The following is a 142,306-nucleotide window of genomic DNA, read 5'->3' as shown; positions in this document are numbered from 1 at the left end:
ACCCGAGGGAGAAAAAGGTGATTAGGAACAGTCAGCATGGATTCACCAAGGGCAAGTCATGCCTGACCAACCTGGCTGCCTTCTGTGATGAGATGACTGGCTCTGTGGATGCGGGGAGACCAGTGGATGTGATATACCTTGATTTTAGCAAGGCTTTTGATACGGTTTCCCACAGCATTCTGGCAAGCAAACTGAGGAAGTATGGGTTGGATGAATGGACTGTAAGGTGGGTAGAAAACTGGCTGGAGCATCAGGCTCAGACAGCAGTAATCAACGGCCTGATGTCTAGTTGGCAGCTGGTATCAAGTGGAGTGCCCAGGAGGCAGTCCTGGGGATGGATTTCTTCAGTGTCTTTATCAACAACCTGGAAGATGGCATAGAGTGCACCCTCAGCAAGTTTGCAGATGACACTAAACTGTGGGGAGTAGTAGATATGCTGGAGGGTAGGGCTAGGATTCAGCGTGACCTAGACAAATTGGAGGATTGGGCCAAAAGAAACCTCATGAGGTTGAACAAGGACAAGTGTAAAGTCCTGCACCTAGGATGAAACAATCCCATGCACCAGTGCAGGATGGGGGAGGCCTGGCTGGGCAGCAGCTCTGCAGAAAAGAACCTAGAGGTTCCACTGGATAATCAGCTGAGTATGAACCAGCAGTGTGCCCTTGTTGCAAAGAAGGCTAACAGCATACTGGGCTGCATTAGTAGGAGTGTTGCCAGCAGGTCAAGGAAGTCTTAATTCCCCTCTATTCAGCACTGGTGAGGTCACATCTGGACTACTGTGTTCAGTTTTGGGCCACTCACTACTGAAAGAATGTGGACAAGGTGGAGAGAGTCCAGCAGAGGGCAACAAAAATGGTGAGGGGGCTGGGGGACAAGACTTATGAGGAGAGGATGAGGGAACTGGAACTGGCCTTGTTTCGTCTAGAGAAGAGGAAACTAGGAGGGGATTTAATAGCAGCCTTCAACTACCTGAAGGGGGGTTCAAAAAAGGATGGAGCTAGAGTGTTCACAGTAGCAGATGACAGAACAAGAAGCAATGGTCTTAAGTTGCAGCAAGGGAGGTTTAGGTTAGATATTAGGAAAAACATTCTCACTAGGAGGGTATTAAAGCACTGGAACAGGTTACCCAGAGAGGTGGTGGAATCTCCATCCTTGGAGGTTTTCAAAACCTGGCTAGACAAAGCCTTGACTGGGATGATCTAGTTGGGTATGATCCTGCTTTGAGCAGGGGGTTGGACTACATGACCTCCTGAGGTCCCTTCTAACCCTAATTTTCTATGATCACATGTACTCAGACAGCTGGGATCCCTCTACTCCTTTGTAAGGCTGCTTCTTCAAAAAAGACACAGGGGAGGTGGTTTTCCAGAGCTCCTATGCATCTTGGGGTCCCACCAAAAGTCCATGGGCTCATGCCACTCAGTCATTCAAGTGCTTTTTAAAATCCCCTTCACAATCTCTGCCCCCTGTGCTCAAAGGTAATTTCCATTGGATTTTCAAATTCCTTTTATAGCACTTTACCCAAGGGATATAAATTAAAATTCTGTACCTTCAAAAATCCTTAATTTATCCAGCCACGTGCATTAGCTCTCCTAGGCATCCTGTTGTCCTGCCTATTATCCATGTGTCCACCTTTGTCTTCACTTAAGCCCCAGCCCTGCCAACCCTTCTTTACACATTTATTTAATGTTGCTCACAACGTATATATGCTTGCAGAATCAGAGCTATTGGCTGTGACTTCTTGCCAGAAGTCTGAATTCAACCTGTTGCATCTGAACACACATCCAAGGAGATGCATCACAAAAAAGAAAGAACAAGGCTAATTTAGTGGTAGGAGCAAAGGTACAGAAGAAGCATGCTCAAAGTTTTGCTCACTTCAGAGTGCAGAGTGCTGCTTTTCAGGGTATGGGCTGTCTGCCTGGTGCTTGTGCAGTGCACAGGACAGCGAGATCCTGCTCCTTGATAGGGGCTCCTCTGTACTACCACAATGCAAACAATAAGAACAAATACTATTGATGAGATGAGGCCAACGATTCCTGTTTTGTCTTTCCTAGAGCAGACAGACCAGGCCCCTCTGAACACTGCCATGCTCTTTCCAAATCCATGCAATGGTGGTAGGTGTATAGTTTGAAGGGGAACCAGCACATGTTTATGAATTGTATAATTACTGCTGTGCAGCATATGGGGAAATGGAAGGGTGACAACATTCAGAAGTAAACCCCGGAATTTCCATAATGAGGCTGAAAGCAAAGTTAATAGGCAATATGTTTCCATTCATGTTTGCATATTAAGTGACACAATGCCCCTGCCCAGTGGAAGCTTGCTCCATCTGTGTTGCACCAATATAATGCTGGATTCTAGTTTTGTTTGAGGTCTGAATGAAAGATTTTACTGTGGAGGCAGCTGCAGTTGTGATTGTTTGCTTGTCTGTTTTCCTCCAATGGAATCTGCATAATTAGGAAAGAAAGCAGATTCTAGAGCTAGGATGGAGAATTTCAGTCTTCACTCAGCTGAGAGCATTTGAGCTTCTCATTGCTAGAGAAACTCAATGTTGTCTGCCTCCATTTTATGGTGTTCTTGCTTCCTTGGCTTGTTATACAGTGAGTGCCCTTCCCCATTAGTTAGAAGCTCAGATGGACAAGTTCCTTCACACTGCTAAGTCCAGTGGGTAGGACAAGAGCTGTCAGGTTGACCTTATCTTTCCTAACCAGGAGCTGGATGGTATGTCTCAGGACATACTATCAAGAGAAGCCACTCTGGCTGCGCAGTAATTACCTGAGCTGAGTTTCATGTGCGGCCAAACAGGCCGAGCCATTCATAGGGATGCTCCATCCCTTTTTGGACCAAAAATGCTGCTTGCAAAGAGACAAAAAGTCTGTCAAAACATGAGCAGTACAGGAGTCAGTGTATCTTGTACACTTTGCAAGTCCATGCAGTGCCTGCCTCTTCTCCCTTGGACTCATTTCAGTTCTCTGCAATCTTGCACATACTTCCCATTGGGAGCTAGAAAGAAAGGACTGGTTTGGATCCAATAAGACCTAACCCAAGCCAAGTCATGAACAGAGCCTAGCATGTTTGGAGGTTTCCAAAAGTTGGGCCTGTTTTTGGTTTCAGTTGGCAAAGGAAAAACTAAAATACTATCACCAAGGCTGCTCACCCAGGAGGTCCCACAGAAGTATAAGCAGGAAGTCCTTGGCTTCATAGGAGATCCCTGCTCAACCTTCCCCAGCCCTTCCTGACAGTCCCCATCACTGGCTTAGGGCAGCTCCCTGTTGACCTGGTCTTAATAACAAAGGATACATGAGTTTGTGAACCCACTGTATATCTCAAAAAGATATGCAAGGGGAGGATTTGCCAGGTAACACAGCAGAAAGCCCAAAAGGAAGGCTCCCAGCCCAAAACACAAAAGATTCAGTAGTCTCCTTCATGGGAGTTCCTATTTCTTTAAACTCCTGTAAGTCCTATATAGTGATGACCTGGGCAGACAGGAAAGCCTCTTCCAGGAGACTGGAATAAATAGTGAAGACAGGGGAAAAGGGAGCCTGAAGTTTCTTGAGTCTCCATCCCTTTTAAAGTCAGCTAAGCCATGAGGGAAGATTGCAGTTTTCATCTGTTTGTACCTGTGACAGGCACCAAAAGGGGGAAAAATTAAATTTAAGGTTGAATCTGTGAAGAAAATAATGAAATCGCTTGAGGTGGAATAGAATAAAGATAAATAGCAGCCTGTCTGGATAGAATAAATGTTACTGAGAGCCAGCTGATCATCTCTGGGTAGCTTTACCAGAAGCTTTCACTACATGTCCAGTGAGATGAGCCGGAGAAGTGAATGCTTCTGAGTTAGCTATGGGAAGCGGGTCTCCTTATTTCACAATAATGCCAACATCTAATACAAAGCATCTAAGGGGAGGCTCCAATAAAAAGGAAAACTCCTCTCTTGACTGGTTTGAAAGTCCTTTCACATCCCCTGACTCCCAGCCATGATTTATGCATGGCTGAGCAGATGACAGCAGTTGGAGTTTATTGCAAAAAAAAAAACCAACGACAACAAAAACCCAACCCTAAATATCCTATATGAAAATGAACAGCTTCAGAGCAGACTAATGAAACAGCTGGATCCACGGCTCTCAGCCAGGAAGGAGGCTCAACAGAAGCCCATACAGAAAAACATACACAGCAGGTTAGTGCACCCTGCACCCCTGATCTCCAGATGGGGGCTCTAAAACTATTTAGGTGCCGTCTTTTTCCTCATTTCCCATACATAAATCTGCAAGGTCTGTTCAAGATGGTCCCGGATCTGAGCCATAAATGGTGCTGTGGATGATTTAAAAGTGAGTAGACTGACCTTGAGCTGGGTGCATGGGAATCTTCTGCTCAGAGTGAGCACATCCAGACATGCATGGACGTTTGGTTCCCTGGGGACAAGTACCGCATCTTGTCCCCAGGGAATGGCCATGCCATGCATGCTTTGGCATGCGGCAAGTTGCCCCAGGTGGTGTAGGGCATGTTGGGCCAGCTCTATGCTAGCCCCAGCAGCCCTACCTGGAGTCCTGGGGGCCTCCCAGAGCTGTAGCCACAGTGATCCAGCTGGGTGAAGCCTGGCTGACAGCTGCAGCCACAGCATCAGGATATTTTTTCTGTGGTTTTTTTGACCCCTGGATATCCAGGGGTCCAAAAGAAACCGCAGGGGAAAAAAAACAGAGCAGTGCACACTCAGGCAGCATGCCCTTGCAGCAAGAAGAACTCCAGATTGTGTGGTATATGGCACTGCAAACATGTTTGCAGCACCACATACCACATGACAGTGCTCGTTTAGACGCGACTAGTGTGTCTATGGCTCAGAGAGATAATAATCTGTGTTAGGAAATATGTTGACTTGCACCATGTCAGGCCTGACTTAGCACAAGCTCTCCACTAACTCTGTCACACCTTCGAAATCATGTTAGCTACTCTGGGTTAATCGTGGGGCAATGACACTTATCCAGGATTTGAAAAATGGTATTTTGTGTCTGCACTGTATGTTCTTGTGTTAGTTTACCTGTCAGCACAGATGTATTTTCCAAATGCAGGCAAGCCCTGTGTACCCGTGCTAACACAACAACCCACCAAAGCTCACACTTATGCTTGGGACTCCACAGGAAAACTCATGTGCTGACAAGCAAGCACAGAGAAAATTGCTTCGCTGCACCAGGGCCATGGAATTCAGTGGGGAACCCATACCCCCAGTGTTATGCACCCCTCAGGATTGGGGCCCTGTGTCTGGCTCCATGTCCTTTTTGATGAGCATTACATTCCCTTGCAGAGGAACATTTCTGTGCCAGAGCTGTCTTCTGCAGATTAATGTCTCCAGTGAGTAAAATTGTTGCTGGATACCAGTGAATCTCAATATAAAAATATATAATTAAGTGGGGGAAAATCATTTGGGGCAATTAATTTCTGCTGTGCATTTTAATAGGCTATCTGTCCTGCACATGCATAAATTACTGGAGATACCTTCATCATCTGCAGATAAACTGTCTTAATTGACAATGCTCTTGAGGGGGGGAAATGATAACTCATTATATTAAATTAAAGACAATATAAACACAGGACCAGGAAACCTGGTAATAAGCTGTTTTACATGCAGCTATATCTGGGAGTCTGTTATGCCAAGGTCTGCAATGATGCCAACAGTAATACGTAATTATCTCTGCTCACCGTGAAGAGCGATGGATGGGTGGGAGACGCCAGCTGTCCTGTTACAGGTTGCAAGCCCTGGCAGGAGGCATCCTGGGCAGGGCTATTTAGAGGACACCTGTTCTCAGGACTGTTTTAAATGCTGCAGCCGTTCATTGCAGACCAGGACTCCTTTGCTGTTCTGCACTCAGTCAGGACGGTAACACTGCATCATGGCTGTGACTCCTCAAAACAGTTTTTGACCAGGAGGTTCCAGGTCTGGTTGCCGAGTTCCTCTGGGCAACCCCTGCTTAGGCAAAGCTCCCACTGAATTGTGACCTATGGGACACCAGTAACCAGCTGGTCCAGGGCTGCCAGGTGTTCCTCCCTACACCCTCAAAAATAATAACAGTAGCATTGAGGAGCAAATGCAAGGTAATTCCTGTCCTCTGCACCTGAACCAGTAGTGAGTTAGGCTCCCCTTCTTTTCCAACAACTAACTTCTTGTTGCCTAGCAACATGACTAGCATCTATATGAGGACAGACATCCTTTGTTCTCCTGTTTTAACACCAGCAAGGCTCAATCTCCAAGATCTGCAAACGCAGGCACAGATGCAAGTACCACGCATGTATGCAGCCACCCCAGCCAAACACATGCAAACCCATGGTGGACACATGTGCACGTGCAAATGTCTGGAGGCAGGCACATGCTCAGCCTATGGTCACCCTCCAGAGAAGGCTCAATAAATTAAATACACACATGCTGCACTAATAAGCAAACACTGAGAAGCATCTTCAAGAGCTCTCTTTCAGTCTGATACAAGAGTAAAACTGGCTGGGAGTGGTGGGGTAACCCAAGCAGAGAAACACATGGACTACTCCAAAGAGCCATGCACGGAGATATTCTTCAGAGTAGGAGGGCAGCCAGCCCTTGGCTGTGTCACCTACACCACTAATTACAGTAACAGCGGTCTTAAAGAACAGGCTGAGTGCTTTAGTCATAGCCACCACCCTAAGTGCACTGCTCATCCTACATCACCTGGACTCTTTCTGTGTTGTCCTTCCATACTCCTTGGATTGGGGAGAAGAGGAGGCTCCACCCCTGGAGCGAGGATCCCAGTCTTGCTCTTATTTTTATTTTTTTTAATTTCCATTTTAAGGGTCTTTCACTGAAACGCAAAAACAAAAAAACCAACAGCTGAGGCATTAGCAAAGAGTTTTCGCCTCTGCACTCTCACTTTCTTTGCTCTTCAGGCCTTCAGGTCACAAAGGCCAATGTCCCTTTGTTTCTCCATTATATCTCGTCCATTTTCCATGCATTCTTACATTTCTCTCACAACCACAACTGCTCTTCCTAGTACTTCCCTAGTTTGTTTGGCCACTCGACCAAACTGTCCACTTCATTATCTGCTCCTGCCCGCCCACAAGGGCTAGGGCCAGGAATACAAGTCAGCTGTTGGGGATATTTGACACTATCTAGGAAGGAAAATGATAATGGGAGACACTCTGCTGGGGTAAATAGCATAGTTGTATTGTCTTCATTTTTCCAGACACTTCAGTGGAGCTCTGTCTTACCACCCTCCCTCATATCTCCTTTGTTGCTGGCCTCTTTGGGGTGCTAACTGCATTTTCCGAGGTGCTATCACGGTCTGGCTGGTGGGACTGGGTGGCTCTGCTGTAGTTAAAAATAACTTGTATTAGCTGAGGAGCTCCCCGCACCATTACATATCCACACTGAGACTATAACCCAGGAAACTCATCTTACCATCAGTGTTCAAAACACCAAACAGCACAGTATGGCACACACAAAAATGCTGAGAAAAAATAGCTCCTCCTAAACTACAACAAGGTAGCTGTTGGTGGTACTCCTTTCTGTAAATCCCTCTGTGCTCTGCAGGTTACTCAAGTCTTAGCATTAACTTTCCAGAAGCCAGCCCTTTCCTCCTGAATTTCCACTAAACAGATGCTTTGGTCACATGCCAGCACAGTTCCCTTCGTCCTCCTGTGGATCATAAAGCGAGGCATAGCTTGACCTTTCTTGAAAGAGAAAGACTATCTGTGTTTGATAAATTCCAGGGAACAAAGCGCATCTCATCCAGTTTTATTACCCTTGTCATAAGGTCACAGAAACACTGTTTCATATTATTGTACTTAACCTACCGCTAACCCCAGCATTAAATTAGCAGCCATTTTTCATGACTTTACTCAAGTGTAAGCTCAATGAGAGTTTAGCAACTGCTACTGGTGATTACCCAATATACTGTAAATTATAGCCTACATCATATATATTCTATGAGCTCCCTCTGTCATGATGGAAAGAGCAATGCAGGCAGGTCTAAAGACCCTGTCAACAGTTCTTGTACTGTTTGCACAAGACTTTGCAAATAAGACTTCTCTGCTAAGTCTTGTGATCCACCTGCCTAGGCCCTTTACCAGCACAGCTCCTTTTAACAAGACGGCAAGGAGCATTGCCCAAAGGGGTTAGGGCAGGGGAAAGAAAGACAGCACTCTCTGCAAACTTGTCTAGACTTCAGTGCATCCCAATGAAAAATGGGGTTAATTCTACCTACCATGAAGAGGTGTGAAGAGGATTTAGCCAATCCTTCTAAAGCACCTTGGGTGACAGGGATTCATTATCATTATAATAACCTTCCTTGAAGTTTCTTCCTGCAACTCCATTTAAGATATAGGGTAGCACAAAATTTGAATCTGCCTCAGGGCAACCCCTACCATGTAATAGCCACATGCTGGATTTCTGCCTGCAACTGAGTAATCTAACAGCTAGGATTTGCACTTGTAAGGACAAAACTGGGTCCACATACAAAGAAAGCTTGAAGTTTGAATGAAAAACAACCCAAGTGAAAATGAGATCCAAATATTCTAAAGTAGATCTATTAAAGTAACACTTAAGTCATTCACTGAGAGGCATCTCTTTCTGCAAGAAATTCCTATCCTTGTCAAACATAATACTCACCACATCACAAGAGAAAAGCAGCACCATCCTATTCAAATCCTTGCCTTCCAATTTTTAATGCTTTCTTTTAAAATAGTAATGTGGGATACAAAGAAACAGAATGCTTTTCAGCATACCTGTGCTTTGCCATAAAAGAGCTAAGTTTTAACAACATCAAAGGAGGTGAATATTTGGTATGCAAAATTTTGTTTAACTAGTGGGGTTCAATCCTACAGGGTACTGTGAGGCAAAGAGCTTAGGAAATTTTGAAAGGGATAAAACCAGGATATGAATGCAATGTCCAGTTGCCAGCTAAAGACTTCTCCCCCATAGTATTGCACAATACCAGGTGGGGTATGCTGCATTCTCTGAAACATCTAGAGTCGATGCTTGCCCCAGTACTAATGGACCAGTTGGTCAGGTCTGGAATGTCAGCAGCTGGAATACTGAACTAGAGGGTCCACTGATCATTTCCAATCCAGCATTTATGTTACCAGCTTCTCCTAAATAGTAAAATAACTTCTCAGCCCCCAAACCAGGAGCCACAGAAATGCAGATTTTAATATTCATGTCATTGCCCTCACCCTTCAGGGAATGAGAAATGTAAGATTTGATTAGTGAAGGCAAAGGAAGGCTGAAGGCAGAAGATCCAGGTGGTTACTCATCAGAGAAATGGAAAGAGTAGAAACTGGTCTGTTCCTCAGACAGATTATTCACGGTCTAATTTGCCCTTGGGCAGGGGGAAGAAGAATGAGTCTTTGCTGAATTCATATAATTGAAGAATAAATGTACCTGTCTTTAGTACATTAATGCAGTAGGATATTAAAGAAGAACATGGTGACACACAGCTGGAGGGTCTTTTCTTCAAAGAGGTCTCTCCTCAGGTTGCAGGAGTGCTGTTACTTTTTCTCTTTGGGGATGAGTATGTCGGCTCAAGGATCCACAACTGGTGCCGAAGTAGAGGCAGCATTTCAGGGAATTCAAATGTGTTATTCTGACCCCATAAGTCATCTCCTAGCCATGCACATGAGGAACTCCTCTTCTGCAATGCTGCTTCAATTGAGTGGTCATAAGAATAAATCAAGAATGGAATTAGGCAGTACAAGGGATTTCCACAGCACTGGGCAAATGTAATTCCTGTTCACAGGCAGCATTGCCTGGCTACTGATAATCTGATGGTCTTGCTCTGAAGACATAAAATGGCAACACCAGCCCTACACTACTGGTTTCTGCTATAACCAAGGCCACGAAGACACAGGAGACTGTTTGGTTTCCAATGGCAAACCAAATCTGATGGGAGATTAGGACCCAGTTCAAAACAAAAAAAGCCTAATGTGACAATGCTGGAAGGAAAAACAAGAAAACATGGTGCTGAAAGCCCACACAATTTTCTAGCACTGAAGATCCTGCCTGTAGTCTCCTCTCAAAAAGCAATGGGTGAGCAATGAGCATGAATTTAGTGGAGGAGGGGTTGTCCTTCCCAAACACTGATGAGGTTTCCAAGGGCAGCACGAGAATGTGCAGTATCTGACAACTGAGTATCTTAGCTATCAGACTCCTACAAAGCACAGCTTTCCCTGTAAAGGCACAATGTAAGTATCTAAACTGACTATTCCGAGAAGCCAGAAGCAACAATGAAGATTCTTGACTCCCATCCGTTTCTTTGTACTAGATGAGCCATATATAGCCCTGCTGGCTTTGTCCTGCATCCGCGGATTTCACTGAAGGATTCAGTGATTCATCTCCAGGCCTTTCTGTGTACTTATTTTAAAGTTTAATTTACACCTCAAGGTCTTCAGGGTTCCTGCCTCCTTTCCCCTTATGGATCTCATGGTCATTAACCTTCATTGTTTCTCACTATTATATAACATTGCTCAAGGTGGACTTAGGGGCTATTGGGGGTTTTTTTTGCAGGAGGCATTCATTTTCTTCAAAGCAGTGTAATGTCAGCTCTGCAGACAGCAAGGTTAAAGATGCAGAACATCTGTAAAGCAGCCACACACTTTGGCAGCTGATCCCAGGTCCCTGACTCGTGAAGGGGGAACATTATGTTTCTTTTATGGAGAGGAGAGACCTATAACTCAAGGGTGCTGCAGGCATGAAAAGAAGTGCTTAGAATCTTTTTTTTTATTTTTTTGCACAAGTGAAAAAAGTGGTAATCACCCTTCAAAGGTGAGATGTTCAGAGTCTCTCACAGGCATTCAGACTTTCTGCCTTCGTTCAATTTTTATCAGCTCCCGCAAGCACCTGAAGTTTGAGGGGCCAGTGCAGTACTCTGGGGGCTGCTACTGTTGATTCTACAACCCTTAGAAGAATGTCCCCAAGTCCATCTCACAGTCCGTAGCTGGTACAGGAACTTGGGGCTTCTTCTCACGTTGTGATTTTTGCAAAGTGCTCCGTTTCAGTTCAGACAGATGGTCAGCACATCTTGGCACAAGGGGAAGGGAAGTCCGTTTCCACAGCACTAGCAGCATGGCAAGACACAGTGGGCTCACCCATCCTCTCGCTTCTATTTTGTACTGTGCAGCTCCACTGACTTCAAAGGAGAAGCCTCCCAGTTCACAACAGGTGTAAGGGGAATCTGGTTCTGCAAACAAGGCTTTATCTGCGAGTTTTGGAATGAGACATTTGGGAATGTTTATGAAATTATGACCCCTTACCAGAACACAACATGCTCACTGTCATCCCCACTCAGATTTACCTGCGATAAGGCTCAGCTCTCTAAAAAAGCGATTGAGAATAAACTACAGTGGCCTGTTCTCCTGGGACTCCAAAGTATTTACATTACTAACCAGTGGCAGAAGAGAACACGGGCACATGCACAAATATCAAGGATGCTTCAGAATTGTTTGGCAATTGAGGACAGCATGTATAAAGCCAGCGCTCATGTTCAAGGAGCAAGTTCTTGGGAGAATAGTATTGTTTTGCACTTCAGGATGATTCAATGAGTCAGAGACCTGGATCTGCTCCTCCCTCTGCTCTATGATCCAGCATGAATCCCTTCCCCTCTCTCTGCCTCCAGGAGAGCTGTGTGAGGGAAATGCTGATTCATTTTTATCTTTATGGTACATTGTCTGCCTTCCTGCCTCGTATTTGATTGTGCAGGTACAAAACCTAAACCTACACCTGACAAACAGTACAATTACTCTGTGTGCATGTCCAAATTGAAATGAACATCTTGGCTACAAACCAGTTCCTTTAAGTTTGTTGAATGGAGAAACTAAATCCATGTGTAAAGTGGAAAGAAACATCTGTACCGTTGGATTTCAATTTGGGTGCAGCAAGCTGTGGGCAGGCAGCTTAGTAGCAGTGGTGTAATTACCCACAGTACCGATAGGTGCCAATTCCATGGATGTTCCAAGGCTCAAACATCCAGCAAAAAAATTAGCACATGCACCCATGAGCCACAGACGTTTTGGTTTTGATGTTAAAAAAAAACAAACCACACTTTACTGAAAGAAGCAGGGCATTACTTCAGCCCGGCTCTGCAGTGTCTGTAAAGATGGGGCACTTCAGTGAGGCTTTTTGGTGCTTTTAGGTAAAGCTGATTCAATCAACTATTAGATAAAAGCATCAGAAAAGCCCCACTGAAGCACCGGATCTTTACAGACACTGGAGAGCCAGGCTGAAGTAATGCGGTGCCTCTTCGGGGCACATGCAGGGCTCAGCACAGGAACGCATCAAGTTTCAAGTAAAGTGTCATTTGGATTTTTTTTTACATCTGCAAGCACCCACCAGCAAAAACCAAAGTCAGCGCCTATGACAGTATCTTTGAACTGAAGTCCCTCCTGAGAAGTTATTGCAGCCTTGCCTACTCTGACCAAGAGACAGCCTCGAGCACTGCCTGAGGTTATCCTTTTTAACGCAGGAATTCAAAAGGAAAATCTGAAAGCTGCCAGGAGTTGTGGAGCCAGGTTCCTGCCCAGAACAAGGATGGGACATTTTGGAAACTGAATCTTACGTGGTCCCTGCTATGCCTGGGGTCAGCCATATCTCAGCAGTATGCACACATTGATGAGGATGTGCTAACAGCTTTGCTTCCATGAGCCAGAGCAGAATGTGCTCATGTTTTGCATAGTCTGTTAGTCCCACTAATTCTTGCACGGAATATGGCCTTGGACTCAATCATCTCCACAGGCTTAGTGGGTCATTCCTAATGACAGATCTGTTCTACACATGTCATCCTCTCCCTTCCTGGAAGCTCCATTTGCAGTTGACAATTTGATTTCAGTATTAGAAATCTTTTCACCCACATTGTTCAGAAGGTCAGTTCAACCTCAGCCTCCCTGATCAGTCCATGTCTCAGACATGTAATGCAGCAGTGTTTACGCTCAGGAGGACCTGATGTTCAAGCAGGCTCAACACATGTAGTCAATGGCCCCTGAAGAATCAAGGCCAGAGTTCCGATTCTCTGCCCTGACTGGTGGGGCAGGGGTGGGAGATTTGTGTGCTCCAGTCTCTGATATGAATAGTCTAGCTGGTTAGATGCTGTAATTAAGGCTCAGATTCTCAACTGATAAATCAGTAGCATTGCACCAGCTTGCACCAGCTGGGAACCTGGCCCTAACGTTTTGCTTGGCTTTGGAGATTTTTAAAACTTATTCTTTTAATTACAGCAACTCTTTTAAACTTGTATTTAACCATCTCTCTACTGATTGGCAACTGACACTATGCAGCACTGTGCTTGGGCATGAAAAACAGAGTCGCCAATGCAGAACCGGCCAGGCATGTTCTAAGGAGCACAGATGAAAAAAACCTATCTGTATTTGTGAGTGGGTGCAGTTTTTGAGTTCATAGCGACCCTTTCCAGGTGGACCTCATTCTGTAATACCAGTAATGTGCTGGTCGCTGCAGGATAAATAAAAAATGCTGCCCTTATGTGAAGAATGACATATAGCTAACCAAGGACCAGCAGTCAATAGGGCCGGAGGCTGTGAGGACAGAATTACAGCAATGACAATAGGCAGCTTCTCAAGGCTGTGCAGACGTGTTATTTTCTTTATTTCTTTTCCCTCTTTACCTCAGCTGTTCATGATAACAGACCAGAGCTTTAATGAACTGAAATGGATTTTTTTAATGATTTTACTTTAAAAAAATAAAATCTGGAAAGCCAATAAACAACCAAACGAATGATCACATACAAGGTTACCAGTCTTGTAGCAGCTGAGATGTCCTTTGCTCTGAGGGCCAGTCAACTGTGACTTGATCTGGCCACTGGGCTACAAATTATTCATGTCCTCTAATGACCGTTGTCAAGAAATCATAAGCCCTTCTTCTCTGTGCAAGAGCTTGTGGATAGAGATAATGATCTATTTATATTCATACATTCATTGTAGAGATTATTAATTAAAATGTTTTATTGTTTTTTTAACCATCTGTATTAATTTTAGGGTGGATTTTAGCAATATAATTGTATTATCTGCAAATAAACTAGAACGAAGGGATTAACAGGGTTTTTTCAAAGGGGGATATTAATAAATCTCTTGAAAAGTCCCTGCAATGGAGGAGGAATACATTACTATTCCCATTATGCTATATTAGCCCAATGAAACGTTTTGCCTGTACAAGATTAAATGGACAGATGCAGCAGCAGCCTTGGTGCTGGTGAGACTTGGATCAGGGGGGGCTTTTCCTTCTTGTTATTTTTATACTTTTCTTCATCACATGAATTTGTGTGGCACTGCATCATCCTGGAGTTGCTATGAAGAGTTGCTGTAGGGCCCTTGGAAAGCCATAGCTGTGATGACTTCCCACCAGGGCCATCCCTAGAGGGGGCAAATCAGGGCAACCACCCCAGGCACTGCCCTCTGGGGGGCCTGAGGCTGAATCAGTTCATTCTTTGCAGGTTAGTCTAAGATGCACAGATTAAAGTGAAACAGAAGTGAACATACATTTACCTTTGATTCAGGAAATGCAGCCACATGCCTGTAATGGCTCAGGCCAGAAGCCAGGGGGCACTACAGCATGGCTCTCTGGCTGTGTGTTCACTTCCTCTTCCTGCTGCCTCAGAGCTCTCTGGGATTTGCAGTCCAGAATTACATCAGCAGGATTCTGCAGGGTTGCTTATCACTTCCTCTTCCTGCTTCCAGGTGTCTCTGGAATTTGTAGTCTACAGTTGCAGCCAGCAGTAAGTTTGAGTGGAAGAAGGGGTGTTTAACCCCCATCTCTGACCCCAGACTCCAGCCAGGGTTTGCCTGGAGGGGGCAGTCCCCCCCTCCCTTTAACTGAGCTGCATCCCCAGCTGGACTTGCCCCCCTACCCTCTTGTCAGCCAGCCCTCACTGCTCTTGCTAGGGAGCAGAGGGGTAGGGCCAGTCCTGCTCTCTGGAACAGAGCACAGCTCAGCCCAGGACTGAAAGGTGTGCTGGGATGCAGGGAGACTTAGATTTAACTTGAAACAGGGAGGAGTCTGGGACAGAAATTTCATAAGCGGTTTGACCCAAATCAGTTACTACATTCAACTGGGTTAATATTAAACCAGTTTCAGCCATTTTAAAACTGGTTTATATGCACTGAGCTTCTTTTCTGTTACAGGTTTAAATCAGTTTCTGATGAGTTAAACGTGTGCATGTAACTTCTATCCCTAGCCCTGGGTGGTCAGTGAAGAAACAGAGGCTGCTTTCTTAATGCAGCTTTAAAGCTTCATGTGTAGCAGAAAATTGCACTGGCATGGAAGCTAACCACAAAGGTCAGAGACAGGATCCAGTTCTGCCCTCATGTAAACCCTGTGGCCCCATATGAGTGTGGGTCTGGTCACACAGGCAAATCCTGTGGCCAAATGGACAAAGAACAATCTGTCTTTTTGCATCAATACACAAAGCTTTATTCTGATACAGGGCAACACTTCCAATGATCACCAGAGCCACTGCAGATCCCTAGCAAGGTAGATAGGAGCCAAGTCATGTCCACCCTGTGTCTTCTCTTGCTGTTTGGCTTGTTCAAAGAACTACTCCCCTGCCTTCTGCAACGGCATCTGTCTAGCCCAAGCAACACCTGAGAGTGCTTTCAAATACCAGAAAAAGGCATGCAACAGCACAACCCTTAGAAAGATGTCAGCTTAGAATGCCAGCATAACCCACGGATCTTAGCTGTAGAAATGGTAAAGAGAACCTGACATCACTGTCTTTCTCAAGGTTTCCCAAATCATTTGATCATCTTGCTAACAAAACACTAAGACATTCAGAAGGCGCGTTGCCACAGGCTAGTAAGTAAAATGCATGCTAAAAGTGTCATGATCTGTAATTATATCATCTCCCATTGCAGAAGGAATGGCAGAATTGGGCCCTTGAAGCCTCAGATGCTTTCATGTTTCTGACTTTTCTTTTCTTTTTTAAATATTCGTGTTAAGCGTTTACATATAGGGGAACATCCCCACCAAGATGCAGAACTCTATTTCCAAGGCCGTTATGTTACCATCTGCAGCAGGTTACAGTAGGAGAAGCACATCCTAATAAAGGCATTTTTAATGTGCACGTCACCTTTGCATTTTTGTTTATGTATTAAGATCTTGTAAAGGAGTTACAGCATTGAGGATTGGGCAGCTTATTTTCCCACATAACAACCCTGACTTTAAGGAGAATTGGGAAGTACCAGAGCACATTATTGGAAACATTAGGTACAGAAAAGACCTATTCCAATTTATTCCCTCTGTCAAGGCAGATTTTTCCCTTACAGTATAAAGCAGGGGTGGGCAAAATGCAGCCTGCAGGCCATTCTATCTGGCCCGTGAGGCCCCTAAAAAAATTTAGAAAATTAATATTTATCTGCCTCTGGCTGCCTGTCATGCAGCCATAGATGGCTTGCCAAAGCTCAGTAAACAGCCCTCCTCCTGAAATAATTGCCTGCCCTGGTATAAAGGCATCTTTATACTATAAAGGAAAATCCTGCCTTGACAGAGGGAATAAATTGGAATAGGTCTTTCCTGTGCCTAATGTTTCCAATAATGTGCTCTGGTACTGCCGGGCAGATTCATTTGTCTTCAAAATCCCAGCAAAAAGCTGTAACAGGGAAAAGTGCCTCCAACCTTCCCTGTCCCCCACCCCTATCCAGTATCAGCAGCACCAAAAAGTACTCCTGCAAGCCTGCCCTGACAGACTATACTAATCCTAATAAATGTCCCAGGCTGTGTGGTGGTAGCTGGCAGTAGGGATGCCTCCACACCTCATTCTTATCCAGTCTGTAGCCGTCTTTAGTATCTGCAAGTTGTAAACAAAGTGTTAGCAAATGCTTTCTGACTGCCAGGATGATTTCAACTTTCATTTTTAATTAAATTGATTTCTGAAGATCTTGCACATTTGCATGCTCAAGTTTTCTGGAAGTGCATTCACTTGTACGTCGCTGAAAGACAGCTTGAGAAGAGACAGCTAAACAGAAGTGCTAGAAGCCTTATCAGTGTGAGAGGGAGCCACCTGAAGCAATGTTTTCTGAAAACAAACCAAGGGGTGGGAGATATCTGTGAAAATAAAAGCCATTAGTCATATGGCACTTGTTATAATTGCTCTGCCTGGAATCCTCATGCACTGATAATTATTACTCTCTTAATTTCATTATGTGGTATTGTGATAGGTAGATACTGTGTGTTCATCTCTCTGTGTTTCTATCTCTTATACAAAGCTCTTATTAACGTTCCCTATAATGAAATTATTCCCCATCCTACAGCTGAAACAAGCTGAGCACAGGTTGGAGCATAAGATCATAATGTTATAATTACCTTTCTGCTGCTGTTATCTTTCACACTTATTATAGTAACAAAGAGCTGTGTCACTGGAGGGCGGTGCAGGGGGGCACTGTGCAGCTTGCCAGTGAATGGCAGGAAATTCACTCTTTCCTTTCTGCGTTCCAAGTAAAATATGCTCTTGGAGCAACTGGAAGTAGACGTTCAGAGCCACACTCTGGTTCCTCACAGTAACCTCTTTGCAAGCTGTGCGCACATACTGAAAAACAGAGCTTGCCCTAGGAGGAAGAAAATTGTTATTGTATTTAATCCCCAATTTCTATGTACATGAAAAACCCGTAGGTCATCTGGCTAAGAATCTCTGTTAAAGACAGATCCCCCAAGATTACCTCACTACAATTGGAAGAGCTTATCTCTATCTCTTTCTTCATTCTTCCTCTGGGGGTGGGGATCCAGCATGCAAGATGGAGCCAGCAGGCTGGAGCTCTAGTTTCTGTTCTCTGTCAAAGGATTTGTCCCCATGAGCCTGGCTCATCAACTGAACAATTTTTAACTCGCTGTGATCAAACAAGCCAGGCCAAAAGCCCATGGGGGTGTCCCCAGGTCAGGGTAGCATCAGAAAGGAATTCAACTAAACTGAAATGAAAGGGCCTGTACTAGGGTTTGCAACAGGTTAGCACCAATGGTTTAGAAAGCAAGGGCGCTTGTACGCATGACGATTTTCCCACGTACGCATGATGAAAATCACCATTTGCATAGCTTAATGGCATCACACTATACACGTGTGCAAGGTTTGGGTGTCTCAAATTGTCCCACATCATGACAAACTGTCCCACATCATGACAAGCTAAACTACTATATAGTTTAGTTTGACATGTGGCAAATTGTCCCATTGTGGCCAAAAATCTATCGCATATACATGGCAACTCATGTGTACATGGCAACCTACCAGGTGCCACTATAATTTGCAAGTAATTTGCAGGTATCCTGTGTAACGAATGTTTTAGCACACCAGGTGTAGATGCAGAGACTAACATGGATCAATCTTCTGCTGAACTCTTTTTTTTTGGTTTATTAACTAAATAAAATATTTCAAATAAACCATTTTGTGTTATTCATGTTCAGTTTCACTGTACTGACAGCTAGGGTGTGTTGGAGGGCTGAAGATTGCAGTGTTTGAACTATGCCAGGCATACAGGAGCACAGTAGCATTCAGTAAAATGCTGTTACAAGTCCCTCCCCTTTTTACATGAGACACCCTCAGCAGGAAAACTATGTGGGCACTCAGCAGAACATTTCAATGCCTGAATCCCAAATTCAGGCTCAGGTGGCAACTGGGCGTGTCAAGTTCTACACACCCCATTTTTTGATAAAGCCCATTATCATAGCTACAACTGAGTGCCACACCCCCAAAGTAAAATCCCACTCCCATTTTAGCAAGGTCTCCCAGAACCCACTTTTTACATCAGATGCCTTCAGTGGTAAAACATTTTGGATGCTCAGCGGAACACTTTGTAGCAAAACCCCCAGTTTTTCTTTTTTTTTTTTTAATTTAAAATGCATTCCCTCCCCTTCCCCAACCATTTCTGACTTGTTCTCTCCCTTTCTATTCCCTATAGATAAATATAAGTGAGCTAAGATATAGGATAAACTTTACATTTTATTTTAGGTAGTAAGTTCTATTTTTCTCTCCCCTCTTTGCAGATAAGTGCCCTGCTATTTTGATATAGATATCCAGTTTTATAAGTGATAATTATTATGTTTGTATTGATTTTTTACTGCTTTTATATTGTGTGATTACTGTTTTAGGCCTATATATGTAAGTTAGCATAAGTCATGTCAAGCCTCCATCTTATCCCCATGCCGGGTTATGTAACCTATGACTCATACTACCCCTCCGATGCAACTTGGTTCCTGAATGAATGGGGATGAATGCGGGTGTTTGAGAGACAATGGCGGTAGGTCTAAAAATAGCTCCCTCTGAATGAGTGAACCATCAAAACCAATACCTGGACCAATAACCCAGCCCTTGGAACCACCCTCAGCATTCAAGAAACAAAAGATAAGGCAACCCACCATTGTGCCAGGCTGTACATGCTCAGTAAGAACACCTGGAACCCTCTGGAACAGGACTGACATTGCCTGGACAGGCCCTCCCCATAGGAGATCATAATTTAGTCTGTCACATAAAAGGGGGCAGTGAAGACTGACTCCTTAGGACACTCTCTCCATCTAGACCAGCACCATGCCACACCACCTATTCACTCAGAGGGCTTGCTGGCAACCCCCTCTGGACAACACCTGCTGGACAAAGACCCCTTTCCAGCCTGGATAGGTAGCTATCACCCTCCACCCCTCTTCAGCCAAGGACTTGGACTCTGCTTCTCTTCCCTAGCTGGACTCCAACCCTTCCACTGAGTCTCTTTCTCCTGCTGCCATTGTGAGTACTTACGTATGTGTGAACCAGTAACTTCATGGGGCTGAGGTTTCTGCCTCAGTTTCTTTCCTGGCTGTCTCCTCCTTGCCACCACTTATCTGCCCCCCACCCAATATCTCAGCTGTCTGCCTCAGTTTCCAGCCCCAAGCTCCCAGGTTTCTGTCTCTCTCTCTCTCTCTTTCTTGGCTGTCTCCTCCTTGCCACCAGGCTTTTTTTTTTCTTTTTCCCTTGCACCAGTGAGCTCAAGTAACCCTGGGGCCACTTGATCTTAAGTAAACCCAAGCCTCAGTTCCTCAGCCAGCTTCTCTCTAGTCCACTGGTTCTAATCCCAGTTCTGGCAACTTTCACTCCCTACACTTTAACTCTCTCTCTCTCTCACCTGAACCTTTCCCCAAGTATCCCAGGTACCCCAAGCACACACATACATATTGTACCATCCAAGTCAGGAACTTAGCTGTGTGTATGTGTAGGTGAGCTGTATGTGTGTAAACTGGTGAGTGCGTGTGTATATACATATGTCATTGTGTGCATGATATACGAATTAGTGATCTGTGTATATGTACTGAGTGTGCGGGTATGGACAATTGTTTTTTGTCTAACTTTTGGGGTGTATAGTGTATGTGCTTGAATTGGTGATAGGCATGTGCCTAGGCTGGTTTGGATGTGTAGGTACCTGAGTGTGTGTGTGTATGCACCTAACTGATTTGTGTGTTTGTATATGTGCAATTGTGTCACACCCTCCTGTCTAACAGTACAATATTGAGATCCTGAGAGTTGGCCTGACCCCACAGGGCAACAACTTCAATGCACAAACCCCAAATTCAGGCTTGGGTGGCAACTGAGGGTGTTAGGTCCCACGTACCCCATTTTTGATAGGTCCCATTTTCACAGCCACAGCTAAGTGCCAGACCACAAAAGTAAAATCCCACTCCCAGTTTTGTAAGGTCTCCCAGAACCCCCTTTTTACATGCGATGCCCTCCGCAGTAAAAACGTGTGGGCACTCAGCAAAACACTTTCACCCCTAAACTCTGAATTCAGGCTCGGGTGGGTATTGAGTGTGTCAGGTTCCACACACCCTATTCTTAATCAGTCCCATTATCACAGCCACAGCTAGGTGCCAGAACACAAAAACAAAATCCCCCACCCCAGCTCGACCCAGCCTGGCACAAAAATGGCCCAGGTAAACCCCTCAGTCTGGCACCAAAAATTGCAACAGTTGTAGAGCATGTCTGCTCTTCAAACTTTGCACAGGAACTACAGGGTTGGGGGGTTGAACTTTCCTTGGGAAGGTCACCTCAAAACCCAGAAACTGAGCACACAGCACACAGGGGGAGGGAGGTACCCCTTATTGATCTGAGATGTCTGAGGTTCATGGCAGAAGTGGGTGGCCCGCAGCACATAGGTCTTGGTCCACTTGGACCTTTGCCAAAGTTAAAAGTCTGATGTGTGTGCTAAGGGACTCTGAGGTCATGTGCCAGTTGATCATCATCCCACGAGCCAACTGGCACATCTTCCTTGATGTTGCTCAGAGAACATCAGAACAGAGTTACAACACAACTGCACTACAGTGCCTGCTCAAGGCTAAGATGCTGCAGGCAAAATTCTGCAGGGATGTTGCCCAAGCACAGTGCCTGGGCACCCCAGTACATCACGTGCTTCACTACCGGTACCTCCAGCCACTAATGAAGGTACTGGATTGGCATGAACAGTGAGTGACAGAGGCCACCAGGGTGTCCTCGCCTGCAGGTACTTCACCAACCACAGTTGCCACTCACAGGCAACCCAGTCACTCAATTGCAGAGGAAAGTGGAAGGGTCCCGGGCATGTCACCAGTTGGTTCTTCAGAGCAGGAGACACCAAGGATCTCCACCTCCACACACAGTATGTTAAGCCCTGGGGAATGGTCAGTCACCTGTCACCTAAAGTGACAACTGCAATTAGACTTGCTTGTCTGTTGAAGCAGGGAGAATTTTTTTCAAAAAAGGTCAGAATTTTTTTCAGCTGCGGTTAAGCAGGATCACATTTCTTTACAGCCAATCAGTGCCTGCTAACCCCCTTGACCAGGCACACATTCTCAGGCATTTTGATCCAAACTAGTCTTCTCTACTTGCAGGATTTGATGAGTGCGTCAGTCGTGTAGTGGCTAGCATCCATAATTCAGTCTTATTGCCACATTTATTTATATTTTGTGTGTTTTTATTTCCAGGTCTGATTGCAACGACACCATCAAGGATGGGGAGGCAGCCCAGCCAGGCAGAAGCAGATGCTAGAACTGACAGGCTAGTGAATGCCGTAAGGCAGGGGTTCTGAAACTGTGGGTCGCAACCCCCTGCAGGGTCATGAGCAACTTAAAAAGGGGCAGTAAACTTCCCAGGGGGTATGCACAGTGATGCAGGGAAGCGGTGAGTGGCGGCACAGAGTGGTGGATGGCAGTGGCAGATGCCGCGTGTGAGTTCCCCATCCCCCGCTGTCACCATCCAGCACTTGGTATCACAAAGTGATATGGTATCACAAAGTTTGAGAACCCCTGCCCTAAGGGAACATGAACTGTGGCTAAGAGAGCTGGTCAGACTGATCTGTCAATCTGCAGGAAGCATCATGGGGGTCTATTGCGAAAGCCACCACACTGAGTCAAGGATGCATAAACAGACCCAGCAGGATCAACAAGTACTGATGGGTGTACTGCTCACCATTTTGGCACTGGTGGTCATCATACCCAGTCCTGTAGCAACCCCTGCACCTTCTTGTGCCAGCCAGCAGCAATGTTGGGAATGTATCCACCCAATGCCAACAGACAGTTCTCTATCGAGCTCAGAATAACCACTGAATTGCTATTCCTTAGATTTGTTAAAGTGATTGTTTTGTAATAACAGCATATTAATAGCATAGTATAGATATTGTGTAGTTATAGCATAGCTTAGGCATAGTATAGCCTAGTTATAATACATTTATAGAATAGTGCTTCATAGTTATTTATAGCCCTTTTTGTGTCATATTTCTGTTGTTTGTAAATAAAATTTTCTATTTGCTTTGCCGGATTTTTTACTTAGTGTTCTCTTTGTTTAAGTGGACTTGGGGGCGGGGGGGACTACTCTTTCTGTGGTCATAGTATTAAATGCCCAGGCCTTGAAAGCCCACAGCTCACCTTGCTCCCCAGTTGGGTGGGCTCCCTGGGGAATCATGTAAAGCTGCATGTGTTTATATTTAATGTTATGGGTGCAGTTCATCAGACCCCATTACAAAGGTCACCCTGGCCATCCATGGTTTGGAACCTGCTACTGGAGGAGGGTCCAGTGCCTGGTGCATGCCCAGGTATCTTCAGCAGGGGATGTTGGCAGGTGCCCCTGAGGCTGCACTCCCCCAAGGCCTTGCTTCCTTACCCCCATGTCCAGATGTTGGCCCTGAACAGGGAAGAGACAGAGGTCTTTTGTGTGGGTTTGCAACATTGTAGAGATAAGATGCTCTGCACTGGAGGCCCAGTGGTGCCCAGCCTCAGATTGGAGGTTGGCAGAGCAAGGAGGGTGCCCAGGGAACATGGTAAGCTTTATGGTCTGGTAGGGATGTCCCTAGGTGGACACCAGCCGGCTAAACCACCCACCCTCCTAGATCCTGTGTGGCCGTCACCACACTTTGTGCTGGCTGCTGCCAGCCTGGCTACCTGCCCCTCCCCCTGGCCACTTGCAACTGAACCCATTGCCCCTCCCCTCCCCCCATCTCCCTCCAAGCCTGCCAATCTCAAGCAGCTGCACTGCCACACAGCCCACGTCATCTGGGCTTGGGGTGCACAGGGCTCCAGGACAACTGGGGCAAAGGGCTGGCCACACCTCCCCACAGGGGCCCTCTCTGGGGAGGTGTCAAGGGGATGGCCCTCACTTCACTGCTGTCCCCTGAGCGTGTCCCTGCAGCATGTCCCCCAGTCAGTTCAAGATGATCTGTTTATGCAGACAGAGGGCATACCAAGCCACTATGCCCTGCTCCTGCTCATCGTACTGGTGCCCCAGGCACATCTGCATTCCTGGTTTAGGACCCAGAGCTATGACAGACCTGGGGTCAAGCCTGGGCTACCACGTAATCTCTGTCAATGGCTGGATGGATATCCATTGCAGTGCTACACATTCCTTCCCTCTGCCACCGAGGATGACATCACTGCAGGAATCAACACCTTCTTGGGTGTTTGACAGGCCATTGCTCACACAGCCTTAGGAGCATGGGCAGCTCAATAAAAAAATCTTGTACTGTTTCCCTCCCGCCTCTCTCCATGCACTGGGGGTGCAACCTGAGGGCAGGGGGTGTGCAAGCAGGCCATGCCACTGCAATCATTCCCCTGTCATGAGAAAGACATGGAAAAAAATTATTTTAAATTTAATATTAGACCTTATTTAAATGTCAGTAAAATGAACCAGAAAAGAAGAAACTCTCTAATAGCTAAAACCCCATGGCTCTTAATTGTCCCTGCTCTTCACCCTTGCACTTTCTGGCTCAACCTTGCTTAGGTTTTCCTATGGAAGGATGAGGAATTTACTCACTGCTAAAGACCTGTTACCCTGCATTATGCTTACCCCACCCTCCTTGCACCAAGTGTCTCATATTTTTCCATGGTTTTGCTATAGAAGCATGACCAAGTACAGGTAAAGATTCCATCACCAGTCATCTTCCCTTCCCCCCACCACCTTGCAACCTCTGTCTCTAACTCGCATAGGTTTTCCTATGAAACCATGAGCAATTCACTTACAGCAGACAACCCAATACACATCATTGGGTCTTCTTCCCCCTCTGAGCCACCTCTGTATCATCCTCCCCTTCACCCCTAAAACATACTGGGGTTCTCCTTCTGCAGTTAGAGGAAGGGTGCCCCTCATTCATAGGCACAAAGCCTGTCAATGAGTTTGTCTCAGTGGGGCCATTGCTGCCCAGTCGTTTCAGGAGCTCCTATCTAAATTTTCCCTCCTGACACCAGCTCCACTCAGCATTCAGACAGAATTTATCGGCCATGTCAAGGAATATTATTGTGCTGGCCAGGATCTCCTAGTGAGCTGCTGCCTCGCTCTCTTCAATCTTTATAAATGCCTCACACATTTCATCACCCAAATGGTCAGCAGCCTGTACGTGAGATTGCGAGGCCATCACCAAAGCCTCCATCATGCCTTCCCTTGACTGTTTCTGCCTGCAGCAGTGCTCAAGTATTCACTGAGCTCCGGTGTGTGCTGGTGTCTGAACTTCAGGCACACGTGGCAGAATTCCAGCAGATGAGGTAGCTGGTAACAGGAAAAAAACCCAGCAGCTTTAAGAGGCAGCCCAGTATGTCCCACGCCTCCCCTCCACCCCCCCATAAACCTACAGAACAATGATCACAAGGTATGGGCACATGTGAGCAGGTCTGACTGGTGGGAACACATCATACTCTCATCTTGGGATGATCAGCAGTGGCTGGAGATGTTCAGAATGAGTAGGAAAACATTCTTCAACATAATTGCTCAACTGTCACCAAACATCAAGCAACAGGAAACTGTCATGCGTCAGCCCATCACACCAGAAAAGAGGGTGACCATGGCTATCATGGAACTGGCCACCCCAACCAGCCTCTGTTTCATCGGGAACTGCAGAGCCGGGGTGGCAGTACATGAGATATGCCAGCTATTGCAGAACATCATGGCGAACAACTTCATCTGCCTCAATAACCCCAGGGAAGTTGTTGAGGGCTTCAAGGGCATGGGGTTCCCTAACTGCATGGGTACATTGGACAGCACACACATCCCGGTCCTTTCTCCATCCCAGAAGAGCCGGTCATTTGTCAACAGAAAGGGATTTCACTCGGTGATCCTCCAAGCTGTAGTTGATCACCGGGGGTGATTTACTAACATTTATACAGGATGGGCAGGCAGAGCTCACAATGCATGTGTCTTTTGAAACTCATCACAGCCTGGCATGATGAAGAAAGGACAATATGTGCCCAGACTCCCCAGTGCAGTGACCCTGGATGTTTCCATGCCTCTGCTTATCACAGTGGACATGGATTACCCCCTCCTGCTCTGGATCATGAAGCCATATGGCAAACAAGTGACTGATCAGCAAAAGCACACTTTCAACTATCACCTGAGCAAATGCCATATGAGTATTGAATGTGCCTTTGGCTGCCTGAAAGCATGGTGGAAGTCATTGAACTACAGGATTGAGGTTGAGCCAAAAAGAATCACCACTTTCATAGTGGCAGCCTGTGTGCTTCACAATATTTGCGAGACCAGGGGTGAGATTTTCAGAGACTCTTGGGCTGAGGAATTGCAGGAACTGAGGGAGGCAGCAGCCAAAAGCAGATGTGGGTAGGCAGGGCATGGTTCCCCCTTACAGCAGCAAGCAAACAGTGTCCAGGGAGCTACTGTGAAGAATTGCCTGGCTGCACATATTCTGCCTGCTTCCATGGAGAGTGTGCTCTGTAGGCCATGGTAAAACATTCTGAAATTATCAGTTAGGGCTGAATAATTCCATAAATTATATAAAAATTTTAGTTCCAGCAACTCTGTTTGAACAGTACATTGCCTCTAGTGGGATGCAGGGGGCCGGGGGAGGGGGGGGGCAGTGATAGTGGGTAGGGGAGGTGGGTGAGCCAGAGATGGCTCATTTCTTTGCTTTGGGGTGGGGGGGGGGGTGGAACAGGCCTGTCCCCTCTAGGTATGTGGGCAGGCAGGGCTCCCTGCATGTGGGTGGGCAGCTTTCCACAGTTTTTTAAAATATCAACCACCAGGACTGTGGCAGGGCAGGGGGTGGGGGGTGAGACAACTGCCACTCAAGCAGGGGGAAGGGGTGGGCAGGAGGCCCTTGGGGGCCGCTGCCCATGGTGGTGGAGGCAGTGTGGCCAGGAGACACTGCCTGGGTGGGGGAACGGGACATGGCCAGGTGCCTGGAGCAATGCTGGAGCCCCAGCCCTTCCCCTTCCCTCCAGTCCGTGCCAGGCACAAACTTGCTACTGGCTGGTCATGATGGACGCAGCTGGGAGGCCCCCTCCACCAGACCTGGGGGGAGCAGGGGGCTGTGGGTCTGGAGTGAGGGGCACCAGCATAGGGGAGGGGGGGGAGGAGGAACCGTGCATAGGGAGTAAGGGACACCAGCAGGGCCAGGGACCTGGGGGTAAGGACTGAGGGTCAGCAGCAGAGATGGGGGGCTATGGCTCAGAAGTGAGGGGCTGCAGCAGGGATTACATAGCACTCTCCCACCCCCAGATAACCCCGAACCCTTCCACCACCACCAAACTTTCTGAACACTCGGTCCAACACGCAGTCCAGGGCTTCTGTGTGACCGTGCACTGCACACAGGGGCTACAATGGCTCAAACCCCCAAAAGCACACACAATTTTTTAATACTGAGGGTGTTTCATGTAAAAAGGGGGTGCTGCCTGGGAGACCTAGCAAAACTGGGAGTGCGATCTCAGGTTCTGGTGCCTAGCTGTGGCTGTGATAATAGGACTTATTAAGGAATAGGGTGCATGGAATCTATCACCCATAGTAGGCACTGGAGCCTCAATTCGGGGCTCGGAGGTCAAAACGTTCTGCTGAGCGCCCACATAGTTTTACCACTGAGGGTGTTGCATGTAAAAAGGGGGTGCTGGGAGATGTGGAAAAACTGAGAGTGAGATTTTGCTGTTGGGTTCCGGTGCTTAGCTGTGGCTGTGATAAAGGAACCTATTGTTCAGTATAGGGCAGGGACATGACACCCACAGTAGCCACCCAAGCCTGAATTCAGGGTTCAGGGATTTAAGCGTTTTGCTGAGTGTCCACATAGTTTTTCCACTGAGGGCATCTCATGTAAAAGGGGGTGCTGGCTAAGAGACCTGGAAAAACTGTGAGTGGGATTTTGCTGTTGGTTCTGGCAACTAGCTGTGGCTATAATAATGGGACCTGACATGACACCCCCAATAGCCACCACTGAGGTTCAGTGGTTAAAGTGTTATACTGAGCACCCAGTTTTTTACTGCTGCCATCCTGAGCGCAGCCTCGGGCTCCTGTGTGGCAATCTACCACACACGGAGTCTGCGTCGGCTCAGACCCCCAAAAATAAACACCCTCAAACTAGCTGCTGTTCTGAGCACAGCCTGGGGCTGCTGTGTAGCTGTCCCCCACAGACAAGGACTGCATCAGCTCGGCTCCCCACTACCACAGAGTCCCCCCACCACAACTTACTTCCGTTGGCTGACTGGCCAAATGTCAGTGCTGTGTTAAAGGGAAAAAACAGAATACAAGTGGATTTTCACACTAAATAAACATTACTTGAATAAAAAGAATAAATATAGATTTCATAGATTCATAGACATTAGGGCTGGAAGGGACCTCATCTGATCATCGGGTCCAGCCCGCTGCCCAAGGGGCAGGAAGTTAGCTGGAGTCAGATCATCCCAGCAAGATAAACATCCACACGTTTCTTGAAGGTATCCAGAGTAGGTGCTTGCACCATTTCTGGGGGGAGTCTATTCCAGACTCTGGAAACTTGGACAGTAAAGAAGTTTTTCCTTATGTCCAGCCTAAAACAGTCTTCTAGCAGTTTATGACTATTAGACCTAGTCTTCCCATGAAGTGCCCTGGTGAACAGATGTTCTCCCCATTCCTGATGCACAGCCCTATTATACTTATAGGCTGCCACCAAGTCACCCCTGAGCCTTCGCTTCTCCGGGCTGAAGAGTCACATGCCTCTCAGCCTCTCTTCATAAGGCCTGTTCTCTTGCCCTCTAATCATGCACGTGGCTCTCCTCTGGAGTCTCTCAAGCTTCTCCACATCCTTTCTAAAGTGTGGCACTCAGAACTGGATGCAGTACGCCAGCTGTGGCCTCACCAAGGCCAAGGAAAGTGGAAGGATGACTTCTTGAGTCTTGATTGAGATGCATTAGTAGATGCAAGCCAGAGTTTTATTTATTTTGTCGGCTGCAGCATCACATTGTTGACTCATGTTCGTCTTGTGGTCAATCATGACCCACAAGTTATTTTCAGTCATGGTGCTAGTGAGTGTAGGACTGCCAAGCCTATAAGTATGATGGGGGGGGTTCCCTGATGTGGAACACCTTGCATTTCTCCGTGTTGAACGTCATCAGGTTTTGATCCGCCCACCTTGTAAGCCTGTCCAGGTCAGACTGAATTGCCAGCCTATCCTCTAGCATGACCACACTTCCCCATAATTTGGTGTTGTCTATGAACTTAGCCAGTCCACTTCTGACACCCGAATCCAGATCATTTATGAATATATTAAAAAGTACTGTTCCGAGTAGTGAGTCCTGGGGGGCACCACTGGTCACCATGCACCATGTTGACTCAGTTCCATTGACTATCATTCTCTGGGTCCAACCACGAAGCCAGTCCCCAACCATGGGACCGTAAGGTTGTTGAGGCCACAGTTCCCCAATTTAACCATGAGGACATCATGGGAGACCAACTCAAAGGCTTTTTTGAAATCTAGATCTATCACATCAACCTCTTCTCCTTTGTCTAGGTGATGCGTCACCTGGTCATTGAAGGAAATGAGGTTGGTCAGGCAAGACCTACCCGCATTGAAGCCATGTTGGTTATCTCTCAGAATGTTGCCTTCCATTAGCCTGTTGTTGATGGTTTCTTTGATGATTTTTTCCAAGAACTTTCCAGAAATTGAGGTCAAATTGATTGGCCTGTAGTTCCCTGGATCTTCCTTCCTTCCTTTCTTGAAGATAGGCACCACATTGGCCCTCTTCCAATCTTCAAGAACCTCTTCCAAGTGCCACAAGTTCTCAAACGTCCTCGCCACTGGTTGTGGTACGATGTCAGCCAACTCTTTTAGCACTCTTGGGTGCATTCCAACCGGGCCAGCTGAGTTGTGAATGTCCAGCCTCTCAAGCTGTTCCCTCACAAGATCTTCATCAACTATAGGTGTATGATCGCCCTTCCCCTGGTAGTCCTGGATTCTTTCAGGCAAGGTGATCCCTTTGGGCTGGTGGAAAACAAATGCAAAGTAATCGTAGAAGAGATAAGCTTTATCCTGGATGTTGGTTGTCAGCTGCCTATTTGGTTCAGCAAGAGTCTGATGTTGCCCTTGTTTTTTTTCCAACTTCCCATGGACTTTTTATTGTCCTTGATTCCCATAACTAGTTTGAGTTTGGTTTCAACCCTGGCTTTCCTTGTACCCTCCCTACAGGTGCAGGCCACTGCTGCATAATCCTCCTTAGTGGTAGTTCCCGACTTCCATCCCTTATAAGCTTCTCTTTTCAGATTCAGGAGGTTCACAAGTTCCCTACTGAGCCAAGGGGGTCTCCCAGCCCTTTTGCTACCTTTCCTATGGGCTAGAATGAACTTCCCTTGTGCTTTTAGGATCACGTTCTTAAGGAGCAACCACTCACTCATCGTGGACCTAATTAACACCATAATTGTGTATCATCAAGGTGTGGCAGAAGAGAGAGGCAAGTGGTTAGCCCAGGAACAGGTGGGCTGGCCAACTTCTGACCCTCCCTGGGAAGGCCCCTTGTTACAGCAATGGATAGAGAAAGTGATCAACTCGTGATCACAGTCACCATATATATAAACTAATAATAAAAAACATAAAAATATAATAAGTAACAAAATATAAGGAAAGAAAAAATTGTGTAAAAATGTGTGTAAAAATTATGAAATTAATTAAGTTCTGAACTTACACTAAATTAAGATATGTAAATTAATGAAACAGCACAACTGTTGCTGGTCTGCACATATCAGCATTCTGTGAGTTACAGGTGCCCCCTGCTGTAATTTAGTACTAAGAGGTCAGTGGGGTGGATTATGTGGTGCCCCATATAGTATTTAACTTTGAATAGCGCATGGAGCAATTTTTTAGATTTTTGAGCGGTCGCATATACACAGTGATGGAAAAAATTAAAGCCCACTGTGTCAATTTAGGAGGCATAGAATGATACACTGTGGAATAAACCCCTGTCATGTGTTCAAGTGCCCCAAGTGAAGTTGAACCAGTGCAACTCTCATGCAGACAGTGCCTCCGTGCCTTTAAAAATGGGCTAATTTGGGAGAAATGTCCCAGTTTTTGGAAGCAGCTGGCCTATTTCCCCTGTCAGGAAGGATGCAATGCCATGCCCAGAGATTTCTTTTGAGAGGAAGGATGGGGAAATACTTCAACATGAAACTGAAGCAAAACATCAAAAACCCTTCCCTGCTCATGCAGTGATTGCTTCCCTTCAGGGCACTTCACAAGGGCCTGCACCTCTTGCAAAGAGTCACACATCTTCTGCCACTGCAGCTGAGCTTCAATAATTGTTCAGGGCGAGATGGAACCTTTGGCCCTTAGACGGGTAAGCCGTGGTATACATTACTGTTGTGCAGGGTCAGCAGAAGCCACATCATGACAAAGTCTCTAAAGTTTTGTGGAACTGCTGATGCTTGTTGTGGTTCTCCTGAGCCACATGCAAAACCTACCTGGGGCAACTCTGCACATAATAAGGACACATTCTCTGTGCTGGAGCTATCACACAGATAAGCACTGTAAGGGCCTTGTCAGACCTTGTGCTAGAAACCAAACAAATGTTAATGGGCTTAGTGCTGTTCGGCTTAGCAGAGCAGTCACATATTAAGGCAAAAAAACCTTCTCTGATTGCCCCTCGCCTGCACTGACTTGCCACTAGAGCAAAGGTCAGCAACATTTTGGGGCAGAGTGCCAAAAAAACCCACAACCTTGACTTGTAAGATATTGGCATGCCAGGTGGATGACAGGGAACCCACAAGGGGCCCAATCCTTGTGCCAGCCCCAACCCCTTCCCTGCCATCCACCCCAAGGCATGCCTGCACCCACCACTGGCAAAAAGCCTGGCCAGGGCTCCACAGACCTCAGGGCACCTGCTTGCAGCCTCTCTACCACCTGCTGCAAGCAGCCCCAGACTCTGCAGCCAGTGGCAGAGGCCTGCCCAGAGCTCAGGCTGGCTGTGGCATGCCAAGCAAAATGGCTTCATGTGCCATCTCTGATACATGTGCCAGGGGTTGCCGATGCCTACATTAGAGGCTTAGTGAGCAGAGGCAGGACAAGGAGCTAAGGGAAGGACAGGCTTTGTGCTCCCTCAGGGCAGAGCAAGTGCTTCAGCCCCAGTTCCTGGAAGCCATGGTGCTTTCGCTGTGACCAGCTCTACTTCCCACCAGGACAGAGCCAGGCAGGTATGAGCACGGAAGGGAACCACATCCCTGCTGCCGCCCAGACCTGGCTCCATTTTCTGCTGGGAGCAGAGTCAGCTGGGTCTGAGCAAGAGTGGAGCCAGGTATGAGCAACAGGGATCTGATTTCCAGCCCTCCCCACTCAGACCCAACTGACCACTCCTGGAGGGGAGCAGAGCTGGGTCCAAGTGTGAGAGAAATTGTCCGATCAGGCTCCCAATCTGGTAAGGGAACACCTGCAGACTCTCTTAACCCGAACAGGGCTCATATCCCAGCTGAGACTCCAATAAGCGGGAGACGAGGGTGTGGTCTTTTTAGTTTATTTGGCCGAAGGTCCCCTGTCCTCATAAGGGCAGAGAGACGCCGACTGCAACTCAACACATATATTTATAAACTTTGGTTACATAAGCTTCCCCATAATGCATGTGCAAAACTCAGTGGAAAATTACTAAAATGTCTTGACTTTGCTCAACCCACATGGTTGGGCCCAATCACCTTGCTTGTCTGCCTAGATTGACAGACTAGTGGCAATCTTAGTGCAAATTGGTTGATGCGGTGATCTAGATAGAAATTCCCAAAGAAGAGAGTCGAAACACCTATGAAATGAGATGCACCTTGCCAAAAGCTATTCCAATCCCGTTTTTGTCGTTTTGGCCAAACAATTGGTAGTTCTGAGTGGGTAATGATCGCCCCGGGCTCAAGGAAGTCTCCTCCAAAAGTACAGCGCCCTGCCCAGAGCTGTGGTAGGCTGGTATAGGCTTTGGTACCGCAAATGATAAAATGTCCCGTTAGGGCATACTTGCGAGTATGAGGATCTCTGGGGCAAAGTATTGAGCCATCTCTGTAAATGGTATAGTTAACATACGAACAACTTGGTTTTGCAAAGGAGCTGTATATGCAAAACATGATACAGCCATGACTCCAAGCCCAAGTTTTATTAGGGGTGGAGCATCCGATAGAGCCTTCCATAAATTGCCATACATAAGGACACTGCAAGGAACTGCAGGGGGCAGAGACATTCCAGGGAATGTATCCTTTCATTTCAGCTCCTTTGGCCCCTACTGCAGTATTATTAGGCCATATTAAGTGTGTAGCATTAATGGTTAGTTTACAGCCTGGCTGCCATCCTAAAAATCTCCTTCTTATTCCACGAGGATTTTCCCAACACACCTGGGCAGATAACATGGTGTCTGAAAGTACTATCTCTTTAAAATAAGGATTGTCCTGCCAGGTACTTATTCCAGCTCTATCCGTATCAGCCCACTCTGGATTAGAGAAATTCCCTTCCCAAGGGATTAAAGGATAGGGTGGAAAGTTAGTGGAAGGAGGCTGTTTGCCACATATCCAGCAATTAGACAAATTTTAGGGCCTGAGCTATGGCTATAGTGGCAATCAGGTAAGTATTATCTTTCCACTGGTCTTCCTGTTCTGTATCGCTTTCCCATAAATAAGCATTGTGTTCTATGCACCAAGAGCAATAATCCTGTCAGGATAACCCACTGAAATGCCATTATTAACTTATAACCTTCCCTACATCCACAGTGAAATACAAGCTCAAAGTATAACAAGAAAGATAATACAAAGCAAGCTTAACACACATATCATTCCTATTAAGGAGTCTGAACAGTGCATGATTCTCTGATTCTCTCTAGCCACAAAGGCGGAACAGCAGCTGACTGGTCATTACTTGCCGATACCAGGTTTGAGGTGACTGCAACGAATCCAGCCCTCTTTCTCGGCGATTTTCACAGCAGTGTGTATAGTAAGAAGAACTTGGTACGACCTGCCCAGACTGGAGCCAAGGCAGTTTTTCGCCGATGTTATTTTACCCAAACCCAGCTTCCTGATTGATAGGGGTGAAGGTTACAGTCCAGGGGTACCAGCTGAACCAAAGCACCTGACCTGTGTAAACACTAGAGAGACTCCAATAAGGATAAAACATAACTAGTTAAAGCTTCATCTCCGCCGAGTAAGCTAACATGCGGATTTTCCCATCTTTTATATATATATATATATATATATATATATATATATATAACAGGAGCGTGACCAAACAACAACTCATAGGGGGACAGGTTGAGAGGCCATTTGGGTTTTGTTCTTACAGCGAACAGCACCATTGGTAAAGCATCTGGCCATTTCAATTTGGTTTAGGAGCAGATCTTTCCTAAAAGGGATTTTATACTCTGATTCATACGCTTTACCTGACCCGAGGACTGAGGGCGATAGGGTGTGTGGAAGTGTGCTATTATTCCAAGAACTCTGTAAACTTTCTTTAAAACAGCTTCCGTAAAGTGAGTTCCTTGGTCAGAGTTTATTCCTCCTGGAATGCCAAAACATGGGATGATTTCTTTTAATAAGTGTTTAGCTACTGCTACTGAATTCTGCTTTTCGAGTGGGGAAAGCTTCTGGCCATCCTGTTAGTTGATCTACCACTACTAGGCAGTGCTTGAAATTTCCAGCTTTGAGCAAATCCATGTAGTTTTTCAAAGGGTAAATAGGCCCATGGTCAGGCCCCTTGTTCCTCTGTATTTGTTGAAGGCTCTGCACTCTGAACATTGCAAAGTTATTCGAGCAGCTCCTAGATGTATACCTGGAGCAAACCAGGTGGAGAGGACCTGTTCTGGTATTTCTCCTTTTCCCGAATGACTGCATCTGTGGTCATCCTGAGCCAGAGTTCAGAGCAAGGTGCAAGGAGCAATTGGTCTACCTTCTGGCACACGCCACACTTCATCCTTTCCTTGCACAGCTTCCCACTTTTGGACCCATATAGATACTTCATCCGCTGGGACTTTGTCATAAATCACGGACAAGGGTGAAAGAACAACTTGAGATGCAAGGAGCCTTTTTTATTTTTTTTTTTTTTGGTCTGTAGTGCAGCAGCTTTAGCAGCAGCATCTACAAGATGGCTTCCTTTAGCAATTTCAGTATCTTCTCTGGTATGTCCTATTCCAGCTGGTAACACGATAGCTTTTAGCAGTTCTTGGACTTCGGTGGCATTGCTGATTATAGGACCAAAGGACGTGATAAAACCTCTTTGTCGCCATAACTGGCCTAGCGCATGACAGATACCAAAGGCATATTTAGAGTCAGTATAAATAGTGACCCGGGAGGCTGTGGCCAATTTGCATGCTCGTGGGAGTGCCACTAATTCAACGGCCTAGGTGCTGGTCCCTGCTGGCAGAGGTTGTGCTTCCCATACCCAATGATGGGTAACAACTGCATACCCTGCGTGCCGAATTCCTTCTCGAACGAATGAAGAGCCATCGGTGAAAAGCACATAATCAGGATTACTTAAGGGGATGTCTAATAAGTCAGAGCGAGGTTTTTCTTGGGCCTCTACCAACTGACAGCAATCGTGATGAGGGTCCCCATCCTCAGGATTTGGAAGTAAAGTGGCCGGATTCAGGACTGTACATCGCTGAAGTTGCACATTTTCTGCTGCTAACAGCAGTACCTCATATCTGTTTAGACGCTGGTTAGAAAAGTGTTGAGTGTTGTGCTGTAGTAGGAGAGCTTCCACTGCATGAGATACTTGAACAACAAGAGAGTGTCCTAACACTAAATCTTGAGCCTTTTGAACTAGCACGGCGGCAGCAGCGACTGCTCTAAGACAGAGAATTGCTGCCCTTGCTACAGGATCTAACTGAGCAGAATAGTATGCTATGGGATGATTAGAAACTCCCCACTGCTGAGTTAAGACACCTGAAGCAATGCCTTGATTCTCATGAGTAAATAGGGTGAAGGGTTTCTGGTAGTCTGTAGTTTACAGAGTAGATTTCTTCCAAGGAGGTGCACTGGAGTTCCCTCAGCTAATAGGAAAGCATGATTAGTGGTCAAGGGTCCTATCTGCACTTGTGTTTCGGTACTACGGGGCACTTGCATAGATTTCCCAGTTAGTCCCATAATCTTTTCAGATCCTGAGACTGCAATTCCCGCCCTTTTTGGAGATTTACCCAGTGAGGACAGATCTGCTCCCGTATCTATAAGACATTTATAAATTTTCCCTGCTACTCGAAGTGGTACACAAGGGGATGAAGGGGCACAGGTATACTCAAAAGAGGAAGATTCCCCTAGATACATCATGTGGAAGAGCCCCCCCCCTTATTTCATTGGGAGTCATCTATATCCTGTTGCAAACCCTGGATCCAGGGATCTGTGGGATCGGTGCTGGCAGCCCGGTTGTTTCCCTGGGTTCCCCCCTTTCTTCCTCCATAAGGGGGAGGTCCCTTAAGGCGGTTTGGGCATTCTCGTCTCCAATGCCCCAATTGTTTACAATAATTGCACATATCATTGGGGGCAGGTTGATTCATATCTACCCATGTGGGGTTGTGTGTGTGTGAATGTGAATATGTCAAGGTACTTGCCTGTGTGCCACAGACACTTGGGTTCTCTACAGGTGTGCTAGATTGTGTGTGTGAGAGCACATATGCATGTGTGTCAGACACCTGGGTTCTGTGTGTGTGTGTGTGTGTGTGTGTGTGAGCAAGCACGTGTCACAGGCACCTGGGCTCTGGGTGCGTGTGTGAGACTGCACATGCGTGTGTGCAAGGGTGCACATTTGTGTGCAAGTGTGTCACAGACACCTGTTGGGGCACATGTGTATGTCTCAGTGTGTTTTGGGGTTCTGTGCAGGCGCATGTGTGTGGGACGGTGTGGTTGCATGTGCGAGCGTATGTGTGTACAGTACCTTTTTGTCGCTTTTCATTACATGTACATGGTCAAATCATCACATGTACAAGTGCCCCTGGATTTCCTCTTCTTGATGGCGCTTGCCGCTGCCCTTTTCTCTCCTCCCTACTCCTCTGATGCCTGTCCCACCTGACTTTGCTCCCAGAGTGGCACCTCCTCTAGCAGCTGGTTCATTCGGTCCCTAAGGAAAGCTTAAATTTCTGTTTCCTACACTTCTCTCTAAACTTCCTGGGGAAACACTGATTTGCACTAACCAAGAGAGAGCAAAAATGGGGAAGAGACCAGTTCCCAATGGACTTGAGCCTGGGAAACAAAATGATATGGCCTGGCAGGTTTGTTCTTTTCTTTCTAAATTGTGTTTCCAAAGGCTGCAAAGCTGTGCGTTGCGCCGAAGGCACCTCCAGCACAGCAAGGCTCCTGCACAAGCAAAGCGAGCTGCACCTGCTCCACCCTCAGCCATTTCCCTGCCTCCTGGATATATTGCTATAATATTAGGCCTCCAAATGGTGGCAGTCAAGCTATCAATATGCATGAAAGCAGGTGTCCACAGCACACAAACCACTATCACCACTGTGAGCAGTTCCAACAGACAGAACAAGGACAAGACAGGGTCATGGAGACAAATTTATCTCACTCTTTGAGATAGTCCCTCAAGGGGAAAGCTGAACAGTGGGTGGAAGGCCTGCACCATACTCACTGCCCATGTTGACCCTCCAGCAGCATAGGCAAGGGGTTGCAGTCCACAAAGCCAACTCCTTGCAGCTTTCATTAGTACCATGCTTGCACACCTGTGTGCATGTGCATAAATCCATGCATACTTGCACTTGGCACACACTGAATATGCGCATTTCAAGCCCTAGTTTAACACCATCAAAAACTCCAGGACACAGCTGCTGTTGCACACTCATGGTTTCCAAATCCTTGTCCCAAATTCTAGTTTGAGGCTCCAGAATGGTACAGCTGGCCCTATCTCCAGTTCCACAAGATGAAGAAGCAGAGAGGAGCTAGAGAAGCTGCTGAAGTGCAATCAGCTCCCAGCTCTCTCCTTCCAGGAAGGCCCCCACACCAGCCTGTGCTCCAATCAATAATATATTGCTAGAGGAGCTGCTGTGGCATTGATGTGCTTCCAAAAGAAAGAGAAACTTCCATTTAGCCTTTCTGATCATTTAGCCTTTCTGATGATCCATAAAAGGCTGCTAGAGGCAGAAACAGCTGCTGGTATAAAAAAATTACAGTTCCTAAAGAAGGCGTATTACAGTCGTATGGGATGCATGCAACTATGTAAGTGCCACACTGTTAATAAGGTAATAAAGTACAATTTCTACTGCAGTCTGTTGCTTCCCATGTTTATTTATTCAAGCACCCTGTGTCAGTTTAGCTGCATAACTTTAAGGCACTTTTCTCAATGTGCTCACTGGCTCCTGTGATCTGCTACTAGGCTTGCATGTCCCTTAAGGAACATCCTGCCTCAACAAGAGCTGCTTGAAGTGGGTTCAGTCCCCTTCCCTCTGAATCAATGCTGAACCAATGCTCTGTTGCTGGAGACATCCCCTTAAGAAACAAGGTATGAACCTGGAGTTTCCGACACTTTGGTGCAAGAAGAGCCCCACAGCATTCTATGGAAGAGAGGTGGGGCTGAATTGTGACCACATTCATCCTTGTGTACATCCCCGAGGGTGCTCCACATGGGTGGAGTTACTCTGCATTTCTACCAGAGAAAGTAACATAAGAATTGAGCCAGTAAGTTTGCACAGCCTCCTGGCAGGCAGAGGGCCCCTTCCCACAGTAATGGTCCCATCCTGCTCTGATAGGATTTCACTAGCAGATTTGCAAAGAAAGGAAGCCAGAGAGAATCAAGGCCTAAACATTTTACTCCCTACCCTAACATGTAGGTACTATCACTGTACGGCCATGACATGGGTTTGTACTTCCTCCCCAGGATGGAGGGTCTGCATTTCAGAGGCATGTACAGTTTTACATGATCAATTAATTAAGTAGCATTGAGAAGGGAACTGAGGGATCCTTAGCAGATGTTATCATCTTCCCATCCACAAAAAGGAGGCATGTTTGTTATCTGAGAGGTATTAACACACCAGCTCAGAAGCCTAAGCATAATGCTGAGTATATAAATGCCTCCTAGAAAGTGGGGCAAGCTGGGAACAGGCAATCTACACTGCTTGCACTCCCCTTGAGGTTCCCCTAAGAAGATGAGCTTAATTTATAAACATAAAAACCTTTGTAAGATGCACAAAGCCCACATTGGGATGCTCAGCACCGCATCTACACATACATCCCCTTGTCTGAGCAAATGTAGGAGCTGGTAAGTGACCTTGTTAAAGTGCTTGTGATGTCCTGTTTTGTTTTAGTGTAGCGAGATCTGGGCCACAGTAGTTGCAAACCAGGAACCTAGCTCTAATGACCAGGGGCCTTTGTATACACCACACCACAGGTAAGGATCAGGCCCAATGTTTGTGTACATGCCACGGGGGTTTACTTCAGTTTAAATTGAAGAGGGGTGTTTAAAAACCCACCACTTCAATTTAGGGAGAATTAAACCGAAGTAATCCCCTGTGGTGTGTACAAGCAGCCCAGATGCTATCTTTCTGCTCAAACCAGCTTTGAGAAACATACAACTCTTCTTCCTGAGCTTCAGGGTAAGTGGAAAATACATGTGAAAAACCTCTCAGACCAACTAATTGCAAGTACAGCTTCACCTCGAGATTGTTAGCACTGTTGCATTCAAGGTGGAAAAAGTAATTTTCTACTGCAAATTGTAACTGCTTTCTTAACGGTATATTTGCAATGCTGGGAAACAGGGTGACATGTTGTAACACATCACCAAACAGCACTAGGCAGGGAAAGGAGCAGACATCAAGACAGTGAGAATAATACAAGAGCCAAAATCAGCTTTAGAGCAAGGACAGTACCTGTCCTGGTTAGCAGAGGCTGTCCAGATTCTGGAAAGGATCATCTTACATTTCTCCCCAGTCACACTTACTGTGGGACTTCAACAAACATGCAGCTGAGACTTTTAAAGGAGCATCCACATTCTCCTGAAATGCATTTCCACTACCTGCAGTTCCTGTGAACACTCAGGTTCCAGGTGCCTATGTGTGCTAGCCTTTTTCAGCGTAGTTTTACACAGTTTAAAGTGGGTTCAGCACCATGTACATGCTCCCTGAGGATGCTGCTGAGGATGTGCTGTTCATTCCACAGCCATAGGGAACTCAGCAGCTCTGCCCCCAGGCATCGCCACCAGTTCTGCAGCCCCTGGGCATGATGATGATACTTGAACATGGGCATTAACACTCCTAATAAAAGATTAAGAAAAGGCCCATTAAAAGCCTACCGTCAATTACTGTACCATAGGTCTTCCCACGTTCAGGAGGCACAATATCCAGAGGTATATCTACCAAGCCTCTCTCTTGACTCTGATGGAGGGGGTTCAACGAGGAGGTATCAGCAAGGCAAATGGCTACGTTTCAGGACACACTCTGGCATGGGGTCCTTCATCCTATGAGGTGGTCAGGCACCCTCGAGCAGGAGGGGAATTAAAGTATTAGGGCTTGGGACTCATTTGCAAAGGGATATATTTATAGCACTGTGGCACTGGAGAAGGCTTAGAAATAAGTGTAACTGAGGATGGGGCCCCCAGGAGCAGACAGGATACAGGAGCACTGAGAGGAAGAAGCTGGGACAGAAGTATCTGTCATAGGCAAGAGAAGTTTTGGGCAGGTGTGGGCTGCATTTAGCCATAGCCCCCCCACACACACACACACCTGGGAGCATGGGAGAGTGAAGGTGGATTAACACACTCCCTGAGGCCAGCACAGGCACAGCACATAGTCCATCCATGAGCAGACAGACACAGCAGCTAAGGGGCCAAGGCTAGTGTGGTGTATGAGTGATGGGAAACATTAGCGGGAGGGAACCTGGATTGAAGACAACAAAGGCCAGAAAAAGGCCAGTGTCCTGGGCATGTCAGGCATTTATGGTGGATTCCTATATGATGATTTAGCAATGAATTTTTAAAAAGGGGGGTTGCCATGGCAACTGCCACACTGTGCAGTCCTCCATGCAACTGTAATGGGAAACGCTTTCTGCTCTGTGTGCGTATCTGTAATGCAAACGGTTATGCTCCTCCGCCTGCTTTTGGGGCTGAATCTCATTTCCCAGGCAACTGGCAGGCATCTCCTTCAGGTTCCTCTGCTCACCAGCTCCTAGTCATCACTTACTTATGTAACCTGTTTATGCTTAGGGGCTCCATCAATCTCCCGGTCTACCTTGTGCTCCAGCAGCCATCACACTGGAGAGGACAGAGCAGAGGAGCTATGGAGATGGCAGGCAGAGCATCAGACATCAGGGGATCAACAACAAACCAAACACCGAGGTTCCTGATTGTCCGAGGAGATCCGGGTGACTCTGGGGTGACTGTGTCAGCAGCTAGGCTACACTACGGCTCGCTCAGTCACTCCCAAGAGGAAAACTGCACCACTACCAAGAATGGTGGCAAAGCACCTAGTCATCATAGAATCACAGAAGTAGGGTTGGAGATCTTCAAGTCTGACCCCCTGCCTGGGCAGGAAGAAAACTGGGCTCAAATGACCCCAGCCAGGTAGGCATCAAGCCGCTTCTTAAAAACCCCCAGGGTAGGAGCCAGCATCACTTCCCTTGGAAGTCGGTTCCAGATCCTAGCTGCCCTGACTGTGAAGTAGTTCTTATGGATGTCTAATCTAAACCTACTCTCCAACAACCTGTGGCTGTTATTCCTTGTTATCCCGGGAGGCACTGGGGGAAACAAAGTCTCCCCCAAACCCTTCTGGTCCCCCCTAGTGAGTTTGTAGATGGTCACCAGGTCCCCCCTCAGCCTTCTCTTGTGAAGGCTGAACAGGTTCAGGTCCCGTAGCCTCTCATTGTAGGGTCCGCCCTGCTGTCCCCGGATCATGCGGGTGGCCCTCCTCTGGACCCTCTCAATGCTGTCCGCATCCCTCTTGAAGTGGGGTGCCCAGAACTGGACACAGTACTCCAGCTGCGGCCTGACCAGTGTCGCATAGAGGGGGAGGATCACCTCCTTGGCCCTGCTTGAGGTGCACCTGTGGATGCACGATAGGGTCCAGTTAGCCCTGCCAGCCGTGACCTTGCATTGTCGGCCCATGTTCATCTTGGACTCAGTAATGACTCCAAGATCCCTTTCTGCCTCTGTGCTCTCAAGAAGGGAGTTTCCCATTTTATAAGTGTGCTGCTAGTTACTACTGCCCAAGTGTAGCACCCTGCACTTGTCAGTATTGAAACGCATCCTGTTTTTATTAGCCCACCCCTGCAACCTATCCAGGTCTTTCTGCAGTCTCTCCCTCCCTGCTAACGTGCCCACCTCTCCCCATATTTTGGTATCATCAGCAAATTTGAACAGGTTGCTTTTCACCCCGTTGTCCAAATCACTGATAAAGAAATTGAACAGTGCAGGCCCAAGGACCGAGCCCTGGGGGACTCCGCCACCCACTTCCCACCAGGTCGAATATGACCTGTCCACCACCACCCTCTGAGTACGACCCTTCAGCCTAGTGAAGGAAAGGCCTTTATTAGAGTTTGGAGGGGAGGAACACTGGGATTAAGCTGACTGAATTTCAATGGATGTTGGTGCCTAATTCCCATAGGCTTGGTGTCCCATTCAGCCCTCATCCTCTCTGCCAAGACTACCATTGCACTAGCTAGGGGTTCCCTTGGGAAATGCTCTATAACTCTGGTGACAAGTGGAGGAAATGCTTTCCCTACTCACAAATCCCCATGAAACCCATACTATTTCCTTTGCCAGAAAAAAAATAGCAATTCTCACCCCCACCTGCAATCCACTGGCTATCCCACCCCCTGGTAGACTCTGGATGGCCCGCCTGTCTGGCAGCGCAATCTACTGAGTGCTCAGCAACGCTACTTCTAACATATGGTCTCCCAGCCAAGGCCAGCTTTGCCTCATAAAGTTTGATTATGTTATGTTACATTTAAGGTGAAATGGCAGCTCCTTTTTTTCCAGTGGCTACAAATCCCTGTAGTTCCCTTAGTGCAAAACATTTACCTGTCATTGTCCAAGCCCCCTTCCCCCCTCCCCCAAAAGAAAAAAGAATAGTGGGTTGGATCTTATTATTCTGAATAAACTGGGATTTCTTCCTGTCACAGATGAGATTACCCTTATCTACGGATGACCAGCCACTTATTTGAAGGACAATAAGTGTATAATCAGTAGTGCACTGATATAACAATTAATTTTCCCCTCCTAATTACCTCACATGCCAACTTAATAGCTTGGTTGCTAACTAAGACTAGATCTTCCGTAGTAATAAAAAAAGAACCAGTCCCTGGGTGGGTGGGGTTTTTGGCATTTCATCTGATTTCCATAATGAATAATTTATATAAAATCTTTATTGGAGCCCGGAGTTACACAATAAATGTTCCATGAGAACATGCTCAAATATTTCAATGATAATATCTCTCCAGTGAATTTCACTGGCAGCTTGAGCCAGACTGGAGCTGCTACATTGCTTATTTACGTAAAATATCATAATCTCACTTTTATTTGCTTTTCCGAGGGGTTGTTAGGGTGATAGATTTGGAACACACATGCCTGGCTAGTGGAACACAGCTGCGGCTGTTGGTCCAGGGTGGGAAATGAGCTTCAGGATTCCTATGTGCAGCCAAAAGAGGAAATAGTTTTTGGCAATCAGGGGCCATTGCAGCAGAGAGCAGCATCTGGGTAAATACCACTGGCGTGAAAGGTGAGCATGGGTGTGGCTTTTACAGGACCATTCATGTGTCTGCTGCTTTTGCTCCTATTGGTAGCTGTGGTAAACCAAAGCTACCTTTGTTAAATTTGAGGTTGCACCTGTTCCACTCAGTTCTCCACTTGGTCTCTTTTGTACTCTCCTGCCACACCTTTGATGTTAAGAAGAAAAATAATGGAAGAGAAAGTAAATATTGGGAGGTATGATTTTCTGTCCCACTCTGAACTAGATAGTGGCTTCCAACCTCTTCACAGGGCTCCTCCACCCCTATGCCCTGTCCATACCATGCCATAGATGGTTATTTGTGAATCACTTAAGTATTGTTTCCCAGTGCATCCATACACACCCAAAAGGGGTTTCCTGTTACTGGTCACGGAGATGCCAATCACAGATCTGGCTTGGGTAAAATCACCATTCCCCAGGATCCTGCCCCATGCCTGGGAGGTCAGTGCTTAGCCTTCAAACCCAACAATCTGATCTGTGCACAGGGTTTTTACCATGGCTCCTTTCCGTAGCCTCTAACAGCTAGGAGTCTTGGTTTATTACTCCACTACTATCAAAGTCTATTCTGATTCAAGACAGAGGGGAGTTTGACAATTCAAAGAGTCCCTTAGCTCAATTCCTATCTGCTCAACATCAGTAGAAACTGCCCATACAGGATTGCCTCGCTAGAGCTTACATGGCTCCCACCTCCCTGTAGGTAATTAACCAGCAGCTGTCACACTCACCAGGACACCACATTCCTACAATGTGCAGCGCTTCTGCACTGGATCTCCACTCAAGTTAAGTTTCTTTTTTTTTTTTTTTCTGTTCTTTCTCCAGCTAAGTCCTACTAATTTTCACCCACCTGGGAGCTGGATGAGTCGCCACACCTCTTTGCGGCTTTCACAAGCCTGAGCTCCTGTGCGCGTCTGCTCTCCAAGGCAACTGACTCTGTGGGTCCCCATGGTTTTAACTTCCAGTTCACTGACTGGCACCAATAAGGACAGGTTCCATCCCTGTGCTGGCTCCTGCCACGGACCTCTGGCATTAATTAAACAACCATGGGCTGACCTTTTGTGCTATGTTCCTTTAATGTTTCGACCCATCACAAGTAATTGCCCACTTTGCAACACCAGTCCTGCCAGCTCTTTTTATCGCAACAAGGCTTAACAGGAGCCCTGTTACTGTGTCACAAGAATGTGTGGGCAGTGGCATTAGCCTCTAAGGGCCTTTCTGCCATGTGAGAGAGGTAGAAATGGGCTGTTACTTACTGAGTTACCTTTATCAAATGTCCCTTGGTGACAAGTGATGCACAGCCTTGTAAAAGTGCACATGAGGATTTAGATGAACCCTTTCCACTGCAAGCCTGGTCCTCCATGTACTCAAACCTTGTTCAGATCCACTTTAACACTCCCCATTCAGGAGAAAGCTAAGATGAGTAAACAGAGCTGGTGCTGAACATCAGCGTAACCAAGCACTTCATCCTAAAGATGGGGAAGTAAATTGCCAAATTGATGGGCTCTCCCTGAGCAGTGCTATTCAAAGGAAGCAGCAAAGCTCAGATTCCAAGAAAGATAAATCTGTATGACATGTTAGTGTCATGGACATATTCACCTTGGGCACCTACAAAAACTAAATTAGCAGCTCCACAATGTGCTCCTGGTATAATACCCTTGGAAGGATGGGTGCTGCTAGGAGCTTTCTTGTGGCCTTGCTGTACCACACCAGAGGGCAGGGCAAAATCTCTGCCTGTCATTTCAAGCATAAATTCATCTCAGCTATTGTAATTGGTGTCACTGGGGCCCTCCTTCATTGCTAAGTGCTGTGATGATACAGCAAAGACCATATTCTTTGTTGGGTTAGGTTCCAAACCCTGCTGCAAAGATGAAGATTTGCAAACTAGCCAGGGATGCACAAAGTAACAGCAAACAGCTATATGGGATGGGATGCCTGTGGGGGCCCCAACTGTTTCCTGCAGGTTGCATTATAAAGGGCATTGCTTCTCTTATCAACTGCATCGCGCCATGTGACAAGGCTCAGTGCTGGAGCAACAAAGTCACCTCTCCTGGACACTGCCTGGGCCCTCACTTTGTTGCCCACTCTGGCTTCTCAGGGTCCCACGCTATTCTCTTTCCTGCCACACTTTAATGTTACAAAATTGACAGGGAGCCTGCCCCCTAGACAGCAAAGGCAGTTTTGGGATGGTAGGCCCTTGTCTGGGGTTCAGCCCCCCAGCCCAGCCCTGTCCCACTTTACTCTAGCCGAGCACCTCGGCCTGGGATCCACTATTTCAGGACCATAAGCTCCCAGGCCCCACCTCTGGATCTCATGGGCTCTCGGTCCTCACCCTTGCGAGCTCTGGGCTTGCACTCCAGTCTTTGTCTTCTATCTCAACCCTCCATTGGATAGTAACAGTCTTTTTGCTGGGTGTGGGATACTGCAACACTCTCTGGGTCACAGCCCTGGGAAGGGCTCTACACTGAGGGCCCCGTGCCTCCCATGGCCCATTCAACTATACCCATTCCTCCATAGATTTCATAGACATTCGGGCTGGAAGGGACCCCGAAGGATCATCGAGTCCAGTCCCCTGCCCCAGGGGCAGGCAGTCAGCAGGGACCATAGGATCCCAGCAAGATAAACATCCATATGTGACTTGAAGGCGTTCAAAGTAGGTGCTTAAACCACCTCTGGCGGCAGTCTATTTTAAACCTTGGGGGCTCGGACAGTAAAGTTCTTCCTTATGTCCAACCTGAAATGGTCTTGCAGTAGTTTATAACCGTTCAACCTCATCATCCCTTGGGGTGCTTTGGTAAACAAATGTTCCCCCAGATACTGGTGATCACCCCGATAAACTTATAGGTGGCCACCAGATCACCCCTAAGCCTGTGCTTTTCCAGGCTAAAGAGCCCCATAGCTCGCAGCCTGTCATCATAAGGTCTGTTTTCCTGACCTCTGATCATGCGCCTGGCTCTCCACATCCTTTTTGAATTGTGAAGCCCGAAACTGGACGCAGTACTCCAGCTGAGGCCTCACCAAGGCCGAGTACAATGGGAGAATGACATCCCAGGATTTGCTTGAGAAGCATCTATGGATGCAAGCCAGCGTTTTGCTTGCTTTACTAGCCACAGCATCACATTGAAGGCTCATGTTCATCTTGTGGTCAATCATGACCCCCAGTCCCTTTTATCTGTAGTGCTAGCCAGCATAGCACTGCCGAGCCTATAAGGATGCTGCAGCTTTTTCCTCCCAAAATGGAGAACTTTGCATTTTTCGGTGTTAAACACCATCAGGTTCTCGTTCGCCCATTTCATGAGCCTGTCAAGATCTGCCTGGATCACCCTCCTGTCCTCACATGTAGATGCTTTACCCCAGAGTCTGGTATTGTCAGTGAATTTGGCCAGCCTGTTTCTGACACCAGTGTCTACATCATTGATGAAGATGTTAAAAAGTATAGGCCCTAGGACAGAGCCTTGAGGGACCCCACTGGTCACAGGGCACCATGATGATTGACTTCTGTCAACCACCACCTTCTGGGTCCTACCATGGAGCCAATTCCCCAGCCAGCAGATCGTGGTGTAGTCGAGGCCACAGTCTGCCAGTTTTGCCAAGAGGTGATCGTGGAATATGAAGGTAAACTGAATATAAAGGTAAACTGAAAACCACAAGCATCCGCTTCAAAAAAAGGGGCTTCCTTCCCAGGGTTAATTTTGCCTTGCAGAAGTCATAGTTTCATAGTTGGTAGGGTCGGAAGGGACCTGAGCAGATCACCAAGTCTGACCCCCTGCCATGGCAGGAAAAAGTACTGGGGTCAAACGACCCCAGTGAGATGTTTGTCTAACCTCCTCTTAAAGACCCCCAGAGTAGGAGCCAGCACCACTTCTCTTGGAAGTTAGTTCCAGATCCTAGCCACCCTGACAGTGAAGTAGCGCCTCCTGATGTCTAGTCTGAATCTACCCTCTGCCAGCTTGTGACCGTTATTTCTAGTCACTCCTGATAGTGCTCGGGGGAACAGGGACTCCCCCAATACCTGCTGGTCCCCTCTGACCAGTTTGTAACAGGCCACTAGATCCCCCCTCAGCCTTCTCTTGTGGTGGCTGAACAGGTTCAGGTCCCTTAACCTCTCCTCGTAGGGCCTGCCCTGCTGCCCCCTGATCATGCAGGTGGCCCTCCTCTGAACCCTCTCAGTGCTGTCCACATCTCTCCTGACGTGCGGCACCCAGAACTGGACACAGTACTCCAACTGCGGCCTGACCAGTGCCGCATAGAGGGGGAGGATCACCTCCTTGGACCTGCTTGAGATGCATCTGTGGATGCATGACAAGGTGCAGTTGGCCTTCCTGACCGCATCCCCACACTGTTGGCCCATGTTCATTTTGGCATCAGTAATGATTCCAAGATCCTTTTCTGTCTCTGCACTGACAAGAAGGGAGTTTCCCAGCCTGTAGGTCTGCTGCTGGTTCTTCCCCCCAGGTGCAGCACCTTGCACTTGTCAGTGTTGAAACCCATCCTGTTCTTATCTGCCCACCCCTGTAACCTGTCTAGGTCCAGTTGCAGCCTATTCCTCCCTTCTAGCATGCTCAAATCCCCCCACATCTTAGTGTCATCAGCAAATTTGAATAGGGTGCTTTTTGCCCCCTCATCCAAGTCACTGATGAAGATGTTGAACAGTGCAGGTCCAAGGACCGAGCCCTGGGGGACCCCACTGCCCACATCCCTCCAGGTCGAAAATGACCCATCCACCACCACTCTCTGGGTGCGGCCCTCCAGCCAGTTAACGACCCATTTGACCGTGTATGTGTCGATGCCACAGTCCCCTAGTTTTTTAATGAGAATGGGGTGAGAGACAGTGTCAAAGGCCTTCCTGAAGTCCAGAAAGACTACGTCCACTGCTACCCTTGTGTCCAAGGATTTTGTGACCTGGTCATAGAAGACCACCAGGTTGGTCTGACAGGACCTGCCTCTAATGAGCCCGTGTTGGTTGCCCCTAAGCATAACCTCCCCTGCTGGCCCCTCGCGGACATGCGCCAGGATAATTCTCTCAAAAAGCTTACCCAGGATCAAGGCAAGACTAACTGGCCTATAGTTCCCTGGGTCCTCCTTCCTCCCTTTCTTGAAAATGGGAACCACATTGGCCCTTTTCCAGTCCTCTAGCACCACACCAGAGCACCACGAGTGCTCGTAAAGCCATGCCAGGGGTCCTGCAATGACCTCTGCTAATTCCCTCAGCACTCTGGGGTGGAGATCGTCAGGACCTGCTGACTTAAATACATCCAGACCCTCCAGAAGTTCCCTGACTAGTTCCTCACTGACCCTGGGCCTGGGTGCGCCTCCCCCGGGGCCTGAGGGGGTCCCGGCAGATGGGCTGATCTGGTTCCTGCTCAGGAAAATGGAGGCAAAGAAATCATTAAATAGGTTAGCCTTGTCGTCTGGTGCAACAACCAGATTTCCTAGCGTGTCTTGCAGAGGCCCCACATTACCCAGTACCTTCTTTTTCCCCCCTATGTATTTAAAAAAGGACTTCTTGTTGTCCTTGATCCAGGTAGCAAGTCCCAGTTCCATCTCCACCTTGGCCTTCCTGACCACCCCCCTGCAGCCCTGAGCAACCGAAGTCTAGTCCTCCCTAGTGATGGCCCCTCCCTGCCATTTGGTACATGCCTCCCTTTTAGCTAGGAGACATTCCCGTATGGTTTTGGTGAGCCATGGGGGCTTTTGGCCCTTTTGCCCCCTTTGATCCTTGTTGGGATTACCTCCCTTTGGGCATGGAGGATCATCTCCTTAAGGAATTACCACTCTTCTTGGACACCCGACTCCCCTCCCCTCCGGCACCTCAGTACTTCCCCAACTGTTCTTCTTACCTCATTGAAATCCAACCTCCTGAAGTCCAGGGCTGCTGCCTTGCTGCAGGCTTTTGCCACCTTGCACTGGATGGTGAATTCCAGCAGACAATGATCGCTGTCGCCCAGGTGGTCGAGCACCCACAGCCCCCTCACGAGGTCATCACCTGTGGCCAGCACCAGATCCAACAAGGCATCCCCCTGGTGGGGCTGTGCACCTCCTGAGTTAGATGGAGGTCCTGTATCTCGGCTAGGAACCTACGTGAGCGGTCAGACCTGGCTGACTGCTCTTCCCAGCAGTCCTTTCACAAAAAAGCCCAAGGCACTTATCTGATCCTGTTTAAGATGCAGGGTTTCTTCCACACCACCAGCAGCTGAGTTCTTCCCCTGAGCCACCCGACCTAGCTCTTTCCTGGAGCTCTGCCTCCTGCAGCCCCTACACCAAACTACCCTCACTGGATAAGTCTCTTCCTGGGACACCTGACCCTCCACTTCCACCCCCAGGCCTGTCAGTCACTGCTCACACCTGGGATTGGTGGCCATTTTATGCCAGGGCTCTTTGCCCACATTAGCCTGTCCCAGGTGAGGGGGAAGGCCAGTTACCCCTGGGCTCCCTTTCACCTTTAGTAATGGGGTAGGAGCCCTGTTACACCTCACCAATGAGCTCCTGCTGCAAGCAGATGCAGCACTCTATGAAGTAAAAACTGCAGCAGGCAGCTGATTATTTGACAACCTGCTGCAAACTAAGTGGGCCGTGAGCCACTCAGATATGAAAAATCCAGATTGTACTCTACTACGCATCAGTTTCTAGATAAGGCCTGCTTGTTGTGCTTGAGGGACAGAAAGTTCCAGGGAAATGCAAAATCGTAGAGGGCCTGTTTCTCCTCTCTTCCATGTTACGCTGGCTCAGGTGGCCTATGCTACGGGAGATGTGACATCCCAAGAATCTCATGTCAACACCCCAGAGGATGTCTACAATGTATCTTTTATCTAAAACACAGGGTGGGATCAATCCCATCTCAGAAAGGCAACACTTACCATGGGCACCTTCCTACAGCTTCCTTCTAAGCCATCTACTTTCAAGAAGCTTTTTATTTTTTTTATTTTTTTTTTGCCTTGCATGGCAAAAGAGCTCTCCTTCCAAGACCATATATCTCTTAATCTGATTTGAATTTAAATGCAAAAGGCATGATGCAAATACAGGGGGAAGGTAATTAATCTCAAGAGGCTAGAATCAGGATTTAAGCAATGAGATCATATTAGACGGCTGCATTTTACCTAATTAAGAACAGAAGAAATCCTTTAAGAGTCTGGTACTTTTTCAAAAATGTATCCTGCCCAAGGAAGAGAGCACTGCCAAAAAACTGCCAGCCAGTAACCTAGGAAAATGAGTGTATCTACTGAGCCACGGAGTAGATTGGCAGCAGTAACATGCCCCTAGATGGACACCTGCCAATGCTCTGCTGTTCTCTAGAGATGAGCCCATGGGTCCCCAGTGTTGAGAGCAGAATTCGGTATGTTTATCCCCTAGCTTCCCCTCTCAGAAAGGAGTAATTGGATGGGGTTGGTTGGGTCATGCACATACTTGACTACAGGGAATCTGGCTGAGCCCAGCCCCTGGCTCCTGCATGTCACCAAACAGACTTGGGCTGCTGCTTGGTGTGCCAAGCAGAACTGGAGCCAGCAGGAGAACAAGAGGACAGAACCACTAATCTACAAAGAAAATCAGTGGTCCTCCTTTGCTCCGGATGGAGTCTGTCTGGTCTTCACTGCAGTTGGGAGGGGCAGTCAGATGAACTTCCCAAAAGTATTTGTCAATACTGCTCTCCAGTCACCTGGAGAAGAGACTGCATGCTTAAACATTCCCCCTGGATCTTGGTGAGTTGAGGTCAGGGTGGAGGGGAGGTGACAGCCCTTTTAGAGCCAGGATGTCACTTAACCTACCTGCCTGCTCTGAAAAACACTTGAAATAGCATTGCAGGGGTCTCACTATATGATTGTTTTATAAGTAAAACCACAGCTTTTCCCTCACTTCCATCCTTGCACACACAACCCAGGATCTGAGAATCAAGCTGAGGTCTTCCTCCTCACCCTCTGCAACCAGGAGTGAAGACTTCATGGGTTGAATGAGGCACACCATAACCCCTGCACAACCCCTTTGCCACCTCTAGACTTGGACAGTTGAAAGTGAATGGAGTGTAGCAACCAGCTCATGGGAGGACTCACAGGGAGGAGCAGAATCCAGGGCTTGCTCACTCTTAGCTGTGTCAGTTCAGCAAAGCAAAGGTGATTAAAAGCTCACAAATACTGGAGGATGGGGGCCACAGGAGAACCTCAGGTACACACAGAGCAGTACAACCTGCAGGAGACAATTGAGGCAGCCAGGCTATGAAGTAATACCATTTTTACACAGTCACTTTCCAGCACAGAATCACCCTGGCTAGGGACAGAAATTACACATAAACCAGTATAAGTGATTGGGAAACCAGTTCAAATCTGTAACGCAGCAGAAATTCAGCGTACATAAACCACTTTCAACATAGCCAAAACCAGTTCAAGAAAAACCTGGATGGTTGTAGTATCAGACTTAAATGATTTAGGTTAAATTGGTTTATTGAACTTCTGTCCCACATTCCCTCCAAATTCAAGTTAACTCACCATCCCCAGCATCCCAGGATGTATTGCACCTCCCTTGCAAACCCACTCTTGCAGGGTAGGCAGGCTAGCCTTGACCCAAGTTGTCTGCTCCAGCTGAGCAGGGAAGTGCGCTCTAGTGCCCCCAGCTTCTGGCTTGGGCCACTACAGGAATGTGTCTGCATTTCCAGAATCAAAAGTGAATGTCTGTTCACTTGCTTATCAGTTTAATCTATGCAGCTTAGACTAACCTGCGAAGATTGAATCGATTCAGCCTCAGGCTTTTTTGACTGTCTATAACTTAGCTCCTACAAAAACAAAATCCTTCCTTCTAAAGCTGCGTGCCCATCTGCAGGCTCCCACAAGCTTCTTACGCAGAACAGTGAGGGCAGGGAAAGGGACATATTTGGGGGCAAGGACAGGGAGTTCATCTGACACAACAGACGACACAGCAGCCTCGTTTCCTGCTCTCAGTGTCTTGGCAGGGGTGCAGAGCTGAGGCACACTGCTACCTAGGCATATTCAGCCTGCAGCTGAAAGGATTTTTGCGAGAAGGGGAGTTTGTGATTTTAGAAGAGCCATAAATTCATGCCCTCCTGTAATGCAGTAACACTTTTCGGCGCTATTACTGTAGCAAAGAAAATGGAGTTATCTCTTCAAGTCACTCGGGACTGGCAAAGATGCTGGCACAAACAGGATAATGAACATTACAGACAGCTTATATGTTTCACACTGACGGTTGCCTTAAATATTTAAGGAGCAACATCCCTTTCACAGAGAGAGAGAGAATATCTATCTTAAATTGATGAGACATTTTCTTCTGTGCTTGGGGAAAAGGGAGCTCTACATAAGAAACTTACCTTAGCATTAATAGGATCTGTAAACAGATTGAGTATGATCCCACACACTAACAGGACATCAGAGTCCCTGGTGTCTCCCCTAAAAACCTTAGTGTTTGAATTTCTGCCCAGAAATCACAACCCCCTGATCTGGACTAGATACCCTGTGCTGGGCACTATTGGCTGTCAGTACCTGCCAGTCAGGGTATCTGATTACTAAGCATTAAAACTGTTCCAAACTCTTCTTTTCTTAATCTTAAGAGCACACTGTAGACATGCACAAGACATGGAGAGTGCAGAATTTCATTTCAGTAATACTGTTTGGTGTTTCTACTGTCTCTTTGATCAGCATCTCTCAAAGTACTTTGTGGGCCTCAGAATTTTTCTAATCTACATAGAGGCACATTCAAGCCCTGCATGATGTATAGTCATGCTGCTGCTGCTGTTTGTTATTTGTACTAAAGGTACAGGGAACCTAGACATGGAAGCCCCAGATATAGCCCACAGACGGTGCTGCTCAGGCACAGAGCAGCTCTGGTAAGCCATGGCCTAGAGGATGAGACAGCCTGAAGTTGGGAGGGATAACAACAGCACAGAGAGATGGACAGCCTTGTCCAGGGTCACACAGCAAGTCAGTGGCAGAGTGAGAAATGGGAATTGAGTCTCCTTAGTCCCAGGTCACTGCCCTGTCTGGCCACACTGCCTCCCTGCCAGAACTAAGGTATAGGGCCAGGAACAGAAACCTGGAGCCCTAATCCACAGTGCCAACTCCAGTCACCAAACCCCACTCCTGTGTCCCACATGGACCTAGGTACAACACCCAAGAGTACCCATAGTTAGCCACCCGCCCTGCACACTGTCTCAGGGTGCCGGGAAGAACACTGGAGTCTTCACTCTCCAGTCCAATCTCCACCCACTGCACAACACAGTCCACAAAGAGGAGAGTCCTTTATACCTCCTCCTCCATACAAAGGCCAGTCATGAAAGCTCTGGACTAGTGACAGAGACAAGTCACTTAATCTCCTGTGACTCAGTTTCCCCATTTGTACAATGAAGATAATGCTGTTAACCACCTTTGTAATGCGCCCTGCAGGTCTCCTGATGAAGATAATTATAATAATTACTATTATTACAATCAAGTTCACAGTTTAATTGCAGCAGACTTAATTAAGACTACAGATTCCAAATATCTTCCCAGGGGTCCCTCAAATAATTAAAGTACATCTTAGTGGCTTATTTTAACTACAGATCCCACTGGGAGGCAGAGGACCAAATAAACAAAGACTAGAAACAAAGTCCTGTGAGGGCCCCGTTCACTGCCTCAGGCTTGTTATCTCTGTCCTGAAGATAATGAGCCTAGCAGGAATCTTTGGGACTGACTTTAAAAAATGCCCCACTAGAGACAAGCAACCTGCATCCCTCTAAAGGAGCCCTGGATATCTTTAAAGCAGCAATCACCATTTTAGCAGAATTTAATAAAGTCTCACATGAAATATTTATGGGAGTGTGTGACTACACTGCTTTGCATTCCACCTGATATGCAACAGACATAAGTTTCAGGGGTTTTTTTCCTTCCCTGATCATGAACTGAAGGAACAAAGCTGAAGGAGAGCGACCTAAAGTATCAGGCGAAGAGGGAGGCACAGCGGACAGTAAAGAGCCTTGCCATGCCATGGAACTACTGCAGGCCAGCAGCTAGCTAGCTGGAGGCAGCACAGTGAGGACCACTCAGACAGCAAGGAACAACACAACATGCTCCACAAGGAATGACATCACATTGCACAGATAGGGATGTGGGATGGCAAAGAACTAGGTCCTTACCTGTCATAAATCACGTACCACCACTGACTTGGCCATTCCTTGAGATAACTGTGCCCCTGAAAATGTGACAGTTGTTGGAAACATAGAAATGCAGAGCCTATTAGAAACATGTCCGTAGAATCGTGCATTGCACTCAAAACTATATGGGCAGTTCTACATAGAACCAATAGCTAATAAAATGAAGGCAGCCCCAGCAAATATGTAAAGCCTATGGAAATGTGTAGTGGAAATGGACCAACAACTCATTAGCTATGTCTCTGAACTCCTTGGATAGCAAATTACCAGTTTATTCTCTTATTAACCAGAGCTGCAAAATCATAGACTCAATACACATAATTCATTTTGTATTGTACCCACTTGTACCTTTATATTTTTAGCTCAGTGGAGATACCATTATTTGGCCTATTCATATTGTTCATGCACAGCTTTATACAAATAACAGCCCTGGCTTGCTTTCACCCTCATATTTAGGTTTACTTAGCATGCATTTCAAAAAAATCTTCCCTATGCAGCCTGGCAAAAATAATTTTCCATCCTCCACCCACACAGAGTATTAGAGATGCTATGTCAGGTATCAGATCAGCCTCCTTCCAGTCCTGTGGGTCATAGGGGAATTGTCTGTGCATCACAGTCCTGGTCCTTGGTACCTATGTGCACACTGTCCTTGGGGAAATGTTTGCCCAAGCAGTCTGCAGATCCCTGTAGATGCCATGAGCTGCAGTCTTTTTTTTCTACTTGAAATCACACAAGTGGAGAAATAGGTTATTCTTTCATTTGGTTTCTCCTGTCACCTCACAGAACATCATCATATGTCTAAATGCCACAGCACACAGGGTCCTTCCCTCCATCCCTGATGGGGCTAACTCCTGAGTTTAGCTAAGGAGGGCTGAGACAGCTTGGTGAGAGAAATCCAAGGTGCTTGCTAAAATGTCTGAGTGGCATTATTCCTTTGCTGTGTGTATTGGTCTGTCCCTGAGGTTCCAAGCTCTTTACAAACCCATGATCCATATTAAGCCTGGCTAAGGCCCAATTGCCCCTTCTGTGAATGCAAGTCACATCTGTCATACCTGCAAATGAATTGTGCGCACAACCAGGGGGCTCACACCTCCGCCTACCGAATTTATGTCCTCAATTAAATATGGGGAGACCAGGAAACATAAACAAGGGTGCAAGTTGTACAGATTTAAACAGCACTTTAAAAAGGAGGAAGGTACCCTATCATGATACCTTCCACTAATCTCTATACCTGTGTAAAGAACCTGCTGGAATTATGCCAGAAAGGCACCTGGCTAGCAAGGCTGACGGCTGATGACTGTGAGGTGCTGCAACAGTCCTGCCTTTTTCCTCTCTAATTTGGATCCTGTGCTTTAACCAGCACTCCAACACAGAAGCAGGCTCTTGACATCTTTTATAGCCATGAAAAGAATGGCATAAAGAGCAGTAGATTAGTATTTCCAAAGAGCAGAAATATGCCCATTTTCAACAGGATCTAGGATTGTATTATGCAAACCTCCAGTCCCTTTGTGCACAGGTTCTGGTGAAAACACAGCTGCCTTGGAACTGTAATACCTGCTATTGAGATTGCTACATCTCAGCCATCCCGACAGATGAAGATGGGAAGTGACAGTCTGTGTTTACATCCTCAAAGCAAAGCCACTGAGGGCTCTCCAAACACATGCTTACAGCACACTCCTTGCAGTGACAGTCTGAGACTCAGTGCAAGTGACCTGACATGATATTCTCAAGCCCAGAGATGTCACTCAAAGCAAAAAATATAAAGTGGAAAAGCTGTCTTCATGCCCAAGCACCTGCGTTCAGTTTTATGAAGACATAATAAGCAGAGGGCAGGCAGGAGGCAACATGCAGGTTTACAGCCACTGTGGTGATTGTGTTTCTAGAGCACTTTGCAAGCCAGAGGATTCCCTAAAACTTTTGTGTTAAATTCTATTTATGGGTGTGCACAGAAGAAGAACTAAGGGGCTTATCACCTGCAAGGAAGCAACTGATTGCAGCGATTAGATGCTGCTACAAAATAATTATTTTGCTTACAACTGAAGTGCAGCTACTGCTGGAGTGGAGCAGGGCAGCAATTTAATGACTGCACTGCATCTCTACACAGCAATAACATCCCATCCAGCTGAAGCTGCAGAAGGTAATTACCTGAGTCTGAATCTGTCCAGGACACTGGGGTTCTCTTTCCTACCCTTGCAAAAAAATTCTTTTAATGAATCAGGGCTGTAATCACCCCCGGTGGTTGGGGAGAGGTCACAAAGGCATATTTGCATATTGAATGTAGAGGAGCATAATGCCCTGGCTCCCAGTCCTGTAAGTGTAACTGCAAAGCTGATCACTCAAGTACTACCACAGCTACTGCTTTTCAGACCCAGCCAGAATGAATATGTGAATTCCCTAGAGTCTGGAACAAGGGGCAGTTGCCTTAGCAAAGTCCTTTCCAGTGGAAGACTGGCCCTGTTGCTCTAACAGCTGTGAAGTAGACCTGGGAGGAAAGCAGTTATATTCCTCTCTTCCCATTTTGCTGAGACAAACCCTGCTCTGAAGACCCCACCAATGTAACAATCACTACATCTACATCTGGGATAGGGAGATACACAGCTCTTTGCAGAAAACCCCTTGCAAGAGGAGGAACAGAGAGAAATAAAACTCCTTGCTGGATGCAGCCTGGTTAGTTGATGAAAGGGACTACATTATATGGCTGCATGTGACAACGGGAAACCAGATTCGATGACTGAGGAGCCTTGCTTTGCTCTTTTCCTTTGGAGTGCATTTATCTTTAATTAGCTTGTTAAATCTTGGGGAAGCAGTTAACCAAAGCCATGCTCCTGCAGTGCTGTAACTGCACTCCTGTAAAATGTCCAGGAAAGATCCACCTGTCAGGGAAAATCTTTTCTGTTTTTTTGTTACTTGCAGTGACCAGACACCACCTGGCTCAGCTACTTCTCCGTCTCAGATCGGTGACCAGCAGTGGGTTTTACCTCTTATGCATCTGTTTTGGCTGGCTCAAGTCCTCAGGGATATGACTCATCTTCTTAGCAATTGGTGTTCTTGAGAGCCAGGAATTAAACTATTGAGGTTTTCCAAACTTTTTTTATTGAATTTTCACAGGATAAGCCATAGAAGAACAACAACAATTAATCCATGGTGCCAGGGAAGGAGCAAGGCCACATGGTAATTATTTCAAAGGCAGTACAGGTATTTATAAAGGCACTGCTGCAAACACTTGCTAGCAAGCACTTTGCTCTCAGAGAAGCCCCGTTAACACCCAACAATAAACCAGATTTGAAGCCTTGTTTGTAGCCAGTTAGGCACTGAATGTGCAAAGACATGTACCTGTTTAACTTGAGTTCAGTGGAACTTGTCCACAGGCATAAGGTTAACAAGCTTGTAAGTCTTTACAAAATCGTGGCTTACATCATTCAGATTCTTTTCATACAGACACTGTCAGGAACAATTAAAATCAGTCCTCCTCAAAACCCCACCACCCCAAAGCAGTAGGCTAAGCTTCCCCAAGACATCCCTAACTGCTAGAGCCTGGATGTTGGTCTGTTCCCCTTAACCAGCTGTCCCCCTTTTGGGGGAGCATGTGTCCCTTAAAACCTCCTGGGCCTGTTGATCACCCTTCATCCCACAGGGACAGATTCACTTCTGGCACAGCCCATCCAGCAAGCTCAGCAGAGGGCCATACTAGAGTATCAAAGCTAGCAGCATTTGCATCAAGCGGTTCAAATTTGAGCTGGGGCTTTTTGCTTCAGCACACGTGCTCGGACATGCACTTTGGTGTGGAGCAAATTGTGCCACTTGGGGCAAAATAACCCTGCCTGGCTCCTCCTGGATCTGCAGCCAGGGAGAGCGAGAGCCCGGGCCCAGCAGTATAAAAATCTGCCCTGTCCTGGCCTCAGAAAGCCACCCTGGCAAGTAGCTCAGGGCTACTAGCTCTCAGGAGCTTTTGGGGACCAGCCAATTGGTACCTGGGGACACTACCCCTTGTGCCAGCTGGACTGCTGAAGCAGCCCTGAGAGTTCCCTGCACCCTCTACCCACTGCAGCAGTCTGGCAGTGGGAGCTGCTGCCTGGCTGTGACCTGCTGCGCACCTGCCAGACCCAGATGGGGACTGCACAGCCAGTAGAGGCATCTGCCTCTCTGGGCCAGCTGCCAGTGGACTGTGGTTGCAGGGTTGGCCTCTATGCAGCACTACTGCCATGTGTGCCCCCTGCCCAGCCATCTGCACAGCTATCGCCCGGAAGATGTTCCGGGCGTGGTGGCTTGCTTTGAACTGTCAAAGCATGTCCTCCTGGCCCCATTTGGCCAGGAGGTCAGCCACAGCCAGATGGGTCTAAGGTGCCAGCTCTGAGCAGGCAGGGTCCTGCCACTGGCCTCCCTAGCAGGAATCCTGGTGTTCCCTATTGGAAAACTGAAAAATCCCTAATAAAAAAAATACCCCCAAATCCATATTCCTCCACAAGTAAAACAAAAGACCACTATAAAGAGGGAGAGTGAGACAGAGACAGCCATCAGTTGGACAATGTTTTATTGATATATCTTACAGTGTTAAAGCAAGTCTCTTATAATAATAAAGTGAACTCTAAATACATTTCATGAATTCATGAATACATATTTTGCTGCCCTCCCACAGGACGATGGCCCCCACATAAGGGGTTTGTCCCCTACACAAAGGGTTCGGCCCCCCAACAGAGGGTTCAGCCCCCACACAAAGGGTTCGGCCCCGCAACAGGGGATTCGGCCCCCCAACAGGGGATTCATCCCCCACACAAAGGGTTCAGCCCCCCAACAGGGGATTTGTCCCCCACACATGGGTTTCGGCCCCCCAACAGAGAGTTCAGCCCCCACACAAAGGCTACGGCCCCCCAACAGGGGGTTCATCCCCCATACAAGGGGCGCGGCCCCCCAACGGGGGCCAAATGGCCCCCGCAGGGGCTACCACCCCCCCTGCAAGGCCCACATACCCCACCCCCCACCTGGCCCCATCCCCCACCAGCTGCTGCAGCCCCCGCAATGGCTGCCCCACCCAGCCCCACCCCCCGCTCCCCCAGACCCCCAAATGGCTGCTCCACCCAGCCTCACCCCCCAACTTGCACCCCCAGGCTCCCAAGGCTACCCCCACAACCCCAGGCACCATCATTAAAAAAAAACAAACCAGAAAAAGAACAGGAAAAAAAATGGAAAGAAAAAGCCTCTGCTTACCTTAGAAGCAGGGGTGGGGGGCTCCGGGGCCTCCTGCCAGAACCCCCCGGGCAGCACAGGGCAGCGAGAGGGGCAGCAGGGCCCGGGCTGGGGCTGTCACCCTGCCCTGCTCTGTGCAGGCGGGGCCCCAGGCAGCCAGACTGCAGCTGCAGCTGCCACTAAGTGCCAGGGGGTTTTTTTGGGTTTTTTTTTAAATATGGGGTGGGGGGCAGGGATCAGGGGGCTTGGAGGGATGAGGCCAGCCAGGGCAGGTGTCAGGGGCCCCGGGGGCCTGGCGGGGAGAGGGGCCGTGGCAGCAGGGGTTGGGGGCTTTGGGGAGGGAGCTGGTGGGGGGAGGGGCAGGGGGCTGGGGGAGTGGGCGGGGCCATCGGGTGTCCCCCCCCTCCCATGGTCCCCTCCCTCCTCCTCCAGCCCCCCCCAACCCCTTACTCACCAGCACCAGAGCCCTGGTGCTGAAACATGCAGCCTGGCTCGCCAGGTGTTTCAGCACCAGGGCAAGGGGCCAACCATAAAGACACTCTGGCAGCCAGAGTGTCTCCATAGAGGACCCAGCCTCCGGTTGCCTCTGACTGCCTCAGGTCCCGGACTGTGCCCTGCTCTGCTTTTTTAAACTTCAATTTTTTTAGACCCCTGGATATCATTTTTTTGTTCCCACACGTGTCTGTTGCCCCGCCTCAAAGGGGTTGAAGCGGGGCAAGAGGCACATGTGTGCTCATCTGGACGCGCCCTTAGAGTTTTGCTGGGAAACACATAAAAAGATTCACGACCACCAGCCCCTCACAGAGGCACTCCCCCTCACGCTCCTGCTATGGATGCACCTTGGTACTTTCATTCGACAAACCTCACTATCGACAGCTTGGAATATAGTATTAATAAATTTTTTAAGGCAACTCTAAATTCAGCACTAGTTCGTAGACCTTTCCCCACTTTTGCTCCCAGCTGAAGTTGTTGCATCTTGCTGAGGTTGGAAGGGATGAGCTAGGACTTGTCTTTCTCACTTTCTATTACTGGTACAGAGAGGTTGTGTTTGGGTTACAGTCCACTGCAGATGAAGACTTGGTTTCTATTAATGGAAGCACTTCATGTTGGTATTAGGTTTCAAACAAGGGTTGGGTTGCTTGCTTTGGGATATTTTGTTTACTTGTTTCAATGGTTTCAATGCAATGGCAAATGCTGTGGGTTTATACTCAGCTTGTCCCAGAGCAATAGAAAGACCTCTTGAGAAGTCCTTTTATACTAATGCAGAATCTAGTTAGGCAACCTTCTACTTTCCGCTCCTGTTAAATTTCCATATTGCTTACTGCTAATGTCACTCAATAACAACTGTGATCAACACAAACTAAGGGCCTCCTCCTGGAACATTCTGGCATGTCTACACATGCACTTTAATGTGTATTAACCTATTTTAATGAGCATTAAAGTATCGCTGAACAAAACCGTTCTCTTTACTTAATGCACATTAAGACAGGCTAATGCACATTTTCCTAATACCTCACACTGGAGGTACTAGATTTAATGTGCATTAACTAAAGTGTGTTAATGTACATGTAGACACGCCCTTTGTGTGGGCTGGTCACCCAATCTAGTCTGGTGAAAGTATTTCAAAGCAGCCAGCCTGATGGAGTAGTGCTGTAGTGGGGTTGCCCATTCTTGCAGTTGAGCTGCAAGTCTCATGGTACTTTAATACTCTTCTGAAGGCTGCAGTCCCCATAGTCCTGAGTTAGTTGGGACTGCTTTCAGAAAATTTCTATTCCTTGTGGCTGTAAAGGGAAAATCTGGAAGAAGTATCCCCAAGGCTTCAAAATCAACAGGCAAATTAAAAAAACACCCTAATGCATTATTCTAAAGCCCTGTGATTCTTGAGTCAGTCTCTTTTTTTGGGGGGTGCAGGGGAGGACATTTTCATGATCTGGTGACATTTGGGGCTAGTTGGTGGTGCTGATGGAGGTAATGAAATTTATGGGCTGCAGGACTAATTCCTTTGTCAGTAGTATGTTCTGAAGGAATTAGCTGAGGAGTAGCTACAGGTAGAATAAGGCCTTTCATTATTCAGTGTTGGATCTTAGCTAAACAGTGCCCTCATTGTGCCAGAATTTTGATGTCCTTTTCTGCTCAGGAAATGGTTTGTCTGTTGTTCTGATTTTTTTTTTTAATCTAAGCAGCTGGAGCTCAGTTTTTGCCTCAGATCCCACGCTGAAACATGCCTTGTCACTGACTGTTCACCTGGTCTTAGCAGTGATTCAACTCAGAGAGCTAATGTGCTGTGCACCCTGTGGGGTAGCCCTCCAGACTGCCGAATTTGAAGTCTCTTTGCACTTTTAAGTACACTATTTTAATTGAATAAGCAAAGCACAGACATCCTAGTGCCTAAGCACAGAAGGAACCATCTGGGATTTCCCCTTCTTTTCTTATCTGCTCCCTTCACAAAGACCCCACATCGCAGGGTCCCTTCTCATGACAGAAGGCTGATGCAGAACCCATCCAACCCACTCTGGGCATCAGTCACAGGAGGTCTCTTGAGAGCTGTTTCATTCCCAGAGTCACCTTCCCAGGGGAAAAGGCTATTTGCTCAGTACTCTGTCTCGCAGACAGCAAGCCCCAGGAACTTTCAGTAAATGCCATGTATTATCCATGTATTGCACCAAGCATACCAAGTGGTACTCACCTAAGCTTCCTCTGGGTTCCCCTGTAAGTTAGCCGCACCTCTTGCCTCCTGCTCAGGAGGAGTTACCTCTTGCTCAGGAGATGGGGAAGCCCAGCAGGGTGGCACTGAAAGAATCCATGCAGGCTGTTAGTAAAAAAAAAAAATCAGCCTCCTCCAAATGCATACTTCCCAACCTCAGCCTGCCACTACACTGCTGCTACAGGACATCCCATCCTGTTTCCATAGGATTTCTAATTATCCAGTGCTCAGAGATAATATGAGAGTGACAGTTCATACCAGCAGAGGATCTGATTCAATAACTTCCCATGATTTACAACCATGGTAGACTGGGCTCATATGATTTCTGGGTTGTTATCTGCAATCAAATGTGGTCCAATGGCCTCAGAAAGGATCTTATAGTGCCTACCCATGGTAACAGGAAGAACGTTGTTCATTACCAGCCCAAAAATGATCCATGGAGGACCTTGAGATGGGCTTCCAGGAATCTCCCTACAGAGACCACTGAGCTGGCTTTAAAGAGCCCACAACATATTTAGCAACAACATAATATTGATGGAAATTTAATAAACTTCAGCATGAAATATTTATCCCATTACACTGGCTTAAGTAATTTAAGCTGCTGAAATGAACATAGTGTTTTTATTTTTAATGAGGAGTCTGTAAAACAGACTCCTCTGTCATTGTCAGGTGTGTGTGGCACAGAGCGACAGTTTACACAAAGCAATTTTAATCTCCCCAAAGAAATAATGCTAAATAATGTAGAACACTTACTAAAATGTTTCCTATTTCTGGCAGAAAATCTAGACACGGTTAAGTGAGTGCAATGCACGTGAGAATGCTGGATGGGGGTCTCCATCCCTCTCTTGCTCTTTTGTCTGGCATATGCCGCACAAGTAGCTCTGACATAACCTGCGCTAAGTAGCTTTAACCTGGAGCCATGTTTATTGCACCAAGGACAGAAGCTACACATAAACCAGTTCAAGTGATCAGAAACTGGTTTAGACCTGTAACAGAACAGAAGTTCAGTGCACATAAACTGGTTTCAGAATGGCTGAAACTGGTTTAAAATAAACCTGGTTGAATGTAGCATCAGACTTAACTGACTTGGGTCAAACCAGTTTATGAAACTTCTGCTCCAGACCCCTTCCTGGTTCAAGTTAAATCACAGTCCCCTGGCATCCCAGCATGCTTTCTGGCCCTTGGCTAAGCTGTCTACTCCAGCAGAGAAGGGGTGGGGGCAGGAGAGGGCATGGACTGCCCCAACCCCTGGCAAACCCCAGCTGGGTTCTGGGCCAGGGAGGGGGGTTAAACTTCCCTTCCCCTGAGTACAGAGCTGCCCTGCCCTGCTAAAAACTTACTGATGGCTGTGACTATGGACTACAAATCCTAGAGGCACCTGGAAGCAGGAATAAGAAGTGATGAGCAACCCTGCAGAGTCCTGCTGCTGTGATTCTGGACTGCAAATCCCAGAGACCTCAAGGGCAGCAGGAAGAGGAAACGAACACACAGCCCATGCTAGCTACATGTCAGAGAGCCGAGTTTTAGCACTCCCCAGCTTCTGGCCTGAGCTACTCCAGGTATGTGGCTGCATTTCCTGAATCAAAAGTGAATGACTGCCCAGTTGTTTCTCAATTTAATCTTTGCAGCTTAGACTAACCTGCAAAGACTAAATTGATTCAGCCTCAGGCTTTCTGATTGTCTGTACTTAGCCCTGATGTTGGAATATATATTCCTAGACCAAAGGCCTGTAGAGATGCCATCTAATTCATGAGACATTCCCTAGTAATTTTTCCAGCTTGTGTTAAAAGCCTCTAGGGATAAGAGATCCAGCACTCACTTTGGAAGAGATGCCTGAAGACACATAGGTGCAACATATGCTTGCAAATTGTGGAGGGAGGACTTCAGTACAGTCACTGGCACTGGCACCCCTCTCCAGCCTTTGGTTTGCTATAGGGATTGAACACAAAGCCTGTCATGAAACAGCAGCAACAAGTGACTTCAAGTCATCCAACTTTGGTTCACATCTGCCACATCCAGTTGCCCTCTCAGCAAGAAACTTTGCAATGGGCTACATAGCTATCTCCTGGATCCCAAATCACACGAGGTTTGTTTCTATCCTATATCTCTGATTTTCAAAGGTGCCTAAGAACTAAAACAGGGACTGCAACACCAGCTATTGATCCAGAATCAAATTTGAATCAAATTTCACCAAAACCATCAGGGAAGACATGGGGCCACATCCTGCCTTCCAACTGAGACCCTCCCACTCCACCAAAAACCTCACCCACCCTAAAGAAAGCCTCTGTCCCACAGAGCCCAGATGGTCAAATTACAGAGATACCAGCGAACATGGAGAATGACCAGAGAGAGCCAGCCCAATGAGCTAGTGGCAGAAGTGGAGTCACAATGCAAATAAGCCCAGACTCCTGGGCCAGAGGACATGGAGGATGCTGCAAAGTGGGTGCACTCAGCCTTGGGAGGAGAAGTGTTTCCTCTCATATGTTAGCAAGGACAGGTCACTCCAGTTATCTGGTCCCAAAAGATGAAGGAGTGTGATGGGCAGAGAGGAATCAGCAAGCAGGAAAGAAGTTGGGAAAAGGGAAAACATTCTGGGGAAGAAATCCTCTTGAAAAATCTCATGGACAAATGGGCATGAATGATACTCTTTAGCCAGTGCTGGCACCTGCTGATTTTTGGGGCTCTAAGGATAATGCCTGAAATCTCTCAAAACAAAAAGGTACCCTGCAGCACATTTTGTCAGGCCTCAGGCCAATATTGCCAGAATCCTAATGAGCTAGCAGAGCATTGATGGAATTTTTAAAAAAGCAATATTGGAAGCAAGTGATAATGAGGAACAAAGGGAGATCCCAGTTTGTTAGCTTTATCACAGAACAATGGAACAATGAAAATTCCCAGCAGAAAGCTGGCTGGTACAGACAGCCTGGCAACTAAGGGTAACACTAACAAGCGGGTGGCTGCAGGAGCACCTGCTTTGAATCAGATTGGGCTGAGACTTAGGGTGCAGAAAGACCAGTAAAAGAACCTGTTGAACCAGCCCAGCACAGCAGGCTCTTCTGACAGGGAGGTAAGCCAGGGTGGTGGGGATGTCATTAGCTTTTAGTACAACAATTCCATGGGTAGCCAGCTGGGATAGTCTAACACTAACCTGGTTTCTGTAGAAGCAAAGACCAATGGGTGGGTAAGGCCTTAGACCCAGGCACTAATGATGTTTGGTTCTATTCTGCTCTTTATTCCCCTGGAGGCTCTGGAGAAATAAAGGATGTGAAGTGGCTATTCCCCTGAGAAATAAAAAGACTTTCTTGCCAGTATTGAGCCACTGCACTGGAGGTATGGGTTTGTGTATGGGTGAGTGTGTATGCTGAAAAGGAGGGGTTGCAGATGGGTGGAGAATGGATGTGCTCTAGGAAGAAGCCACCTGTGCCTTGTGAAACCAGCCGATATGTGCAGAGGCATCATGCCAGGAGCAACTCATCTTTTTTTTTTTCCAAATCAAAGCTTAGTAAACAAAAAAATACCCAATCACCCTGCATCTTGGACTCTAACATAAAGTTCATCACGGGGGCACAGAATGGAATTGGTGAGGTTTTATTCACCAAGGCACCCCCGGGAGTAACAAGAAATAATGGCCGCAAGCTAGCAGAGAGCAGATTTAGACTGGACATTAGGAACAACTTCTTCACAGTTAGAGTGGCCAACGGGCTCCCAAGGGAGGTGGTGCTCTCCCCTACCCTGGGGGTCTTCAAGAGGAGGTTGGATATGCATCTAGCTGGGGTCATCTAGACCCAGCACTCTTTCCTGCCTATGCAAGGGGTCGGACTCGATGATCTATTGAGATCCCTTCCGACCCTAACATCTATGAATCTATGAATCTCCTGAATTCAGTCTTGCAGGGCACCTGAAGTAGATCTATGAGCGTTGGGACTGTGCTTCTGAATCTCAGCAATAGTGGTAACTCCTGACCAAATTGTCTCCCCAAAAAAAGAGACAGCAGGTGTGGCTAGAAGGAAGCAAGGGGGGTACTAATTGCTGGGTTGGCTGGGAACAGAAGATTATCATGGCTACAATGTGCAACAGCTGCAGCTATGTGAATCCTCAAGGCCCCCCAGCAAGAGAATCGTGCACATACTCAGCAGCCTGGCCACCCACAAGACAGCTAAACAGCTTGACACAGGAGGCAAGTTCCTTTCGCGATAATAAGCTCTGCATTGGGAAGCAGCTGCTCCTTGCCCACTAATACATGTTTAGTGCTACACTCTTTCTCCCTGTGTATCTGAAGGGCTCTGTGGGTGAGTCAGCAAGTGAAGACAGAAAATAACTTTTCCCCAGCTGTGCCAGGCTATTCCTTCTGCTTTTCAGTCCCCTCACTGCCCCCCTCCCATTCATTCATCTCCATTTCGGAGAACTGTAGCCTAGAACCCAGGAAACCTTGGAGCAGTGTGCTTGAGCCGCTTTTGCTGCCTGTTTCTTTTCTGTAGATTTAATTTCCTGTCTAATACTGACCCCAAGTGTTTGGGATCTGGGATATTTAAAGAGAACAGAGAGCTTTCAACTTAGCCCTCAGGTAGGGGCCTGTGCCTATTCCTTTTTCATGTCCTTGTGTTGACAAGGTACGTAGCAGAATTTGCAGACTTGGAATCCGTCAGGGCCATGCCATGAGCACTTCCACTATGCCCTTGGACTTGCAATCTCTGGGCTGTCAACTATGCACCTTAGCACGTGAACCACCCTAGCCCCCTCAATTGCCTGCTTAACCCTCCAAGGTGACAGGCTCCCTAGAAAGACCATCAGTAGAGTCACTTAGAGTGCCAGTGAGAGCACTGTACCCATAAACTGTTAACAAACAACAGCTGCTGTTAACTGCAGATTCCCCCACTTTCCACTCTATGCAGGTTTGCTGAAATTTCCATTGCACAGGCAATCCTTTCCCACCCACCCCTTTTGGTTTCAGTGTAAATCCATCCAGGTCATTCCAGCTCCCTGCTTATCTGTTCTAACTCTGTAAAAAAAGGAGAAAGAGGAAGAGACGCAAGAGGGGGAGTAACAAGAGAAATTCACATATAGGTACTCCAACAATGGGGGCCATAGGTATAGTTAGATGTATAGAAGCATTTGGGTAACTCCTTGACCTGATGCAATTTAAACCATAAACCCTTGGAACAAAGGTTTGGGGAAAAATGCAAGCTGGGTGTTTGTCTGACTTCCTTTGCCTGAGCAGAAGCACCTACTGTATTCATTTGGAACAGAAGTTCTGTGCATCTCTGATTTCCAGTGCTTTCTAATAGCGCTGCTCATCCTCACAGCCCTGCTCTGTGTGATCAAATAGATTCCTGAAGCAATGATAATGATTTGCAGAGGCTCTCTGGGACACTTTCTGCTAAGAGAGATTTACTTACATTTCATGAAATGATTTAAAATAAGCATTGTATGAAGTAATTAAACCAGTTTAGAGGGTATAAAACTGGGGCTGGCTCATTTAGAAGCCCCAACTGTGTTTAGTTAATGTTCAGAAAGTAATACACTATATACATGTCAGACTTGCTTATAAAACCAAGTCCTTATGCTGAGTACTGGAATGTCTGCTAAATAGTTACTGATGCCAAGCACATGGACACAAGCAGAAGCCTGGTATCTTTACATGTCTTGACACATGCTCTGGGGTGGGGGACACTTTAATTAAAGTGGCTCTCAGGAGCTCCTCTGATTTAAAGTAGCCTCAGTGTCTTGTGTGTTCAGTGTCCCACACTTCAAAATGGCAATGGAGATACTTTGGGTAGGGACAGACACTCAAAAAGTCTGAGCCTGAATTGATTCTATATTTGCAGGTTAGTCTGACCTGCCTAGGTTGAACCAGTTTGCAACTGTTTAGGCATTCCCTCCAGACTGAGGAAATGCCAACACATGTCTGCAGTGGCTCAAGCAAGAAGCTGGGGGGTGTTAGAGCAGCCCTCCCTTCCCCTGCACAATGCTGAGCTGAAGGGGCCCTGGCCAGGCCCTGCCAGGATGCTCTGATTAGGGAGGGATGTAAACCCCAACCCTGCCTGCTCAGTCTCAGGCTTTTCCCCATTTGCTGCTGAAGGGGTGGGAGTGTTACCAGCCCCAGGCTAGCACTCTGAGGCAAACAGGGGGTGTGTAGTGCATACATCTGTTGATGATACTGAGCCTTTCAATCTCCCTCTCCCTGCTTTTTCATACTGTCTGCAAACTTGACGGGGAGGGAGCCAGCAAGGGGCTGATAACACAGCATTATCAGCCCATCAACAAAAAAACCTCTCTCATTAGGTCAAGCTCTTCTTAAACAACTTTTGCCAAAGAAGAAACAGACGGACATTACCAGCTGAACTGTTGATTAGCTCCAAAAAGCCCTAAGTGGACACTGGTCTGTCTGCCTGTCCCAGTTAAATTGAAAACACACTCATACCTACCTCTCAGCATTAGCTAGCATACCACATGCCTGGGGTCTCTGGGGCTGGGGTCCATGCTATGGGAGATTGGAGGGGAGGGATCCCTGCTTGAGCAGCAAGTGGCAGGGGGGAGCCAGGCAGACCCTGCTGTGCCTGCAGTCTCCACTGGGACCAGCCCTGTTCTCTGGAGTATACTGCACAGCCCAGGGCTGCAAAACATCTGGGATGCTGGAGGACTTCAGTTTAACTTAAACCAGGAAGGGGTCTGGGACAGATATTGCATAAACTGGTTTGATCCAAATCAGTTAAGTCTGATACTACATTCAATCAGATTTATCTTAAACCAGTTTCAGCCATTTTGAAACTGGTTTATGTGCACTGAACATATGTTCTCTTACAGGTTTAAACCAGTTTCTGATCATTTAAACCAGTTTCTTTGTAATGTCTGTCCCTAGCCTTTAACTAAAGCTCGTTTGACACACTTTAGTTAAAGCACCACCATTTTGGAGCGTGGGGATGCTAAATACACGTGATGCTGAGGCTGCTGAAGCATGCTAATTAGCATGCTCCTACAGATTCAATTAATCAAGTCTGCTCCAACATGTGCTATTTAGCATGTGTCAGAGCAGGCATCAGGCATGTCTATAGGTGCCCTTTCTTTGGCTCAGATACATTTAGAGACCTAGAGCAGATAGCTTTATAATCAGGTAAATAACATACCTGTTGGACCATGGGATTGTAGCTTGACTGTCCTCGTCCAAAATATCCTTTTATGTTTTTGAAACAGGTAAATTGCATAATACATCTTCTCTTAGCTTCTCTGTGTTGCAAAACTTGCTCTGTGCATTTACAATGCAACTGCAAAGAATGCAGGACTCTATAAGGGAAAAACTCAAGCTGAGGCACACGCAAATCTTACTTATGGAGGAAATTTTAAATGCTGTCAGATTCTTCCCTTTTTCATCAGTAACATCTCCTGCCATTTTTGTTTCGGAGGACGTCTCTATTTCTAGTGTGAATCACTTCCAATAATCAAAATGAAGGCACACAAGATTTGTATAGCATCATCTTGGAAGCAATGCAAGTTCCATAAAAGAGATATGCTTTAAGGTGGCACTGTCTGCTGCAGGGTCAGATTGCAGATACATGACAGATTCAGTCAGAAGGCCCAAGTGTCCACCAGTTTGGGAAGGGCTGGCCTAGATGCAAACCTCACTCGTTACACCTCTGGTAGGGTAGGATCCATATTATATGAATCCAGATGAAATTTTACCAGGACACAGCATATCTGGAAAAGGAACCCAATTTGTGGACTGGTATTCACAGTCGCTCCCTAACATTTATGGCAAGCATCATCCTGGTTGTCCCTAGAGACTGAAAGTAAGTTACTATAGCTGGATCTAAAGAACAATTTACAGATCCAAAACATGTAGCAGATTCAGCTTTTCTGAATGAGGCAGAAAAGAGAGTGTGAGCATGCCGGCCATTACACAGTAGATCCCCAATCCATACCTACTCTTTCTTCATCTCTCTCAGATTTTGTAAATAAAAAGGAATCCTGACTTTGGCTCAAGATAATTTCTTTCCCACCTTTATAAGGATTGCTAATTGCTTCTCCTGGATTATTACTTGGCTTGGAAAAAAAATCTGCTCATCCAACACTTGACAGCCATTACACTTACAGGCAAAATTCACTTCTCTGGCTGCTGTCCCTAGCATATCACCAGTGTTTAGCCATATGAACCCCAAGGGTTATAAACACAAAGATGCTGGTGACTGTGACAGGCAGAAAGAAATATGCTGCCAGGGATTAATTTGCAAGTTCTATTTCACAGCCTGCACCTGGTTTCCTGTACAGGGAGGCTGCCCACACCTGCTAGCCACCCTCTTTTAAGGTGCAAGAGCTCTCAAAACTTTTCATCTCTCTTTCTTTCCTCCTGACTGCCAGCCAAAGGTTCTAATAAAAAGACACTTTTTAATTGCAACAAAAATAAAAGTCCTCTTTTATGTGCAGTCATCAATTTAAAAACATAAGCAAGCTTTGTCAGGGGCTGTTCTGTTCCCTCTACGTGGCACTTCACCACTTAGCAGGCACAATGCAATTGCTCCAAAGGAGACAGTACCTAGAGGATATATGGAGCGGTCTTGGGGGGATCTCCATTGCAGCCTGCTTGCTGTGACGCATCTTCTGTGCTGCCCAATGTGTCCTCTGCATGGTGCTGGGGGCACCTTGGGAAAACTTGCCCATCTGCAGCTGCCAGAATCTCTCTTGGATGCCTCATGAAGGACAGGCAATATGATGACTGTACTGAAATGGCTTTGCAAGGGGGCCCAGATCCCCTTGTGCTGCACACACATGGCACTGTGGGAACACAATTTGTTTCTGATCAGTTTTGTCAAAATGGAATATTCTCAAAATTTCCAATCTGTGAGAAATTTCACAATGACATTTCCCACAAGCTAAATGTCCTGGTTTTTGGCCAGCCCTAGCCCTGCTACATTTACAAGGCAGGATATATGCTTTCACTATATAATACAAACAGTCATCTGTATTCCTTGGCTGCAAATGGCAGTATTGTAAGGGAGCAAAGGACACTACGATGTTGTTGGAGAAGAATATGAATTACCTCTCAGCTTCAGAACAAAGCACAGAAGGACTCTTGAAAAGGGCAAGAATCTGCAGAACAGCATTGCAGGCAGGTCTCTGGACCTTTATAGTTTACCTGGGAGGCATCACACTTCTGAGAAAAAAAGTCTCATTTGAATGTTATCATTGGCAAAGCACTAAACTGCTTCTAGGACTTAAGCTGTTTACTCATTTAAGGCCAAGAAGCACAGACAAGAGTTGTTACCTGAAAGCTAAGAATCCTGGAAGAAGAAAGATGTGAATTAGGAACAAAGCACTGATGAGTGAGTGAACACTTCTGATACCAGCAAGGGTACGGGAAGGTCTCTATGAAGAACGCAGCTCTTGTACCATTAACTCTGACAGACTGTTAAGTCTTCATAATGTCCTCAAAACAATGAATCAACAGAAGACAGATGTGTGTTTTAGCAGGATGCTCAGAAGTGTCTGCCAATTCCCTAACCTAGAGCATGCTGAAACCAAGAGGGAGAACTTCAACTGATAGAAATTAACTTTGGATAGGGTCCCAACTGTCTCCTGTTCCAAAAAAAAAGGCATTACATACTTAGATCCAGGTGTCTTATTGCTTTGCTTCACATGAGTCATCTATTATCATTGCAGCCCTTGAAATTAAAGAGGGATTTGAGTTGCTTGCGCAGTTTGTTCCCGGAGGGTTCCGAAAATGAACTGAGAAGCAAATGTGAATAATAAGCCCCAACCACATAGATGATAACTCTGGCCAGCTACAGTTACAGCAGGGAAATGCCCTGGGAATGAACACGTTCGAAGGTTTATAACTGATGCAGACAGAAGGCAACATTTATTTTTCCCCAAACATCAGCCCATTGGCAGACTCCACAGTCTTATAACAAGCTGATTTTCAGGAGGCTGCTAGCAGTGTGCGGGCACTGCAGGGTCGGCCCCGGCGAGCACCCTGCGCAGAGCTGGCACCCACCGACATCCACGTACAAGACGTGCCGGGCGCTGACTGTGCAGACGTGGCCTTGTTCTCCTCAGCATCAACCCCCATTGAATCCGTTCTGGTCTTCTGAAGTCACATCCAAAACGTCACTTGGGGGCTTATCTGATCATAAACGGTTAGGGACGGAAGGAGCTTCCTTTGGCCTCCAGTTTGGACAGGACAGCCTGCATCACGGGGCGTTGGGGGTACCTGCGAGGGTCAAGGGGGCAGTAAATGAAGGGGCCCCAGAAGGGTGACAGCAACGGAGTTGCAAAAAGCGGATTAACTCCAGAAACGTCAAATGCCGCAAATAACTCCCCCCCTGCCTCTCTCCCTCCCGCCTGCCCGCGGGCGCTGCTTTCTAGGATCTCGTGATTTGGAAGCAGCCCCTCCCCCCGCAGCCGGGGCGGCCGCCCTCCTGCCCGTCACAAAAATGGCGCCGGCTACACTGCCTCCGCGGTGGTGCCGATGTTGCCCCACAACCACCCCCCAACTCCTCTCCCCTCCTTATTTGGGCGCGCGCAGGGCGGCCCGCACGGGGGAGGGGCGGGGGTTTTGCTCCCTTGCCTGCGCGTTGGGTTCCGCTCGCCCGTAACAAAGATGGCGGCGGCAGCGCCGCGCGGGGGCTTCCCCGGATCCTGCCGACGCTCGGCGGCCGCATGAGGACGCGGCAGGAGCGGGCCGGGAGAGCCGCCCCGCCGCCTGTGCACGAGGGGCCGCCGCGACAGGCCCGCGTGTGGCGAGCCCGCCTGGTAAGGGGCGCCGGGGCTGCGGAGCGGGCGTGGACCGGCCCCGGCGGGTGACTTCCCGCGTGTCGGGTCGGTCGCTGAGGGGCGAGCCGAGGCCTGGGGCTGGGAGACACCGCGCCCTTCCCACCCCGGTTGGGCCGGGCCTTCCCCGCGGGCGGCTCGGCTCGGCTCGGCTCGGCTTAGCCCAGCCCAGGTCGGGGGTTTCTAGCTCCACCAGGCCCCCGCCACGGGTCTCGAGTGAATATGATGGAGGCCGGGGCGGGTGTAGAGGCCGCGCGGCCTGTGGCCAGGCCCGTGTTTTTGGCAGTGACACACCTGGCAGCACTGGCTGAAGCAGGTTGATCTGTGAAATCCGCGAAGACGGATGTTCCCGGGGACACGGGGTGATCTGTGCTTCACTTTCCTTGTGCGGAGGCTGCCAAATGAATAGCTGTTTTGGGAGCCACTGGTTATTTGAAAACGAAATCTCCCTTCACCTGGTAGAATTGAAGCAAGCTGAAGCCCACCCAGCTGTTACTTAATGTTGTCTAGCGCAGTTTGTAAACATCAGATCCTCCTCTTTTTGTAATAGGCTTCCTCGCACAAAGCAACTTGCCGACAGCCCTCAAAGAGGCTAAAACGTGAAAAGAGTAGTTTAGTAAAATCAGATTTACAGGAACTCGTGTCGGGAAGTGAAGGTGTTCCCTCGGCAAGGGAACGGGTGGAAACATCTGATGAAGACGTGGAAGGCTCCGTCCGTGATCATCTGAGGCTAGAAAGCAAAGGCAATAATGGCCCAACGATTAATAAAGACATACAGGGGAATGGAAACCATGTTTCCATAAAACCCTCGGCACTGAAAGCAAGCAGCTGCCCACCCAAGACAGAAAGTGATGGCACTCTTGTGCAGAACCAGGACCTCGGCGTGGACGAGGAGAGTAGCTGCGAGAGCGCAGAGTCGGCTGAATCCGAGCTAGAACCTGCAGATCTCCGAAAGAAACCGTTACAACTGGATAATAACACTTTTTTAGATGAAGACAGTAACCAGCCAATGCCAGTGGACCGATTTTTTGGAAATATTGAGTTCATACAGGTAAGAAGACACTATTGTCACTCTTTCCTTCTGGTCTCTCGATTATTTTCCAGCTTTCGGTTGGAATACAGAACGTTAAAATTTTAAGCAAATATAACCAATATTGGTAACCAATTAAAGAAGTATCCATGCCTTTAGGGTACAGCTGGCTGAAAAATTCTGAGGGATCAGACTTGTTGAAACTTGTGGCTTTATCTAAAGCAAAATCATTTGCAAGAATGCACGTATTTCAATGACATTTTCCACTGGGAGTAGGGAAGTCACAATATTTGTTTAGAATATTTTGGCTTGTTTCTGTAATATATTTTTTTTATTTTGATGCTTGTGCAAGTAGAATCCATATACCATATTACATGGTGGGCAAATTATGAGAATTGGAAGGTTTTTACTTAATGAAAGCTGTGTTACATTGATGCCCAGCCATATTTTCAGGTATATTCCCTTGAAACAGTCTGGTTTCTGACAAGTTCTACTGTTGGACCCAAGCAGGAGACAGAACAATGAGTTTTCTTTCTAGCTCCACTACCATCACCCTGTAACTTCAGGAAAGAAAACTTGAGAGTTTTTTTGTTTTTTTAATGGTGATTAATTCTTGACCATCATGCTGAGACTCTGTGGCAAGCCCCTTCTAAACAGCAGCTAGCCCTGAATGCCTCTGGTTTGTTTTTTTTTTCCTTCCCAAGAGACACCAAATGCTGGGGCAAGTGTGTCTTCTTGTTAGCCTGAGTAGTTGGCCTGAGTAGTGTGAGCCAGATAAACCTCAAAACTGCTGCTCTAAGGGTTATATAGAGTCACCTGTAAGAAGTGCAGGGGTGTGTATAACTGACTTGGCATACTCCAGTTATGGAACCTTTGAAAAGTAATGGGAATAATTAGGTTGTATGGGAGGGGTGCTCTACTTGCAGCAAATTATTTTTGTTAATTAATTATCCTTCCTTAAAGGACCTGCCAGCAGCTGCACTCCCATGCACCGCAATGAGCAGAAGAGAGTTTAGAAAGCTACACTTCATTGCAAAGGAAGATGATGACGATGATGATGTACTTTAAGCAGAGAATGTATAAAATATATATATTTTATGAGACAGAATATTTACTGAAATATTACGGTAAGCATTGCCCTCTGCTGTACTTCTCCAACATGACTTCTTTCTACAGGTTCCTTTCCCCGGAGAGAAATTCTAGCAGGGTTTGCTTCTAAGCGAATATTAGACATTTTGTAAAATTCATAGTTGAATGTGGAAAGAGGAATGTATATTTTAATGGATGTGGAAATAATGAGTGATTGTTGCAAGATTTACAAGCCATATCGATTCTTTTTACCAACTGCATAAAATTAAAGCACTTGTTTTATTAAACAGCTCATTTCCTTTATTTGTTTCTTTGCTGGGAACAAAATTCTATTAAGCAAATTTGGGTTTTCATGAAATAGAAATGATCATGGTTGACTCATTGTAAGGTTTCTTTTAAACAAAACAAAACAGATGTCTAAGAACAAAATGTGTGCACTTATGTAAATTCTGTGGTTCTCTACTAGTCTCTAGTAAATCCCAGAAGAGATTATCAGGTTGCCCTTATGTCTAGGGTTAAATAGTTAATTCATTGCTAAAACTTACTAGCTTGACTTCAACATTGAAACGGTAGTTCTTTCGGTAAAATAATTCTGTGCACGTGCCAGTTTAGGTTCCTTTTTATGGTTTGTTTGTTTTCTTAGGGTTTTTTGTTTTCTTTTCCTCTGGGTTATAAAATAGCATGTTATCAATAGCTTTGAAGGCTTTTATTGTCTAGAAATTCAGCAAACATCTAAAATATGAGCAGCAAGATGGACCTGCTTTCCTTCATATCACCAGTGATTCTGCTGGTTGTATATTGCCCTCATTTGTACTCAGTGCTACCCTGTCATCTTCAGTTAGTTTGCAGATTTTACTGATCATGTAGTCATAGAAAGTTAGGGTTGGAAGGGACCTTATCTAGTCCAAACTCCTCAAAGCAGGACCATCCCCAACTATATCATCCCAGACAATACTGATAGGTTAGCAATTCTGTTCCTAATACTTAAGAAGCGGGGAGGAGATCCTTTATCTCCAAGCTCTCCGGTAAATCATTGGTAAGTGAATGACCATGTTCTTTAATCAAGAGCAGGCCTGCAAAATACACTCTTGTGTTTTGAGTGGTTCTGGAAAATAATTAGCACCTTCAGATGACTTCAGGAAAACTGCTAATTCCTCTAACATTCATGATAACACTTCCTTGAAACTGGTAATTATACAATAAACTTGCAGGGCTTTATTTATTTATGTATATATTTATTTATTTATTTAACTGTCAGTAATTGCTTTCTCTATTTCCAGGGAAGTAAAATAATGATAATAATTAGCAGATAGAAATTAATATTTAAGCTATAGCTACAGCCTATTGAGCATTCGCATGAAAATTGTAAGCCAAACAAATAGTATATGCCTGGCACGTTATTTACAATTACACTTCAGCTAATCTATTGTTGTTATCAGCCATATTTCTTGCTGCTTTTTCTTCTGAAATCTACAAACATATTAAACTGTTTATGGGTGTTCATGATTTTTAACTAGGTAAAGCAAGGGTGAACAACTTGTAGCATGGATGCCACAAGTGGCACAGGCAGCCTTTGTACATGGCACGTGGCAAATTGGGGAGGGGGCAGGGAGTAGAAAGTAGAGTAGCAAATCTGGCAGGGAAGGGATCAAAATGGCAGTTGAGAATGACAATGGGATTTCATTTGTGGCATGACTGCCAAGAAGGTTGGACCCCACTGAGCTAAACCATACAGTTATCTGTTATTTTGCCAGTTTATCTAGTGCATGTCTACCCAAATAGCATGGATTTATTTTCAGTAGCCTAGCAAAGGGTGGTAACTCAATATTCAGGGAGCAAATGACATGTTGAATTTGACTACAGGGTGATAATAAGACGTTTGTTATAACTCGGGGTGCACCAATAGAGATTTTTGTGGCTGATGCTGGTGGCCAGTTTTTAAGTAGATGTATCAGCCAATACCAATCCAATTTCGGATACACAGCCCAGCAGCATGGAGAGCTGCGTGCAGCTGGTAAGTCTGTTGTGGTGGAAGGGGAGGGGGGGAGGGAAGGATCATGGGAGGGCATATAAAGGCCCCTGTGGTGAGAGAGGGAGTGGGGCTGGTGTTGTCCAGCTGGGGCAAGCGCCAGACAGAGCTGCAGCTTGTCTTGCAGGGGGCACAGGGCAGCTTCCACTGCTGTGTGTATCCCAAGGTGGGGGGGATGGTAGGCATGTGCCCCCAGATCTACACGGGGTGGGCTGCCGCTGGGGCTGGGGCCAGGGCAGTGCTGGGTTCTTCCTGGAGGAGGGCTGGGCCAGGCTGCTCTCAGGGCAGGTGGTGGCAATGCTCGGGGGGGGGGGGGGGGGGCTGCAGCCTCCACAAAATTTGCTGGAGCCTCCCTAACCCCCCTCCCAGTGCCACCACCCACTGTGAACACAGCCTGGCACAGCTCCCGATGGGAAGAGCCTGGCGCAGCCCCAGCCCACAGCAGCAGCCTGCCCTGCCCTGGACAGATCTGCATTCTTATGCCCCCCCAGGATGTGCACAGCAGCAGGAGCTGACCCCTCCCCTTGATGAGCTGCGGCTGTGTCCCACACCTGCCCCAGCCCTACTCCCTCTCTCACCGCAGGGCCTTGATCTGCTTCACCCCCATGCCCCCTCCCTTCCCACCACAACAGACTTACCAGCTGGACACAGCTTTCCATACTGCTACTGCCAGGCTGCGCTCCTTGCTTCCTACGTGCTGCACTGTGGCTACGCACATGCACAGGCTATTGGCAACAGGCCAATTTCTGAGTCAGTTTTCTTTATCTGTGCCAGTCCAATATCAGACTGTAGTTATAACACCTTCAGAAATTATCAACCAGAATTAAGTGTACAGATTTCATAGTTAGAGGTAACCATATGTTAAGCTTTCAAACTTTTATTTTAATCATGTTTGTTGATTTTTATATAGAAGAAACACTTGTCTAGTTTTCAATAGGGAGATGTATTTCATGGCCCTGTCACTCATGAGCTCTTTGTTCCTCTTTGTCTGGCATTAATGACAGAAATTCATGTTTACTGCTTGCTCTTTGGAAGGAACTGGGATATGAATAAATGGACAGACTATAGAGGCATAAGAAGGTGAGAACTTGCTGCAGAGCAGCTTATGGTTCTAGCTCACTTGATTTCTTGCAAGCAGTTTGTATACACCCACACCCAGCTTCATAGGTACTATGCATACACTGTGAGAGATGTCAATAGTTCTTTATTACTTAAAAAAATACAAAGATGCACTGAAGGTACTCATCTAGCTAGTACCTGAGGATCTGCCTGACCTCAGACAAGTCCTTTATAAAGTGGCTCATTGATATCTTGTTCCAAAATCTAGGAGGTAGGAACAGCATTGCTGAATGAACTAAGTCTCAGAGATAACCAACATAAACCTGCTTTTTCTTTAATATCCTTCCTAGGCAGGACTGTTCCCCCCACAGAAATAAAAGGCAAGCAAGCTTCAAGATGAGGGAGAGGGGGGGAAATACAGCGCTATTGGTGGAACAGCAGCTCTGCCATGGCCTTGCTAGGCTCTACAGAATGTATGTGCACAAACGAAAGTCAGTAAAAATAGTTTGGAAGTAGTTAGAGCAGAGGCTGGAACAAAGGATGGTTACTGGCTTTGCCACTGATTCAGCTTTTGTAAATCTGAGGTGAAGGGTTGCTTACCATCTGGAGAACATAAGGTCCAAACTAACTTCTTTGCAGGGCTCCATTTTGCTTAAGACTTAAAGCAGGATTTGTTTTGGCTAGCTAGTAGTTATTAGTTGCAGAAACAACTTGGTTTTTCTGCAGCTTGATTTGTGGACCTGAACTTACAATAGTAAAGAGGTTGAGGCTCACTTGATGAATGAGATCCTAAACCTTTTGCCTCTTGCTTATTTAGATCAATCCTGAGTGTAATAGTCTTGAACCATCTGGCAGCTTGTGGTCAGTATAAAGGGAGATTTTAAAAAATGCCTAGATTTTTGAGGACAGCTTCTCTGTCTCGCTAACGGGATCGGTGAATCTAAATTTGTTAGTCCCTTCTGAAAATCGCAAGTTAGTTTACCAGTATTGAGGTCAGTAAAACTTTCCCCTTATTCACCACTTACCAAACAGTTCAGGATTAGGAATCAGCAAGAAGGATCGATTTTTCTTTTCAGAAGACCCCCTTTTTTGTACGAAATAGAAGCAACAGTAGAAGTAAAGAAAATCCAGTACTACTGGGTTTTGGAGTTTTAGCTGCCTTCGTGTGGTACTTGTGGCTAAACAGAGAGCCTCCAAAGCCACAACACTTGGTATCAGGTACCTTTTTTCACTTGCATATGAATATACTAAAAATTATAGGTGTTGCTTTGCACAGATGAATGGCAGCTAGCACCAATGGTATGAAAAATGGGATGATTTCTGTTCTTGTTAAGTTTGACTGCAGTGGGATTTCACCAAGCAGAAGAGATCTGACTACTTCATACAGTGCATTAGGAAAGCAGACATCCTTCGTGTAGCTTTTAAAACAATAGCAGAGACATTCCAAGGATGTCACTTCAAGACCTTGCATGTGCGCTTCCTTTTCCTGTAAATTTTAGTTTTGTCACAGCCAAGATTATGATTGGTTTTCTTATGGCAAGCAATATGTACAAACTTGAGATTATCCACAGTAAAGAGCAACTGGTAGAAGTATTCCCAGTTCACTTCTCTTCCATCTCGCTTGTGGACAGCTTCTGCCAGAGTTGGAATAACAGTACGTTTCTTCTCTATTCTGCAATAGACAGTGGGTGGGAGAAGAGTATTTCATTAAACAGCAGCTTTTCTTTTAGAAAGGCCTCCAGTATCCTCTGAGGAGGAGTAAGTTGACCCTTTTGTGAAATATATGTCTGTGATGTTATTAGGTTTTCAGTGGGCAAATGTACGCATGCTTTAATGTGCATTAGCCTATTTTAATGCGCATTAAAACATCACAAAATGCTCTTGCACCTTTTTTCTAGTACCTCACAATAGAGGTACTAGATTTAAGGCATATTACTTAAAGCGCATTAACGAATGTGTCGATGCATCCTGCATGTACAGATTTTTTGGGTTAGTCGGGGTCAGGGATATTTGGTTGGTTTGATGTTCTTAAAGAAATGAAGGCCCCACTGGCCTCCTGAATTGAGTTTCCAAATATTTAACATCAAAAAATGTTTCTAAGGGATTTGGGATATGGCAGATATGGAAGAAGAAGCAGTAGTGTTAGAGCAGGGGTTGTCAACCAGGGGTATGCATACCCCTAGCGGGTACTTGAGAAGGCACTAGGGGATATGTATGCGTGGGCAGGGACAAATTGCTGCCACGTGCCATGCCACACAGGCTCCATCTGCCCAGCTGGACATGGGGGAAGCTTGCATGTGGCAGCTGCTGCTGCTTCGCAGACAGCCGCACGCCACCCTGTTTGGCCATGGGGGGAACACTGATCCAAAAAGGTTGAAAAACTTTGTGTTAGAGGGTTGGGGGGATGTGTGTCATGTATAGGGAGCATGTGGAGATAAGAGAAGACATGGATAAGTAGACTACAGAGCAATGTCTTCATCTTCAGCATCTTACTGGTACTCCTCATTCTAGTAGTTGCACTCTTCCATATCTGCGCTTTGCAAATACAGCAGGTAGGCCAGCCATCATAGGTCACTTTAATTAAAAACAAAAAACAAAAAAAAACCAGCCTGCTGGCTCCTTCTCAAGATGCCTAGCATGGATGGTATATAATATGCACACTCAGTCTAGCTTTGTATACGTACACATGATCAAGATTCCACGTACTGAAGAGGATTCTGCTCTCCCTGTTACTGTAGGGGTTGATTGAATGTTTACACAGGCAGGCATCCATATCAAACGGCCCCTGTAAATATGACGGTGAGAGGACAGCCAGTTTACCACTTTGAAAAAAAGATGAGAGCCGGGTCCTAGTCTGCCATGGACAGCGGTTTTCTTTGCAACTGAAGGAATGGACCAAGTAAGTTATGATAACCCTATGCTCTCCTCCACTTGGTTAGTCTTTCCATTCACAGGCAAGTAATACAGGGTAACTAACTTATGCCTGTATGCTAACTGACATCCAAGTAGCCGGGTTCTTCCACAACTGCCATCATTGCAAAGCATGCCCATGTTTGCTGAGGCAGCCAATGCCAGCTAAGAAATAATAGGGGAAAATGCTTGCTCATGTGAGAGATCAATGGGGTGCAACTGTTAGTGTGGTGGATGTTTGAAACCCCTACATTAGCCAAAGACTAAAAATCTTGTCTTGAAGTTCCTGCTGTTGCTATTGCTCTGTAGCAATATGTGGGCCATTGGTTCAGGACAGCAGATGGTAAATCCAATTTTTATCTCAAGTGTCAGAAAACAACTCTTTTAAAGTTGACATTTTATATGCATAGCTGTTGGCACTATGCCCTACTGCAAACCTAACTGAAATGTCAACCTAAATTAGACATTTTGTTGACATGAAATATGAAGTCCTAGAAAGTCCTGCTCTCTGCAACAAGCTTGCTCTCTTCTCTGCCAGAAGCATGGTCTTTTTAAAGTTGACCAAACTGTGCCCTGTCCCTGCCCCCACCCCTGGTATGCTGATATGCAGTGAGCATACTTTCAATCTGACCCAGTGCTTTCCATCAGCCCAAATGGGGTTTTTTTGTTAACCAAAAGAGCTGCACTCTAATGTTCTGACTGGGTCCAGCAACACAACACTTCATAAAAGAACCAGTCAACTTTAAAATGATGGTGCAAGGAAATGAATTACTTAGTTTGCCCCCAGCCCTAGTTATTGATACTGAGAGCTTGTCACAATTTGCTACTATGAAACGTGGATGCTTCAAGTCCTTCACTAAAGCCAGTTTCAAATACACCTGTAAAACAGAAGAACTTGTGGCTAAATATGGCTGGCAGTATAAGCTACTGTGGATAAGTCACTTTTTTAATTTCAGCTTCATACTTGGCTGCTACCTACAGGCTTTTTCTCCACAATCCCCAATAACACTTACTTTCTTAAGTGTGTTTATAAACTCCAATAACCTACATGCTTGTTCAGGTGTCTGTTTTTAACTTACCTGACAAGAGAACCAGCCCTCCGAGGTGCAAATGCGGGCTGCTGCCTCTTCTCTTCTGTCAAAGTAACATCCATTATATTTCACAGATCTCAGTTTGTCCAACATAAGGTCACTGATGCTTTTATATATGGCTTGCGCTGTTGGATGAACAGCTGAAATATAACTGCTAACCTTTTTGGGGAGAAAAAAAAAACAGTAATTCCTCAGATGATACTTATTGCCCTCTGAGCTTGCTTACTAAATCCAGTATACTTTTGTGTAGTATTTGGATAAGGTGGTTCCCACAACTGCCCATGGAAAAAGTTATTGGCTAGCTAGGTCTAATATAAAGTACTCTTTTTCAGCTAGTTTGAAAATAAACTGCACATTTTACCTCTTTCATGTAACTTCGTATGCGGCTTTCACAACCGTACCTCATGTAACTCGATTTATTCCTAAACCGAGGCTCTATACCTACAAGGAATAAAAGAATACATCACAGCTTGTTGACAAAAATGTTCAGTTGCCTCTGTTTTCTTAGGAAACCAGATGACTTGTGTGTGAATTTTTTCTGTCCTGTTTCAATGTGCCTGCTCTGGGCCAGGACTGCCAGACTAGTTAACCTATATAATCACTCAGTATATACAAAGGGGGAAGAACATCAACCTAGAACATTTAATATTTACAAGTAAAGTGTGGGTTGAAAAGGAATGGGAGCCTGGTAAGAGGAAATAACTCAGCACTGCAGCGAATTCCTTGATGGATTTAGTGCTTAGCAGGAAGACAGGTGGGGAGCAGAGAGGGATCTTTGTTGGGTCATTTTAAAATAAGACTTAACATAGTACTGGAGGTCATTCACCAGTTATATATCAGAAAATGTGAAACATAGTTATGTGAATAAATGTACACTAACCTATAATGGCTGGACCACTGTACCCTTCTGGGGAGTAAAATTTACCAGACTACACCAAGGATAAGAGTAATTCCCTTAGGAGAGTAACAAAGAAGTGCAAATGTAAAAAGATTAAAATTGGTTGTGGGGGTGGAGATGTCAAGGGCCCATGTTTGACTGCAATCCAAAATAAAATTCATTGTGTGAAATTCTTAGTGGAGGTGTATTGATTTACCATCAAACCACTTTTCGTCTTCCTCTCTGTCTTCTGCCACAATATTTTCACTTAAGTTATGAATGAGATCCAGTAGCAGCTTCTGTGTCATGGGAGCCTGTTTATCAGATAGCAGCTTCTGGGCAGCCTCAACAATGTCATCTTTTCGTTTGTAAAATGCATTTAGGAAGTGGCTAACATCACTGACATCTGGATTTTTGAATGAAGAAAAAAGGTTCTGTTACTCTTAGATGAATGCACCTTGTCCAAAGTATTTTTGTGGTGGGTTTTGTATTCTACCCTCAAACAAGTAATCGGGAACTGTATAAACAGGTCATTAGTAAGAGGCTGTTTTTCCAACATTTGTTTCTGATTTAACACAACATTTTGGGATTTACTGCTAAAACTCCAGATTTTTTCCTCTCAAGAAGGCAAGGAAACCTCCCTTTATGGACAAATTCTACCTTCCCCCTAGCCACGTTCAACAGCACTTTGCCCTGTGAGCCACGCCTTACTCTGCAAGTAGTCACTGAAATCAGGTGAGCAAAGAAAGGAATCAGAAATCTGGCTCACCAGGCATTAGAGCAGGGTCTTAGCAGGCAGTCAGGTGCCCAGATGGAAAAGGAGGGGGGAAGAAATCCTCCCACTGTTCTCTTCCGACAGCATTTCCTTAAACAATAACACCTCGCTAATAACGACATGAGCAAGTGCAGTTTCTTTGTTTTTAATACAAGGAAGCAGAAAACTAAGCATAATACACCCAACTGTACTTTTAAGTTGATACGTGCCCAGCTTACGTTCAGTGCTGTACTCCTCTACATGTCGAGCAGTATTCGGTGATGCAGTTTCAGCTCTGCCATCCCTTTTTGGGAACTAATGAAGCTTTTGTGCATCATTTTGTTGCAACAGGGATGTAGACTGAGTAAAACGTGATGTGCTGAATCTTAATCATAAGCTAACCACCAAAAGCTTTCGCTTCCTCTTTGGAATTAAACCGAAGTGTTCCTACTTACACCCTTGCCAGGTCTCCCCTGGGGCTAGTAATACAAGGTCTGTATTATCTGGCATGTGGCGGAAGTAGCTTTCGGTCACTTCTGTCGCGTCCTCGTACAGACAGGCCCGACAGCCCCGCGCAGGAAGCTGTTTAATGAAAGCAAACAAACCCGGGTGTTTTCCGTTTCTTGAAGGTCAGCAAACAACAGGCAAGAGGAAATCTGCAAAGCTCAAGTTGCTAAAGAAAGGGAGACAAGTCACGGACCACGCCAGCTCCTCCCCGCCGCTTGCTTTCCCCGATTACAAGAAACAGACATTTTTCTGTTGCAAAGCCCCGGGGCGGCGCGCAGACCTGCAGCAGCTTGGCCCCCTTGCGCAGCAGCTCCCGCAGGCTCGCCGCCGCCACCCCGTACTTGCGCGCGCCGCGCAGCCCGCGCACCTTGGCGAGCCGGACCTGCGGGGTCATGGCGCGGCCGGGCCCCAGTGCGCATGCGCGCAGGCAGCGCGTCCGCGCCCGGGATGTGCTGAGGGGGAGCGGCGCATGCGCCCCGGGACTGGTACGCATGCGCGGGGTGTGCCGGCTGGTTGCCATGAGAGCCGGGGCCCGGGGGTGGCGCCGCCGTGGAGGTGAGACGGGCCCCGCCGGGCGCTCACCACGGGGTGTTTTCTGGCCGCTGGGCCTCCCGCCCGCGGTGGTCTCCTCGGCGGCGGCGGCGCGGCGTGGGCCCGGGGGTGGCTGGGCGGGCGGGGGTGCTGCTGCCCGGTGAGCAGCGCGGCTCTGTCCGCAGGCCCCGGGGCCGAGCGGGCGGGTGGGTGCTGCACCTGGGCGTCGACCCGAGACGGGCCCGGACGACGCGGACCGCGGCTGTGGCGGAGGAGCCGGCCGCTCGTTAACGAGACGGGTGTCGGCTCCTCTGCCCCCACCCGGCCCCGGCCCGCTGAGACGGCGCGGTGCGTGGGTGGGGGTCTGACCCCGGAGGGTTTCCAGGAAAGCCTCCTCTTGGCCGTCCCTTCCAGCCCCCTTTCCTCCTCTCTGCCGTATTTTAATTCTGCTGCAAAACTAATCCTGAAGCATTTTGTTGATGCTCCCTGTATTAATGGAAATGGCTTGAGAAGCCCCTAGGAAGTGCCCAGAAAAAGCTGTTTAGAGGAAATCCTGGCACTGAACAAATATTTAAGGAATCCATCTGAATGTTCAGGTTTCTTTGCCTTTATTAGAGGAGGCTGGTAAAGTTACCCCCAAACTACTGATATTTATTTATACAAAAAATATGTCATAGGTCCTTAAACTAAATCCGAATGTGCCAACAGTTCTTAAAGAAGAGCCATTCAAGTAAGCGGCTCTCCCTCCAAGTACAGACGGCAAGTCTTGTAATTGTTGCTGTCGTGGTGTTTTGTTTACGTGTCGATCACATAGTGTTTTTACCGTTCTGTTTTGAATGCAGGATGCCACACAAGGTTGGGTTTGTAGTTCTCAGTTCATCAGGACATGAAGATGGCTTCAGTGCAAAGGAGCTGATGGTTCATGCACCAACAGTTAATGGATGGAGATCACCAAGGTACCAAAAGTGATAAAAGCTCTTAATATTTTGTAAAAAGTATTAAATACAATTCATTTACAAATGAGAGAAAAAAGCAGTCAACAAGTTAATCTCTTTTAACCGGGTCTTAAATTTTGATTTCTTGGGTTTATTTAATCATCATTGTAGGATTATGGTTTTACATAACTTCTTGAACTTCAGATGAAATACAAAGAGCTCCTTAAAGTTCAGTACCAATTCTGTGAACTGCTTCAAGCAGCCTCTTGCTCAAATGAGTCCCTTTCAAAGTCACGTTCCTATCCGGAACAGCTTACTGGCTCAGGAAATAAATTTTCCTTGAACTGTCAACCAAGTTGCATATTTCTATTCATCCTGTTCAATCTTCATCCTCAAAAAACAAGCCCCACTGCTCCCACCCCCTGTACAATCAGAAGTACCACCAGTTTGAAATCCAGTAATTTAAAAAAAAAAAAAAAGTATTCTCAGGCAATCCATCTGTTGCTAAGTAACCCTGCCAATTTTTTAGTAAAGCAATAAGCTGGTCCTTAAACTCTTAAAATGTTTTTCAGTTTCCTGCAAAGGTCCATGTAGCCAGAAGGGCAGGGTCTGTATATATGCACTGCAAGCAAGGTACCACACGCACGCAACTGAAAAGAAGATTTTTTTTTTTTTGTATTGTAGTCTTTAGAATCTTAAGGTTTATAAGTAATTGTGATAGCTAAATGATTGCAACACAAAAATGTGATTGAAAATGGCAGTAAATCTTTAACATGATGACTACTGCGAGTTCTGTTCACTTCTAGACTCTGTCAGTACCCACAAGAAATTGTCCTTCAGATGGTGGAGAGATGTCGTGTTCGAAAGCTGCAGCTGCTCGCGCACCAGTACATGATCTCAAGTAAAATTGAGTTTTACATTAGTGAAAACCTTCCTGAATACTTTGCACCTTACCAGTCGGAACGGTTTCGAAGGCTAGGGTAAGTCAAGAGACAATCTGGTTCTGTTCTTTGAACCAGAAAGGAGTGGAGTGTACATGTTAGCCTTGGGTGAAATGTTGCTGAGATATTTTCCAAACAGTGAAATAGAAATTCTGCCCCAGGATGTCCCTGTGGAACCCCAAAGTAATAAAGTAGAAGACAGTGGGTGGGTACTTGAGAACAGAATTTTGCTGTCTAGTCTTTTCTGTGGGCTTAGATTAAATGTAAATTTAGATATTTTGGAGGCTTATTGGCTGACACTTCTGTGCACGTCTCATACGCACGTGGAGAAAGCATGCTCATTCTTTTCCTTTCAGTGACTCACGGGGGAGACGTATTGAATACTTTTTTGTAATGTGGCAGACAAGGTTCTTTGGGTAAATGTGATATCCTTTATTAGACCCATTAAATAGTTGGACATTTATTATTTGCAAGCTTTTGGGCACAAACACCTTTCTTCCAGCATAGGGAGAGACTGCTGGTGTTTGTGCGCTCTCCTAAGCCAATATAAAAAATGCAGGTCTGAAAATGCAAATGCATGGCAGGAAAGATCAGAAGGGATGGGAGATAATAGGTGGGGACAGGTAGGTTGGTGTGGGGAGAAGGGGAAAGGAGGGAATGTTGACCTGGTGATAGAATGCAGCTGGTATCGCATCATATTTATCCAAGGTCCTTGTCTGCCTATGTGCTTTGACTAACATGTCTATAACCAACACCCCTGAAACATGGAAGATGTAATTTTTTTGTAATGTGGTAGCTCTTAGAAGCATCTGTCATCATTTTGACTCTCCCAGGCACAAACAGAAAACCAATGTGGTCCCTTCCTGAAATAGCTTGAAACTGATGTTTATAACTACATTAATATCATTATGTATGGAAGTTTTCGGTGCCTTGCAATTCTAGGGGAACAGTGATTGTTGATTGGTTTGATGCATCTCTCTAGTCCAGTATTGTTTTAATACTGAGGCATATTTAATGCCACAATGTTTCTTTAACATATTGGTTCCAGTTCTTCAGTGGCTTCTGTTTATGTAGAGACTTGGGCAGAGAATCCACGTACACACTTTCTCAGTTTGGGACCAGAGCTACTGTGTTTATTCAACTCCAAAGCCTACTGAAGCGAGTGAAAAGACACCTGCTAACTTCAAGTGGCTACTAAATTAGTTTGTAGAGCTGCTTTTAAGCAAAAAGGCAAGGGTACAACATCTTCAACTGGTGTTCTTTGGTTTAGTTCTCAGGGGAGTTTTACAGCCCATCAAAATATACCTTGCCAACTTGCATGCTTTTTACAGTTAATCTGTTTTTTCTCCCACAGTTATGTATCCCTATCAGACAATGAGAAGACTGGGTACAAAGCACGGGAGCTGAAATCAGTGTATGTGGATGCAGTTGGACAATATCTAAAGCTGACTTTTCATAAAAATTATGTCAATAGGTACAACTTGTATGGGCAGGTGAGAGGTGTTTATGTAATTACTTTAACATTTTAGCCGTGTATGACGGCCATAGAGAAATTCTCCATTAATCATTAAAAGTACAAATTCCATTGGGAAGTTGGTTAATGCAACTGAGCAATTTTCCAAGGAGCAAGAAGAAAAACAAAAAAGATGGGGTTATAAAGGATTTTTGTATTATATTTTAGATATAATGGTAAGAACTGTACTTTGGTGGACAAAGTCAAGTGCTCTTTGTACCTCAAAAGCATAGATGGTATAAAAGTTCTCCTGCTGAATGCTTTAAAATAGGAAGTTCCTCCATTTCTCTAGAATAAATATATCTAAGATGCAAGCTAATATAGCCAAAACAAACCCTTTGAGGGTAAAATGCATTTAAAAACCTCCTCTGCTGGTATTTTGTTCACTACAAAATATCTTTCAGTCACTAAGATATGATATTTCTTGTTAGATAGAATAGATGAACTTCTATCCAGATTGAGAAGGTGTCTTTCTAAACTTGATAGTTACTAATACATATTTAAACAGTGAATAATTTTGGCCAGCTGCATAAAACAATCACTGGTCAGTGATTGAATGGCTGAGAGAGAAAAATAATATCTAAAAGGTGTGGCTGAGGCTGATTTCATGCATGTGCTTTCCATTTCAATTTCAGCCTAAGATGTGGTCTTTTAAAATACAGTTTAAAGAAATAGCATAATTTCCAAGCTCTAAGGAACCTAGGGAAACATGAAAATATTAGAATTATGTAGCTCAATATTAACTTTTACTTTTTGAAAAATATACTCCAGGGGGGTCAGCAAAACTTTGTACAATGTTTGGGTCTTCATAAAATAGGTAAATTCCAATGGCCTTCTGTATTCATGTTTCTTTTAATTCTATCTTAGGTTGCTCTAGTAGCAATAAATATAATTGGGGAACCTGCCGACTCTACTAATGACAATAATAATGTAAGTACTTAAAGCATAGAAGGTTTCCTGTCAAATTCTAAATTTTCTTCTTAAAGTTCCTATACATATCCTTAATTATGAGTCAGGATAATCAAGGATGAATTTTGATCTTTTTGGTTACAATTGCTTTGCTTTAGCTTACTTGCTAGGTATTTTTATGCGACTTTGACAAGGAGGGAACTCTCTTAGAAATATGTCTGATCATGAAAATAATAACTCAAAATGGCCTCACTGAAGAAGTAATATTTATGTTCTCCATACTTTAAACACAGTCAATATGCAAGTGACAGGGTAGTTCTGTATTGTCTTTTGTGTGACGATTGTCCCCCTTTTGGGTTTGGTTTTATTAATAAACAAAGCAACAGAGGTACCAAAGTTTATCTCCAGCCTTGTCCCAAGGCATAGGAGCCTTCCTCACTGGGCTGTTCAGCACGCATGTTGTTTCTTTTTTCCCCAAGAGATTCACCCTTCTTTCCCTTATCTAGGTGGCTGATGAAAGAGCAGAGGCTATGCTAACACTTTCTCTGTAAGCTCAACACCTAATATGGTGGAGTTTGTCAGACAAGTACTGTCATTCTGTTACACAGTCATTGTGTGTGTTCAAGATGTTCTACACCTTGGCTTTCAAATTTACTGCGTTATTGGCATGTTAATGAATACAATAGTTTTACCAAGGTTAATGTGATTGTGCTGAACAGAAGTTTTGAGGGATGTAGAAAGAACTAACAAAAAAAATTAACCTACAACAGTGTTTAGATTATGTTAATCATGCTCAGTTACTTAACTGTAAGTGTAGAGATGTATAATGAGAAGCATGAAAATATGTATTCCTTTTTAAGTACTTGAACCCATTTCTATCCTGTACACACAGAAATCTTGGTGACCTTACTTTAATCCTTTCTTCTAAAGCCTTCAAGAGAGAAGCTGATTGACCATTATCTTGGGAGCAATTTGGAAGACCCAGCCTTAGATGGAACATACATTGGGTAAGAATGCTATTACATGCACACTTTTTTTTTTTTAAGTAGAACCCTTGACTGAAGGACACCTGTACCTTCCTTTCAAAAAGAAAACTTGCTGATCAGTCTTAGGAGCTATTTCATCCAAGGGAACAAAACACTTGATATCCTTAATGCAGTACATGGCAATGAAAACAATAAGCCAAACTGAAATCTATAGGTCTGCATGTATCTTGAAGATACTATATGACCTAGACTTCAACTCAAAGGAAAAGGGAAAATTGAAGTCTGCTTAAATATGGTTGAGAACCAGCCCTTGAAAAAAATTTCAGAGGATCTTTCAGTAGAAGTTTGTATATGAAAAGAAAACGTAAAGCAATTTGAATGTGAGGGCCAATGTAGAGTAAGTTGGATGCACAGAATAGATAAGAATTTGGGGGGGGGGGAATAAGCAAAAGAGAAGGCAGGTGATAGAGTTGGTACTTGAGACTTGACCGTAAAAATGTCTGATATCTTCTCTCCAGGAAACCTGACTCTATTTCACCACTGGATGACTTGGCTTTTGATATGTACCAGGATCCAGAAGTTGCTCAAATAATTCGTAAACTGGATGAGAAGAAGCAAGAAGCTGTCCGTCACGAACGCTATGACTATGCTAAGAAGCTCAAACAAGCTATTGCTGACTTGCAGAAGGTATCATATGATGTTCATTTGATTGATTGATTGATTGTTCAGTCATAACCCTGTGAGTTTCCCAGTTGTCCATAGTTCTCTGTAATATTTGTAGAAAAAGGGTTTCTAATGACTGAGTCACCAGAAACTAAGTTGAGAGGCCTGGCCAGAAAAAAGTTGTCTTTTTGCATTCAAAAGAATGTGGTTCCCAGTTAAATAGTTGACATGGAAGTAATGTCTTTCAGGTTGGTGAGCGACTCGGGAGGTATGAAGTGGAAAAACGCTGCGCTGTGGAGAAAGAGGATTATGATCTTGCTAAAAAAAAGAAACAGCAGATGGAAGAGTACCGCCTGAAGGTGTATCAGCAACTGGAGCTCCACAACCTTATGGATCCAGAGCTGATGGTAGGCTGCTATGACTCAAGGCCTTATCAAGCGAGTATTATAAAATGGGGATAGTTGAGCAGTCAGAATACATTCCAGATGTAGGACTTGTTAGGTGCTATTAAACATTTAACACGGAGGCTTTCATATCTTATTTCTTTTTTTTTATTTGCCCTGTAATTTTTGCTTCAGATGGAGACCTTGTCATAGATGCAATCATAATGTCATATGTTCTTTATATATAAAAGTGGTAATATCTAGGCAGTTACACTGGATATCTGTCAGGCTTGGCTAATTTACAGGCCGTGCAACATAAATGAATGGGTTTGTAAGGGAAACGGAGATCAGTAAAACTTCTTGTAGAGATACCTAAATCAACCCACAGAATGGGTGTCTCTTGTACTTCTAGATATCCCTTGTTGCTGATCTATATGCGTAAGGGCTTCTGGTGGCCTCACTTCAAACTAGAGGAGTTCAAGAGCAACATTACCCAAATACCAGGATATATTTCATAGTAGCATGTAGCATACACAGAAAACATTATTTTTTCAATAGGTGAAGCTACTTCTAATTCATTCTCTTCCCTTAGGTTTTATTGCCAGTAGGCCATATGCTACAATTAGAGAAATGATTGCTAAACAAACTTTTGTGAGCTGGTGGTATTTATTTGAATGCTGGATGAAGTTGTAGAGGCTCATGGGCTTACATTCTTTAATGACTAATTTTTTTGACTGACTGCACAGATATCTTTTACAGAAATTGCTCTTTCTTTTCTCAGATCAGAAGGCCACCTGAGTTGCCTCTTGAGCCTGTGATTCACTCTGTTAGCCCTCAGCAAAAGAAATCCACACATTCACCCCAACATGAGAAAACGGAACCAGAGAAAGTTGAGCCTTTGCCACAGGAAAAGCCAACAGAGCCAACTTCTCCTGAGCCTGTTGTTCCCCATCAGTCCCCTCCTCCTGTGGTCCAGACCCCAGCCTCAGTAGAGGGCTTTCCCAAGATAAATGTGAGTAGTTTGCATCTTGGACTCTTATACAAATAGCTTCTGACGGATTTGTGAGCATCCAAATTTTCCCTTTGCCATATAATTGAAAATCACTCGGCTGTCCCAGCCTAAGCCGACTTTCATGCAATTTTTTCTTGACTACCAAAGAAGAGGCTTTGTGTATTCGGTATCAGTGGCAACACGTAGGGAGCACACAATGCGTAGGGCTTCTGCCCCTGTTGCTGACTGACCACTGGGGGGGTCATGTGCCCCCCCGACTCAGGAGGTACCAGTCACCCATGTTCAGTATCCAGTTAGAAGCTAATTCTGTTTGATTTGGTTTCGGGGGGGGGGGGGGGGGGGGGGGGCATTGTTTCTTTAGTTTGCGTGTTTTGTGGGATTTTTTTTTTTTTTTTTTTTTTTTTTTTGCTTAAGGTGGTGTCTTGTAAGAAGCTGAAAAAGCCAACTCCTGGTGCTGAACTCTCCTCATAATAGTAGTTAGTTCTTCTTTTGTGAACCCATTTGAAAGCCTTTACAAATATTCCTCAATACAGCAGTTATCAAGGGGTATGTTGCACATAAATTCAAGGGAGCTGAAACTAGGATTGAAGCGTCTTGTGGAAGGTCACACACATTCCATGGCAAAGCAAGGGACATCATTCATCTAGTCCAGGCTTGTCCAACATACGGCCTGCGGGCTGCCATGTGGCCTGCCAAGCCATTTTATCTGGCTAGAGACAGTGGCGGCCGTACTGCTGCCACTGCGGAGCCTGGAGCCGCAACAGCAGAGTGCGGAGCTGCGGCCGCAGCAGCAGGGCTGCAGCAAAGTGGGCAGGGCTGGCCTGCAGGCCCTAGCCAGCAGCAAGGGGAGGGGAGCTGGTTACCCCCGCAGGGCCCAGGGGAGCAGCCCCGCACAGGAGGCCAAGCAGCAGCTGCTGGCACTGCCGGCCCACGCCTGCTTCTTCACCCGCCCGCTTCAAGCAAGCCCCGCTGCCCTGCTCTGCCCCATAGCAAGGCAGCACCTGTTTCCCCAGCCAGTCTCCCCCCGGGTACTGCAGCTCTCCGGGCCTGGCCGCCTGTGTGCGAGGCCCCAAGGGGGCCGCTTCTCATGTGCTGCTGGGGGTGGGAGGAGCCCGGCTGGGTCTACCGGCCAGCAGAAGCGGTGGCAGAGCCATGTGCCGCTTGGGACCGGACAAGCCTGCACCGGTCAGTCCTGAGCGGCACGCGGCTCCGCCGCCGGTTCTGCTGGCCGGTGCAGACCTGGCCGGCCTCCTCCCACCCCCAGCAGCACATGGGAAGCTGGCTTCAGCTACATGCTGCTTTTCCTGGCTGGTGCTGACCCGGTTCTGCCCAGGTGGGTCCTGCAGCACCATGTAAACCCAGGCATGGCACCAGCAGGCCAGGCGGGCCCCAGGTTAACCCCGGCCTGGCCCTGCAGCTTCTCCAGCACCAAGTCAACCCAGTTGTAGCCAAGCAGTTCTTGCAGCACCATGTCAACCTGGGTATGTATGCCATGTCAACCAGCACCATGTCAACCCCTGCAACTTCATTGGTGTCACAGGTCACATGACATCACTTCCTGATATGATACCACTTCCTGTGACATCTTTTGAATATGGCTCACCGGCCCACTGGATGTTAAAGTTTGTGATCCAGCCGCACGTTCAAAAAGGTTGGACACCCCTGATCTAGTCCCTCTGTGCCTTGATAACTCACACTTTTTTTTTTTTTACTTTTTTCAAGAAATCCTAAGGCACCTCTACATGAACAGTGCATTGGAACAGACTCGATTAATCGAGTCTGCTGGAGTGTGGTAATTACTGCACTCCAGCAGCCTCCAGCATCTCATGCATCAGCATCCCTGTGCTTAGATAAAGCACCCCTGCTGCCATTTTTAAAGCTCATTCAGTGAGCTTTAGATAAAGCACCCCTGCTGCTATTTTTAAGCACAGGGATGCTGAGACACAAGACACTCTGGGCGCTTTAATTAGGAGTGCCCCCCACCCCCAGAGTACGTTTATAAATACCCCTCTTGTCTAAGCCTTAGCTCATTCTAACCAGCCTCTTTCTGTTCTCTTGGCATTGAGATGAGGAGTGTGGCAGTGGCTTGAGATCATGTGTGCTAGGAGTGGAGAAGCAACTCATCAATCAATCATGCTAGTGCAGGGACAGACAGAGTCTGGCCCACAAGCTGGATTGTGCCTGCGGCAGACTCCATTTCCCAACAGCCCTGTCCAGATCACTGCATCCGGTTTCCATGGAGATCCCAGTAGCGGTAGGGCCAGGGTTTCCATGGAGACTGGCCCCAGCAGCACTGGCAAGGGGCACAGCTAGGCATTTGCTGCTCCATTGCTGGGATCTTGTGGCAGTGACAGTGTGGTCCAGAGCCAGGGCAGAACTGTGATGCACTGCCCACACGGCTCGGGCAAGGGCATGCAGGCAGCAGATTGCAGCTCTGCCCTGGTTCCAAACCACACTGCTGCCACCTGATTTCAGTCCTGGCCCCAGAGCAGTTCTTCACCCAGCCATGCACCCTACCAGTCTCCACGGAAATCTTGGCCCCATGTTGTCATGGCCTCACTGCTGCTGGGGTCTCCCTGAAAACGGTGCAGTGATGCAAGCAGGGGCTGCTAGGAAATGGAGTCTGGCCACCAGTCCAATCCACCATTTTGCCCACCCCTGTGCTAGTGCCACACATAGGACAGATGCACTAACAAGCTAGCCCATATTAAATTGAAGCCAGTGGAAATTCTTCTCTTGAATGCAGTAGGAGGCGGACCCTGAAGCATTAACACTGCAAAGCTGTGTTTTGCTTGAGTTCCCTCCTAGCACTTACATGTAGAGAGTGGCTAGATGTGGACTTTTATGAAAAGGAATGAGCTTTGTTTCTCACCTGTTTACTGCAAGGAAATATGTTCTTTATACTAACTGCTCCATTCTGAAAGTATTGACCCATGGTCACAGAATGGAGACAAAAGGAAAATCTTCAGAGGTGCATTTAAAAGACACAAGATGTAGCTTTGGATAAAAGGTTGGACTGATTACACTGTAAAGAATCTAAGCATGTACAGAATAGCGTTAGATTCAAGTTGATTTTGGAATTATCTCTTATGTTTTCTATTAGGTAGAATTTTTACCTTATGATGAGAGGCCTCTTCCAGCTATTCGTAAACAACATGAGGAAACATTTGCCTACCTTGAGCCAGAAATGAATGAAGAGTATATTGATGATACTCCAAGAAGTGGCATCACTGGGGAGCCTGAACCATTAACAGAAAAAGCACTAAGGGAGGCCAGCCCTGCCATTGAAGTTTTTGGAGAGGCTTTGGTAAACCCCCAAAAGCTAAAATGCTGTAGTTGTGTAGTTGAGAACTAGAGTTGGTTTATAAATCATTTTGGTGTGGGGAGCAGGGAATGGCTGAAACTTAATTTGTGGATGTGGGAGTTATAAATCCGTAATGTGAAAGTTTGAAACAATTTATTTCACTTCCTAACTTTTTATTGCTATTTTAATTTATTTATATATATACATTCTGAGAGGATGATTTAGATCTGGAGAAAATTAAATAGATTTGTTCTCTTCCATTTTTGGGAAAGAGTGTAGCGGATATTTGCAAATAGTGTGCTTTAGAATATGAAATGTACTGGGCTTTCATAACTACCACAATGATTGAGGAGGCTTCATAGGAAGAAAAATAATTATCGAATGATGGGGTAATTTGTTGAGGCGAATCTCTTTTTTTTTTTTTCTTTTACTTGAACAAAGTCTAATTTTTCCATTAGGTTATTTTATGGGAAGGGTTTTCAAAAGCACAAAGTACAGGAAGTTGCCAAACTCCCACTGAAAATGAGAGGCAGTTGGGCTTCTAATACCCTTTTTACATTGGGTATTCTCCTTTCTGAGACCAAATTACATTTTTTTTTGAATGGATGACGGCTGTTTCATGGCAGTCTTGCTCTCTTCTTGTAGGTTGCAGGAGCATATTCCAAGACTTGGTCATATCGAGAAGATGCATTGCTTGCTATATATAAAAAGCTGATGGAAATCTCTGTCAGCACCCCAAAAGAGGATTTAAAGAACATGCTCAGGGCTGCTATCTTTCTCATAAGAAGAGCCACAAAAGACATAGTGTCTTCTGTAAGTAAGGCTGTTTCATAATAAAATCTGTAGGCCTCAGTTTATTCAACAGGAAACATGTTGCTCCAGCCCAGAGCCAGTCAAAGTCAGTGGGGCTCTGGCGGGGTTCAGGATAAGAGGTAGCATTTGCCTGTGCCGGGGCTGGACTCACTCCACTGCCACCCTCATGAGCTGAAGCCGCTGCAGCCACAGTTGATTAATCTAAGTTCAATGAGGTCTTTTAACGAAGATAATTGTAAGCACTGGGGATGTATAATCATCCCCTGCTATGAAAGGTTTGTTTATTTATTTATGGCTTTGAATCCTAGGCTCTGTTTAACAAAACCTTGGGTTCGTATTTACTATTTACTGCATAATTTAGGGCAGTGTTTCTCAACCTGTAGGCCGTGACCCAAAAATGGGTTGCAAAAGAATATTTGAAACAGTTGCAAGCAAGTCCCAGAAATACATGGGGAAAGCATGTGTTCCCCTTGGAGGCTGCCAGCATTCCAGCCTGCGAGGAGCTGCTTGGGGCAGTCGGAGGCAGTGGGCACATGTGGCCTTCATGCAGCCAGGCAAGGTGGTAGGAGCAGTCCCAGCAGCTAGATGCAGGTAAGTCTAGGGGAGTGGGGTTTGAGGGCCAGGGCTTGGGAACTGTCTAGGGCTTTGTGTAGGTGTGGAAGGGATGCGGGGGTGCAGGTGCCTGCTGGCACTGGGGGAAGGTGGCCAGGTGCTGAGACTCGTGGCAGAGGAGTTGTGGGGGGAAGCAACCTGCCCCTCCAGAGGGGGAAGCAGGCAGGAGGGGGGTCCTTCAGGGGCAGTAGGGAGCTGCATGGCTGGGCTGGCAGCACTGTGGCTGGTGCCCATACTCTCAGGGGCAGGATACTGAGGAGATGTTGCTTGAGGGGCAGGAGGGGCCATGACCAGGCTGCCTGGCATGGCATGGGAGCCCCAGCCCAGGGCAGGGAATGCCAAAGGCTTGTCCTCCCTCCAGCTCGTGCCAGGGCTGAAATCTCTCCACTGCCACTCTCATGAGCTGAAGCCACTGCAGCCACTGCACTCCAGCCCAAGTGGGACAGGGGCAGCTGTGGGGGGCAGGGGACTTGAGGTTGGGAGTGAGGGGTACTGGCAGGGCCAGGGGGCTATGGTCAGGACTGGCCACCGATGTTTACAAATGGGTCCTGGTACAAAAATGGTTGAGAACCACTGATTTAGGGAATTGCATACACTTAGAACTAAATATTTAATAGATTTCAAAATGTAATGACTTTGGAATGGAATTGGGGTCTATTTTTGCATGTCCTGAAGGAATTTTACTTTCTTTTTTTAATATTTGTATAGCACCTAAATGCTCTCATGGAAAGAGATTTTCAAAATGTGTAGAGGAATTTATCTTTGGGTAGTGTGCCTGAAAATGTTCTATTGTTGTGAGCAAAGCATGAATGAATGCCAAGAATCTTAAATGTCAGGTGATTTAATTCATTTAAAACATTTATAGAAGTACAGGCATGTCGCATCTTACGCAGGGGTTTGGTTCCGAGGTCAGCGCGTAAGGTGAAAATCGCGTATAGTCGAATTGCCAGCGATTTTGACTAGCAGCTGCCTCTGCCTCCAAAACCTCCCGCTGCCGCCGTGGAGCCGTGCTTGGAGCTGTGTGGCCGGCAGCGCGGGGTGGTGAGGGGGGGTGGCTGCGTGCCGCCGGGCCTCCACCATGCTGCCAAAACCTCCCGCTGCCACCACAAACTGAAGCCCCCCCCCAGTAAGGTTGAATTCATGCAAGTTAAATACGTGTATGACGCGACTGTACTGTATTAACAAACAAGGAACAGTTAAGCTTGCACCACAGAAACATGTAGGTAAGGCAGCAACAAAGTGTTTGTACAGAGTCTGTAATAATGAAAATTTGGAACGTCTGCTTCAACTCAGGTTACTGTGATGTAGAGTTAGTTAAAATTAAATATTTTCCATGTTGATGGAAGCCAGAATTGAGTAATGGGCTAAAAGAAATTACTAGTGATGAGATACACACCGAAGCTTAAGTATACATGTTTTAAAAAGCTGCCATATGGCAAAGAAGGGACAAAAGAGGGTGGAACATTGAATCTCCAGGCTGGTTTTAGGACTTAGGGTCTTGAAAAACAGGCTTTCCATTCCCTTGTTAGACTAGAAAAAGAATTGAATACATTGTGTAGCCATCTCATTTTAAAATGTAACTCTTTTTCTGGAAAAGGAGCAGCCATAGTCACTTCTATGGCTGTGCTTTCTTTATTGGTAATTTTAGATTTCCTGCTTTCTTTTATTTTTTTGTGGTAGAAAATGGGATTAGAAACTTTTATATTGATTAAATAATGCTTTTTAATTCAGGTTTTTCAGGCTTCCCTGAAACTTCTAAAAATGATCATTACGCAGTACATACCAAAGCATAAGTTAGGGAAACTGGAAACGGCTCACTGTGTGGACAGAATCCTTCCAAATCTGCTTTCTAGGACTGGGGATTCATCAACCCGTCTGCGCATTGTGGCTTCCAACTTTATTCAGGTAAGAAAGCATCCTGCAAATGCTTAATACAGTGTATAACTAGATAAATGATGCATTGAAAAAGCCATATAGGTGTTGACAGCATGACCCTTGTGCAAAGCTGAAAACTAAAAGGTTAATAAATGAAAATGTGTTCATAGAGTTGGCTGTATAGACTGTTGGTCTTGCAGCTATTGATTTAACCTACATAAGCACCTCCTCTGCTTTGTTTGGGCATTCTTCATAAACTAGCAAAGTGCCTGTCAAGAACAATGGTAGGCAGCAGGGACAGAGCCACCGCCCTGTGCTGCTGCCACTCTGCATCTGGCCATACACAACCCCCATCCCTCCCGCGCTCTGTGTCCACCTTGTGCACCCTCCCCACACCACAGTCGCCTGGCCACATACTGCACGCACACCCTTCCCCCCTGGCCACGTGCCACCCAGCCACACGCACAAGCTCCCTGCTTCGCTCCCCCCCACGTGGGGAGGGTTGTGGCATGGTGCGTAGCTGCAGGAAACTGCATGCCATGCCCCCCCTACAGTGACAAGCCATGCCCCCACATGGCCAGACCCTGCAGCCGGCCCCACCCACCTCGGCCTCCACCTGTCTGTCTGTCCTATGGCTCTGGGCCACACATGCGCAGTTGGCCCAGAGCGTTACAGACAGACAGAAGTGGTAAGGCTTTTATTATATTAGAATATTCTCTTCTTGATTTTAATACAGACTTCCTTTCACAAAGTGGTAGGTTCCATTTGTGTCAGGAATTGATCCTGAAGAGGTACTCACTTCTTTCAGTGCCCTTTGGTTTCAGGGTGCTCAATACCTCATGAGACTGAACCCTAAAATATTTGTCTTGTAACAGTGGGCGACTTAATTGCATACTGAGTAATAAAAACAGAGTATTTAAGTAAGTTCTGCTGCTGTATTCTTGAGAGTAATTTAACTTCCATTAAAGTTGATGGCAGTTTTTCAGGTAAAAAAATGTGGAATGATGCTGATAGTCAATGCCATGTTTTTTGCTGTCATTGAAAGCAAATGAAATAATTGTTTGTGGAACAGCAAGTTGTCACATCTATGGAATTGTTAGGCGATTGCTGGTTGGTTGTGTGGTATCTACCAGGCAGAATCTATGAAACTAAGTTGCCCCATACAAGAATTTTACAGTGTTGCCACATCCTATTACCATTCTAAGAGGACTTGTTTCCCCTCTGTATGAACCAAAGGCAGGCTACTTTTGGGGTAGTCTGTGATGATAATTTGTAATGGGTTCGCATGGGAAAATTGGTAAACAGCCATAATCAGGGTAGATTTTTTTTTTTTAGGGTAACAAGAATGTTGGATGTGTCTGACCCTGTATTTTTGATGCAGTCAGATTACAGTGGTATTTGTGTGTGATTTGGCTGTTTAACTATATTATGTTGCATTTTAAGTGTTGTGGTAGAAAAGCTATTGTACTTAGTCTCTCTCTCTCTCTCTCTTGCTATTCTTTGTGGTCCACAGCCTTATTCAGTCAAGAGTTAAATGTATTTTATTCATAGGCCTTTACACAGGAGGAGCATTAGTGCTTCTATGAAATAGTGTCAATATATGCTCAAGATGCCCTTTTATCTGGGGTCATGCACACACCCTGCTCCTCTCCCCCCTCCCCCCCCCCCCCCCCCCGATTTAATAGAAGCAGGAAGTTCCCCTGCTTTACCTGTGACAGGTTAGATGTTAGGTCTGTGTTGTGTCAGAGTTGTTGGTAGTCTTTTGTAGAGTTTAGATTATGGTTTCTATAGGATGGTTTAGATAGGGATGATTCTGCCTCAAGCAAGGGTTGGACCAGATGACCTCTGGTGGGCCCTTCCAACCTTCCTTCTCTATGATTATAATGTTTTATTAGTGGCGACTGTGATTTAGAGAGATCTATATTAACTTTGTTATTATGGTTAGGTAAGAAGTCCTGAATTTTTATGGAGCTATTGCCCTTATCTTGGTACCACAGGCAATGTAATTTGCTCACAATGTAGCTGTGCTAAAGACTAAATTTTGCCATCTGATACACATTTGAAGCTGTTCATAGACCATCAGCGATAGGAAATCTGTACTTGGAGGTAGGGCTACCTTTGCATAGAGAAAATTTAAATGGAAATTAAATTTAGTGTGACCAGAATGAAAATGTACATAAAGTAACTCGATACTACATTTGAGAAAATTGATTGAGTATAAAGGTTGGATGTCAAGCATGCATTGAGGTCAAGAAATAGCAGGCAAAACATTTTGGTTAGAAAAGGGGTGTAATTGAGCTTACTGACACAACTACTAGAGAAGTGGTGGGGCCTATCAAATTCTACTACTACCATTTACTAATTTCCCTTCCCATGAATAAAAAAAACTTTTACAATTCTGCTATGTAAGAAACTTACCTATTCCCTAACAGCCCTGTGGGTCAAAGACCTGGTTTTGTTCTTGGTTGTAGAAATGGTCAAGGCAGTACAAAACTCTCTTGTCTGTTTGACCAGCCAGAAGGTTGTAATCCAGTCTTTCAGGCACTGATCTACCCCAGTGAACTGCATAGGCTGGATTACTGAAACTCCTTATATCTTGTAATGAACCTAAATAGCATTAGGAAATTCAAGGTGGTACAAAATGCAACTGCTTGTTTGTTCAGCAGTATGTTCTGTAGCAAATTCATCCAGTGGCTGATCTAGTACATATGCTGACGTTCCATTCAATAGTATAGTATATCCAGTATTATCCTGACACTATGTCAGTCAAAAAGAGTTGTGAAGGTAGACACCTGAACTCAGGAGCTGCATTCAGACTAGGGAAATAATAACCATTGACCTGGCAGCAGTCAGAACTAGCCAATTTCTTTGATTTGGCTGCCTCTCAATCTCTACGCCAGCACTTGACACTCCATTATGATGTGGAGAAGAATGCCAGGTAGAATCTGCTAGCTTTCATCTTCTTCTGCAGCTGTAGTATGCTCACAGTGTGGTCTGTCAACCCTTATTCATTTTCAGGGTCCTGCAGCGATGGGAATTCTAGAAGCACCTTGATGGGCAATCTTCCTGTTTCTACCCCTCACCCTTCCCCCGTCTATCTTTTTTTTCCCATGTGGATGTATTTTTGATTGAAAGAAAAATAGTATAGCCTTCAACTGGTGGAAAGTGAATTTACCTCTTTGAATTTAAGGGAGTCATTTTGAGGTGGGTTCAGTAAAAAGTAAAGGGAAAAACTCAATTTGAAAAAAACCAGTGATGTAAATATCAGGTTTAGCAAAGGTAAATTGGATGCCCATTAAAACAGATAATCCATTCCTTGTTTTACACTGAATGACAGATGGAAGATTACAGACTATTTTCCAGCAGAACTTGGGACAGGAATAGTAATTTTGAGTTTCTATTAATACATATGTATACACAGAATGGCACAAGGTGAGTCACTGGCTTTAGGTTATTTATCACTGAATTATCCACACCTGAGGGGGAGGGTTGTTTTCTTTCATTGAAGACTTTCTAAATTTTTAATAGGGATTGTATGAGAACAGCTCTGGCTTGTCACCATAACCCCAAAGGGTACTGATGAGTTTATGAATACCACTTTTTTTCATGTACACTAGATTTATAATTGTATACTTGAAATGAGGAAACTATTGTATGTTTACAATAATAATTTGTAACACTTGGCTTGGAACAGGATGAAAATATTTACTCTGTATTATCACGTGAAAAATTTTAAAAAAATCTTACTAGAGTACAAGCAATATTTAGAGTAGAAGCTGTGACTTAGTGCAGGTTTCTTTACACAACTTGTCATGATCTGTAGGAGGCAGATATGTTTTTATTTTTTATGTAATTACACAAGCATAATCAAAATCCGAACCTAGCCTATTAAAACTAAAATGTGGCATAGAAGTTGATGTCTTATTTTCCTTCAAACACGTTCAAGTGACCACAGTGCTGCACATACAAAGTAGGTATTGCCTTGCATTCAAAAAGGCTCAAGCTCATACAGCAAGCATCTTACACACAGACAGTTCAGCCTGGGGGACCAATTAAGTAAAATGAGAAAGTGAAATGGTATATCCCTCTGAAATGTACATCTAAGAATAGTCCAGAGGCACCACCGCAGTGGTATTTTTATTTTGTTTTTTAAGGAAATTCCTGATTTCACATTAGCTAATTTAAAAAAAAAAAGAAAAGAAAAATGTCTTATCAAATTGCCTTATAATATCAAATGGTCTGAAGCTAATTTTCAAATTGCTTGCTTGCTTGGTGATTACATTGATGCATGGTTTTCAGTGGCTGCATTATTTTGCCCTTGTGTCTCTTGTCAGCAACCAGATCAAAACACCTTTCTGCCCCCCTCTGTACAGCTGTTGTAAATAGCGAGCGGACTGTTAAACTGGCCAGTCACTATCTACTGTTCTGAAAAGCTTGTTTCAATCGAACTAAAGAATATTTTGATTTTCTTTTTTTTTTTGTTTTAAGCTCTTGAAAAACATTACAAAGAATTTTCATCTAATGTCTTGGTATTTTTTCTTCTTTTTCCTTGCAGGAAATGGCACTATGTAATGAAGTTAAACCCCTTCATATTATTCCAATTCATTTGGTCCATCCATTGAAACCAAATTCCCCTACACATCTAGCAATGAGTCAAGTTGAATTAGTGGAACGCCTCTTGAAAAATTTGGGAACTGAAAATTCTGGGTTTACTGTTGACAACATCATGAGGGTAGGCATCAGAATCTACAGTGTTTTAAGTATTCCTTTTTCTTCTGCATGTTTAACTCTTTTGGAATGCCTGGTGCAGTTAACAAGAACCTGAGAATCTTATAGCTAGCAGCAAACCACCTTGTGAGGATGCACAATGCAAAGGAGAGAAACTATAAAGGAAAGAGAGAATTTGAGGGAGCATGTGTGCATGGCTTCATAATTGCAATACTTCCCCATAATGGTGTAATTGCTTTAGATTAAGGGACAGATCTTGATCAGACTGAATGATACCCAGCATATGCTGGAAATGGGGTGGCCAGGGTAGTTTAAGGTGGTCTTCCCCCAAACTTGGGAACAATGGAGACCAGTTCAGCCCTTAGAAAAAGTTAGAATAACCTTATTGTTTTCAGTTTGCAACAGGTGCTTTGGAGCATAGAGTGTATGAGGTACGCGATACAGCATTACGGATTATCTTTGACATGTACAGGCAGCATCGGACCGTTATATTGAACTATCTTCCACCAGATGATGCCAATACACGCAAGAATGTGCTTTATAAAACACTCTTTGATGGATTTACTAAAATAGATGGCAAACTTACTGAGGCTGAAATTAAAGTAAGTAACAAATCTGTTGAAAATATGTGGCTACTTTATTGCATTTAGCGGCATTTTGATAGAGCAATATATTGAATTTGCAGCTACACTGGCTGTGAAACAGATGAGGCTTATTGCTGATTTTTATATTTACAATATTTGCATAATAAACACATACTAGGATGCCGTTTTATATGGCTGATAATACATCAGCATCAAACTTAAAGCATAGTGAAAAATACACAAGTTATTTTTCAGAAATTATTAGTAATTTGCTTTCTTGTATCTACCTCCTCTCTGAGAGCATTAAAAAACTGTTATCACTGAAACAGCATTTCTTAATAGGCACAGAAAAAGGCAGCCACAGAAGAAGCAGAGAAACAAAAGAAGGAACAAATTAAGGTGTTGCAGGGACAGCTGGCAGCACTGAAGGAGATTCAGGCAGAAGTTCAGGCTGGAAAGGTCAGTCCTCTTTCATCAGAGATTCTGAACTGAAATGATTTGTACTTCTTGTAGCAATATCATTACAGGTGAAATGCACCACAGGTCTAGGGATGTAAATATTGTTTTAAAAATATTCTTTTAACCTCCTCTAATTTATATCAGTTAAACAATTTAACTAATAACACAGAAGCTCTGACACAGCTGCTGCTGGGAGCCACTCCCAGCTCCTGGGGACCCTTTGACTGGGAGGAGAAGGTAGAGTGACCACCTTTTTAAAACGTAAAGGTGGGACAAATGCCTCCCCACCCTCCACCTGCTCCCACCTGCAGCAACGGTGGAGCAAAGTGGGGCAGCAGCGGATTCAGGCTTGCTGCCCTGCCTCCAGCAGTGGGCAGCAGAATTCCATGCCATTGTCTCCCTGCAGCCTGCAAGGGGAAACCCAGATCCCTGCACAATGCTGTGACAGGTCTGTCCCGGAGTCATGCAGCCTGGGGCCAGGGCTTGATGATCCCATTCCAGGACTGTCTTGCCCAATTAGGGACCGGTATTCACCCTAGGAGGTGGGGAGGAGACATGCCCAGTTGGACAACACAGTCCACCTGACTATTTGTATCACCCAATTATCGTTATCATGGGCCCTGAGGCCCACACGGCTAACTAATAACCCCTATTGTATGGGGCCAATGAATGGATGACACAACAAAATACTTGGGACAACTAATGGAAAAAAAAAAAAGGATAGGAGTGTTGTGTGGGTCAAAAGGTCAAAACATGAAAATAAGTGCACCTGAGGGGGACACCGAGCAGAGCCCCACAAGCTACACCCACCAGTCCTCAAAGGCATCCATGGAGCCAGTGGATGCCGCCCACTGGTGCTCTACCTGAAAACGTGCATGGACAAGTGAGAGGAAAGCGACCCCGTAGTCTCCAGGCACCTCCCTGGCCAGAGCCTTCTTCCTGGTCAAATACAAGGCCCTCTTGGCCAGGGCCAGGAAGAGGTTGACCAGGAGGTCCTGGGACTTGGTATGGCCATGGATGGGATGAGCAAAAACAAAAGGGTGGGGGGTGAAATTCAACCAGAACCTCAAGAGGAGGTGGTGGAGGTGGAGGGGCTGCAGCCTGGCGCACTTGAGGGTTATGTGCACCAGGCTCTCCCTTTGCCGGCAGAAGGGGTAGGAGACTGTGGTGTCCATGAAACTCACCACATACACCTGAGGTCCCCAGGGAGGCAGCCAGCTAAAGTCCCCAGTGGCTTGTGGGATTAGGGTGGAGTATAGACTCAGCCACTGGGGTGCCCCAGCCATGCCCCCATGCCCTTGCTAAGCAGGTCCCACCACTTGGTGTCTGGGCAGGATGCGAGGGCGGCATAATGGACAGTGCGCCACACAGGCATGTAGAGGTGGCGGCGATGGTCCGCTTCTTCACCGTCCAGTCTAGTGTCCTCCAGCTGGCTCGGGTGGTGGAGTTGGGAGGGCTGTGAGGCCAGATACAGTCCACCTGAAGCCTTGGGCTGGGATGGAGGAAGTACCTGTGAATTTAATTGAGGAGTCATTAGGCTGCTTGCTGTTTTCCTCTTAGGCTATGGGTACTAGTCCCCCTTGCCCCTCCCTCTTGCCTGCCCTGCTGCCTTTTGATTCCTGCTGGGGCACCTTGGGGCACCTTCCCTTCCTCATTTCTCTGCCAGACTGCATCTGCCCCAGTTAAAAGATAACTGGTAAGCTAACCGGTTATCACTGCACTTAATGGTTAAACAATTACTCATTTAACCTTTCATGCCCCTACAAAGGGCTGGTCTTTACATGCAGCAAAACAAAAGTCTGAAATTATAATGTTTTGCTTTGTATTTGGGAACTTCCTACAAAAATTGCATCCCTGTAAAATTATTTAATCGACATACTGTTTAGACAATGCGCCTGTGAGCTTTAAAGTGGATCTGTTAGAGAAGAGCACCAGATATATTGTACACATGTAAGTCACTTCAAAATCATACTATATTATATATAGTAGGTTCAAACCTTGCACATGTCCTGGCATTGGGCTTTGAGAGCAGCTCTGATTAAAGCACCACAGTGTCTTGTGTATCAACATCCCTGTGCTTCAAAATGGTGGCAGGAGTGCTTGAACTAAAGCACATTTGGCAAGCTGTAGTCCAGGTGCCCCCACTGCATTTTGAAGCATGGGGACGCTAATACATGAGATGTGGGAGGCTACCGGATTGCAGTAATTTAGCACGCTCCAGCAGACTCAATTAATCAAGTCTGCTCCAATGCACTGTAATTTACAGCTCATCGGACCAGCCTCCACACTCATGTACAGGCACCCACTAAAAGTAACTGCACCCTGACAGCATAGAAAGTCTATTTCCCATTCTTCCCTGGAAACCTCTGTTTCAGTTACCATACCTTTTGAAAAGGGAGAGAAGGCAATAGATCTACTGAAGCAGGCTTGTTCCCTAGATTAGAAATGCCCCAGATTAGAAGTCCTTTTGGAAAGGAGCAAAGGGCATCTGTTCACCCCATGCCCTATGCAGTGTTGGCTCTACTTGGCTGCTGTTAACCCACTGCACTGTTTCTGGATTTACCTGACTGTCCTTCCTTGAAAACAATGGCCAGTGCTACAGCTGGAGATGGAGTTTGCCAACTATTCTGTTTCTGTTTGATAGGAAAAAGAAAATGATTTTCAGAAGCTAAAGAATCAAGGTAGGGGAAACTTAAATATTTCTCTAAAATAAAGAGAGAAGGTGAATTTGAAATTATTAGATGGTGAAGTAATTATGAAGTCCAGAAGTTAATGGATGACTGGATGTGATGTTCAGTGCACTGTCTTTGAACTCATCTGAGTCAGTGCTCCTACAGCGTTGCCTTGGCTATGGCCTCAGCCTGCCTTCAAAGAGTTAACTAAGGATCTGCAAGGGAGAACTGACCACTGGCATACTGACTATTACTAACATTGGGTTGACATCACCTGGGCAGGCAGATTGCTGTACCAAACTAGACTGGCTTGAGTTGAGGGCAGACTGAGGTGGAATCACCTGTCATTTCATTTACAAAGTATTCACTGGTATTTTAATTGGGTACTGTTTGCAAACAGTATGTTGCAAGAATGAAAATAACAACGCACCCAAAAAACATGCAGATTTTCTGCTATGTAAAGGACTACTGTCTTTTAATGCTGCCATTATGAAAACTGCTTCCAGACACTGAGGAAAATACAGTTTCAGTTAGTCTGCTGTTAGGATCTGAAGAAGCAGCGTTTCCCAAAAATATTATGAAGTAATGATTGTTGGGTTTACTGGCTTCCATTTTTCAGGTGATCAGCTAAACAAAGCCACCCTATCTGCAGCAACAGAAATTTCAGACGATCGTTCCTCGGTTGCAAATTATTTAGATAAGTAAGTAAAATTAGCAGCTTCCTAAATACTTTCATACAGAGTAGTTGGTTATTAATCATAATAACATCTCTTGGCCATCAATTAAATAAAAATAAGGCCGATTTTTGGATTTAAACAATAAGGAGGTGGGAATTATCAGCAAGTAAAAATTGTATATCCGTCCTGACAGTTGATAGAGTGTGAATTTGTGAATGTGTTTTGAGATGCTTGGATTGAGAAATTGTCACAGTGTAGTTGCTTGCCACTGCCACAGAAAGAACAGGCAAAGCAAAGACTGTAAGACAAACTTCAATATGTTGTACTACAGATGCAGGATGAAAATATTAAATGTTTGGGGATCAAATAAGCCATTCAGGCTTTCTCTACTGTGTATTTGTCTCTTTCCTTGGCAGATGTTTTTAGTTAACACTTGTAAAGCTATTACAGGTCTGCCTTAAGTCCCTCCCTAAAGCAGATATTCTGTGTGGGAAAGTTTATATCAAAAACTGTTTAGCAGAATGGCTTTAAATTGGAAGAGTCATCTGTTTCAATTAGCTCTTGATTTAATCCATAGCATTTGTTATTCTTGCCCTGTCTTTTCTAGTCTGTGCATTTTCTGTGGTGAAAGGGATGAATCCTTCACAGAGGAAGGCTTGGATCTCCATTACTGGAAGCGTTGCCCAATGTTAACAAGATGTGAACACTGCAAGCAGGTCAGGCACTATGCTGGAAAGTCTGTGCCAGTATACATAACACATAATTTCTGGAGACCAGTTAAGTGCAGGCAGCTTCAGCATCAATTTCTTCTGGTTCTGATTTGGAAAGGCTCCCATTGGTGGCCACATTATGCCTTGTTGTTCCCATAAAATGGAATACAGCAAAATTGAGATCTGTGTGGATATGCCATTAGCCAGGAAGTGGGACCATCAGCTATTTAAAGTCTGAGTTACACAGCCTCTGAGCCACAAATGGCATCCATAGAAGTTAAACCCATTTCTTGGATGTACTTGGCTCAGCAGTTCTGTGTGCGTGGGTGGTTTGGTTGTAGATGTTTAGTTGCTTTACTCCTCTGCACCAATACAGGCTTGGGACCAACTAGCTAAGCAGCAGCTCTGCAGAAAACAACCTAGGGGTCACAGTGGACAGTAAGCTGGATATGAGCCAACAGTGTGTCTTTGATGCCAAGAAGGTTAACAACATACTGGGTGCATTAGTGCCAGCAAGTTGAAGTGAGGCCACATCGGGAGTGATATGTCCAGTTTTGGGCCTCCTGCTACAGAAAGGATGTGGACAAGTTGGAAAGAGTCCAGCAGAGGGCAATGAAAATGGTTTGTGGGCTGGGGCACGTGACTGGTGAGGAGAGGCTGAGGGAACTGGGGTTACTTAGTCTGCCAAAGAGAAGGCTGAGATGGGATTTGATAGCAACCTTTAACCACGTGAAGGGGGGTTTGAAAGAGGATGGAACTAGGCTGTTTTCAGTGGTGGCAGATGACAGAACAAGGAGCACACCATTCTCAGGTTGCAGCAAGGGAAGTTTAGGTTGGATATCAGGAAAAACTTTCACAAGGAGGGTGATAAAGCACTGGAACAAGTTTCCTAGAGAGGAGGTGGAATCTGCATCCTTGGAGGCTTTTAAGACCCGGCTTGACAAGGCCCTGGCTGGAATGATCTAGTTGGGGATGGTCCTGCTTTGAGCAGGGGGTTAGACTAGATGACCTCCTGGGTTCTTGGCCTCCTTCAGGCCAAGGAAGATTGAAACCGTATCTTCCACTTCCCAGAAAAGTGTCCGAGCCGTTGGGCTGTGGGCTGGCTAGCCCGAGCGTACCTTTCACTTTCACTGTTGGAAATAGCCAGCTGGGCAGCCAGAGTACAAGATTCATGGAGCCAAAAGGAGAGCAAGCAAGAGGCAGCCTGTAGTTCAGTACATGGAGGGCGGGAGGGAGTCACCCCCTGGAACTTCTGCTGTATTTTGCACCAAATGCATCAAAAGCATTGGTCTCTCCTCTGTTGTCTAGTATATCAGTTGCTCACCCACCAATTGCTCAATCAGTTTAGGACTGTCAGCTACGTAAAGTGTAGTTTACACAGCCTCTGGGCTACAGATATAGTTGGCTCAGCAGCTGTCAGTGAGTGTAGAGTGGTTTGGTATGGATGTTTAGTTGCTTTACTCAACCATTCACAGCTAAGCTGATTTCAGGTGGCAGGTTTTGTACTGCTAACTACTCTGTGCAAAGTCTGTGTCAGGAGCAGATGTTCCTGCTTTGCCCCAGTGGCCCAGGCTGTGAGTAATTTCTAATGATTGTAGTTCAAAGGTAACCATAAAGTTCCTTTAAGCACAGGAATAAGTTTTAAGTTTCCATTTTTTTTTAATAATGTTTTTTATCACCTTAAAATTGGTAAACTGTATATGTGCAAGAGATGGAGGAATTATTATATGACAAAGGATGTAATTTTTAAATGCCTGTTTGTCAGGAGCCCTTGAACTGAAGTGACTTTCCTTTTTTTAAAAAAAGGAATCTAAGTTCCAAAATCACTTCTGTTTTTTTGAAAGTCTTACCCTTGGTTATATCACAACACAAGCCTATTTGTGACCATCATATATGTGCTTTGCCTGTTGCAGGTGGTGGAGATAGCTAGTTTGACAGAGCACCTGCTGACTGAGTGTGATAAAAAAGATGGCTTTGGGAAATGTCAGCGCTGCAGTGAGGCCCTTCCAAAAGAGGAGCTGCCCAAACATATCAAGGGCAAGGCTTGCAATCGTGAGTAGCTTTAAGTAGAATAGGACAGTTGATGAGAACCACACTTAGCACCTTTGGAAAGCTTGGGCATTCTCTTAAGGTGCCATACTATGGATGGATTCCTAACTTAAGGCTAAGGATTGAACAGTTTGGTTTTTTTCCCCATTACTGCCTGCATTTTCCGCATTATTTTCCCTTCTAGTAATACATAGGTTTCATGTGGCTAAGGAAAGCAAAAACCCATCAGAGTGTTGCATAGTTTAAATAGCCCTAATTACTGTTGGCCCAGCTGTGGGCATATCTATATCAACTACCACCTCTCTTCTTCCCATCTGATTTCTGCTGAATAAGGATGTGTAAACCCAGAGCTGCCTTCTGAACAGCCTCTTGTTTGGTCTGTTGAAGGTAGGATAGTAGCTGGCTTTGTCTCTTCTTCAAGGCGGTCAGCAAGGATTAGTTTCTGTTCCTTTTTGCCCAGGCCCTTCTCTTGTATTTGCTGACGATTGATGTTAATGTAATTTACCTTTTTGGTAACTTCTCTTTCCAATAATTTTCAGCTGCCAAACCAGAAAAAGTGGCAAACCATTGTCCATTGTGCCATGAGAACTTCACCCCAGGAGAGGAGGTAGGAGAAACTCTCAAATTGGTTCCATTAGTCCTGCTGTGAAGACTGAACTATCTTGTTTCTTACAATGCTGAAATACTTAGTTTACCTGAATATACCCACGCTAGAAAGTACCTAGGTTCTCCACAGGTAGTATGATGATAGCATAGGCTGCTGATTTTAGGTGGTCTTGAATCTGGGTCTCCTCCTAGCCACTGCTTTTTGGCAGTTTCCTGAAATCATTGAAAGGCCTGTTTCATTCTGTTAGAATTCAGAACCTCTAGAAATTCCGTTTTGACCAGCTGTCTTATGAATCTCCAAACCATCATGATAGAAAGGGTCAAAGCTGATGCCTTTTTTAAAAAAAATATGTTTAGAAAAAAATTCCCAGTGATATGTCATCCAGAAACTCCTAATAGGCTAGGAGAGTTCTCAGTAGCCATGCACTTGAAGCTTTCCAAATCACCAAAATATTACAAGACTCTGTTTGTTGAGTTGTCAGTTACAGCATTCCTTAGTGACCATGTGCCACCCAAAATATTTACAGGAAGACTAGTCTTGTCTAGAAAAATGTTTAGACGCTAGGAAAAACAATGTTGATACCTTTTGCTTCTGCTGTGAGGAAAACCTACTCCAGAAGTGGGAAGCCAGCTACGATTAGTGAAAAAGAGTCTTGGGAAGCTAAGTAGAGTCTTACTTGCTGTTTGCTGTGAGTAACTGCCAAGGTTGAAATAATGCACTTCCAGTGATTTTGTTTTTTTCCTTTGGATGGAAGTACAGCAGATGCTTGTTGTGTACAAGCATGATCATATCAAGGTATTTATCACATTTGCTGATTAACAGCTGTAGTCCTCAAGGATTGTCTGACCTTTATAATATATAATTGTTTCTGTAGCATAACTCCTCTTTCTGAAGCAAGTTAACAAACAGTGAATATTAATTCACTTGATTGATTAATTAATCACTATTAATTCACTGTCCGTACCCAAGGTAGGAGCCAGCACCACCTCCCTTGGAAGTTGGTTCCAGATCCTAGCTGCCCTGACAGTGAACTAGTGCCTTCTAATGTCCAGCCTGAACCTACTCTCAAACAGCTTATGGCCGTTATTCCTTGTTACTCCAGGAGGTGCATGGGTGAACAGGATCTCTCCCATTCCCCACTGGTCCCCCCGGTAAGTTTGTAAACAGCCACCAGGTCCCCTCTCAGCCTTCTCTTGTGAAGGCTGAACAGGTTCAGGTCCTGTAGCGTCCCCTCAGGGTCTGCCCTGCTGTCCCTGGATCGTGCAAGTGGCTCTTCTCTGGACCCTCTCGATGCTGTCCACATCTCTCCTAAAGTGCGGCACCCAGAACTGGACGCAGTACTCCAACTGTGGCCTGACCAGTATCGCATAGAGGGGGAGGATCACCTCCTTGGCCCTGTTAGTGATGCATCTGTGGATGCACAGCAAGTTGCAGTTAGCTTTACTGACCGCGTCCTTACATTGACAGCCCATGTTCATTTTGGAATCAATAATGAGTGCAAGGTGCCGCACCTGGGGAGGAAAAAACAGTAGCATACCTACAGGCTGGGGAACTCCCTTCTCGTCAGTGCAGAGACAGAAAAGGAACTTGGAATCATTATTGATGCCAAAATGAACGTGGACCGGCAGCGTGGGGACGCAGTCAGGAAGGCCAACCACACCTTGTCATGCATCCACAGATGCATCTCAGGCAGGTCCAGGGAGGTGATCCTCCCCCTCTGTGGCACTGGTCAGGCTGCAGTTGGAGTACTGCATCCAGTTCTGGGCGCCGCACTTCAGAAGGGATGTGGCCAGCATCGAGATGGTCCAGAGGAGGGCCACTCACATGATCAGGGGCCAGCAGGGCAGACCCTATGAGGAGAGGCTAAGGGACCTGAACCTGTTCAGCCTCCACAAGAGAAGGCTGAGGGGGATCTAGTGGCCTGTTACAAACTAGTCAGAGGGGACCAGCATTGGGGGAGTCCCTGTTCCCCCGAGCACTACCGGGAGTGACTAGAAATAACGGTCACAAGCTGGCAGAGGGTAGATTCAGACTAGACATCAGGAGGCGCTACTTCACTGTCAGGGCGGCTAGGACCTGGAACCAACTTCCAAGAGAAATGGTGCTGGCTCCTACCGTGGGGGTCTTTAAGAGGAGGTTAGACAAACACCCTGCTGGGGTCGTTTGACCCCAGTACTTTTTCCTGCCATGGCAGGGGGTCGGACTTGAAGATCTGCTCAGGTCCCTTCCGACCCTACCAACTATGAAACTATGACTCCAAGATCTCTTTCTGCCACTGTGCTTACAAGAAGGGAGTTCCCCAGCCTATAGGCATGCTGCTGGTTCTTACTGCCCAAGTGCAGTACCCTGCACTTGTCAGTATTGAATCCCATCCTATTCTCATTTGCCCACCCTTGTAACCTGTCCAGGTCCAGCTGTATCCTGTCCCTCCCTTCTAGCGTGCCCACCTCGCCCCAAATCTTGGTGTTGTCAGTAAATTTGAACAGGGCACTTCTCACCCCCTCATCCAAGTCGCTAATAAAGAAATTGAACAGTATGGACCCAGGGACCAAGCCCTGGGGGACTCCACTGCCCACATCCCTCCAAGTCAAATATGACCCATCCACCACCACTCTCACCTCAGCCAATTTGCAACCCATTTGACTGTGTAGGCCACAGTCAATATATATATCAATGCCCCAGTCGCCTAGCTTTTTAATGAGAATGGGGTGGAAGATAGTGTCAAAAGCCTCCCTGAAGTCCAAAAAGACTACGTCCACTGCGACACCTGCATCCAATGATTTTGTGACCTGATCGTAGAAAGCAGTCAGGTTGGTCTGACAGGACCTGCCCCTAATGAACCCATGCTGGTTGCTCCTGAGCATCATATCCGGCGCCGCCGCCCCCCCCGCCGGTCCTTCCCAGATGTGCTCCTGGATAATCTTCTCAAAGAGCTTCCCCAGGATCGAAGTAAGATTAATGGGCCTATAGTTGCCTGGTCCTCCCTCCTCCCTTTTTTGGAAATGGGGACCACATTGGCCTTCGAGTCATCTGGCACCCGGCCAGAGCACCACGAGTGCTCGTAAAGCCATGCCAAGGGCCCCTCGATAACCCCTGCCAATTCCCTTAGCACCCTGGGGTGGAGAGCATCTGGACCTGCTGATTTGAACACGCCCAGCCCCTCCAGAAGTTCCCTAACTCAGTCCTCCCTGACCCTGGGCCTGGCGGAGTCTCTCCCAAGTCCGTCCTGAATCTCAGTGGGGGAGTCCAAGTCCCTGCACAAAAAAATTGGAGGCAAAGGAATTGTTAAAAAGGTCTGCCTTTTCCTCTGGTGCAGCCACCAGATTGCCAGCCATATCTGCAGGGACCCCACGTTACCCGGTGCCTTCTTCATACTCCCTAGGTTTTTAAAAAAGGACTTTTTTGTTGTCCTTGATGCTAGCCCTAGTTCCGTATCTGCCTTAGCTTTCCTAACAGACCCCTGCAGACCCGAGCGATGGAGGTATACTCCCCTTTGGTGATACCCAGTGGAAGGGAGGGGCTATACACCTCCTTTTTGACTTTCAGGCATTCCTGAATGCCTTTGGTGAGCCAAGGGGGCTTTTGAGCACTCCTTGCGCCCTTTGAGTCTCATTGGGACTGTCACCCCTTGGGCTCGCAGGATCGTCTCCTTAAGGAACGACTACTCGTCCTGGACACCCAGTTCCCCTACCCTCCAGGACCCCAGTGCCTCCTACCAATCTCAACTCATTGAAGTTGGCCCTTCTGAAGTCAAGGGCTACTGCTTTGCTGCAGGCCCTTGACACCCTGCACTGGCTGGTGAATTCCAGTAGGCAATGATCACGGTCACCCAGGTGGTCAAGAACCTGGAGTCCCCTCACCAGTTCGTCATCGCCTGTGGCCAGGACCAGGTCCAGAGTGGATGCATTGATTTGATGGAGAAGCTGGCTCATTCCCCCCCCAGTGGGACTGTGCACCTCCTGGTTGAAGTGGAGATCCTGTATCTCAGCAAGGAACCTTTGTGAGCGGTCCGACCTGGCTGACTGCTCCTCCCAGCAGATGTCTGGGTAATTTAGATCACCCATGATGACTATATAGGCCTTAAATGCCTCCGCAAGCTGACCTGAGAATTCGCAGTCCAGCTCTTCCCTTTGGTTGGGTGGTCTGTAGTAGACCCCCACCATTAAGTCCCTTTAGGATAATTATCTAGCTGGGGTCATATGAGCCCAGTATTCTCTCCTGCCCAGGGCAGGGGGTTGGACTTGAAAATCTACTTAGGTCCCTTTCGACCCTTCATCTGTGAATTTAGCTCCATTTGCTGTTAAACAGTTGCTTTCCATAAACAAGCTACAAAAAGTGTTCACTTGCCTTTTTACTTCTGCTTAGCAAATAGTCCCAAGAAATTGTTATCATGTGGTATCTAATTTAGTGACACACTTTGGTTCTTTCTAATTAAGGTAACTTGTACTCAGCCTGGATCACTGAATACTTTGTAGTTCTATTCTAGTTGCGTAGCTATGTCCCGATTTTCCTTTATTTTAAAATGTCTATGGATGAATGTATGTTCCTGCTTTGATCCTGTATTATTTTGTTTCTGCTTTGAACTTTAATTGCTTATTAAAGTAACATAAGCTCCCTGCCTTTTACCTTTTGGATTTTGTAATATTGACATTGGTACAACCATTTTGGTAGATATTATTACTATCTGGTTGCAATAGAATAAAATTACTCTTTTCTATTCAAGCATCAAGGCAGCTCACTTTTGAAATGGGTCATGAGTCATTCCTAAAACTTGCTTTGACAAGCAAATGTCAACAATTTTGTCCTTCTTTTCCTCAACAAACTTAAAAATCTTTTACTTCCTCCTAGTTTTGCTGTAAAAGCTGTCTGGTGTGGTATGAAAGACCTGCCACTTTTTCTGTTTTTAATTCTGCTTATTTCTTAATTGATCTTAGGCTTGGAAATCTCACCTAATGGGGAAAGATGGCTGTAAAATGAATCTGCGGAGGGTGCACACTATAAACAAAACCCTACTGATGCAGCCTGGTACAGTATTTCCCTGGCATTGTTTTATGGTCTTTAATTTGTTCAGTTTCTTCAAATGGAAGGTTCCATTCAAGATATCAGGATGATTCCTTACTACATGCTGTTAGATTAAAAAAATCAGATATGGAAACATTTAAAAATGTATTTCTAAATATGTTAGTAAAAACTAATACATATCACAGCAGGCAAATTCTGGCCCCTGCTTACACCACTTTAGTCCCATGTGGCCAAGAGTGGATGAATTGATTTGATGGAGAGAAGCTGGCTCATTTTATTTTATCTTTTGAATCTTGTCTTAAATAGTACTATGCTCCTGAAGATGCACTGTGCTGTAACTGCCCCACCCAGGGAGTGTTAGGAGCTTAACAAGTACAGCACAGGCAGAATTTGAACAAACTCCTTAACGCTAACCTGCCAATGTACCTCAACTCTATTTTAAGCCATTTTTAGTGAATAGTTAGAGGTTGCCAATCTAGTTCTAATAATGGGATAGACTGAATAGATAAGCTTTTATATTATTTATCCCTTTTGACTTTGACCTAAGCTGCCAAAATGTAAAGGTTTGTAATTGGAAGGAGAAATTGGAGACTAAGTCCTGTTTTTTCAGAATGCAGAATCAGACTGCTTTTTGCTTGCAGTACAAAGGCTTTCTTTTAACCAGTACTCAGTGCTCCTTCCAAACCTCTTGGGAGGGTCACCCTGCTAGCAGCATGTTCAGACTTTGTTGGTCTGTACTTCTGTCTGGGCTCCCCCATTCTTATCTACATGTACCATCACATTCTGAGTAGAATGTCTTGGTGAAACAGAGTTAAACGGTCTCTAAGAGGTACCATAAGAAAAGACAGCTAAACTCAGCGCTTCTAAGCAATGTTGGCCTGAACTACAGCAACAGTAATTTGGTTCTTAGCATTCCTGATTACACCAGTGACATGGGTTCTTTACTTAGTGTGGTAGTGGCTAGCTCTCTGCCTTATGGAAAGTAGGAACTGAGACACTAGACCAGGGGTTGTCAGCTGGGGGTACGCATGTTCCTGGGGGTACTTCAAAAGGTCCCAGCAGGTACATGGGGGTGGGTGGGGATGAAGCGCCAACACCCCGTGCCGCTGCCTCACAGGAGCAGAGCTGGAGCAGGGCAGGATAAACACCGCGCTGCTGCTGCTGCTTACCCCCCTCTCCAGTACACTCATTAAAAAGGGGGCTGCCGGGGGTACACTTACTAAAGAAAGTTGAAAACCCCTGCACTAGGCTAATAAGTAGTTAGGAAGTGAACTCTGACCAGACTTATGACGCGTGTAGTAGGTCACCAAACACTATTGGTATGGTTAGGTTTTAACAGTGGTAAGTCCTTATATTAGATTCATGGTAAAAAATCATCTCCTGTTAGGAATCCCTGTAATACCTCCATCACTTTAGAAGTCAATGTAATGTTTTTTGTTGACCTTGGATGTAAGGCACATATCTAAACGTCAAGGCTTGAACTTGATGTGCGCATGCCTGTGTTCTTTTCGCAGGCAAAGCAGGAGGATTAGCTGTCACCAAGCCAGTCCCTACAGGAGCAAAGCTGCGATCCCCCACCATAGGAAGTAAGATCCCAACCCCAAGAGGGGGCATAAATAAAAGCACTGGCAGAACATATGCAAAGCGATGACATGAAAAGTACTTGTTTCCTTCATAACTGAGCAAGTTTTTTGCGATGCACATTTGTGAGCTTTGATGGGAACATCAAACTGCACGTTTCACCTGAACTCCCCTCTGCTGTCTGTTAGTCATGACTACTGCTTGCCCTCTTTGGTTTCCCAGTGTTGTGCATAACTGCCCCAAGAGCCTACATCTTACTGCTTAGTGACCTGCAGACTATGGGAAAGGTCCTCTGGCCTAGGGCATTCCTTTGTCCTTCCCCAATGGCAAGAAGAATAGAAATTGGCTGCAGAATCTCTTTTTGCAGCTTTCCTAGGAAAGGGGAGTCCCCAATAAGTAAAGAGCTAGCTGAGCCAAATACAATGCTACCCTCTGCAGCAGCCAACAGAGGTTGGGGCAAAATGGCCCAATGGGTTGTGGCTGTTCCCCTATTTAATGGGATGACAGTTGTCTTGTGTTCACTTAAGTAGCCTGTTCGCTGGGGCTGAAAGGAACAGGCATCGACATCAGGAAGCCACAGTTTTTAGTTCTCTATGCTATCCAGTGGCCAAAGAAGGCCAATCTGGCACAAAACTGTTTCAGAAGGAAGCTTTAAGATGTTTTGTTCTTTTGGGCCCAGTCTCATATCTGCTCACAAAAGTTATGGGAATATAATCACCTGACTTAATCAGTGAAAACTGGTAACTGCAAAATTAGCTTCTAATTGTTCTCTGCCCATATTTGCTTATTTGTGTGACTGATTCCAAGGAATAGAGTCACTAGTACTTCTTTATAATCAGAGACACCTTGATACAAGAATAGGACTATAATAAGATACAGAATGATAGTACAAAATGTCTTTAGTATATATTTATGCACTACTCCAAAAGTCAATACTAATAGTGAAACTATCACATTTAGACATGGGAACAATTTGGTGAGAAATAGTGAACAGACTAGCTATGTTCTCATTGTAGCTTTCATGCAGTTATCCTTGTCACAACAATATCACAACTCTCTGGGTCTAATGTACAAGTAACAAAAAAAAATGTAGACAGTAAATCAGTAGCAAAAATATTCCTTTACTATGGAAATGGAGGATTTCAATATGGTTACTGGTTTGTAGCCATGGAATGATGGTGTAATTAAACATGGGTTCTTCCTAGGAATTTTACCTGCAATGCTAGTCTTTTTTCTTGCTTTTTTTTCCTATTTTGATCCATGTGTTCAGTATAATAAATAAGTCATAAGAGCTACTTCCTCTAAGATAAAACCACCTATATATTTTAGGAGTACACTTCTATATATAGCATACGTATTAGACATTTAGATCAAGTACTTAGGCATAAATTACTCTATCAAGTAAGATAATGTAAAAAGCAGGTTGTAAACCATTTGAAAAATGACAAGATTATATTTAAATAGATGCAGACTCATCCAAACCAGTGAATACCCATGAAGTGATCAGCTTGTGAAAAGGCAGATTCAAAGCTAACAGTGGAGGAGGAAACAATGCAAGCTAGGAGTTTTTTTTTTCAGATCCCACACTATCCAATCTGTAGTTTCTCTTCTTGCAGCAAATGCAACCCACTTTGATGCTGCAAAGAAAAGCATTGGGCCATTCTCTGGAGACTTTATTTCACTATAAGTTCAACTGCATGAGGCATAATTTCACAGCTGGTGGGTAGCAGCCTGAAGTGTTACCCCTTTTCTTATTTTTTAACTTTCAACACAACACTCTGCACTTCTTTGTCACTTTACAGCTAAAGAGCTGAATAAATTCTCGCTCAAACAGTGGCTGGGAATAGCAAAGGTTCCTTTGGATAGAACTTTATGAAATTGTGCAATTAAACTTACCAGTACAGGCCCTGTCTGTTAGGGGAAATACTTGATCCAAAAATGGACAAGAGTTATGTGATGAAAAGATTTTGCAGCTTTTTTAATAATTAAATTAGTATGGATGTACAGTAAAATGGTCATATGTTCTATCCTTTTTGTGGGCAAGTAGCTTTCTTTAATATTGGCTAGATAAGCCAATGGGGAAAAAAAGGAAAAATTGTTCTGCAAAGTGTCTCCCTGCTTGTAGACAAAAAAAAAAAACACCACCCAAAAAATCTACTTTACCAGACGAAGCAGCATGTTATTTCAACCCAGCTCCCCAGCATCTGTGTAGAACAGGTGCTTCAGCATGGCTTTTTGGTGCTTTTTTTAATAGACTAGCCAGTTGCCCATCAAGAATGATGGGGGGAGAGAGGCTGGGATGGAGTGTGCCACCTAACACCCCATGCTGCCGCTGTTCTGCCTCTTGCAAGGGGTGGGGTGGGGGAGGAGCAACGTTGGCCTCGGCTCCCCCACCCTCTGCCCGGTCCTCTGCACAGCTTCCGAATCGTGGTGGCGCTCCCCCACGCTGGAGCACTCCGATTGACTGTTTCCGTCAGCCAATCAGAGCACAAATAAAGCATGACGGAGAGATGGACAGACTTAGGCTTTTATAATATTAGAATGATTCAGTCAGCCATTAGATAAAAGCACCAAAAAAGTCCCACTAAAGCTCCTGGTCTAATGCAGACATCAGGTGTCTCTTCTTGGACATGTGCTGGACTCAGTGCGGGAGCGTGCTGAGTTTAAAGTAAAGCACTGTTTTTTTTTGTTCTGTTTTTGTTTTATGTCTGCAAGCAGCCTCTCTGCTCAGGGAAAAATGCCACCCATAATTTACAATCCGTGCAGATGAACCCATGGTAAATCAGCAGAGACTGCCCTTTCAGTACGTACTGAAATAAGGAGTCAGTCCTACAAGTGAAATCTGGGACTTCCTTTTTTTAAATAAACTTAAATTTCTAAATCCCTAGTTAATGCTGGGACTCTGCTCTGAACAGATTGGGTGAACGTTGGCTCTTGACAGCCTGATAGCTTGGGAGCTCCTCTCTTACTTGCGACTAAGCATGCCTTAGTCCCTTTAGAAGTGGCTTAAGTTCACCTGCAAAAAGGCAGTCTTGATGTGGAATGAATGTCCACTCATGGAGCTGGCATGGAATGGCAAGTGTGCTTTAAGTTCACACTTCAACATATTTTCTTCTCCCCAGGGAGGAGCTTTAAATGTGGGAAGGGGCTTTTAAGAACTGTAAAAGTAAAACAAACAAACTAAAATGTATTTTAATGTTGTTTAAAAGTCACTCTCCTGACTCTGGCACCCTGGCTAGTTTTAAATCTGATTTAATAATAAAGTTTGTTTTCCTCTCATTAGCTGTGCAGTGAAGTAAGCATTCATACACCGGAGCACGTGGCAGCAATTTGCTTTATCAGAACACAGAGTGCTAAGGAGTAGGTGCTAAAATGCTTTCACGCCATGGAACAACACTTTAACCTCCCCGTTTCATTATCAGCTTCAGGACATTTCCTTCCAAGAGGGAATGAATTGTTCTGCATCTGTCCCCACAATGGGTACAGAAATGCCTGATTTATAGTCCTCTTATAAGTGATATTTTTCTTTTGCTGCATTGAAGTGAGTTTGCTGTCTTGTATTTTGTATATGTTGTACTATATTTGTAGTGTACAGTTTTTATAGAGCTTTTCATGTGCCCTGTAAATACCTATGAATTTTATAAGTACATTTTAAGTATGTTGCAATGTGTCTTTTGAAACTGCTGTATGCAATGTTTTGTTTATATATATATTTGTTAGAACCTAAATGACACATCCATTGTAAAAACAGATCCTGGAGTCCCTTATGCAGCCTACTTCCCAGTGGTTTTGTATAATGAGTGGGAATTGGGTATTAAGATTCCAGAATACAACTTGCTTTGAAAAGGCCGAGACCTGCAAGCTTTTACGTGTGTACACTCAGTGAAATCACACCTATGTATTAAGAGCAGGGGCGGGCAATTATTTTGGGCGGAGGGCCACTTACTGAGTTTTGGAAAGCCATCAAGGGCCATGTGATAGGCAGCCAGGGAAGATAAATATTAATTTTCTAAATGTTTCAGGGGCCCCGCAGGCCGGATAGAATGGCTGCATCCGGCCCTTGGGCCGCATTTTGCCCACCCCTGGTCAAGAGCCTCATTTGCTGGATTTGGTCTTCTCATTGCAAATGCTGACCCCTCTTTGGTGTTAGCAAGTCTTTTAACTTGGGCAAGCAATACTTGAAGGCTTTTAGTTAAACCCTACACCCAACCTAAATTGCAAACATACTTACTGTTCTTTAATTTGATTAGGGGAGCATCCCAGATTAAAAGACTTTAAAACTTTTTATAATATGGTTTACAAAGCCTCACCAGTTGGAATAAGGGCCATATTTACTATTGTTATTTCATCATTTGGGGGGCATATCTACACGAGACCCTAAAGTTGCAGTAGACTAATTTCACTACACATTAGCCCGGCTGGCAAAAACTGTGCTGATGTGCAGCAGAATTAATCTACTGTGTATTTGCGTTACAAAAACTATTTGTATGCGCTGATGTACAGTAGCGCCAATTATGGTGCATTAAGGTTAGTACATTATGGCACATGAATGAACATGTAGACATGCTCATAGTGGCTGCCGGATTTGGGAATTATGTTGTTTTTCACCACTTGGCTCTGCTCCCTCATGACTTTTCCAGCTTGTTTTTTCATTGATGTTTAGAAGTTGTGATGCTTAACTGAGAAAGCAGTGTGTTTAGGGTACATTCCCCAAATGCATTTCCCCCTGCTTCATTTACCATGATCCATGGGAAGCTTGTGAACTGCTTTCCTGCTTTGCTACTTCAAATGGCTTTATACAGTTTGTGGCTGCTCTTTGTGTAACTCTTCAGCTTCCTTGCATTCTGTGCACTAAACTTTCTGCTTAAATGTGTTGTCATCACTGTTGCCTGCTCAACAATTGAGCCCTGGCACAGGCTTGCACTGATTCTGGTGTCTCTGCTGGTCACTGCATTGTCATGCAGTCTGTGGAACATGTTATAGGCAATCTTGGCGCACATGGCTGAATAAAAGCTTGTAATCGTAAAACAGAAGCTACCTGTGGTAAAGACTTGAACGGTGTTTAGAGGTGAGCCAGTGGAAATTTTTGAAGACCTTGACCCAATTTCACTAAGCAAACAGTGATGCCATTTATCATTTTAGAAAGGATTTAACCAGGCTACTTCCTTATTTTAAGAAGTCTGTTTTCTATCCCCTGATAAAATAAACACCAGAGTGAAAAACAGTGAAGCATGTTCTCATGCCATGCAAAAAGAAAAGGAGGTATCTAGTGGCTTACATGATGTCTGGACTTAAGTATTCCAGAGCTCAGTATCTTTTGGAGGGGCACTTTTTGCTGGGTAAAGGCCGCCAAACCTGCTTAGCACATGTATGCTGTATATCAAGGAAGGCTTCTGTATCCTGCAGAAAGGAAGGTCAGCCTTTGGCCCCTACATCGTATTTCTTCCATCAGAGACCACTAGGTTCTGCAAACATCTGCCAGTAGTTTTATTTCTCATCCATCTGAACTGCAGAAGCTGTTCAAGAGCAAAAGCATATCATCCCACCAGGAGTTCACCCACATCTGAGGCTGCTGTTGGGGAATTCCACTCCTGCAAGTGATCATTTGTCTGTTGAATCATTAGCAGTTACTTGATCAAATAACCTTTGATCCCAGCAGTCTTGTAATTCTCACTTCTAGTGAAAGGGCACCTAGGTGAAATTATGTAATTTGTATCACTTTATTTAATAAAATTAATCTATTTTAACAGGCTGTGATATCTTATTTGTGACAATCCCCCTCCCCCGAGTTGATGTCTGACACACATGCTGGGCTCATTTGCCTGCCTGTGACTGTAGCTAGCTTTTATCTGTTCTTTGGGTTTTTTTGTTTTTAAATTAAAAAAAAAAAAATCCCATGCCAAATCTTTCAGGGTGAAATGAAGGCAGCATGCACAGCACCCTTAAAACATGAGCTAAAAGGAAATGCAGACTTCAAGTTCTTTCTCAAATGAGGCATTTGTGAGAAGCAAGTCTGGGGCTTTTTTGGGGTGTGGGGGCAGTTATCTGTCTGTTCGGTAATATCTTTTATTGGACCAACTACATTTGGGAGAGATGTCAGAGGTTGGAATGCTTATTCCTTGAAGATCTGCTTTGATTCTACTATTGTATCCTAACCAGTTATTGAGAAATATATACAACAGCACTGAATAGTGACTAAAAGCAAGCCATGCTGGAGCAGCAGTAATCACTTTCCTGCTCATCTCCCACTTCTGGAAAAATGGTATCCTATTTGTAACCTTGCACTCCTGTCAGTAGTCCCTGAGCAAAGTGATGCATGAAGGCTACAAACCACTTTTCATTGGAGTTTTGTTTGATCCAAGACCCTGGGCGTGTCTACACACGACGCTACTGTGCAGTCATTACTGTGCATTTATTTAGTATTTGTATTAACAAGTACTAAATAAATGCACAGTAATCAGTTACTGCACAGTAGCACCAGCGAACATCTTTTAGGTGATGCTACTGCACAGTAACCTAATAATACCGCTCAGTAGCATATTAGCACTGTCCATGCTGTGATGCACCACTGTGCAGTATTTTTCAGTTACTGCAGTCAGCATCTCATGTAGACACGCCCTGTGTCCAAAACAAGGAAACGTTCTAAAAACTTGAGGTGATAAAAAAATGCCAACATTTACTGTCCCATCAAGGACTTAAGACTGCAGAACTTGTATTGTTGACTAGGACCCTAAGGCATGTAAGATTCCAGCTCAAGGATTATAGACATTTTTAAATCCAGCTGTGGCACCAAAAATCAAGTTATTGGCACTGACTATAAAAAAAAAAAAAGAAAAGCAACAATATATTTCTACAACACTGGTATTTTTATTAAGTCTATTAATAATAAATAGTATCTCACTATATCCCGTAAGTGAAGTTTGAAGGCTGTGCTCTAACAATTGCATATCTGTTGGAAAAAATGTCTTAACCTGATTGATGCTATTGCAACTCAGAACAGTCTTAAAGGAAATAGTTTAATTGTTCTTTCCTTCCTGGAAGACGAGTTTGTTCACCTCGAGAGCAGTTTTTAAACTTCTAAAGGAGCACCTCTTCCATTTTTCTCTAGGTGGAATGGGATTCCCCACAGAACACAGATCTTGTGAAATGGCTGTTTAATTTATGGCTTAGGCAACTTTTTTTAAAACCAGCCTTTGTCTTCAGTAAGAAAGAGCCTCAGGTAAAAGGACTGACCATCTCTGCCCCCCAGGCAGGTTTGTAATTTTGCTCTTGTTCCAACTCCCGGTATTGACAGGCTCAATATTCTGTACCCTGGATGCACTGCTGCCAAAGCAATCCTAGAGGAAGAGGAGTAGAAAGTCTGTGCGGCTGTAAGATAAATGCAGATGCTGTCTTGTATTATAAAGCATCCTTAACAGCCTGTGACAGCGAGTCTGTTCCTTTAGCCCGGTCTCCTGTGCTGGGCCTACACTAGAGCACTTGATGTACTGGCTGCCTGTACTGTTACAGAGCTGGGGCATCTGGATTGGAGACCTGCAAGGTTTGCTGTACCTCTACTCTAGATTTTGCAGGATGGGCCAGGGGACCACTCTGGGACAGCAGCAGAAATACAATCTGGAAACATTCCAGCCTGTCCTCACGCTAGCTTAAACTGACTAAACCTAATCTCTTCGGACTGGTTTTAAGAATGCTTGCCAACACTTAGACAGCTGCTGTCCTAGAAGTAGCAGTGCAGCATCTCTATAGCTAAGACACTATAACCCTATACTGGAGTAGCAAAGCCCTGCCCTGTCTCCTGGCCACTGCCCAGGCCTCACTTTGTTGCCCCTTTTGGCCTCAAGATCCCACCCTGTTATCTTACCTGCCACACCTTGATGTTACAAATTGACAGGGAAGCTGCCCCTAAAGGGCCAAGTGGGTTTTGGAAGTTAGGCCTTTGTCTTGGCTGAGACCCCCTGGCCTCGTCCCACTTTACTTTAGCTGAGCCCTTCAGCCTGAAGTCGGCTGCCCCAGGATCGCAAGCTACCAGGCCTTGGCTCTGGCCATGCCGTCATGACCTTAGGCTCCTCAGCCCCTGGTTTCACTCTCATGAGTTTTGGGCTTGTGCCCCAATCTGTTGCATTTCTCCTTTCCTGGATTCTGGGCCCCTGGTCTCACCCTCTGCAAGCCCTGGGCTTACACAGTCTCTGCTATGCCTCACCCCTCATGGGCTCTGGGCTTGTGCCCTCAGTCTCTGCTGCCTGACCACCACAGCCCTTCTGCCAACAACAGCACCTAAGCTATGGGGTGCCTGTGGGCACCCTTTTCAGTGGCCTCCACCCCTGTAGCCACAACCTCCTCCTCTGGTATATACACAAATCAAAACACATGAGCATCTGCTCCACAACAAAGGGAGCCTTTCCCAAGGCTAACCTTGCCCTGCACAACCTCTTTCCCCAAAGGGCCCTGAGGCACTTCCCTGTGTCTGTTCAGAACACAGGGTTTCCTTCACTTCCTCTGCAACTCGGTGTCCTTTCTCTGGGCTACATGGGCTGGCTGACTCCCTCCCGCTGCTCTGCCCCCTGCCACTCCTACAGCCAGACTATCCCTCTGATTTGGATCCAGTGCTTATAAGTGTAGTGATGCCAGTGCAACCACTCCCACCTCCGCTAAGGACTTAATGCAGCAGAGGCCAAGTTCCTGCTCCCTGTGAAAATGGCTCCACCTTTTGCCCAGGACAGCCAGACTACCGAACCTGTCTGGGGTGGAGGATTATGGCAAGGGCTGCAAGCAGATCATTACGCCCACCAGAGCACCTCTTGTTGAAATCATCCCTGAGGCAGTATCCGCCAACAGCGTGGATGCCCGAGTTGTAGGGACAGCGCAGGAGATGCAAGCTGAAGGGAATTTCCAGAAACCTGAATACGTCCGGGTGCAATTTATGTTCTGCTCCCTCTCCCGCCCCCTCACTGCCTTCCCTGCCATGCCCATCTCCTCCCTCCCAAGGTAGCTTGCTCCCTGTCTACAACTGTCCCAGCACCTTCTCTGTTTTCCAGAGCAGGGTTGCAATCCTTCCTGCCCAGTCAAGCCTGGGGCAGAAAGAAACCGAAGCCGGTAAAGAGAGAAAAACAACGCGCACACCTAAGGGTGACCCTGAAGACCTATCTATACCAGGGATGCTCGAGCCCTGGCTCACGGGCCAGATATGGCTTGCGGAGCCTGTCATCCAACTCTCAGGGCCCCCCATAACTTTGGTGGGCAAAACACGTGCAAAGCTTGATCAGGCCACTGGAGCGGGTCTGCGCCGCCAGGGCGACCTGCGCTGTCGGACCCCTCCCGCTGCAGCGCTCTCGGAGCCGGGCCTGGGGCCTGCACTCGGACGCTGCAGGCCGGGCTCCCTGGGCCCGGGCCGCGTCTGGCGCTGGGCAGCGCCGAGGTGCTTGAGCCCGAGTCTCTGCTCACAAGCCGGTGTTACGCACGGCCTGTCCCGACTCGCGCAGTTTGACGCCAACGCGGCGGGAGGACACGAGTAAGGGGCACGACAGGAAGCGCCGGGAACCGGCAGCGGGCTTCCAACGGGCCACAGAGGGGCACTTCCGGGCCGCTCTACCCGCCGTGGCGCGTCTCTATGGTGAGCGGTGCCGTGACCCGGAAGCAGAGGGGGAAGGGAGGGGTGGGGGTGGCGAGCTAGCCATGGCGGCCGGCGGCGCGGAGGCTTGGCCCGAGCTGGAGGCGGCGGAGCGGGAGCGGCGGCGGGAGCTGTCGCTGGCGGGCGCGGCGGTGGAGGCCCGCGTGCGCGCGGCGGGGGGGCGGCTGCCGCCGGCGCTGCTGACCCTGCGGCTGCTGCAGTCGCTGGAGCTGAGCGGCTGCGCGGCGCTGCGGGAGCTGGGCCCGGGGCTGGCGGCGGCGCTGCCGGCGCTGCACACGCTGGTGCTGCGCGGCAACGGGCTGGGCCCCGCGGGGCTGGGCGGGCCCGACGGCCCCGGGCTGGGCGGCGCGATGCCGGCGCTGCGCCTGCTCGACCTGTCCGGCAACGGGCTGGAGGCGCTGCCCGCGGCGCTGGGGGGCGGCCCGCTGCCCGCCCCGGGCCCCGCCGGCCTCCCGCAGCTGCGCAGCCTCAACCTCAGCGGGAATCGCCTGCGCGAGCTGGGCCCCGGCCTGGCGCGGGCGGCGCCGCAGCTGCAGACGCTGCTGCTGTCCGGGAACTGCCTGCGCGCCCTGCCCGGGGGGCTGCTGCCCGCCGGCGCCTCCGGCCTCCTCCCCCTGCTCAGCCAGCTGGAGGCGGCTGACAACGGGCTGCAGGAGCTGGACGCGGGCATCGCCGACCTGCCCGCCCTGAAGGTCCGCCGGGCATGGGAGGCTGGGCGGGGGTGCGGGTGGGACCCCACTGGGAGTGGGAGGGGCAGGGCAGCGAAGGGATACTGCTCTGAGCGCACAGAAACCGGGCCCTGGGTGTCAGCGCTTCCCTGTGCTGCAAGTCGCGGGGGACCCACGGTTACAGGAGCTCCGGCGCTGGTTCCTCTTTCTTAATGGGCCGGATGGTTTTTGTGTCCCTGGGTGCTCTGCGAGCTGCAGCTTTCAAAGCAGCGACCGGTGCCACCTGGGTCGGGAGCAGTGTCAGCTCTGCCTGGGGTGGGAGCTGAGTTGCTGCTCTTCTGTGGCAGAAATATTTTTTTGCAATAAGAGGGAGCGGGGGGAGGGAAGAGGTTACGTGTTGATAAAGTGGAGCGCCTGGACTGCTTTGGTGGATGTGGGCTGAAGTAACTAATTTCTCTCTTTTTGGAATGAAACAACAGATTTAAATGCAGGCAGTTTTATTTTGTTTCATACAGACCAATTCACCTCGATGCTGAGGCCGACGGTTCTCAACCCAGGGGTTGTAGCACCCTGGGGTACCTTGAGATCCTTTCAAGGGTGCCACAGGCTGCTACACAGCGTTAGCACTTGTTAGGTGTGGAAACATGACTCACAAGATAAAGCCCAAATATATCAAACTGTTTTTAACACTACAAATTCCTGTTTGACCTGTTCTGGTCTCTTTGAATTGTTTGCAACAGAAGCATTGCTCTCATATTTTTTTGGTAGTCAAAAAATGAATGAAAAGTAAGAGCTGTCATTTTCCAAGGGGTTTCCTTGAGTCTAAAAACATTAAGAACTGCTGACTTAGATCATCCCATTCATGTGGCCTCTAAGTAGTTGCATTACCAACTTGTCCCAGGGCTGGGATACACCCAACCCTTTAAAAATGGTAAAGCTAATTTTGTAAACTTTTTTTTTTTCTCCCTCAGACCCTGGATGTTTCCAATAACCAGTTAACTGAAATCCCAGTTGAGCTTGCTGACTGTCCTAAGTTAAAGGAGATCAACTTCAAAGGGAACAAACTGAAAGACAAGCGCCTGGAGAAAATGGTTAATGGCTGCCAGACAAAATCGATCCTGGAGTATTTGCGGGTTGGAGGCCGAGGAGGTGGCAAAGGAAAGGGGAAGCAAGACAATGTGGATAAAGAGGAAGGCCGGAAAAAAAAGAGAGAGAGACGTCAGAAGAAGGATAGTGGTGATGGGGAGCAGGATGAACTGGAAGAAGTGAATAAACTATTGATCAAGGTTCTACATATTTCTGAAAATCTAGCTCCATTGGTAATTAAAGTGAGTCCAAATATCAAAGAAGTTCGGCCGTTCATCGTATGCTGCGTGGTGAAGGGCATGAACTTGAAGCCAGGAAATGCCTTGAAGAGATTTCTTTCTGCACAGGTAATTCTTGAGAGGTTATTTTAGAACTCTGAGTGAATGCGTTTCATAGATTTCAGGGTTGGAAGGGACCTGTTAGATCAAGTCCGACCCCCTGCCCTGGGCAGGAAAGAGTGCTGGGGTCAGATGACTCCAGCCAGGTGTTCGTCCAATCTTCTCTTAAATACCTCCAAGGAAGGGGACAGCACCACTCCCTTGGAAGCATATTCCATATTTTGGCAACCCTCACAGAATTTTTTCCTGATGTCCAATATAAATTTGCTCTCCTTCTGTTTGTGGCCATTGTATCCCCTATTTCCTGCTGTCCCCTCCCAGTGAGTTTGTAGACAGCCACAAGATCACTTTTCAGCCTTCTCTTGTGGAGACTGAAGAGATTCAGGTCCCTCAATCGGTCCTCGTAGGGTCTTTCTGTCCTGTAGGCCTTTAACCAGACGAGTGGCCCTCCTCTGAACCCTTTCCAGATTAGCTACATCCCTCCTGAACTGCAGCACCCAAAACCGGATGCAGTACTTGAGCTGCAGCCTGACCAATGCCACATGGAGGGGAAGTATCACCTCCCTAGACCTACTTATACAAGAAAGAGTGTGGTTAGCTTTACTTATTACTTCATCACATTGACGACTCACGTTCATCTTGGAGTCGACTACAACTCCAAGACCCCTTTCCGCAGTTGTGCTACATAGAGTGGTGCCTCCCAAGTTATAGGAGTGTTGATGATTCTTCCTCCCCAGGTGCAATACATGGTACTTATCTTTGTTAAACTGCATCCTATTCTGTTCCACACAGTTCCCCAGCCTATCCAAATCCACCTAGATTTGCTCCCTGCCCTCTAGTTTGTTTACCTCACCCCATAGTTTGGTGTCATCTGCCAGCTTGGACAGGGTGCTTTCTACTCCCTCATCCAAGTCACTAATAAAGATACTGAACAGTACTGGTCCCAGGACAGAGCCTTGGGGGACTCCGCTGCCCACATTCCTCCAGGTGGAAACTGACCCCTCCACCACCACTCTCAGGGTGCGTCCCATAAGCCAATTTTCCACCCACCGGACTGTGTAATAATCTACATTGCAACTGTTTAGTTTATGTATAAGAATTGGGTGTGACGGTGTCAAAGGCCTTTTAAAAATCTTAAGTAAATAACATCTGTGCTCATTTGAGATAAGGCTGAAATAAACAGAAACAGTCTGGTTTGGGTTATGGACCTCATTGCAGACAGCATAAGGTAACTATAATCACAGCAAGCTTAAACTTAGTGTGCTCTTCTCTCTGATTTCTCCCCAGTTTGTGGTATCACAAAACTTACACCAGATCACTTGAAACTTTCTGCATAAAAAATAACGGTAGTTCACTCAGTACAGGGGGAGGGTGTATACTTAATGCCTTTGTATACTTACCTGGTTAAAAGGTCATTGTAGCTTTGTCTGTACCTTATTTATGAGAAATGAATAAGTACAGGATCATGTTAAAATCAGAGATGTCTGAGACCTCTTGGATTACCTTTTTGCTCAGATCAAGTGTAGTTCCTGTTTTTCCTTTTTGTTTCTAGGCTGTCAGTTTTCTACAGCTTATGAAATGGTTTTCCAGTCTAATTTTCAACTAGAAAATTGTTGGCATTCATCTAGTTAAAGCACACTAAACCTTTGCATTCTCTTCAAACTAGAAGGTGGTGTGCCTCCATTTTTAAAAAAAAATAGTATATTCATCATCTTGTCCACTAGATGGCAGGTGCTAGCTTTAGTTAATTTGGGCTGTGCTGTTTATTTCCCAATGTGGAAATGGTGAGTTAGTAAAGATCACCTAAAGTGTCTGCTGTTTATTCACATGCTTTAATTTTGGTCTCACAGATTTAAATTTACTTCTACAAATGCATGGCATCATAAAGGATTAGGCATTAACAAATGCATTTGGGGCAGAGTCATGTTTCACTTCATGTGCCCAGGTGGCATTTATCCAACTACTGCTTGTGACAGTTAAGCAGTTTGTGATCCTATTCCATATGCAGTTTGGAAATGCAAGTGCTCACATGACTACTGAGCATGAGTAGTAAGCTGTGCAGTGGCCTGGCAGGTGTGTGCCTCCAGCCCTGCCTAACTCCCTAAATTGTAGCCGGACAAAAACCCGCAAGTAGTGGGTGTTGCAGGAGGAGGGAGGCTGCCCTGCAAGTTATTAGGGTGCTGGCTCAGAAAGCAAGGGTCCAAGGTTCCAGGCCTCTATCGCCCAGAGGATGTTTGGACCTACCTGTGTTCTTCTTCCCAGCACAGTGCTCTCTGCCCACCATGGTACAAGTTAGGCATTATCCAGAGCAACTGCATCTTGCATTCAGCAGTCATTAGATATAATGGACAGCAGGTAATGAGGAAGTTTACATAACGTGCAATGCAGCTGTTGGATTTCTTGTCATCCCTATTTTTATGGAATCACTGTAAAAATGGAACTACCCTGTCATTCTCTGCATTATAAATGGCTAGTGAGTATTTCCATTGTCATAGGAACAATAGTGATTTTGCTAACAGTTAAAGACAGCAGTTGCTTCCAGCCCTATCCAAAACAAGGGAAAACAGAAGTTTACCAAATGGAATAGGATAACATTGGTTTGAGGGGAACATGTTTTGACACTAAGGAACTGTTAAGTTTAGTGGAGAGTTACCTGGAAGTTGGTACAATGTAAGACTTGGTGTCCTTCATGTGTTTTGATAACATTTTTAAATTTTGCCAGACCAAACTCCATGAGGACATATGTGAAAAACGAACAGCAGCCACCATTGCCACACATGACCTGCAGCTGATCAAAGGGCCTCTGCTTTATGATGCTCAGCCACCTAATGACCTGAAGGTAGGATAAATAGCAGCGTCTTTTCCGTTGGGAACTGGACAGTAATGGGAGGAAGTGGTTTTAAACACTTGGAAAAATGAGAGAGAATTTAACTGGAACCAGGAATAGAATTCAGAGACTGTGCTGACGTTCCACACCCTGACAGTTCCTACCTATCCCAGGCCCAGAAGACTGATGCTTACCATTGTGTGCATGGATCAGGTGACCTCATTTAAGGTGCATTTAGAATTTCACCCTTGCTCACAGGGTAACTTAAACTTCTTGTTGGGAAAGCAGTCCAAAACTTTCTTTTCCATAAAAAGTATTCTTATCTTGCTTGCTGTCCACCTCTGCCTAGGGTGACAGAGGTGTTGGTGTTTCCCTGTAAACAGTTGCACTATACTCGTCCTTTCACCTGTGTTGTGCTGTTGCCATCTCAATGTTCACTGAAGAGCCATAAAATGTTAGGATGTAGCTGGAGTGTGGTGCAGTATACAAGGTGTTCATTCACTTGAATGTATGTGAAGTGATCAGCAGCAGTCTACAAGGTAATCCAACCAATCCAGGCTCTGTTATAACATCCAGTCTTTCCTCTGTATCTGTTTTCATGACTGCTTTCCAGTGATAAAATGACTTGCAGCACAGTAATATGACATGGGCATAAGCTAAGCTTACCATGTAACTTGCAAGCCAGGTTACAAAGCACTGCTTTAACTTTTAAATTGGGGAACTCTCTTTGTGTGCAAATCTCCCTTGTTGGGGCATATCATTTAATCTGTTAGATTCGTTGTTGTTCTAATGAAAGAATTAAGGAGCCTGAATATTGTAAAGACAGAAAACAGCTCTGAGCTGTTGCTGTATCCCACCTTCCAGAGCTGTTTGCGTTGTTTGGCACTTCTCCATTCATGTTCTCAACTGAGCAGGGACCATACCTCATGTTCAGGGCAGTAGGTACAGGAGTTCATACAGGAATCGACCAAGCGTGACTTCTGTAGGGATGCATTAGTTGTTCTTATCACTCAACACATGACAGTAACAAGGAGATGGGTTAAGGAAATTGTTTACACTAATCTTCGGGATGACCAATCAGTTTGTTTTTAAATTGGATACCAAGCCAGTCGCTGCACAGGAAGCCTTCATCCCTAGAGACCTGCAGTTGAATGTGAGCATAGTCATTCAGGTTAGATTCCCAGACTGAATAGAACTGGGGAAGTTGATACTTCTTGAATAACAAGTAATAGGAAACTATTCAGTGCAAGCAGTCATACCCTTTAAAAGCTCTAGCAGAATATCACCTATTTTGTTACTTGGGCTAGAATTAAAAAAATTATGCTCCTTTTCCAGGATGTTCCAATGTCCAGTCAGCTAATCTGCAGGTACAACTCTCTACAGAGAGTTTGAATGTAGAGCTAGACTCTTAATGGTCTTGAAATAAGTACTTCTTAAAAAAACAATTAAATAATAACATTACAACCTTTGAGTGCTATAGTATGTAGTGAAAATTGCAATGGAAATATCTGGTTCGTCTTTTCTCTGGTTTTTAGTTCTGTCTTGCTAAATGTGGGCAAACCAGCATTCTGGCAAAACAGTCTAATGCTGGAAAAGAGGTTTGTCAATCAGTGCCTTTTAAAATAGATATTCTTGGTCTTTCAGCTCTTGGGAAAGACTGAACTTTGTGCATCTCTCGCTATTATTAGTAGTCAATGTTTGCACAGGGAGAGGGGTTAATTTGTCATGTCACCTCTACACTGAGAGACTGATGAAACTTACAGTGCACTGACACCTTCCACATTTTCTAAGTGTAAATTGGGAACCCCGAAATGTGAGTTACAGGTTTAGTGAGACTTGGAACATCCAGAAACCTACCTCATGCCTTCACCTGTGTCAAACCCAGGGATACAGCTGATTTTAAGAAGGCTTTTTTCAGTCTCTGATAGTGCCGGACTGAATTCCATTTCCAACTAACAAAGAATTTTTTTCATGCATCAGCTTCAGCAAAGGTACAAGAAGACTTCTACACTTGCCTCTTTCTTAAATAGTCTGAGGCAATAGAAAAGTCCTTAGGCAATACCATGGCTCAGAAAGAACAGTCTTGGCCACACACCTTATTCCTGACTGTGTCCCTTGTTCAAACAATTCCAAGATACACACAACATTAACAAAACAAAGTACATACCATAATTAATATGAATGACTGTGGTGTGGCAGCACAAACAAGAATCCTGGAAGGCAGTCTATAAGCATGCTAGAGCAGTGGGAATGTTTTTTCAGGAGAATAAAATATGCTTGGATGTTTCACAAGATCCACTCTTGTCTAGTTCCAAGGAATGTGTTGAAATTGGTTGGAAGAAATTTTTAATTGAACATGAAGCTATAATTTCATTTTTTTTCCCCTCTGCCTCTTATGAATTAGTTCAAATAGTCCTGACAAAGTAGACTTTTAGCCCATACTTATGTACTTTCTCTCCATCATGTAGATAATCCCATTGGGTCGGAAGGAGATCAAGGCAAAGGATCTTGTCCGACAGTTGCAGTTAGAAGCTGAGGAACAGAGAAAACAAAAGAAGCGTCAAAACATCTCTGGATTGCACAAGTCAGTGTACTGTTCCACCTCCCTCTTTTATTCCCCTTGTGTATCAGGTGCATTTTGGCAAATTTAAAACTACAAAAAAAAAGTAACATCATTGCAAAGAACATTGTATATGTGCTTTTAAGTTATGAAATGCAGTATCTGATGGTAACAAGGCTAAGATGCGCCCCACATGAGCACTTGAGAGCCTCAGTACAAGAGGAATAGTGACAAGAAGGTATCAAACAGCAATACTGAGTGAAATGTGGTAGCTGTGTGACAACTTTAACTCCACCTAAATCAAGAGTTACCATATTTACCTGAATCCAAGATGATGTTTTTTTCCCCATTCAAGATGGGGAAAATAGCCCCTCATCTTGGTTTTTGAGTGGGGGAAAGGGGGGAGCAAACAGGTAGCTTCTGTACCTCCAGCTCCAGCCCTGACCCAAGCTCAGAGTCAGAGCTGCAGCTGCTGTCCTACCCAATGCCACGTCTGCTGCCCTCTCCCTGCCCCCCTATTTGCCTCTCTGGTCCTGCTCTGGCCCTGGCCCAGAGCACATGCTGGCTATAGCCTCAGTGCAGCCAGAAAGTAGCAGTGGCTCCAGACCCAGTTCTGGCTTTAATCCTGGCCCTGGAGCTCTTGCCATTGCAGTTGCTTCTGCCTGGCCAGGCAGGGGGCTGGCAGTTCTATACTGTGGGGGCTTGGGCTGGAGCTAGATCTACCACTGGGGCTAAATGGTGCAGGGGCTGGCAAGTGGTGTGAGGGAGCAGGCACTGGGAAAGGGGGGCAGGTGCCAGGAGGCCAGGTGTGAGGAGGCAGTGTTACCACGCCTGTGGTGCTAAAGGATCACTAAAGCATAATCAACCCAGAATGAACCTAAAATACACAACACACCAATCAGCTCAATCAGTTCCAGCCTGCAAGGGGCTGGGGGGAGTGGGAAGAGGACAGTCAGGCAGGGGGTGCTGTGTGCAAGTACACTTGCACGTGCTTGCCAGGCAGCCTGGAGAGCAGCTCCCCACAAGTAAGTCTGGCGGGGGGCAGGGGGGTTGTATATTGAAGCCCCATAGTGAGGGAGGGAAGGAGTTGAGCAGAGCTGAGGCTGGGGCTGCTGCCTGGGAGGGACATGGGGCCCGGGGGTGGAGTGAGTGGGGCAGGGCCCAGGCGGTTCATTCTGGGGGGGGTGAAGGTTGGCTGGTTCCCTGCCACTAACTGCACTCCCATGGAGGGGCATGGGGGGCACATACCCCCCAGACTTGTGCACGGGGTGGGAGTGGGTGTGGGCGACATGCTGTAGACTCAGCTCCCCACCCTGCTGTCCTTTCCCCAGGGCCAGCAGGCAGGACTTGGCACAGATGGTCAGAGTGGGATGGGGAAGCTTGATGCCGCTGCTGTGAGCCCCACGGTGCCATGGCAAAGCACCCCCTGCCCCCGGCAGCAGCAAGGGGCAGAACTCCACATTGCCACCCGCACTGCTGCTGGGCAAGCAGAGGACTCTCTGCCATGGCGGCACAGGGCTCATGGTGACAGCATCGAGCTTCCCCACCCCACTCTGCCCTGCCATGCCAGGTCCTGCCTACTGGGCCGCAGAGGTCCCAGGGGGTGGGCAACAGGGCGGGGAGCCCAAGCTGGAAGCGAGCAACCTGCCCCTGTGCTCCCCCCGCCCCCAGCAATGGGCTCTGCTCAGGCTGTGCTGCCTGTGGGGGAGGGGGTGCAGGACTCCACACTCGGCTCCCCCGCAGCAGCCGTCATTGCCTCCCACGTGGCAACTGGGGCTCAAGTGCTGATTCAGGGGTCAGAGGGCTGTGGCCCTGGCCCCGTAGCCCTGGCAGCTGGGGGCCCCTTCAGCAGGGATGGGGGGCTGTGGGTAGGGAGTGAGAGGCACCAGCGGAGAGGGCCTGGGGGGGGTGAGGGGCACTGGCATATCAGGGCTGCTCTGCTTCACAAAGCAGTGAGGGGGGACAGCTGGAGCTGGACCCATGTCCTGGTGAGCGAAAGGGGAAGAGGAAGCTCTGATTTTTCATGGAAAACCCCCCAAAATTTATAGGTATTTAGAAGTTATTTTATTATAGTGACTGAGGTACTGGTAGGCTCCCAAATTGCTTTAAAGTTGTAAATATGTCAGTAAAACATGTTTAACTGATACCTATATAAATAGTGGCATTTCATGCTAATCATGAAAAAATGCTGATTTGGGGGGTTTTAATGAGAAGATTTGTGATTTTTTTTTTTTTCCGAGAATTGTGATTTTTAAGCAGAGAAAACCAGGATCCCTGTTGATAGTGCTAGAACAAAAGCTTCCTGTGAAAGCAAGCTCAGGGCTGTAGCTGACAGTGCAGATACAAAATGCAAAAGAAAAATTCCAATAATAAGGCTGTACAAAAACTTAAGCAATGGTTAAATAAGGCTGAATATAAAAGAAAAGTTCAAATGATACTATAATTCACCACTCAACCAGGTGCAGCTACAGCTAAATGGGACAAGCTAACCTAACAGCAGGCTGCTTGCTTCCCCTGCCCCTGCTTTACCTATCTCAATAGTGGGAAGGATGAATTTAAGATGACACCCCCCCCGTGACTGGATTCTATATGTGGAAAATTATAACACATTTTTACACTTTCCGTGTGTAGAATCTAATTATTCGGGGGGTTGTCTGAAATTCAGAGTCATCTTGGATTTGCGTAAATGTGGTAATTGGACAGTGGTTAGAAGAACATGCGTAGTTTTTAGAGGCAAGGAATGACTTTGGGCAAGTGAATAGAGGGAAGCCCAATAGAAATACAACTTAGCCAGCATGTGTGTCATGTCCCAAGTTCTGTAAATGGAGGAACTTGGAAGGGACTTTTCAACTTTTATGGGACTATCTCTACTGTAAAGGAAAATGTCATGCTGGGCTTCCTCTTGTGCATATTAGGATGTCCTCATGGGACCACTATAGTGTAAGCCTTAGGGAAACTTCTAGGTGCGCAAGTGTAGGGTTGTGCACAGTTACAAAAGCAGTGGAGGAAGGATTGAAGATAAAATATCAAGTAGCTGACCTAGGATGCCATAAAATGAGAGCATAAGTGCTGCTGTGTTTTGAGAATTCTGAAAACATTAAGAGCTTATTTGCTCACTTTGGTAATACAAATGTTACACTTCGAAGTGTTACTGGGGCTTGGTTCATGCCTCCCTTACTTGCAGCCAGTGCAGGGCAATAATTCTGTTGGTATATATGGTACCTTGCTTGCTTTATCTTTGCTTTCTGTCACATCTGAAATAAGTTACTTCGTCATGCCTTTTCCCCCCATTCTGTTCTTCATGCTGCATCTCAAATTTGCCCTTTTTTTGTTGATAGGTACCTACATTTACTGGATGGGAAAGAGAACTATCCCTGCCTGGTAGATGCCGAAGGTGCCGTGATTTCCTTCCCACCGATCACTAACAGCGATAAAACAAAAGTATGAGAGATTTAACCCACCTACATTTGAGTCTTAGTAATAAGGGAAACAGGCAGTGCCTCAAAACTACACCTGATTTTGTTCCTCATCAAGAAAGGAACAAGAACCTAAGAAAACAATATGCAAACATGCAAGCCCCTTGAGTTCAACATAGGAATGTTTAAGGCCTGCATCTGCATCCTCTATGCTAAAATCATTGGATTAAAAGTAAAATTTAGAAGTCATAACTAGACACGGTTCTTTGGGTGAATCGGATATCTTTTATTAGACCAACTTAAATAGTTGAAAAACAATTATTAATTTGGTCTAATAAAAGATATCCGATTCACCCAAAGAACCTTGTCTGCCTATGTCCTTAGACCAACACGGCTACAACCTACACCCCTGAACTCATAACTATGTATTTATAATGCTAAATTTCTGTAGTGAGCTGTTGAAAGGGAAAATACCTTGTCCTGGAATACAGCTGGTTTTTTAAATGCCTAGTGAATGAAGTGTGTACATACAGAACTTTCTTATAAAGTTAGGGGGGGTTTACCATGTAGCTGGTCACTTGGATCTGGGTGTTCTTCCCAGAATACTAGCTGAAATATGATATTTGCAAAATTTTTTGGAATTACGTTTTTTTAATTCCATGGTTTCATACAGCAGTGCACTGCAATTTGTTTTCCTTTTCTGAATGTGGAATATTCTTCAGATCAAGAAAAGCACAAGTGAACTCTTTCTGGAGGTGACGAGCGGTGTCAGCCTACAGATCTGCAAAGACATCATGGATATGCTTATCCTAGTAAGTAACTCAAGAACCTGACTCCACCTCCCCTTTGTGTGGACGTTTCTTAATGAGATTGGAGTTTCTGACTTATACTGGAGAGACATGGAACTTAATTTTGTCTTCTCTTATTTACCAGGTTGTCTTTGGCTCTGTGTTAATCTGAGGAGACTTTAATTTGCTTATTCAGAAAGCACCAGTAGATTTCAGTCTTACATGCATTCCTGCATGCTAGAGATGGGGATTTTAATTATTGTAACATTGACATGCCCAAGCCAGTGATTTGTAGCATAGTCTTATTACTGGACTCATTCTTCTATGGAGGTTTTAACAGTTCAGCTTCGAGGCATCTTCAGTTAATAAGTGACCAAAACCAAGCATAATGTGTCTTGCATCTCTTTTCAGCAACTTAGTGTGGCAAGAGCTTTATACTCACATTTCTAAGTCTTTTCAGCAAATCAGGCTAAGGTGTTCCAAATATGCAAGTGGATTTATAGTGATAGACACATCTGCAGTAGGAGCTAGGCTGGCTTCATGAAACCACTTTTCACATATGCCTTACTCTGATGGGTGTCTTTTTTAATTAATGTAGTAAAATTTAGTACATTCTATTGAAAATGGCAAATTTGCAAATAGAAGTTAACATCCTGCTCTATACTTTCTGTAGTACAAAAATCTGAGCTTTTAGTTTTTGTCAGTAGTAACTCTCATTAACATGTTCTAAAGTCCAAGTTAATTGACACGTATATAGTCAATACACAGCAGTATTAGAGACAACTTGAAATATGATGAAAGCAGAGTTGTTAAGAGTGATACTGGAGCAGGCCGTCTTTATTTAAAATCCAAAGTGCTAGGACACAGAGCCTGACTTGAAAACCTGCTTGTGCAAGATTTGGGAACAGGAGTAACAGGAAGGAATGCAAACAGAATAAAGTGATCTGCAGAGCAGTCTTCTGTACACGTTTATGAGACTGCATGAATGATTTGCTGACATGTTTTTTGTAAGAGGGTTTTCATTACAGTATCAGTCTTTTGATGGTCTGCTGCTTGGAAATAATTTAGGTTCCTTAAGCAAGTGGTAAGCCATCTGCATTCACACTGAACATTGACATCTTTAATTTCTTTTATTCCTATACCAGAAAATGGCAGAACTCAACAAATTCACTTTGGAAAATAAGGAAGAAGTATCAGTCTCCGACGATGAATCTGATGTGATTTCTGGACCTCCAAATTTAAATCCCAGCCAGACGGTACATCATGAGAACACTCCATTAATAGTGGAACAGGTTCGGGTTGTGGACATAGATGGAAACTTAAAAGTACTTTATCCTTCCAAAACTGACCTTACTATGGCCTCCTCTCTTTTAACTGTAATCCGTTAACAGCCATCAAGCTACTACCTGTAAAACATTTGGGGTTTTGAACATATTCTGAAGATATCATTTGTATATGATAATTTATATTGCACCCTTTTTTCTTTATTTTCATTTTTAAAGAAAAGATGCAACATGCCCTGCTTCAGGGATGCGTAAATCCTTCAGTTTGATCATACAATGGCAAGGAATGCTGCCTTTTTTCCTGCCTTAATAATAAAAAAGTCCCAGTGTTATAATTGGTTAAAGATGCAAATGTCTCTTAAATGCTTAACTTGGGAGCAAAGTGTTTATATAGTACAGAATTCTTATCCAATTAAGCTCTAATATGTATACTCTGGATAACCTTGGTAGAATTCATTGCCCTGTCCCCAAGGAACTGTGAGGTAAAATACCAGTATAGGAATTGGTGTCATAGCCAGTGGACTTCCTCTCTGGACCTATTTTGTTATTTTCTCCCAATAAGTTTTCCAGTGGTAAACTATTTTACAACTTCATTCAGCTAAGATGGACTGCATAGTCCATTACTAAAAACAGGAGGTGAAAACTGAAATTCTGCTATCTAATAGATCATTATAAAGTTAAGGCTAATGTTAATCATACTAATATCAGTCTTAGTTCCTTTTTGTGTTTAGTCTAAACCTGAAACACCACAGGCTCTTTAATTTATTTGTTATTAAAGAAACCCCTCTCCAATCTAATTGTGGCCAAAAAAAAACATAACATGATAAGATTTTCCAGCAATGGTACATACTTGATTCTGCTTCCATTGCTCACTAAGGCATCCTAAAGTCAAATTAACAGACATCTGCTACTGTCCTGGTGCAGCTTAGAGCTGCAATCTGCTCATGGAAATGTCAGTCACAAGTAACCCTTCCCATGCCCATTATGTGACCTGGCCAAGGAGACTGCATGCTGTATCTGAGGTCTTTGCTGAAACCAGCTGAAGTTCACTTGTGCGGTTGGCTGGGTCAGGGCTGGTGCATCACGTGAACTCTCCCTCAGGTTGCTAGAGTAAGGAGCAGCTTCCCAGGGGTGAACCCAACTGGAATTCCCTGCATCGCCCTTCATGGACATAGGAAAATTGGGTGATATTTTTAACAGTTCCTTTAAACTCAGATGGCTAACTTGAATGAAACCAGCCAACTACAACATTTGCAGTCTGTGTGAGAGAGACGTTACAACCCAGCTTGAAGTGCACGGAAGATAATAGCTCCATAGTGAAGGATGAGTTGCAAGATGATTAATTTTTATCAGAAATGAGCTGCCTTTTATTGAACTGCTGGCTGTGTTCTGTGTTTAAGATCTGCAGAATGGATGGAAAAAACTAAAGCGATGGTACCTGCAACTTACTGTCAGTGTTGTTTTTTCTTCTGTGCTGTGTTTACAAGTCACATAATCTGCCCAGCTTGCACCTGTTCACCTGGTGTCTGAAAGTGATGCTCTCCAACAGTGAATCTCTCCCCTTGAAAACTTTATCTTACCTAGATTTCTTTCTGCATAGTACTGAGATCAGTCTAGCATATCTTCTCCTGTTTTGGGTGCCCGTGCTAGGCATGAGTCAGTGGAAAGAGGAGGATCTTATATTTTCATTATATGCTCAGAAAACTCTCTGTCT

The 142,306-nt window shown here is 45.9% G+C and overlaps 4 protein-coding genes and 1 long non-coding RNA gene across 9 annotated transcripts; 3 read left to right on the top strand and 2 right to left on the bottom strand.

The window, feature by feature from the left end:
- Window positions 1-72,145: 72,145 nt before the first annotated feature.
- Window positions 72,146-73,637, bottom strand: LOC132244598 (uncharacterized). Its single transcript, XR_009456192.1, has 2 exons — window positions 73,381-73,637; window positions 72,146-72,526 (listed from the first exon to the last, which is right to left on the bottom strand). It is a non-coding gene; the product is annotated as an uncharacterized LOC132244598 (long non-coding RNA).
- On the top strand, window positions 72,810-75,492 carry C13H1orf174 (chromosome 13 C1orf174 homolog). The gene is made up of 3 exons (XM_006270297.4): window positions 72,810-73,068; window positions 73,637-74,137; window positions 75,080-75,492. The coding sequence occupies exons 1-3, from the start codon at window positions 72,976-72,978 to the stop codon at window positions 75,182-75,184; spliced, it is 699 nt and encodes a 232-aa protein (XP_006270359.1). The 5' UTR covers window positions 72,810-72,975; the 3' UTR covers window positions 75,185-75,492.
- Window positions 75,493-78,421: 2,929 nt separating this feature from the next.
- DFFB (DNA fragmentation factor subunit beta) lies at window positions 78,422-84,873 on the bottom strand. 2 transcript variants are annotated; one of them, XM_019493953.2, is made up of 7 exons: window positions 84,800-84,873; window positions 84,381-84,507; window positions 83,389-83,577; window positions 82,656-82,735; window positions 82,283-82,453; window positions 80,978-81,078; window positions 78,422-79,965 (listed from the first exon to the last, which is right to left on the bottom strand). In XM_019493953.2, exons 1-7 carry the CDS (start codon window positions 84,824-84,826, stop codon window positions 79,746-79,748), a joined length of 915 nt encoding a protein of 304 aa, XP_019349498.1. In that variant the 5' UTR covers window positions 84,827-84,873; the 3' UTR covers window positions 78,422-79,745. The 2 variants fall into 2 exon arrangements, with proteins under 2 accessions (XP_019349498.1, XP_006270358.1); XM_006270296.4 differs by having other exon boundaries at window positions 84,713-84,853.
- Window positions 84,874-84,909: 36 nt separating this feature from the next.
- On the top strand, window positions 84,910-123,745 carry CEP104 (centrosomal protein 104). Of its 4 annotated transcripts, XM_059716652.1 has the most exons (23): window positions 84,910-84,987; window positions 85,806-85,919; window positions 86,705-86,878; window positions 88,194-88,332; window positions 89,220-89,282; window positions 90,192-90,268; window positions 90,766-90,934; window positions 91,159-91,317; window positions 92,075-92,305; window positions 95,409-95,612; window positions 96,255-96,422; window positions 98,766-98,939; window positions 103,465-103,641; window positions 104,033-104,239; window positions 104,564-104,680; window positions 107,325-107,361; window positions 107,972-108,053; window positions 108,637-108,805; window positions 110,653-110,791; window positions 111,328-111,395; window positions 116,330-116,420; window positions 117,932-118,003; window positions 121,282-123,745. In XM_059716652.1, exons 2-23 carry the CDS (start codon window positions 85,807-85,809, stop codon window positions 121,290-121,292), a joined length of 2,841 nt encoding a protein of 946 aa, XP_059572635.1. In that variant the 5' UTR covers window positions 84,910-84,987; window position 85,806; the 3' UTR covers window positions 121,293-123,745. The 4 variants fall into 4 exon arrangements, with proteins under 4 accessions (XP_059572635.1, XP_059572636.1, XP_014461282.2 ...); XM_059716653.1 differs by having other exon boundaries at window positions 104,033-104,068; window positions 117,932-123,745; XM_014605796.3 differs by having other exon boundaries at window positions 108,637-108,745; window positions 117,932-123,745.
- A 3,903-nt stretch (window positions 123,746-127,648) lies between these two features.
- On the top strand, window positions 127,649-142,036 carry LRRC47 (leucine rich repeat containing 47). The gene is made up of 7 exons (XM_014605784.3): window positions 127,649-128,318; window positions 129,266-129,727; window positions 132,441-132,557; window positions 135,014-135,129; window positions 138,444-138,546; window positions 139,244-139,333; window positions 140,455-142,036. The coding sequence occupies exons 1-7, from the start codon at window positions 127,671-127,673 to the stop codon at window positions 140,695-140,697; spliced, it is 1,779 nt and encodes a 592-aa protein (XP_014461270.3). The 5' UTR covers window positions 127,649-127,670; the 3' UTR covers window positions 140,698-142,036.
- The last annotated feature ends 270 nt before the right edge of the window (window positions 142,037-142,306 follow it).

The sequence above is a fragment of the Alligator mississippiensis genome, chromosome 13 (genome assembly GCF_030867095.1).
Source record: "Alligator mississippiensis isolate rAllMis1 chromosome 13, rAllMis1, whole genome shotgun sequence".
Classification (NCBI taxonomy): Eukaryota; Metazoa; Chordata; order Crocodylia; family Alligatoridae; genus Alligator; species Alligator mississippiensis.
The sequence above is the reverse complement of the archived record's forward strand: the minus strand, read 5'-3'. Positions and strand labels throughout refer to the sequence as shown.

Excerpts from the sequence above, each read along its gene's own strand:
- C13H1orf174 (XM_006270297.4), top strand. The coding sequence starts at position 72,976 with ATGAGGACGCGGCAGGAGCGGGCCGGGAGAGCCGCCCCGCCGCCTGTG. Across the intron at positions 73,069-73,636 it reads GCGTGTGGCGAGCCCGCCTG|GCTTCCTCGCACAAAGCAAC; the intron begins GTAAGGGGCGCC and ends TTTTTGTAATAG. Across the intron at positions 74,138-75,079 it reads GAAATATTGAGTTCATACAG|GACCTGCCAGCAGCTGCACT; the intron begins GTAAGAAGACAC and ends CCTTCCTTAAAG.
- CEP104 (XM_059716651.1), top strand. The coding sequence starts at position 85,807 with ATGCCACACAAGGTTGGGTTTGTAGTTCTCAGTTCATCAGGACATGAA. Across the intron at positions 90,269-90,765 it reads TTAGATGGAACATACATTGG|GAAACCTGACTCTATTTCAC; the intron begins GTAAGAATGCTA and ends TCTTCTCTCCAG. Across the intron at positions 108,806-110,652 it reads CACATAATTTCTGGAGACCA|GTGGTGGAGATAGCTAGTTT; the intron begins GTTAAGTGCAGG and ends TGCCTGTTGCAG.
- LRRC47 (XM_014605784.3), top strand. The coding sequence starts at position 127,671 with ATGGCGGCCGGCGGCGCGGAGGCTTGGCCCGAGCTGGAGGCGGCGGAG. Across the intron at positions 128,319-129,265 it reads CCGACCTGCCCGCCCTGAAG|ACCCTGGATGTTTCCAATAA; the intron begins GTCCGCCGGGCA and ends TTTCTCCCTCAG. Across the intron at positions 129,728-132,440 it reads AGAGATTTCTTTCTGCACAG|ACCAAACTCCATGAGGACAT; the intron begins GTAATTCTTGAG and ends AAATTTTGCCAG.
- DFFB (XM_006270296.4), bottom strand. The coding sequence starts at position 84,826 with ATGACCCCGCAGGTCCGGCTCGCCAAGGTGCGCGGGCTGCGCGGCGCG. Across the intron at positions 84,508-84,712 it reads AGGGGGCCAAGCTGCTGCAG|CTTCCTGCGCGGGGCTGTCG; the intron begins GTCTGCGCGCCG and ends TTCATTAAACAG. Across the intron at positions 79,966-80,977 it reads ACGTGGAATCTTGATCATGT|AATAGAGAAGAAACGTACTG; the intron begins GTACGTATACAA and ends TGTCTATTGCAG.